General features: G+C 42.6%; 3 protein-coding genes and 1 pseudogene across 7 annotated transcripts; 2 read left to right on the top strand and 2 right to left on the bottom strand.

The window, feature by feature from the left end:
• Positions 1-5,994: 5,994 nt before the first annotated feature.
• Positions 5,995-8,941, top strand: crygn2 (crystallin, gamma N2). The gene is made up of 4 exons (XM_046355037.1): positions 5,995-6,118; positions 7,499-7,747; positions 8,044-8,189; positions 8,679-8,941. The coding sequence occupies exons 1-4, from the start codon at positions 6,098-6,100 to the stop codon at positions 8,812-8,814; spliced, it is 552 nt and encodes a 183-aa protein (XP_046210993.1). The 5' UTR covers positions 5,995-6,097; the 3' UTR covers positions 8,815-8,941.
• A 4,924-nt stretch (positions 8,942-13,865) lies between these two features.
• LOC124039614 lies at positions 13,866-19,912 on the bottom strand (annotated as a pseudogene).
• A 1,628-nt stretch (positions 19,913-21,540) lies between these two features.
• Positions 21,541-26,303, bottom strand: LOC124039148. 2 transcript variants are annotated; one of them, XM_046355036.1, is made up of 3 exons: positions 25,949-26,303; positions 25,257-25,418; positions 21,541-21,646 (listed from the first exon to the last, which is right to left on the bottom strand). In XM_046355036.1, the coding sequence occupies exons 1-3, from the start codon at positions 26,172-26,174 to the stop codon at positions 21,576-21,578; spliced, it is 459 nt and encodes a 152-aa protein (XP_046210992.1). In that variant the 5' UTR covers positions 26,175-26,303; the 3' UTR covers positions 21,541-21,575. The 2 variants fall into 2 exon arrangements, with proteins under 2 accessions (XP_046210992.1, XP_046210991.1); XM_046355035.1 differs by lacking the exon at positions 21,541-21,646 and having other exon boundaries at positions 23,916-25,418.
• A 2,270-nt stretch (positions 26,304-28,573) lies between these two features.
• xylb (xylulokinase homolog (H. influenzae)) lies at positions 28,574-91,288 on the top strand. 4 transcript variants are annotated; one of them, XM_046355768.1, is made up of 19 exons: positions 28,574-28,716; positions 29,167-29,249; positions 29,444-29,507; positions 29,973-30,053; positions 30,158-30,244; positions 31,118-31,246; positions 31,456-31,521; positions 31,815-31,887; positions 33,465-33,583; positions 35,774-35,855; positions 38,849-38,889; positions 43,077-43,192; positions 47,035-47,150; positions 47,775-47,848; positions 48,370-48,466; positions 64,390-64,448; positions 65,628-65,715; positions 74,368-74,462; positions 90,712-91,288. In XM_046355768.1, the coding sequence occupies exons 1-19, from the start codon at positions 28,663-28,665 to the stop codon at positions 90,778-90,780; spliced, it is 1,593 nt and encodes a 530-aa protein (XP_046211724.1). In that variant the 5' UTR covers positions 28,574-28,662; the 3' UTR covers positions 90,781-91,288. The 4 variants fall into 4 exon arrangements, with proteins under 4 accessions (XP_046211724.1, XP_046211723.1, XP_046211725.1 ...); XM_046355767.1 differs by having other exon boundaries at positions 29,444-29,513; XM_046355770.1 differs by lacking the exon at positions 28,574-28,716 and having other exon boundaries at positions 29,175-29,249; positions 29,444-29,503.
• Positions 91,289-124,919: the final 33,631 nt, after the last annotated feature.

The following is a 124,919-nucleotide window of genomic DNA, read 5'->3' as shown; positions in this document are numbered from 1 at the left end:
CTTTCCTCCATAGAATATATTAATTTCAATGTCGGAGACAGAGGCTTGTCCAGAAACAACCCCAACCCCCGGAAAAGAAATTATATATACAATATATACACTACCGTTCAAAAGTTCGGGTCACTTAAATGTCCTTGTTTTTTAAAAATGTTTTTAAAAATGGCCATTAAATTAACATCAAATTGATCAGAAATACAGTGTAGTTAATGTTGTAAATTACTAAGGTGTACAGAGGCCTATTATCAGCAACCATCACTCCTGTGTTCCAATGGCGCGTTGTGTTAGCTAATCCAAGTTTATCATTTTAAAAGGCTAATTGATCATTAGAAAACCCTTTTGCAATTATGTTAGTACAGCTGAAAACTGTTGTCCTGGTTAAAGAAGCAATAAAACTGTCCTACGTTGAGTATCTGGAGCATCAGCATTTTGGGGTTCGATTACAGGCTCAAAATGTCTACAAACAAATAACTTTCTTCTGAACTTGTCAGTCTATTCTTGTTATGAGAAATGAAGGCTATTCCATGTGAGAAATTGACAAGAAACTGAAGATCTTGTACAACGCTGTGTACTACTCCCTTCACAGAACAGTGCAAACACCTGTGATGGAAACTCAAACAGTACAGTTTTATAAATGCCATACAGATTATTTGTTCGTTCGACGTTAAACAAACGCGTACAGAAGTAAAACTGGGAGTTTGAGCAGTTATTCTAAGGTTGCTGCATACATTCTCGTTATTCTTAATGAACGGCACAGGGTGGTGAAAGTGCACTGTGTCCAATCCAACACTTGCAACGTGCTAAATTAGGTTATTTCTCTGAATTGAATCAGAGGTAAACTTCAACATGTCTTTACTCCAAGACTGTCGGTGTAACAAGAACTCTGCATTGTATACGGACATGGTGACGTCATATCAGTACGTCACATCAATACAGGACAACCCCCCCCCCCCCCCCCTTCCTACACTTCCACTTTGGTGGTCCTTCTGTAGCTCAGTTGGTAGAGCATGGCGCTTGTAACGCCAGGGTAGTGGGTTCGATTCCCGGGACCACCCATACGTAGAATGTATGCACACATGACTGTAAGTCGCTTTGGATAAAAGCGTCTGCTAAATGGCATATATTATATTATAATATTATTATATATTACTTCAGTGATAATGCTGAGAAGCCTGTGTTTGGAGGATATATCGTTGGTTTTAACCAATCAGCGTCCAGGATTAGACCCACCCGTTGCAATTCGATATCAACTTCAGTCAACCTGACATACACAACACTTATTCTTTGCTGTACAGAAACCTGTGTCCTGTTGGTAGTGGACCCAATAGGCCAGTGGCGACGTCCTGCCACGGCCCTTCAGGTAGCACTGTGGGTCTCACGGGTTCTGGCACGTCTGGTCGTGCTACAATCTGGCAACCATGACATGACTTGACATGCCTCTCTGCGGCCTTGTCCCTGCCCAGCCACGCTACTTTACTCCTGAGAAGTTTTGTACTTACAATGCCCTAATGTCCCTCGTGAGCTTAGACTACATGGGGCAAAACAATGTTTTTTCCCCTTTAGGACTAACTGTCCAATTACACACAGTTCATTTGCTATAGGTGCATTTGCACGGCATGTCTCCTAACACCCAGTCTGAATAGCATTTCTCGCCCCTCTTAGCGCTTCATCTGTAGCCAATGCTTCCTACACTTCCACTTCCCTTGTGGTCATTGCACTTGGAGTTGCGTTCACAGCTATAAATCTCGCATACTCCTCTGCTCCATGTGTGTGTGATTCTTTCACTGCAGTCACGCCGAGTAGACGAGGGTCAGCGATGTTGCTTTTCCCTGGTATGTGGACAACACAAAAGTCATAAGGTTGGAGCCTCAGCACCCACTGTTCTATGCGAGTGCATGGCTTTGAGTGAAGACTGTAAAATAGCTTTTAACGCCTTGTGATCAGTCAGTTGACTCTGGTGTTAGCCCCATTTAGATCCAGTTTACTGAACATGACAGACCCAATCATTCCTTGCAAAAGTGAATCTACTCTGGCGATTGGGTACATGCCACATATGATTGCTGTGTTTGCTTGTTTCATGTCCAGACACAGTCTTATGTCTCCGTCCGGTTTTGGCTCTCTCCGTTAAGTCCATGTTTTGTAGTTTCTCTATCGTTTTCTCAGGTGGAATGGTACACGCCTAAGAGCCTGTGCTACTGTTGTCAGGTTTCTACCTACATGTAGGTTGATCTGGTTTGTGTTGACATTTCCCACCCCTTCAAACAACTTGGGCTACTGCTGTTTTCTCTGCACTTTTACATCTGTCACTGCTGCTATGGTCACAGCCACTTTTAGCACACCCAATTTAATGGCAGTCTCTTTCCCTAGCAACGGTAGAAGTCGGAAGTTTACATACACCATAGCCAAATACATTTAAACTCAGTTTTTCAAAATTCCTTACATTTAATCCTAGTGAGAATTCCCTGTTTTAGGTCAGTTAGGGTCACCACTCTATTTTGAGAATGTGAAATGTCAGAATAATAGTAGAGATAATAATGATTTATTTCAGCTTTTATTTCTTTCATCACATTCCAAGTGGGTCAGAAGTTTACATACACTAAATTAGTGTTTGGTAGCATTGCCTTTAAATTGTTTAACGTGGGGCAAATGTTTTGGGTAGCGTTCCACAAGCTTCCCAAAATAAGTTGAGTGAATTTTGGCCCATTCCTCCTGACAGAGCTGGTGTAATTGAGTCAGGTTTGTAGGCCTCCTTGCTCGCACACACTTTTTCAGTTCTGCCCACAAATTTTCTATAGGATTGAGGTCAGGGCTTTGTGATGGCTACACCAATACCTTGACTTTGTTGTCCTTATACCATCTTCCCAACTTTGGAAGTATGCTTGGGGTCATTGTCCATTTTGAAGACCCATTTGCGACCAAGCTTTAACTTCCTGACTGATGTCTTGAGATGTTGCTTTTTCCTCCATACACAACGATGGTCATTATGGCAAAAGAGTACAAAAAGTATGATCTTTGAGTTGCAAACCGTAGCCTGAGCGGCCTTTCAGGTTATGTTGATATAGGACTCATTTTACTGTGGATATAGATACTTTTGTACCTGTTTTCTCCAGCATCTTCAGAAGGTCCTTTGCTGTTTTTCTGGGATTTATTTGCACTTTCCGCACCGAAAGTATGTTCATCTCTAAGGAGACAGAACCCTTCTCCTGCGTGGTCCCATGGTGTTTATACTCAGAGAGGCACTGAGTTTGAAGGTAGGCTTTGAAATACATCCACAGGTACACCTCCAATTGACTCAAATGTTGTGAATTAGCCTATCAGAAGCTTCTGAAGCCATGACATCATTTTCTGGAATTTTTCCAAGCTGTTTAAAGGCACAGTCAACTTAGTGTATGTAAACTTCTGTATGTAAACCACTGGAATTGTGATACAGTGAATTATAAGTGAAATAATCTGTCTGTAAACAATTGTTAGAACATGTTTGGGAGAAATGTCCTAACCGACTTGCCAAAATTATAGTTTGTTAACAAGAAATGTTTGGAGTGGTTGAACAACGAGTTTTAATGACTCCAACCTAAGTGTATGTAAACTTCCGACCGTATCACAGTGAACTCAGTGTGTGTGCTGCGCTTGCCTATCTTTATTTGGCATGTGAAAACCCTTTTCACTGGTATTGGCTCGCTTGATGAGTATGGATATAGCTTTTCATCAGTCTGTGATGAATGGCAACTGATTTTCTTGGCTTTCAGCATTTCCCATGTGGTCTCATCTACACTGACCAAAAATATAAATGTAATATGCAATATGAATTAAATTAAATTAATCTATGTATTGGTCACAGATACCTTGAAAAAAAGTAGGGTCATGAATCAGAAAACCAGTCAGTATTTGGTGTGACCACCATTTGCCTCGTGCAGCGCGACACATGTCCGTTGTATAAAGTTGATCAGGCTGTTGATTGTGGCCTGTGGAATGTTGTCCAACTCCTCTTCAATGCCTTTGCGAAGTTGCTGGAAATTGGTGGGAACTGGAACACGCTGTCGTACATGTCGATCCAGAGCAACCCGAACATGCTCAATGGGTAACATATCTGGTGAGTATGCAGGCCATGGGGGAACTGGGACACTCTCAGCTTCCAGGAATTGTGTACAGCTCCTTGCAACATCGTGCATTATCATGCTGAAACATGAGGTGACGACGGCAGATGAATGGCACGACAATGGGTGGTGGTGACATCATATCAGTATGTCACATCAATACACGGCACATGATGATCAGCTTAATGCTTCTTTCCAATAAATATCGAGAGTCGTATTCTGGTGACATGACGATCGATGCTTGGCTGCCGTTTGACAAATAAAAAAATGATCTCATCATGTAGGCTATACCCGCACTGTATCTGTGAGCTGTTGGCTAGAGAGCACTTGCCGAGACCAAAGTGGGCACATTCACTATATTATACTATACATTTTTTGTTACAAAACCATCATTAGAGTTGAAAATGCGATGGAAACCCATTTAACTTGTATTTTTTATTCGGAACATGGGAATTTATCTGCAAAAGTTATTTTCATGTGTACTACATCATCACACATAACCTTTCAACCGTTTTAAAACCTAGCTTATTAGAGGGCAAGGAGGAGATTCTAAAATATTGGTTATACCTATCCAATTCTCCTTGGGCTACATGGCAACAGTCTAAAGTAGAGCCATGTATTTAGAAAGTTGAGCCAAACTTTTGAATTTTGTTCTAATTTTAGACATTCAGTTACATAGCATTATTTAAATACTTCCCATGTTATGTTAATGTTCATTTTAAAGTGTCATGTAAATGCATCATAATGCTCATTCCAGTCATTATATTCCCCATGTAATTAATGGGGCGCTGAGATAGATAGAGAGAGAGAGAGACAGAGAGAGAGAGAGAAAGAGAGAAAGAGAGAGAGAAAGAGAGAGAGAGAGAGAGACAGAGAGAGAGAGAGAGAGAGAGAGAGAGAAAGAGAGAAAGAGAGAGAGAGAGAGAGAGAGAGAGAGAGAGAGAGAGAGAGAGAGAGAGAGAGAGAGAGAGAGAGAGAGAGACTAAAAAGGGCTTAACATCCTCTAATGGATGTGTAGTCGATCGATAGAAGTCCTCAGGATTCAAGGGTAGTAATCCAATACCATAATGCACTGTGTGATGTATGTCAGGAGATCTCTACATTCTCTCTGCCATCTTACAGGGCTTTAAGCACTTCAGGATATTGCAATATCCCAATGGGTTTTTTAATGATGAAAATTATTTAATGACATTAAAGAGTCAGTATAATTCTATATTTCTCACTTGAATGTACAGAGATAGTTTTGACACGAACATACAGTTTTAGCATCTTTTTGATAACAAGATTTATATGCCCCATACATTATTGGCATAGCAGCCATATAAGTCATAAAAATCATAAAAGGCATAAAAGATTTGAAACGGCATTCTATCTCCTGATAATCTATTCAAATGTCCCCCACACTTCAAATACAATGACACGGCCAGTTCTAGTACTTCAGAGGTCGGAGGTCGTCTAAATATGGCTGTGACACTCTGTGTGTATATGAAGAATGGCAGGTCATAGTAGTAGTGTGTGAAGAGTGAAAGAGAATACCAAGTCTTTGTTGTAGCTCTGCACGCGCTCTTCTCCATCACCTGGTTGCCATGGTAACCACCCTCCCACCACACACACACACTCTGACACACACACATTCTCTCTAACATGCACACACACACTTCTCTCTGTCTCACTCACTGTGCGTGCATACCAGGCCCCATTCAACTTCAGCATAAGAGAAGCATAGCATGTGCAAAACGGCGTGCACAAAGCCCCGGCCAAGCAAATTCCTTTGTTTGTCTCCTGTTCAGTCCCCCTGCAGCCAAAGCCCAGAATCAGCAGTGCCAAGAGTTGAAGGGGAAAATGCTCACCCAGCGAAAGCCCTAAGTCCCCCATTGTGTGTCCTTTGTGCGGAAAGCCTCGCGATACTGCCGGGCACGCGCCCCGCCATATATATTGGGGTGTCCAACTTTTTTACTGTTACACTTTCTTACTTGTGGGCCAGGTTGGACAGTATCCAGTGGAAAATGTCGCAGTATTCTGGAAAGGTAAGCAGCATCTGGGTCAACCTGCATTCACACAGCATCAGGTTGGCTAACACTGGGACATAACTGACTGGACAGGGATCCCTTGAAAAAGAGTTCTTCTGACCTCAACAGTACTGCCTGGTTAGAGAGAACTCTAGTCAATAAACACATAGGTTTGGGAGTGTATGCATTTACAGGTATTTAGTGCAGGTGTGATAACATTGGTTTGGAAGTGGAAAATGTACTTTTCTCATACCATCATGAGGTTAGGTATTCAACAAACAGGTGTTTTTTTTGTTTTTCAATTCAACACTCAATAAAATGTGGAGGCAATCCCTGGTGAACATTTTTAGATTTAGAGATGATTCTAATCAGAGCAATTACTCAGTTTGTCTTGCTGGGAGAAATACAGTTAAATCTGTTACAGGAGTTGAAAGCGAATGAATGTCATTGTATCGTGAATATTTGGGAAAAGTTTCGAGTGCATTCTGATTCTGCTCCCAGTTCTACCGTCAATCTTGTGTTATAGATATATCTAAGAAAATTGTATTTATTTATTTTCTTTTGAATAAACTATCAATGGTAGGTAGGGATAATTAGTTGTTGGCTGGCTAATAGGAGTAGACATAACATAGTCTTGTATCCATACTTCTAGCCAACTGCAAGCCAACTCTAATCTTCTATTCTAGACTTCTATTCATCTATAGTTGGCATTCAGCATTTATACTGTACAGATCAGTGGAGGCTACTAACGGGAGGACGGCTCATAATAATGACTGGAACGGAGCAAATGAAATGGCATCAAACACATGGAAACAAATACATGTGTTTGATGTATTTGATACCATTCCACCTATTCCGCTGCAGTCATTACCATGAACCCATCCTCCCCAATTAAGGTGTCACCAGACTCCTGTGCCATGGACACAAGTCTGCATGACAAAATGTATTTATATACTGAACTGACTACACCACGCCAACACATACAAATCCACACCTACACTCCAGTGACAAAGTATTCACATGTCCGTCCAGCCTCTAGCCTGGGATACAAAACGCTTTGCTCTGGACCATTTCACTACATTTTGAGTCATGAACTGGCTGTAATAAAGTTAAATTGAGCAATTGAGTTTGTATCCCACCAGGACTTAGGTTCAAATATGATTTAAAATCTTTCAAACACTTTAAGCATTTGCTTTAACCTGCCTGGAGTGACAGGTGTATTTGCACTTCTGCAACATTTATATTGGTTAAATTGCAACAGAAAAGCTCAATCAAACCCACTGAATCTATAATGATGACAGGTTTGTTGGATACCACACTATCCTACCTCCAACTCCCCACCCTAACTAATGAACTATGGTGTTAACCTCCTCCTGTCCACCCACCCCCCCATCACAGATCACCTTCTACGAGGGAAAATGCTTCACTGGCAGGCAGCTGGAGGTCAGGGGCGACTGCGATAACTTTCAGGACCGTGGCTTCATGAACCGCGTCAACTCCATCCGTGTGGAGAGCGGCGCCTTCCGCTGCTTCGACCACCCCGACTTCAAGGGACAGCAGTACATCCTGGAGCACGGCGAATACCCAGAGTTCCAGCGTTGGAACAGCCACAACGACCACATGGGCTCCTGTAAGCCCATCAAGATGGTGAGAGACGGGGCTAAGAATTGAAAAGATAGGGGTTAGAGGTTAAGATGATAGCTAGTGAGGATGAGGAGAGGTTGAAGTTATACAGACATTTTCTGCTTTAACTCAAAGATACTTTAGATCAATACGGGGGGTGAATGACCAAAGCACAGTTTGGGTGTAGTGTTGTCAATTTGTAAACGTACCTCAAATTTAATCTCCTCTCTTCTTATCTCTCATTTTCCTCATTATAACAGTATTCCTATATTTGACTTGAAAAACTTGTGTTTTCTCCAATCCTCTCCTGTGTCCTGCAGCATGGTGAGCACTACAGAATGGAGCTTTTCGAGGCCTGTAACTTCTCCGGCCAGTGTGTGGAGATCTGTGATGACTGCCCCTTCCTGCAGAGCCGTGGCCTCAGCAAGAACTGCATCAACTCCATCAAGGTCTATGGAGACGGAGCGTAAGTAGTACACCTCTAGCCTAAGTTTCAGACTGCAATCACACATACACACACTGACAAACACACAGGCACTGACAAACACAAACATGCAGGGGCGCACAAAAACAGACACACACAGCACTTGGCAAGACGCAGAGATGAATTCATAGTGATTCAACTTTTGGATCTATTTTTGTTGAGCCAAGACATCCAACCTTTTAGCATATGTTAAGGTGTTAATTAAGTTGGCACATAATTGGAACACAGATGCTAATGATCTAGCTGGTAAATCATAGACACTGCTGAATTTCTAAATAACTTTAACACCACTAATCACACCTGTGGTCCCAACAGTTGTTTTCCAGGAGGGAGTTAAATATTAAAGGGGAAGTTCAGGATTTTACAGCTTGATGTTAGATGTTTCCTCATTACTGTTATTCCATCTGCTCTAAGTGTGTGAAGTGAGCAGGTGTGTGACCATTTCTAACCCGTGTGTGTTTCCTTCTGTAGCTGGGTGATGTATGAGGAGCCTAACTTCCGCGGCCGCATGTACATCGTGGAGAGAGGAGACTATTGCAGTCACAACGAGTGGCAGGCCCAGAACCCCAACATCCAGTCCATCCGTAGGGTGGTCAACTACTTCTAAACCTCTTCTCCTATCCTGCCCCAGACCTCGACCTTGGCATGGACAGTGACTTTTACCACTACCACTCTAGAAATGTTCAATAAAAAAAGACACCCCAAAAAAATCACACAAATTTATTTTTATCAAAGACTTGGCGTGTTCTCCTTCTGTGAGTTACTATGAAGTGCATGAGTGTCTATACAGAGCAGTGGTTTTCAACCTGGGGTACTAGTACCCCTGGGGGTACCCCCCTTTTCCACAGGGGGGTGCTTGTCTAGACTCGTTAAGAACATAGACCTAATGATTGATTGTACATGAGGGGTTAAGAGTAAAACGTCACTGGGGTAAAGTGACCAAAAAAGGTTATATATACAGAACCAGTGAGATTGTATAGAGCACAAGCAGGGAAAGAAATACTAACAATCATCAGTGTTGGGGAAGCAATTCTGAAAATATAGTTTATCAAGCAACCAATTACTTCCCACTGGAAGAAGTTAAGCTACACTAAAGCTACCCTTAAGACAAATATACACTGAACAAAAATATAAACGCAACATGCAACAATTTCATTTTTTTTACTGAGTTACAGTTTTTACAAGGAAATCAGTCAATTGAAATAAATTCATTAGGCCCTAATGATTTCACATGACTGGAAATACAGATATGCAGCTCTTGGTCACAGATACAGTGGGGCAGAAAAAAGTATTTTGTCAGCCACCAATTGTGCAAGTTCTCCCACTTAAAAAGATGAGAGAGGCCTGTCATTTTCATCATAGGTAACTTCAACAACAACAAAAAAGATTTTAAATTGATTTATTTTCAAATGATGGTGGAAAATAAGTATTTGGTCACCTACAAACAAGCTAGATTTCTGGCTCTCACAGACCTGTAACTTCTTCTTTAAGAGGCTCCTCTGTCCTCCACTAGTTACCTGTATTAATGGCACCTGTTTGAACTTGTTATCAGTATAAAAAACACCTGTCCACAACCTCAAACAGTCACACTCCAAACTCCACTATGGCCAAGACCAAAGAGCTGTCGAAGGACACCAGAAACAAAATTGTAGACCTGCACCAGTCAGTATCTGGTGTGACCACCATTTGCCTCATGCAGCGCAACACATCTCCTTCGCATAGAGTGGATCAGACTGTTGATTGTGGCTTGTGGAATGTTGTCCCACTCCTCTTCAATGGCTTTGCGAAGTTGCTGGATTTTGGCGGGAACTGGAACACACTGTCCTGTTTTTGTTTGTATTTATTAGGATCCCCATTACTTCCTGCCAAGGCAGCGGCTACTCTTCCTGGGGTCCAGCAGCATTAAGGCAGTTATATACAATTTAAAATATTACATGACATTACATTTCATAACATTTTACCCAATAAATGTAGTGTTCTTTCAGGCCACTACTCCACTATCACATATTTACAATACAACTTGATGTGTACGTGTGTGTGTGTCTGTGCCTATGTGTGTTTCTTCACATTCCCCACTGTTCCATAAGGTGTATTAAGGTGTAAAAACTGATTCTACTGCTTGTATCAGTTAGCTGATGTGGAATAGAGTTCCATGTAGTCATGGCTCTATGTAGTACAGTGCACCTCCCATAGTCTGTTCTTGACTTTGGGACTATGAAGAGAACTTTGGTGGCATGTATTGTAGGGTATGCATGTTTGTCCGAGCTGTGCGCTAGTAGTTTAAACAGACACCTCGGTGCATTCAGTATGTCAGAACTTCTTACAAAAACAAGTAGTGATGAAGTCACTTTCCTCTACTTTGAGCCATGAGAGATTTAAATGCGTACTATTAATATTAGCTCTCCGTGTACATGTAAGGGCCAGCCGTGCTGCCCTGTTCTGAGCCAATTGTAATTTTCTGAGGTCTTTCTTTGTGGCACCTGACCACACGACTGAACAGTAGTCCGGGTGCAACAAAACTAGAGCCTGTAGGACCTGCCTTCTTGATAGTGTTGTTAAAAGACTTCTCCCCATCTTAGCTACTGTTACATCAACATGTTTTGACCATGACCAACTTGCTATATTTCCACATTACTTATTACAAGATTTAGTTGAGATTTAGGGTTTAGTGAATGATTTCTCCCAAATACAAAGCTTTTAGTTTTCAAAATATTATTCCTTACCACCCATTCTGAAACTAACTGCAGCTCTTTGTTACATGTTGCACGGATTTCACTAGCTGCAGTAGCTGACGTGTATAGTGTTGAGTCATCCGCATACATAGACACATTGGCTTACTCAAGGCCAGTGGCATGTCATTAGTAAAAAGTAAGGGGCCTAGACAGCTGCCCTGGGGAATTCCTGATTCTACCTGGATTATGTTGGCGGTTTCCATTTAAGAACACCCTCTGTGTTCTGATAGACAAAACTCTTTATCCACAATATAGCAGGGGGTGTAAAGCCATAACACATACGTTTTTCCATCAGCAGACTATGATCGATAATGTCTAAAGCCGCATGGAAGTCTAACAAAACAGCACCGACAATCTTTTATCATCAATTTCTCTCAGCCAATCATCAGTCATTTGTGTATGTGCCGTGCTTGTTGAATGTCTTTCCCTATAAGCATGCTGAGTCTGTCAATTTGTTGACAGTAAAGTAGCATTGTCTCTGGTCAAACAAACAAAAATCCAAAAGTTTACTAAGGGTTGGTAACAGGCTGATTGATCGATTATTTGAGCCAGTAATGGGGGCTTTACTATTCCCGGGAAGCAGAATTACTTTTGCTTCCCTCCAGGCCTGAGTGCACACTTTCTAGTAGCCTTAGTTTGACGATATGCCAATAGGAGTGGCAATATTGTCCACTATTCTCCTCAGTAATTGTGTATCCAAGTTGTCAGACCCTGTCATATATCTTAGTTTCATAGTGTAGTTTCTTCTTTTTATTCAGTTTCGTCACATGATTTCTCAATTTGCAGGACGCTTTCCAATGTTCTGTACTTACACATCAACAACATAGGAATCACTACAAAACTCATGTACACTATATTAGGCCTAGCCTTTGTAACTTTGGTTTTCCTAGATATGGCTACTATATTGTGACCACTACATCCGATGGATTTGGATACTGCTTTAAAGCACATTTCCGCAGCATTAGTAAAGATGTGATCAATACATGTTGATGATTTAATTCCTGTGCTATTTGTAACTACCCTGGTAGGTTGACTGAACCTTAACTGTTACCAGTGCCTGCAACCTGGTTAAGTTTTTGGGCAGCTTGATGAAGCCAGTAAATATTTATATCACCATGAAAATATACCTCTGTTGATATCACATACATTTTCAAGCATTTCACACGTTATCCAGATACTGACTGTTAGCACTGGGTGGTCTACTGCAGGTTCCCACCAGAATGGGCTTTAGGTGAGGCAGATGAACATGTAGCCATATTACTTCAACAGTATTCAACACAAGATCCTCTCTAAGCTTTACAGGAATGTGGTTCTGAATTTAAAATGGAAACACCTACCCATTTGGCATTTCTGTCTTTTCTGTAGATGTTATAACCATGTATTGTTACCACTGTATCATCAAATGCTAAATGGCATATATAAATATATTATCTAAATAAATTGTGCATGTATATCCAGAGCATCCCAAACATGCTCAATGGGTGACATGTCTGGTGCAGGCCATGGAAGAACTGGGACATTTTTAGCTTCCAGAAATTGTGTACAGATCCTTGTGACATGGTGCCATGCATTATCATGCTGAAACATGAGGTGATGGCGGCAGATGAATAGCAAGACAATGGGACTCAGGATTGCGTCATGGTAAAATGCAAATATGTTCGTTGTTAATAGCTTGCGCCTCGCCATACCATAACCCCCCCACCACCATGGGGCACTGTTCACATCAGCAACTGCTCACCCATCAGACGCCATGCATGCCGTCTGCCATCTGCCTGGTACAGTTGAAACCGGAATTAATCCTTGAAGAGCAAACTTCTCCAGAGTGCCAGTAGCCATCGAAAGTGAGTATTTGCCCACTGAAGCAGGTTACGATGCCGAACTGCAGTCAGGTCAAGACCCTGGTGAGGATGATGAGCTTCCCTGAGACGGTTTCTGATTTCTGACAGGTTGTGCAAAAAGTTTCAGCAGCTGTCCGGGTGGTTGGTCTCAGATGATCCCCCAGATGAAGAAGCTGGATGTAGCGGTCCTGGGCTGGCATGGTTATGTGTGGATACACTGACAAAATCTCTAAAATGATGGAGGTGGCTTATGGTAGAGAACATTAATTTATCTGTCTACAACTGGTAGACATTCTTGCAGTCAGCATGCCAATTGCACACTCTCTCAAAACTTGAGACATCTGTGGCATTGTGTTGTGTGACAAAACTGCACATTTTAGAGTGGTCATTTATTGTCCCCAGGACAATATGCCACACCCGTCAGGTGGATGGATTATCTTGGCAAAGGAGAAATGCTCACTAACAGGGACGTAAACAAAATTGTGCACAAAATTTGAGGCAAATAAGCTTTTTGCACATTTCTGGGATTTTGTTTTCAGCTCATGAAACATGGGAACAACACTTTACATGTTGCGTTTTATATTTTGGTTCAGCGTAGTTACTTAACTAAAGTTACTTTGTAAAAAAATAGTTCACTACCTCCACACTACTTAGTGATAAATTATCATATCTAAATCTCAAATTTCAGACTATAAATTGCAAGAAAAGCTCACTGGAGATATGTTAACAGAATGTGTAATTTTGCCTATTAAAAACTAAGTGCAGGCATCTATTGTCATATTGGCAATCAAACTCCATATTTTTTCTTTAAAAAAAATATATATTAAAAAAAACATTAAATCAAACTTAATCAAATTCAGTCAAAAAGGGATCTCAAACATAAACCAGAGCATATACAAAAGTATTTGCGATGAAGAAAAATAGAACAATCTTTTACACAAGCAACCAAAAATCCCTTTACCATAGAATTTAGAATGTGAGGCCTATAATTGTGTCTTGAAATCTCAAACATGAACCTTCAAATAATCAAAATTGTCCTCTCTGTAGCTATTAAGCATAGAGCAATAATAATGTTTATCTACTAAATCTTAATTTGTTAAATTCTCTCAGTTTATTTCCTTACAAATTATAGTCAACCAGCTTCAAATGTTTGTGTTATTAAACTAAATTAATAACACTTTAGTACAAAAACAGAAGATACAATTTTCAATATATTGCTTGTGGAGGACAGAAAAACAAACCTAATTTGGGGCCTAAAAAGACTCAAATCAAACACCCTTGGAATAGGTAGGTGGTGGAAGTGCTTTCAAAATGGCTGCTGGCTGGACAGTACTTTAGTTGGAGGAGGCACAGTTCTTGTAGAGGTAGGACTTCATCTTGTCTATGACCTCGCTCTCCTCCTCCAGGGTCAGGTCCAGGTAGTCCTCTTCGTGTATAGGGATGTCCTCCAGCACCTCATTCACCAGGTCGACGTCCGTAGGGGCCTCCCCTTGGCTCCCAGAACCTGGAAACACCATTGGCAACAGTGTCATGTTCAATTTGGGCTCTCCTTTGGCGATTTGGGTATAAAAGGCACTCGGGAGCCTTAAGTATCAGCAGCATATAGACACTGAATACCTCTTTCTCACATACACGTCTTAATTGTATTCCCACAGTAATATGCGTGTGCATCCGTCGGTCCATCTGCTTGCCTATATGCTTCTGTGTGTACATACGTGCGTGCATGAGAGTCCTACCTGCGGACTCAGAGGTGGTGCTGGGCTCCTCGGACAGTGAGGAGGACAGGAGGACAGCAGTTCTGGGGGCAGGACCACCTGGTTGTCCTGCAGCAGCTGGGTAGCCCCCTGAACGTTTTCTCCCGTCAGCCTCAGGACCACCTCCGGCTCACAACCCGGTTATGTCAGCTATGGCGAGGAAGGGATTTAGGCACTATCTACATACACCACTGTGATAAGCAGACTTTTTACATAGACATAGTGACTAGAGAGAGAAAGAGGTAGAGGCTTGTTACTGCTCAACCTTGGATTGACTTATGGGGAGCTCTGTGTTATTGGTTCTAGCAGCAGAATCTAGAAGCATCTAGAGGAAACAAGCAAACAAGGATAAAGTGGAGGGGGGAAAAAACATATTAGCAAAGTATGCTAGCTAGTGCCTACACTCTTCTGCTAGCTAATGTAAGGTTGCTTCATGGCTCTGGTTATGGTAACATGTTTTGACAGTTGGCATATCCTCCTTCATGGCGTATTGAAAAACAATGTGTGTTTTTGCAGTGGCGATGACAGTCTCTCACCCTGTAGGCTCCGTCCATGTCTCCGTCTGTCTGAAGGAGGGCCCAGGCAGCGTCTTTCTTGGAGTAACCCAGCGCTCTGAGGGTAGCCAGGGCCTCCACACACATCCTCCTCTTCTCACTCTCCTTCTGTTTCATCTCCTCCCTCTCCTGACAGGGACAGACAAAACCATAGAATTACATTCAATATGGCCACCGGTCCAAACATCATGGGACACTGACTTGAATGGGAATGTTTGTTTTAGTAATTATATTTCTATGACTAAAACAGCTCTGATAACTTAAGCAACATGTCCTAATAGCACCTATATCAAGTGAGTTGACACCTTTGTTCCACTATGAGACTTACTCATAGAAATATAGCACATCCCCATTCAAGTAAACGCTGTGTAGTTCTATTGCTATGGGGACACACCTGTCTCCTATGGGTGATGTGCAGCATGGCCTCGCCTACGTTGCCATGGCAGGCCCTCAGACCCAGACGGACTTCCTGCTCAGAGAACCCCAGATCCTTCAGCGCTTTTATCTCCCCTGGGTTCAGACACAGACGCTCATAGAGATCCTCAGCCTAGAACACAGCAGGGGTTAAAGGTAGAATCAGTAATATTACATCATTATACAGGCGTCCATACAGATCCTCCACCTAGAACACAGCAGGGGTTAAAGGTAGAATCAGTAATATTACATCATTATACAGGCGTCCATACAGATCCTCCACCTAGAACACAGCAGGGGTTAAAGGTAGAATCAGTAATATTACATCATTATACAGGCGTCCATACAGATCCTCCACCTAGAACACAGCAGGGGTTAAAGGTAGAATCAGTAATATTACATCATTATACAGGCGTCCATACCGATCCTCCACCTAGAACACAGCAGGGGTTAAAGGTAGAATCAGCAACCTATTACAGTGATGTGCCTCCCTGCTTACAATTTTTTTTGTTATTAATGTCAGGAGACAAGAGGATCTGGAAACAGGGCTATAATGATGTACTACACCTGCTTAAGATTCTGTGTGGCCTGGCGCTCGTTACCAACCATGTGCGCCAGTATGCTCTGCAGGAGGTACAGCCTGAGGAACAGCACCTCCTCTCCTCTGGTGTTTCCCTAAAAACAAAATCAATTCATTAAATGATGTACATTCAAACAATTGTGAAATTCAGATCTACATTAGTGCCAAGTGCGTCGGAGCTAAGGGTTGTTTGTGAACGGAGTCATAGACCAGTGCCATAGACCACCTTGATCTTCATGAGCCTCTGCTGCTGGTCTCCGTAGCAATTGTGGAAGCAGTCCTCGGCAATCTTAAGCCTCCGCTTGCCATCATCCAGATAGGACAGGGCCTCCAAGGCTCGGTAGCACCACACGATGTCCAGCTGCAGTACTGCATAGTTGTCCACTGTTCAAGAGCTTGGAGCCACACTTACTGTAGAGACACAAAAGATAATCAATCAATGTGTTTGACAGGATCTAATTCCTTGTGGACAGGAGCACGTAACATACACTCCCCTCTGTATGTATTTGGACAGCAAAGCTAAAAATGTTGGCCTTATACTCCAGCATTTTGGATTTGAGATCAAATGTTTCATCTGAGGAGAGAACAGAATGTCACCTTTTATTTCAGGGTATTTTCATACATATCTGTTTTACCGTTTAAAAACAAAGCACTTTCTATATCTAGTCCCCCCATTTGAAGATTTCATCAGTATTTGGACAAAATCACTAATAGTCTATTAAAGTAGTCAAAATATTAGTATTTGGTCCCATATTCCTAGCACACAATGACTGCTTCAAGCTTATGACTTTAAACTTGTTGGATGCATTTACAGCTTGTTTTGGCTGTGTTTCAGATTATGTTTTGCCCAATAAGTGTATTTTGAAGCTGCAAATGCATCCAATGAGTGTGTAGCGTCACAAGTTTAATGTGGTCCTTGCATGCTAAGAATATGGGACCAAATACTCAACTTTTTACAACTTTAATACATTATCAGTGAATTTTGTCCAAATACTTGCTTTCCTTTCTCTAAAGGTAAAACAGATATGTTTGAGAATACCCTCAAAAAAGGTGAGTCTGTACTGTCGCCACAGATGAAACATTTGATTTCAAATCCAAAACGCTGGAGTTTAGAAACAAATGTTTGTTATTTTTGCGTCGCTGTCCAAATACATACAGAGGAGAGTGTACATGTTACCGTAGTAGTACCGGTCCTCAGTCTAGTATATTTTCTAACACATCTCCCCGCAGAACTCTATGGAGCATCTGCCGCTATTACGCAAGACTTTAGTTCTGGATTTCCATGATTACATGGAATCAGACTGAGCAATGTGAGGCACAGAATTACTAATCTTGATCACATAAGTGAGTAGTTATTTGAGATGCAAGGTGATTTTGTGGTGGAACGTAGAGTAGAGCTGGGACAATAACTGGAAAAGGGGCGACACAGACCACTTATCACAGGCATTTTAAAATTGTTCATTACAATAAGTAGCCTATAGTAGAGAAATGAAATAAGTTTGCTAATATAGCTAATTGTTAATGGGACAATTAATGGCTACAACTATCAAACTAGTAGTATTTCAAATCCAATCTTATTGGTCGCATATTTAGCAGATGTTATTGCAGGTGTAGCGAAATGCTTGGATAATAAATGAATAAAATCCCCCCAAAATACTTCCCCCATATTACCTAACTCAGTACTGTACATTCAAAATGCAATCAAATAATCATACAACAACACAATGATCTAACATGCCAATCATACAATCATCTTTGAATCAGAAATGGACTGGGTGTTTTGATCTGTTTCAACAAATTATTTATGTGATTAAGAGGAAGGTTGTTTTTTTTACAGAAACTGGTCGTCAGCTTGCACCAGGTGGCCCAGAGCAGTTTCATACTGTTTCCTCTTCATCAGAGCACGGCCTTTCTCATGGAACCCCATGGCTAAAATCAGAGCCTTAGGACAACAATCACACAGCATTAGAAATAGTTAGTGGAGTTTGAATTCACACAGGACACATGGCTAGAACCATACAAGCCATAAGTTGTGTGAGCTTGCCACCCACTCATACTGCTTACCATGACAGTTATGAATATAATATTGGTAATATGTTCATTAGTCCTTTGTCTAGACTACCTTTTTTACTGTGAGGTATTTTCAGGGGGTTTTCCCTTCTGATCAGTAATTTCTAGGAATGGAGTCGTGGCTGGATCATCGGTGCCATCTAAAATGACAGCCAAACCACAGAACAACCATAAAATAACACTCCTAAACTAACACTTAAATACAGAGAGTTGTGATTGGAGTTCTACACAGTACGAGGGTCTAACTGAAAGGGTCTTGGAAGCCTAACATGACAACCAAGTCACAGAACGTCCAAAAAATACTATTCATGTAGCATTGTGATAACATTGTTATTATGTTTAAAAGCAGTGAGGGTCTAACTAACCTCTCTCTGATAGGATCTGGAAGCCCCTCTGGGTTCTCTGGACACTGGTCCTGCATTTTCTTCTCCTCCTCCACCGCCAACATCTGGTTCTTCCTCTCTGGCACGCTCACCCGCAGAACCATCATCTTACTTTTGTTCTTCACATTCTGTTCACCCAGACGCTTCTCTGTAAAGAGAAACTATTTCAATGTAAAGTTGAAATGACCAAACATTGATTAGATGAGTGTTGTGGCAACTAAATGGAAACGTACCAGGAGTCAGTGTCTTCCCTTTAAAAATTAACTGGATGTATTTAAGTCCATATTGTTCAGTAATCCTATACAAAAGTAGAAAAAGGTAGCACCTTATCAATTTGTGACTTTGGTAGACATAATAATCAGAGATTGAAGTGACAGGGCATCTTCACTTCACTCACAGATCATATTGTAAAAGACTGACATTGCATTGGCCATTTTCACTTACCTATCCATGATATCTTGAGCAAGGACATCCAGTTGTGTCTCCAAATAGTTATTCTTCTTGGTATACTAAAGGAATGGGTAACAATGTGGAATTACTTTATTTTCTGTAGGCTGTGTCAGGGCAAACACACCCTCCCACATACCTTTTTCAAGTCTTTAGGCAGAAAGAGTTCCACACATGTCTCTCCGTAGGTCTTGTTCCCCATTCCACTCTTTACTGCCTGGGATCGGAGGCTCTCCAAGGCACTGGCCACTTCAGACACAGAGATGCACACAATGGGGGCATAGTTCACTGCAAGCTCCTGCAATGACAACAGTGACAAACAGACAGGGATAATGTGTTACTCTATCTCACAAAGGTGACTCATAGTCAGGTCACAGACCAACGAGCTCAATGAACAGCAATACATTTTGAATGGCTATACCTGTTGGTCACCTAGAAAACTAACTTTACCTGAAGAGATTGCTGTCCTGCCTCGCTGTCATCTGTTGTGTAAGGTGGATTCCTGAGCTGAATATTACCTTGATTTAAAAGATTTACCAGCTTTTCCTGAATATGTAGCTCCGCCATTCTCGAAACGGTGGAAAAAGATGTAAGGAAAAGTGAAAGTGAACAGCCAGCAAACCAAAGGGGAATTCAACAGAATGAGTAGAGCCAAAATTACGTCGCAATAGTTACGCAGTCGCAGAAGACTACACCAACGACTAGCTAGCTACAGCCATTGTCGTTTTCGGTTTCTTTCAAGATATAACAAATGAATGACTCACGTTTGAAGTGTTGTTAACATTGTCGCCGTATTGTTCTGGTAGGAACATTTCTGAACCGAGAATGTTGTTTATCTTCTCTTTCCCGCAAGGATAAGTCACGTGGGCCAATTTGTCATCGCTCAAAAAACACAGAGAACTTCTGGAAAGTGGTAGAAAGGTAGAGTCCCAATAACCAAGGCTGAAGGTATCTCTAGACTAACATATGGTGCTCTATCTTTATATCTTGACCGTAAAATAAGCAAGGAGATAGACCAGATGCTTTTCAACTTTCTTTGGAGAAACCGTACCCATTACATTAGGAAAACTGTTGTAAAACAATTCCTAAGAAGACCCACTTCTATCTGGAATTTTATTCCTCATCATGTCTTCTCTACTTTTGGTGGCCTTAACTTCATGTTGTTTTGCAATTATAATATTGACAAAGTTCCAGTGAAACTTTCTGCTTTTCATCGGCAGGTTTTCTTGTCATGGTCCTTAATTTATAAACACAATTTTTATCCACACATATATTATATATGGAATAATCGGGATATATTGTATAAAAATACCTCTTTGTTTTTAGAATATTGGTTCAGAAATAATATTCTATTGGTGAGCCAACTGGAAAATGCAGAGGGTCTTTTACTCAGTTATAAAGAATTCTTATCACTTTACAAGGTCCCTGTAACACCTAAAGATTTTGCAATTGTTTTAGATGCCATTCCCTCAGGTGTTGCTATGTTATTCAGGAACATGTCAAGACCTGACCCTCAGCCTACCTTCTATTGACCCTGTTGACTCATCAGTAGGAAAGATTTGTTTCTCTTTTGGTCCATTCAACAACAGAGCGATACGATCCTTGTTTCAGCAGGATGTTGTATCTATACCTTATGTCATGCCTTATTGGAATGGATTTATTGATAATATCTGTTGGAAAAAAGTTTGGATGTTGCCACAAACATACCTACTTGTTAACTAAATTAAGTAAGTTTCCTTTAAAATTATTCATAAATATTATCCGGCCAACCACTATATGAAGAAGTTTAAGGAAAACATCAACTCAAATTGCTCCTTTTGTAATGACCACCCAGAAACAGTTGTGCATCTTTTTTGGCATTGTATGCATGTAAGAAAACTGTGGCAAGACATCAGTAGGTTTATAATTTAACACATTTATGAAGATTTTACACTATTGTGGAGAGATGTACTGTTTGGATTATTTACATACAATAGAAATAAGCGGAATCATTTTTATGTAATTAATTTCATTATTCTTTTGGCCAAATTTCATATACACAAATGTAAATTTACAAACAGAAAACCACATTTTCGTATCCTACAAAAATAAATTGAACTGTATTTTAAGATGGTTAAATGCTCTACTAACGAAAAAGCTGTTAGAATTGTAAGTATATACATGTCCATTAAGGTCCTTGTGTAATTGTAATGTGATATTGTACCCCCTAGCTCGATTGTCCATTGTTTGTAATCTATGTATGCTTGTGTTCCCTCATGTGCTTTATGTATTGATTTGTTGTTAATAAATAAAAAAAATTAAAAAAAAAAATTTTTTAAATATGTATTTAAAAAATAAATAAAAATAAAAAAATTTTTTTTTTTTTATTCTGGAAAGTGGTTATGTTTCACTATATTGGATCGCTCCAATATATTGGTATCACTCCTCGGCGGAGGAATATATTCAAGGTGAGGATTTACTCCAGTGGACACCTGTGTCACGGATGGGGTCCGCCCCTATATATAAACCCCATGGCCGCAACACACGACTGACATCAATCAACAATAGAGAGTCAATCATTGGCCAGAAGTTCATCAACAGAGCCACTCACAACCCATCATTGAAGGAAGCCGTGGGACAGGCCAAATGGACCACAGATACACCCATGTCCATAATGCTGAAATTGACCTAGAAGATAGGGGGGGATACAAAAATACAAAAAATACAATCATTTGTGTGTGTATGAAAATGTGTAGATATATGTGAATACACTCCTTCGCGCCCCCACCCCTCTCCCCCTGCACAGTTGTGAGCTATGATTTTTATGAAGTTTTATATCCCTTATTTTAAATGTTTTACTTCTATTTTATTTTTAAAGTAAAACACCACGAACTCATGTTGGGAAAAGATAAAAAGGCTAAACTAATCTACGCCCGTTCTGATAAAAACCTTAGGGCATCTAGCCTCGAGGGATGCCTTGCTTGACCACACCCCCTTCCTTGCTCATGGCCTGCCCTGCCTCTTCCGCCAATCCATTTGTTTCTTATGGACAGAAAAGAGCAGAAGCTCTGAGCTGTCCGATCAGGTCCATTGTTTACTGAGCGACACACGTTCTCTCTTTCATTTTCTCGGCGGACGTCCGTATGGATTGAGGTACAAACTTTCCGAAGTTCACTTGGTAGGTCACTGGTAAGTGTAATATCTTTCATGGAAGTATATTCACTGGCTGTTTGCAGCCTGGAGCAGCTGGCCACATGGCCAGCCCCTTTTTGAGAACTCTGGTTTGTCGTGCTTGTGTTTCGTCAGCCTTACACTACGATGCCGTGTGTATCCATTAATATACTGGCTTGTTCTGTGTGTGTTGTGATTTGCTTAAACATGCCATTATCTGCTAATTACCCTACATCATTTTTTTCTTGTTCTTTCCCCTACCGAATGTAGGAGTATTGTGGTGGGCTTCCACTACGTTGAGACATTTAACTTTGGAGTTATTCCATCATATGGCGCTGTTTTGCTTTCCGCTGATCTTCAACACTGGGGCCCCACAAGGTTGCGTTCTGAGCCCTCTCCTGTACTCCCTGTTCACCCATGACTGCGTGGCCATGCACGCCTCCAACTCAATCATCAAGTTTACAGACGACTACAGCGGTAGGCTTGATTACCAACAATGACGAGACGGCATACATGGAGGAGGTGAGGGCCCTCGGAGTGTGGTGTCAGGAAAATAACCTCACACTCAACGTCAACAAAATAAAGGAGATGATCGTGGACTTCATGAAACAGCAGATAGAGCACCCCCCTATCCACATAGACGGGACAGTAGTGGAGAGGGTAGTACGTTTTACATTTACATTTAAGTCATTTAGCAGACGCTCTTATCCAGAGCGACTTACAAATTCGTGCATTCACCTTATGACATCCAGTGGAACAGTTGGATGTTCCTCGGCGTACACATCACAGACAAACTGAAATGGTCCACCCACACAGACAGTGCATTGAAGAAGGCGCAACAGTGCCTCTTCAACCTCAGGAGGCTGAAGAAATTTGGCGTGTCACCAAAAACACTCACAAACTTTTATAGATGCACAATCGAGAGCATCCTGTCAGGCTGTATCACCGCCTGGTACGGCAACTGCTCCGCCCACAACCGTAAGGCTCTCCAGAGGGTAGTGAGGTCTGCACAACGCATCACCGGGGCCACCTACACCACCCAATGTCACAGGAAGGCCATAAAGATCATCAACGACAACAACCACCCGAACCACTGCCTGTTCACCCCGCTATCATCCAGAAGGTGAGGTCAGTACAGGTGCATCAAAGCTGGGACCATCAGACTGTTAAACAGCCACCACTAACATAGTCCAGACACTTTAATAATGTAGAAATTGATGAAAAATGTATCACTAGCCACTTTAAACAATGCCACTTCATATAATGTTTACATACCCTACATTACTCATATCATATGTATATACTGTACTCGATACCATCTACTGTATCTTGCCTATGCTGCTCTGTACCATCACTCATTCATATATCTTTATGTACATATTCTTTATCCCCTTACATTGTGTATAAGACAGTAGTTTTGGAATTGTTAGTTAGATTACTTGTTGGTTATTACTGCATTGTCGGAACTAGAAACACAAGCATTTCGCTACACACGCATTAACATCTGCTAACCATGTGTATGTGACAAATAAAATTGGATTTGATTTGATGTATTCCGCTCCAGCCTTTACCACAAGATTTTCCTCCCCAATTAAGGTGCCACCAACCTCATGTGTTTTAATTGAACCCTATCAGTCCCGAGACACCAGAAAATCGTATTTTCATTAATCTGACTTTTATTTATCTGCATGTCCAGCCCTTATATTTAACCTCACAATTAAGTGTTTTACCATTTTCCTTTCAGGACAACCAGGGCTACAAGTAGAACACAAGTTAATTTGACATAAACAGTTGTATTCATGAGTTTAATTGACAAATGTCCAAAAAAAAGCTCAGCCAAAGCAAAAACCTGACAATGAATTTATGTAAATGTTGTAACTATAGAAATTGTTTCCTCACTGGGAAATGAATATCCAACTAGTCAGTGACAACTGTGTGGTGTTTGGGACAGAAACTGTGAGCTTATTACAGTATTATAGACACTATGTCATGGGATTTCCTTTGATTTTCTATGTAGAAGAACCCCTTTACCTTCTAATGACTCTTGAGCAAAACATGTGCATGTTCGTGAGAGTCTCAGTTTTTCATAATGGCTTAAAGGGTGTAGTTCAAACCATACAGACTTTACGGACATTTTTGTAAAAAAAGACCCGGGCCCCTTCAGGATCCTCCCTTGTCTCACAAACACCACTCTCAGCCCCCGTTAAACACACAGACTAATGGTTGGTATATACAGATACAGAATAAATAGACAAATCCAATGGCACAACACATGTAGCTCAAACACACACTGTTTAAAAGGGGTTTGTAGTAATACAAATAATGCCTGCGTTATGGTGTAACTCATTGGGTTAATGTAACTAAAACATTTAAATGTTTAGTTATATTTGATTCCACCTGTTATTACCCTAACAATGCTCTGTAAATGGTCTCTTGAATATTTTCCTGGGATGAATGCTGTAATTAAAACAAAACATCACACCATTTTCTGTAGGCCTAATCGTTTGCTCTCTGGGAAAAAATAACGTTTCAAGACATTGAGGAGTATTTCACTCAGTGGGTGGAGATGGTTCCCCGTCTCAGCTGTGATGAAACCCGATCGTTAACATATGATCCTATATAGGGCAAGGCACAGCATCTTACATGATATTATTTGCATGGCTGCATACCAAATGTCCTTTATAGCAACAACAAGATTAGTTGAATTCTGCAGAAACATAGGAAACATTCTCTATTGCACTATAGACTGTAACGGACTCTTTCCCTGTCCTATAATCTGATCAGAATGATGAGTACATCCCAAGTCTCCTAGCAGCTTCCGACTTCTTGGGCCCTTTTCTTTGGGGGAAGGGGTAGTGGTGATGGTGGCAAGAGGAGAGAAGAGGCGGCCGCTGCCCCCCAAAACTCAGTTGTCTGGACAAAATGGCTGGGGCTGAGAACTTCCTGGAGCCTGAACTGCTGTTACTGGTACTCAACTCTACAGGATGGATAGAAATAGAATTCCCCAAGACCTTCTCACTGAACGTCTCAGGAAAGTCTTCAGACAGCGAAGTAAAACTTGAATTACTGCCCGTGATTGTGGGGTTTGTATGTGGTGTTATAATGACGTTGGCTTGTCGGTGGATACCTAAGGGTTTGCGCCATGGGGCTCTCTCCAGGTCCCCAACAAAGTCATTCTCAGACTCTGAGACCGACCTCTTCCTCTCGTGTTTGCTCTTCATCTCCTGGTTGACTGAGACTACATTGACCAGGGCTTGCCCACTGATTTCTGCTGCATCATCAGTTGATACTGTTAGGAAATAGAATGGAAATGTACAGACAGGTTTACACAGTCATCTGCAATCAACCTTCCAGCTCAATGGAAAAGTACTGTAACAAAGATATTACTTCTGTTTGAATGACCACATTTCCAATATAGCCTACATGTAGTATAATTGTATTTTGTTGCTCAAAGTAGGCTAGCAGGAAAAGCTTTTGCATGAAGAAAAAAAGTACCAAAGACCAGTGCTGCCATGTGTGTCCACAAGGACTCAAATTTACGTGATATAAATCAATTACTGCTACTTTGTTGCAACATGACCTTGAGGATGCACAATATTGTCTACAATTTAACAACTTGTTGCCAGTGCCAAACTGTTCAGACAACTGGGCCATGTTACGTTACCAAACGTTATCGAACATTGCAAATAGAAACCCACGAATAAAGCCGATGTGATTCTTTATTCTACATGTCAGATAGGCATGTCAGCGTCCTGCTGAACGCGACCCCGGTTGGGTGCGTGCCAAGCTCTCGCAGCACTCTTGGAAAGCGATGTCTACCTTGTCTGAATAAAACCACCAGGGTCTGGCGCTTTTGTTTCTCTTTAGTCAAGTTGTAATGTTCCGTCAAAAGTGCAATGTCCATCCTGGTTAGGTCCGCCACAATTTCGCTTTGGTCCGCTTCCTCGACCAAATGATTCACGTCGCCGTTGGCTGTTTCACTACGACTCCGGGATCTTATCTGTTCCCAGGAACACGTCGAATTGGAACAGCAGCACGACAACATCCTGTTTGCATTGATAACCCAATTTGGATTTTTATTTCCCCAATCAAAGAAGGCACAGCTGATAGAATGATAAGTAGTTATCCACCTGCTGCCGGCAGTATAGCCTGTACGGCACTGTCTACATCTCAGTAGGTGTAGTGTAGGCTAGTCTAAAGTGGTTCAAAAGTTTGAGTGCTGTGCAAACAATTGAGGACAATTGAAGGTTGCCCTTTTCTTTTACAGTAGACCATGTAGGTGTATGTGTAGTGTAGTGTAGTTTTAGTGAAAACTGCTTATGTTTATGATAGGCTAAAGTAAAATAGGTGAATAGGTCAGTATATTATGAAGGAAAGTTCCAAACATAATAATGAAGGAAAGTTCCAAACATAATACATAATACATACAGTAAACTAGGCTAGACAAACATCAAGTTACTTACATCTTCATACTATAGAATCCAGTCGTCTTTTATTATCTGTAGGCCTAACAATCAACATTGATTTACATGTTCATATATTATGTTCTGGAAAAATGTGTTGAATGACCCAGTTGTTACTTGGGCTGGCACTGACACAGTATGTTGACACAGTGTTGTTGAAGTTGTGGGTGAGTCCTGCTTTGGAGGGATGACTTAAATGGATGACATGGTGGTGGTGACACATCCAGCAGGTGTACCTGCGCTGCAAAATAACTCACAGAAAATTAGCCCTTAGTTCAATGCTTAGTCAACTCGGGAGTCCAATGCTTAGGGCTCCTGAGTGGCACAGTGGTCTAAGGCACTGCTTCTCAGTGCTAGAGGCATCACTATGGACCCTGGTTTGATTCCAGGCTGTATCACAACCGGACGTGACTGGGTGTACCATAGGGCGGCGCACAATTGGTCCAGCGTCGTCAGGGTTTGGCCAGGGTTGGCCATTATTGTAAATAAGAATTTGTTCTTAACTGGCTTGCCTAGTTAAATAAAGGTTAAATACTCACACATCACTCCTTTGCCTCAACATTATTGCCTGACACGTTCTCCTTACTAAAGCAGGGAGGCCTGTATTTCAAAAATATCATTACCACAGGGATTTTCTATGCAAACAGTCCCACTTCCATGAATTGTTTGTGGAGACCTATGGATTTCCTGTTTCTGAAAAGTAAGCAATGAGCTGTTGATAACTCATGCAGCAAATTAAATAACAAAATGGATCTCTGTCTCTCTCTCTTCCCTGCCTTTCTTCCTGTCCGTCTGTCTCTCTGTGCGCATGAGTGTTCATCATGAACATTTAAATGTCCAAATACTAATAGCCATGGGTGGAGCATCTGAACCTAACTGAATGTAATCCAATTTTATTGGTCACATACACATATTTCTCAGGTGTACCGAAATGCCTGTGGTTAGTTTAACAGTAAGTTTATTTCCTACTTTTTGCAACATTAGACCTAGTAGACAATAAGGAATATATACTGAACAAAATTATATGAAAGCAACATGCAACAATTTCAATGATTTTACTGAGTTACAGTTCATATAAGGAAATCAGTCAATTGAGATAAATACATTCATTAGGCCCTAATCTGATTGGGCAGGGGCACAGCCATTGGTGGGCCTAAAAGGGCATAGGCCCACCTACTTGGGAGCCAGGCCCACCTACAGGAAGCCAGGCCCAGCCAATCAGAATGAGTATTTCCCCACAAAAGGGCTTTATTACAGACAGAAATACTCCTCAGTTTCACCAGCTGTCTGCGTGGCTGGTCTCAGACAATCCTGCAGGTGAAGAAGCCAAATGTGGAGGTCCTGGGCTGGTGTGGTTACACGTGGTCTGCAGTTGTGAGGCCGGTTGGACGTAGTGCCAAATTCTCTAAAACAACATTGGAGGTGGCTTATGGTAGAGAAATTAACATTAAATAATCTGGCAACAGCTTCAATGGACATTTCTGCAGTCAGCATGCCAATTGCACGCTCCCTCAATTTGATATATCTGTGGCATTGTGTTGGGTGACAAAACTGTACATTTTAGTGGCCTTTTATTGTCCCCAGCACTGTGTAATGATCATGCTATTAAATCTGCTTCTTGATATGACACACCTGTCAAATGGATGGATTATCTTGGCAAATGAGAAATGTTCAGTAACAGGGATTTAAATACATCTGTGCACATAATCTGAGAGAAATATTTTTTTTGTGCATGTAGAAACATTTCAACTCATGAAACATGGGACCAACACGTTACATGTTGCGTTTATAGTTTTGTTCAGTATATAGACACAGTATTCTTTGCTTGTCGTAAATGTTTATGACGTTTGTCATGAAGTATTCAAAAAGCCATTCACCAGATCGTATTTGATTAAATAACATGCAATGTAGGCTATATATAGCTAGAAGAGTTTGAGTCTTTAACTGCAGCCTATTTGCATGTTTGGAGTGCGCTGCACCTTTAAACATGAACCCTGTGTACACTGTTCAGTAACAGCGATACTGTGCTGCACTTCCAGTTTTGGGACCTAGAATTATGTGTTGACTGCAATGGCTGCGTCCACCGAGTCATTTTACCTGGGGTTTGATTTCAGCACTCAACAAGTAGGTTCGGATTATAATGCATGCTTTACGTCGTTCTGTTTGCAATATTGCCTATACGCACGCGCGTAGACTTGGTGTAACACGGAAGAAGAGATAAAACGATGAATCAGCGGCTACAAATGAAGGCTCATCTGGAACATTTTACATAGCATAGGCCTACCGGAAGATAGTCTTTCAAATAACCCATGTGTACCATACTATATAAGCAATATTATAAGCGATATTTAGAGGTTCTGGCATTCATTAATAAATTAAATGCGCGTGACATGTTTTTACATTTCATTCCACTGGACTTCGGACTTAGCCTAGACAAACATTGAATGGCTTATTTCATAACATTTTGCCATTCTTCCTACTACATTGGCTGCAAAGCAGGCACTTCTGTTGCTTTCTTGTATCCTACTGTAGCTCCTAAACTTACTCAACCCATTTCCCCAATTTTGTGTTCAGCTGAAGGTGGTTGCTGTTGATGGGAACCTCAGTGTTGTCCACCAGGACAATGTGCAGTTTGACAGTGAATTGCCAGAATTCGGGTAACACAAAATCAAAAAATACATTTCATAATGTGTAGGACGATATGTGCTGACAAATGATAAATAGCTACGTCCTCCCGACTATCACAGCACAATTCCAAGACTGGCAAATCCTACACCCTCGATAGTAGGCTAGGCTACACAGTTTGGAAATAGTCCATGAAACTGACTTCTATCTTTTCATATCTCCCCAGGACTCAGGGAGGGGTCCATATCCATGCAGACAGTCTGACTGTCACTTCTCCTGTACTCATGTGGGTAAAGGTAGTCCACCATGAATACTTTACTACTTATTAGTGCACTGCACAGTGAATACTTCACTAGTACTCAGTAAAAGTACTAGTAGCTCAGTGGTCTGCTCACTCTCAAACCATTGCATAGCTGAAGTACTGAATTAACTTCCATATAAGCTGTTATTCCGTTGAGTTCAAAGGTAGGGCCTACAGTAAAAACATTCCCAAATATGTTGTAAAACTCCATGAAACTGTAAGGTTGATTAAACTAATACTATTAAACAGCAGTTCATTCTAATTTTGGGAAGATATCTCTCTTTGTAAGTAACTCCTCACTGTTATCTTCAGCAGAAATAAACAACACTTTGAATCAATAGTCACCTAGATCAGATTCAAGACCAATCTATGCGTAGTAAGGATGTCATTGGCAGAGCTGAGCATGTTTTAGTCCTGTGATTTTTAACTGAGCAATTCCATGATGATTTCCCAGGCACTTGACCTGATCCTTGGCAAGATGAAGAATGCAGGATTTGACTTCTCGCGTGTGAAAGCCCTATCTGGGAGTGGCCAGGTGTGTGGACTATTACTAGTACTCTATTACAGTGCTCCATTGTGTATTTTGAATACAGCCAGACATTACATGTATTGTATTTCATCATTGCCTTGTTTTTACAGCAACATGGCAGTGTGTATTGGAGGAAAGGAACCAACAAAGTTCTCAGGGATCTCCAGCCAGGAAAAAGTTTGCATGAACTTCTGAAGGTAAGTGGTCCCATACAAGGCAGTAGCAGGGAGAGATTCTATACTCTCAGGTTGTCCTTTCTGTCTATTAGTACAGCAGATGAGAGTGCATGTTTGCTAGTGACATGCCAGATAAAAACAATTATATCCCATTTTTGATAGTCAGCTTCATCGTCAAATCACATTTATTTATAAAGCCCTTCTTACATCAGCTGATATCTCAAAGTTCTGTACAGAAACCCAGCCTAAAACCCCAAACGGCAAGCAATGCAGGTGTAGAAGCATTTCATTTTGCACATACAGTTCAGTATCAGCAACAAGCACAAATGACATGCACCACTTGATTTGAAATACAGTGCCCTGCTTTTGGCAAATGTCAAATAGGCGGCGTCCGCCTGGTTAAAAGTTAATACATTACCTTCCTCGTGTGGGTGAGAGAAAAAAAACACATTTTCCACAGCCTTTGATACATTGCAGGCACAGCCAACCCTATAGCCCAATGTTTATTCATTAATCCAACAGTACAATCAAACCCTGAGGATTATTCAGTTCATACTAACCTGAAGTGCCTCCTTTTTACATCAGTGAGTTTGCAAGTCTAAAAGGACCACGATAAGGCGTTTCTATGAACATTTTTGTCTCAAACCTGGTTGTCTCTTCCAAATTAGTTCTTATCTTTGAATGCCTTGATATATATTTTGAGAGTATTACAGTAGTTAGTTGATTAGTAGTTGTTTTGATTCATTCAAACACTTTGTTTTTTGAATACATTTTAGTTGTGCACATCCCACTTCTATTAAGTGATTCCACGGATTGCAATAAATAAGCTAGTTTCTTGTCATCTGATTTCTCATTTTGTATATTGATACATTATGTCTGTACTTGTGCCAACAGGGTGGTTTTGCCGTGTCAGATAGTCCAGTGTGGATGGACTCCAGCACTACAGAGCAGTGTCAGTACCTGGAGACAGCAGTAGGTGGCGCTCAGAGAGTTGCAGACATCACAGGCTCCCGGGCCTATGAGGTGAGGAAGACTCAGTTTCCTTGACTGGATGGATTTGATGGATCGACTCAATTGACACTTACTTTACTCATTGTTTACAAGTAACTGCAATCATACATGTCTCCAAGTGATATGGACACAGGTAACACGTGTACACGTATGTGGGGGATCCAATAGTTACTAAAGGTACTGACCTTTTTTTAAATCAATTCTATCACATTACCTTTCAGCGTTTCACTGGAAATCAGATTGCCAAGATTTACAAGGCCCAACCAGAGAAGTACGAGGACACAGAGGTGAGGTGACAGGTGCCCATTTTACTTGTCTGCTATCACCATTCCCCATTGTCTTGTGTTAAATCCAATGATTTATATGCACCATTGGTAAACTACTCTAGGTCACATATCTGCGTGAATTCAATACATTAAGGTAAATGGGGCTCTAAAAATGCCAGATAATTCTGCTCTCTTTGTGGAACATATTCTGTGTTGATTTAGTAGGAAAGATCAATAGAATTTTAGATAGAATTTCACTAGTTCTGTAATTGTCTGAAATATTTCCCCCCTTATTGTTTTGCTATTCATTTCAGAGAATCTCATTGGTCAGCAGCTTTGCTGCCTCTCTCTTCCTGGGCAGCTATGCAGCTATTGATTACAGTGACGGTAAGGTACTAGTACTGATGATAATGGTTAATGATGATTTGTTATTGGGTAGTACTTTATTGTATGGTACAGAAATTACTACACAATAGCAAGCTATGCTTCAGTTTTTTGTTTCTCTTTGGGATTTATTAAAACAAATATGAGTACTGCATGTACAATTTGTTTTCAGTTTATTTACCACTTAGCACAAGAATGTACCTATTCATAGCACATAATTTCATTGTAAATACCTGTGAAAACATTACCCTAATATAAAGTTATCCTGCAATATGACATGTTATAATATAACATTTAAGTACAACTACTATGGAACAAATACCTTGGGAGTGAAGATCCTCCTTAAACAGTTTTATCTCAATCTCTTCCTTCAAAGACTCAATCATGGACACTCTTACTGACAGTTGTGGCTGCTTTGCGTGATGTATTGTTGTCTCTACCTTCTTGCCCTTTGAGCTGATGTCTGTGCCCAATAATGTTTGTACCATGTTTTGTACCGCTACCATGTTGTGCTGCTGTCATGTTGTGTTGCTGCCATGCTGTGTTGTCATGTGTTGCTGCCTTGCTATGCTGTTCTCTTAGGTCTCACTTTATGTAGTGTTCTGTTGTCTCTCGTCGTGATGTGTGCTTTGTCCTATATTTGAATTGTTCTTTTTCTTTATTGAAATCCCAGCCCCCGTCCCCGCACGAGGCCTTTTGGTAGGCTGTAATTGTAAATAACAATTTGTTCTTAACGGACTTGCCTAGTTAAATAAAGGTTAAATAGAAAAACAAAATCATCCTTAAAGAGTTAGCTGTTTCAGACCATATTACTTTACCCCGGCATTCTTGAAACATCACCTACTATGGGAACACAGTGGGTCAACTCTCCAAGTTGTCTTGAACTTATCTCTGACACTTACTTCATGACGATGTTTTTACCTGGCAGAACCTTTCTGTTAAGGTCCGCTGGATAACAATCATCATTGTGTTTGTGCAATAAGGTCGCCAAGGGATTTTTCTCCCATCTGTTATCAGCAGCACTGAAACCAGCTTGACATTGTAATCAAGTCATGTAGCCTGTTTTTCGCCTGAATTTCGTTACAATATACAACAGGGCAATATGAGGGAAATGTCTTGTTTATCATACAGGAAGATTACAGTAGTTGTGACAATTTTGCGCATGACATTCTAGTCTATCAGCACAATGATATCTGGCATATACATAGAAATATACCGTGCTGTGATAACATACATTACAGTTTATGAATAACATAAATTCATATTCAGATTAGTGAGATTGGATTGAGTTAATAAAAACATTTATAATTATATATATACATGTAAATATATTTATAAATGTTTATAAATGTATAGAAATAATTAAATACTTATGCGTAGAAAGTGTATTAATAGTTTATTCATGATTTTTAATGAAAGTCATTATTAAGGGTTACCCAAACATTTGTTACACTCGGTTCTGTGATCCGCATTTGAATCAAATTGACTTGCATTGAGGTGCACTGTATATTCTATGTTCTTTGGATTGGCTTGATCAGTCGTTCTGATTTGTGACATGTTCATTCTTCTCCTTTATTAAGGTTCAGGGATGAATTTGATGGACATTTTCAGCAAACAGTGGTCAGACTCCTGTCTTGAGGCTACTGCTCCTCACCTGGAGGAGAGGCTGGGAGCCCCTGTGCATTCTTCAACTGTCTTGGTGAGATACCCCTATATGCAGTATCATGGTTCTTGACCATGTGTTGCTATTTATTTGTCTATTCTCCCGGTTGGGCAACTGATAAGGAATCCAAATCAACTTTTGACTTTTGAATGGGCTGTGATTTCATCTCATATGGAAGGTTGTTTTACATTTTCATTGTAAAATAAGTACATTTTTAGTGAATTCTTCAGTTGCAAGTCCTTGGGTCAGGTCATGTAGGCTACATAATATCCATCGTATCACCTCATATTCAAATGTTTTTCTATTTGAAGAGTTGTAGGTCAGCCTGAGGGCCCCCGGCAATAATTGGATAAAGAACTGGGGCCATCAAGGCTTTCGTCCCAGCTCCACTTGTTTGTCTTTGGATCCTCGTAACACTTAAACTGCCGGGCCTCACTACCCCCGTACTACACCAATGAACAGCCATTCTGACTGCAACATTATCCTTTGGTTGTGTTTATGAAGGTCTGGGGTAACATTAGAATACAGATTTTTTATTTTTTTATTCTATGAACAAAAGCATTGTCCTTAGTTTATGTTACTGTAGGCGATCTGCTACTGCGTGCTCACGTGTGGAGCGCACAGGAACGGCGGATATTCTTGGACAAATAGATTAGCTCTTATTTAAAAAAAAAATAATCTCTTCAATTTTGAGTTATTTGGCAAAGCTACGTGTTTTGGAAACCTCAATCTATCTGATACTACCTTACCATGAAATGCTTACAAACAAAAGTAAAAAAATTATAAAAAGTAACACAATACAATAACAATAACAAAGGCTATATACAGGGGGTCATTTGTACATGGAGGTAGGGGTGAAGTGACTATGCATAGATAATAAACAGCGAGTAGCAGCAGTGTTCAAAACAAATGGGGGGGTTGTCACTGTAAATAGTCCGGTGGCCATTTGATTAATTGTTCAGCAGTCTTATGGCTTGGGGGCAGAAGCTGTTAAGGAGACTTTTGGTACTAGACTTTGCGCTCCGGTACCGCTTGCCGTGCGGTAGCAGAGAAAACAGTCTATGACTTGGGTGACTGGAATCTGACAATTTTTGGGGCTTTCCTCTGACACCGCCTAGTATATAAGTCCTGGATGGCAGGAAGCTTGGCCCCAGTGATGTACTGTCATAGTAGAGACATAATCCTGATTTTATTTATGCAGTAAAATACAAGTAAGGCATGTGATGTATCAGAAGTTGTGTAATATAATTGTCAACCTAAAATATTGTCATATAATTATAAATACAGTTTATATGGTTTTATACACTTTCTGTATATATATCCTTAAAATATATGTAAACAGACCATACATGTTTCAATGTTAAATGTTTGGGAAAGTTGTGAGCGCTATTATATGATACAATATCAGTACTTTTACAACTTGTCTACAGTAAATCCTATCATCAACTGATTTTAGCCAATGTGTGGCTGTGGATTGAGTGCATTTGTTTGAATGGAATGTTGGCATATTGGCATTTAATTTGAAAAATTAACAGAATCATTGATCTAAAACTGGTGGCTCGCTAACAAACATAGATGTGGTAAAGAGGTAAATCGAACTCGACCAAAACAATGGAATTGCCATGGAATCGCGTGGGGGAAAGGGCCGTGGGGGTAAGATCCCGAGTCTCCTCATTGCCATCCAGCAAAACTTTCCCACATTTAGTATATTGTTTATATGTGTATTTCATGTTGAGGTAAAAATCAACCCCAACACATGTTCATGCCATCGTTGCCAATCAACTGCATTACAGTTTAAAACAAATTAGACTTCCACCAGCGATTTCTTTATGCTAGTTATGCTAACCAGTTTATGCGAGCGGGAGTAAGCATTTAGCAGTCACTTCTTCAGTACTTGAAAAAGCACAACTTCTAAATGTCATGACGGATTTGACGAATGTCTATTTTGTTAGATCAGATTTCTTGAATGTGTGCCAATCTGGTCAACGGAACGTCTGCGTTTACCGCATCTATACCGTGCACATAAATGTCTGTCCTTTATCCCACCTTAGATGGTTCATGTCTATTCTAGTTATTTAGGAAAAGTCAAGGACTGATTGCTGTGCACAATATCCATAGGAAACGCTGATGACTGTTGAACTGCTAAAGCTAACATTGGACTGTTCACATCTCTTTATTCTTCATCCTCTTCTATAAACCCTAACCTCACCTGGTTCCCCTCCACAGGGCCTCCTCTCTCCTTACCATGTCACTCGTTATGGCTTCCCAGAGGACTGCAAGGTGGTGGCATTCACTGGGGATAACCCAGGTAAGAGCTTTATCATGCTCTGATTCTGTCTTTGTCAGGGGCCTCTGTTTTCTATTTTCCGTCATCTGGCCACTGGGTGGCAGTAGCACTGTACTGACTGCATTGATCTGCTCCAGTGATCCTCCTCCGCGACTCCACTCCTCCTATCCTACACATGGATGTTGTGTAGATTCTAATGAGAGTGCATGGCGGCGGTGGTCACATGTTCGCCCTCCTCCCAGGCAGCTTGATATAAACCTGATGAACGGAGAGAAGAGCTGGCCCCTCGCCAAGCAAGCAGCACTGGTTTAAAGGGATAGTTTGGGATTTTGGCAATGAAGCTCTTTATATACTTCCTCAGAGTCAGATGAACTCGTGCATACAATTTGTTATGTCTCTGCGCCCAGTATGAAGGAAGTTAGATAGCATTGGCTCGCAAAACTAACTGGTTTATTTTATTTTTGGGTACAGCTCATCGCCAAAAGTCCCAAACTATGCCTTTAAGACTATCGCCATGGGACTTGTGCCGTGTGCTGCCCGTGTTTGTAGACTAGAGGTGGTGACTCTGTGCTTTTCCAATGAAATGCCGCGGCGGCCAGCTGAACGTAAACACTGAAACAAGCCTTGACCGCTCTCCTCTCCGCTAGTCCGCTCAGCAGTGTCATCTGCATAAAAGGGGCTTTACGACCAATTAAAAGGCAGGCGACGCCCAGACCGTGGTTGTGTGAGGGAGTCTGGTACAGTCAGTTGAGATTTAGCTCTTTCAGCACAGCTCGGTTTGAGCAGCCAAACAATAGCCAATGGACTAATTGATACCATTTTGAAATTGCCTGGATATAATGAAATATTATCCATGGTGTGATACAGTAGATGAAGGGGAGGCAGGATACACAAGGAGTTGGTTATGAATGCATAGACTAGACAGTGAGATGGCTGTCTTCAAATTTATACTAGTTGATCATTGTAATAATTGATGAGGCTAGTCGATCAGTGCAGTGCTTATGCTAAGATTTGAAGAGCCATGGTGCATTCAGTAATTGAATTCAAATTGTTTGTTGATTGATATGTAGATAAGAGTATCATTAATAGTTATCATGTATGCAAAGACTCACTTGAAATCATTTTCTGAGATATGAAGGGACAGAAGTATTGAGGTTAACTAGATGCCCATGACCGCTGTGTCTTGCCTAAACAATCCCTAATATTTTCATCCAGATTTGAGAATGATTTAGTGGCTCAGGGAGGTATATGGATTGTATTTATTCTACACACTAATACATAAAGATGTCGACTTATCAATATATTTATACTACTACATTCCAATAAATCATCGCAGCAAACCATTTTTTAAGGTCAATGACAGATATGAAATTCTCAAAATTATTCCTAAGCTTCAGACTTGAACGCCGGTGAAGAATTGAAATGAGAATCCAGTCCGAGGGCCATTTTTCTTGGGACTGTCGTCCTTTCAGGGTCCTGCGTGTGTATGCGTCACAGCACGGGAAAGATTGATTTAACGCTCTATGCAAGGTCACCAAGAAATCCAATAGACTGGAATTAATAAATCTTTCCACCAGGTCGGCCCTCTGAAGCCCCCAAAATTAAAACATGTAAAAGATCTGCCCAGCAACTCCCAACTCAACAGCAGAAAGTTGGGACTTGTTATGGGCCATACCAGTATACCTCGTTATGGGCCATACCTGTATACCTCGTTATGGGCCATACCTGTATACCTCGTTATGGGCCATACCTGTATACCTCGTTATGGGCCATACCTGTATACCTCGTTATGGGCCATACCTGTATACCTCGTTATGGGCCATACCTGTATACCTCGTTATGGGCCATACCTGTATACTTTATTATGGGCCATACCTGTATACTTTATTATGGGCCATACCTGTATACTTTATTATGGGCCATACCTGTATACTTTATTATGGGCCATACCTGTATACCTCGTTATGGGCCATACCAGTATACCTTGTTATGGGCCATACCTGTATACCTCGTTATGGGCCATACCTGTATACTTTATTATGGGCCATACCTGTATACTTTATTATGGGCCATACCTGTATACTTTATTATGGGCCATACCTGTATACCTCGTTATGGGCCATACCTGTATACTTTGTTATGGGCCATACCTGTATACTTTATTATGGGCCATACCTGTATACTTTATTATGGGCCATACCTGTATACCTCGTTCTGGGCCATACCTGTATACCTCGTTCTGGGCCATACCTGTATACTTCGTTATGGGCCATACCTGTATACTTTATTATGGGCCATACCTGTATACTTTATTATGGGCCATACCTGTATACTTTATTATGGGCCATACCTGTATACCTCATTCTGGGCCATACCTGTATACCTCGTTCTGGGCCATACCTGTATACCTCGTTATGGGCCATACCTGTATACCTCGTTATGGGCCATACCTGTATACCTCGTTATGGGCCATACCTGTATACCTCGTTATGGGCCATACCTGTATACCTCGTTATGGGCCATACCTGTATACCTCGTTATGGGCCATACCTGTATACCTTATTGTCCATACAGAACAATGACAATACACAGTATACACCCCATAGGATAACCCTTTTTGGTTCAAGGTAGAACTCTTTTGGGTTCCATGTAGAACCCTACCTGCAACCAAAAGGGTTTTTACATGGAACCAAAAGGGGTTCTTAAGGGTTTTCCCATGGGGACAGCCAATGAACCCTTTTTTGTTTAAGATTGCACCTTATTTTCTAAGAGTGTACCATAGGTAACCTTAGGTCACAGTCTGTGGATGGAATTGAAGTTAAACGTCTCAATACGATATGATATGTTCAGTGACTCAAGTAGATCTGAGAGAGTCTATGTTGTGTCTGTTGTACAGGGCCAAGGCAAGAGAGATGAATGGAACGTGGGCTAAAGGGAACTAGACTTTCTTACTGGCTTTCAATCTTCAATTAGTGTGTTTCAAGTATGAATGCTGTTTTCATTTCTTATTTCAGGGTCCCTGGCTGGGATGAGGTTACAGGAAGGAGACATAGCTGTAAGACCTTTCTTTCTTTCTCTCTTTCTTTCTGCACAAGCACAGTACATCATATCATAGCCAATTAAAGGGTATAGGGCTCAAATGTTATCAAGTTGCAGTTCAGTGCTTAGAGGTACAGAACTTTTGCTTCTGAGTCTACTCAGAAAAGACCTCATTGGACACAAGGGCACACCTCCCCAGACCCATGAGCGAGGATGTTGTGGTTTTAGGAGATAAGAAATTGATTAATATTATTGAGGTGAACAACTTGCAACTAAACTTCCATACAGCCTCTTTAGCTGTAGCAGTAGAGTAATATGGTGCAAGGAAGTGATGTTAAGGACCACATGGAGGTTCCATGGCATTTAGACACCAGTTCCCATTTGGGAACGCGCCCCCCCCCCCAGCTGGAATGTGGCGCAGGGAACGCAAGAAATATTCCTAAAAATATTTAACCTCCACACATTAACAAGTAAAATAGCTCAAATGAAAGATAAACAAGTTGTTTATCTAGCCAGCAAGTCAGATTTCTAAAATGTTTTACGGCGAAAACATAGCACATATTTATGTCAAACCACCACCGCAGACATAGCTCATTAGCATAGCCAAGTAGGAAAAAATATGCAATCAACAAACGCAGGATTAAAAGAAAAATCATTTCACTAACCTTTTGAAATCTTCATCAGATGACAGTAATATAACATGTTACACAGTACATTCATTTTTTTCTCAATAATATGCTATATATATCCATAAATCTCTGTTTACAATGATGCATCGTTCAAAAAATGCTACCCAAATGACGATAGCCCCGGCAGATAACGTCAGCTAACAAGGAATACACATCATAAACTTTGACTAAATATGCATGTTTTACATATGTATAGCAAGATACACTTCTTCTAAATGCAATTGCATTGTTACATTTAATTTTAACGTTACATTTTGCGTTCACTAGACTATAATATGGAGTCGGCGCTCCCACAGTAGCATAATGACTCCTCTATCTTGGAGTCGACAGAAACCCAAAATTAATACATTAAATATTCCCTTACCTTTGTTGTTCTTCCATCAAGCGACCAGGAAGGGATTATACTTACCAAACCAGCGTTTAGTTTTCAAGTCTACGTCTTTCAGTTCTCAAAATACCCACATTTCGGTCGAAATTTACGCAAAATTGAAGTGGTTGCGCACCAAAACGTTGAAATTATATATTATATGTCTAGTTAACTTGTCAAACTAACTTCATAATCAAGCTTTAACATGTTATAAAGGTGTACAGCAATTTTGAGAACAAACAGAAACACAGGCACCGTTCAATCGATCTTGGAAGAAAGAGAGGACTTGACCACTGTGCACAGAAAAGTGACAGCTGTTTTGGATTGACTGGGAGCATACCGTGTGCTCAAACTCTCGCGATCGGGCGATTCTCACAATGACAAGCCCTATTGAAAGTTGAGATCACGCTGAACACGTGGAGACTATTCCTGGAGCTGTAACTGTTTGGGGAGGGTGTTTGTGATGACGTCAAAGGTGGCCCAAGTTTTCAGATGAGAAGAGATAGTTTGGGAGAATGCATATTTTGAGAGTTCTGCTTTACACAGAGACACAATTTAAACGGGTTTAAAAGCTTTAGAGTGTTTTCTATTCAATAATATGTTTTATTTGCATATATTAGCAACTTTTGACAAAAAATAATTATGTTTACCATGGGCACGCAATTATTCCAGCGGGGGCAGTAGACAGCCCTATCCCTAAAAGGTTAAATCATTCATGCCAGAGGTCCGCCGTTGTCCGACGAGGAGCAATTTCAAGCTGTTTTCATCATCAAACGGAACACTTGGTAGAATCAACGCATTAAACGCATGACAGCTCTCGCTTTGAACTTCACCTAAATGAGGGAATCACACATTTTTCAAGATGCGCTTTGACTACCAGCTTCCAAATCACTTCAGAAACCTACAACCAAATATAATTCACTTACTCTAATCAGATTTTGTTTTGCATGTCTTCACTTAAAGGCTCATTGCAGTCAAAAACGTGATTTCCTGTGTTTTATATATATTTCCACACTAAGAGGTTGGAATAATACTGTGAAATTGTGCGATGGAGTCTGGCCTGTTTGGTAAATTAGTTAATAGATAATAAGAAAAGTTCAACCAAAGTTCCAATCCTCTGCCAATAACAGCTAGTTTTCAAATTTTCTCTCCCCACTCAGATCACTCCCAGACAGTCCTAGCAAAATTCTTGCTTGAGAAATTGGTCTTTGCTAAGAAGCAACCCACTGGGCAAAAACTGGTTGAATCAATGTTGTTTCCACGTAATTTAAACCAAAAAATGTAATGTGATGACGTTGAATCCATGTGGGAAAATGATTGGATTTGAAAAAAGTAATCAACATCATAGCCGCAGGAAGGAGGGGTGCTGAGGTTGCAGCTGCACCCCCTGATAAATCACAATGGGAAAAAAAAGAATAATATTGTTATTTATTTTTTACCGAATTATTGCACTTGCCATTTAAATATGCATTATGCAGAAATCGCTCTGCCATTTGCTGGTTGCAAATTGATTTATAGTTAATTTCAGTTTATGTGACAAAACAAGCAACTATAGTGTACAGAATCATTGTACCATCTAAACCGCTGTGAAAAATTATTTCCCAAAATATTGTATTTTCATCTGTTTGAAACTTGTGTTCAAAAGTAAAAGATGCAAAAACAACTTAAGCACGAGAATCATAGAAATAGTGCACATAGAACAGATTAGACGTCTTAGTGATTAGGCTTCTTAGACTTGCTTTCAATGAGAATGACAGATCTATAACTTTGGGTTGTGTGCCAGAAAAAGTGATATATTGCAGCATTAATACTCCTTTATGAGCAGACGAAGAGAGCAGGGAGAAATGCCCCATCTTCCCGCGGCCATAAACAGCGTAAGGGAATTTCGTATTTTGTTTACCCAACTTGGCTGGATGTCCTTTGGGTGGTGGACAATTCTTGATACACATGAGAAACTGTTGAGTGTGAAAAACCCAGCAGAATTGCAGTTCTTGACACATTCACTTTCTGAATGGCCCACATAAACAATGCATGTCCCAATTGTCTCAAGGCTTTAAAATCAAAGGATTTTCTCTTGCAATTTAGTACAACAACAAAAAAGCACGCAAAAAAATTACCAAAAAACACAGCTGCCAGACATGAAAGGATGTATTGCTTAAGCAAGACATGGGACAAGAATACAGCAACAGTGACAGTTACAACAACAGTAAGCGTTCCTAGTCAGTGTTCACAGTCAGTCTCTGTCCAGACGGTCCAGAAACAGACTCCAAACCTTGAGAAATCTGCTGGAGGAGTTAGTCCTGAAAAAACTCATATTTTACAAGTTAATGGTGTTAATCATTTCTGCTAACCATCTATGGAAGCAAGGGGAGGTGAGTGACTTCCATTCTGTGAGGATATTCGTTTTGCAGCCACCATTCCAAACACCAGAGCCTGTTGTTCCTCATACGACCATCTTAGAACAGACTCTGAGCAGCCAAAGAGAGCGAGTTCTGCATCAGGGTCAATGGCCCTCTCATATACCTTTGAATACCAATCAAAAATGTTCCTCCAAAAATGATTAAGTAGGGGGCAGAGACAAAAAATATGAGTTAATGAACCCTCTGAGGCTTTACATTTGTCACAGTGTCACACAGTGGGGAGACCTGGGGCCTTTGGTTTTGGAGTAGTGAAGTCTATGTCTGACTATGTATTGTATCAATTGATATCTGGCATTGACGGAGCAGGAGTGAATTGTAGACAGGGCTTCTCCCCATAGATCATCTGAGATCTCAATATTTTACTCTTTACCCCAGGTCTTTATGTATTTGGAGAAAAGGGTGACAAACTGTGAGATGAGGTGTGTTGAGTTGGGAGGGCGATGTAGCAAATCACAAAATGAATATTGTACAGGGAGGCTGTCAACATTTAGAATTTTCCCTTTGATGTAGTGTCTGTTAAAAATCATTTTTAACCTGTCTCCTCCTCTTTACCTACACTGATTGAAGTGGATTTAACAAGTCACATCAAAAGGATCATAGCTTTCACCTGGTCAGTCTGTCATTTTAAGAGCAGGTGTTCCTAATGTTTTGTACACTCAGGTATATTTTATATAAGTGGTTATATAAGTTGTTCCTCCTTCCGTCTTCCTATCTTCCTCACTCCCAGGTGAGTCTTGGCACTAGCGACACAGTCTTCCTGTGGATCAAAGAGCCGAGGCCCACAGTGGAAGGACACATCTTCTGCAACCCAGTGGACCGCCCCTCCTATATGGCTTTGATATGGTAAACACCTCCCACACTACCCCCACGACTTCAGAAACAAAGTAGTTCCCCCGCAGTTCACGTTAGAATAGTATACATTTAACAAATGGCGAAGAAGCGCCGCATCCCGTCACAATAGATCTAGAGCCAATATGCTCTGAAAACTTACATAAGCAGAAACAGTATGGCTTTGCAGAAACAGACCATGGATGTTGCAGTAGGACTATAGAGTAGGGTTTAGACTAAGCCTATAGACTCAGTTCTCTTAGTGAAGTATAATTTAATTAACAACTTAGCTCTTTCTCGGAGGCATTCAGGTACAGTGCATTCGGAAAGTATTCAGACCCCTTGACTTTATTCACATCTTGTTCCGTTAGTCTTATTCTAAAATGTATTAAATCATTTTTTCCCTCATCAATCTACACACAATACCCCATCATGACGAAGCAAAAACAGGTTTTTAGACATGTTTGCACATTTAAAAAAAAAAAACGGAAAAAATCACATTCACATAAGTATTCAGACCCTTTACTCTGTACTTTGTTGAAGCACGTTTGGCAGCAATTACAGCCTCAAGTCTCCTTGGGTATGACGCTACAAGCTCTGCACACCTGTATTTGGGGAGTTTCTCCCATTCTTCTCTGCAAATCCTCTCAAGCTCTGTCAGGTCCTGTCTAAGCCTCCAGTATTTATGCTGCAGTAGTTTGTGTCGGGGGGCTAGGGTCAGTTTGTTATATCTGGAGTACTTCTCCTGTCCTATTCGGTGTCCTGTGTGAATCTAAGTGTGCGTTCTCTAATTCTCTCCTTCTTTCTTTCTCTCTCTCGGAGGACCTGAGCCCTAGGACCATGCCCCAGGACTACCTGACATGATGACTCCTTGCTGTCCCCAGTCCACCTGGCCATGCTGCTGCTCCAGTTTCAACTGTTCTGCCTTACTATTATTCGACCATGCTGGTCATTTATGAACATTTGAACATCTTGGCCATGTTCTGTTATAATCTTCACCCGGCACAGCCAGAAGAGGACGGGCCACCCCACATATGCTCTCTCTAATTCTCTCTTTCTTTCTCTCTCTCGGAGGACCTGAGCCCTAGGACCGTGCCCCAGGACTACCTGACATGATGACTCCTTGCTGTCCCCGGTCCACCTGACTGTGCTGCTGCTCCAGTTTCAACTGTTCTGCCTTGTTATTATTCGACCATGCTGGTCATTTATGAACATTTGAACATCTTGGGCATGTTCTGTTATAATCTCCACCCGGCACAGCCAGAAGAGGACTGGCCACCCCACATAGCCTGGTTCCTCTCTAGGTTTCTTCCTAGGTTTTGGCCTTTCTAGGGAGTTTTTCCTAGCCACTGTGCTTCCACACCTGCATTGCTTGCTGTTTGGGGTTTTAGGCTGGGTTTCTGTACAGCACTTTGAGATATCAGCTGATGTACGAAGGGCTATATAAATAAATTTGATTTGATTTGGATGAGGAGCGTCACTGCACAGCTATTTTCAGGTCTCTCCAGAGATGTTCGATCGTGTTCAAGTCCGGGCTCTGGCTGGGCCACTCAAGGACATTCTGTAGCCACTCCTGCATTGTCTTTGCTGTGTGCTTAAGGTCATTGTCCTGTTGGAAGGTGAACCTTCACCCCAGTCTGAGGTCCTGAGTGCTCTGGAGCAGGTTTTCATTAAGGATCTCTCTGTACTTTGTTCCGTTCATCTTTCCCTCGATCTTGACTAGTCTCCCAGTCCCTGCCACTGAAAGACACCCCAACAGCATGATGCTGCCGCCACCACCATGCTTCACCGTAGGGATGGTGCTAGGGTTCCTCCAGACGTGACGCTTGGCATTCAGGCCAAAGAGTTCAATTTTGGTTTCATCAGACCAGATAATCTTGTTTCTCATGGTCTGAGAGTCTTTAGGTGCCTTTTGGCAAACTCTAAGTGGGCTGCCAACCCTTTTACCGAGGAGTGGCTTCCATCTGGACACTCTACCATAAAGACCTGATTGGTGGAGTGCTACAGAGATGGTTGCCCTTCTGGGAGGTTCTCCAATCTCCACAGAGGAACTCTGGAGCTCTGTCAGAGTGACCATCAGATTCTTGCTCACCTCCCTGACCAAAGCCCTTCTCCCCTGATTGCTCAGTTTGGCCTGGATGGAGGCTGTTCAACTGTTCTTGGGGACCTTCAGTGCTGGTACCCTTCCCCAGATCTGTGCCTCGACACAAACCTGTTCCGGGGGCTCTACCGACAATTCCTTTGACCTCTTGGCTTGATTTTTGCTCTGACATGCACTGCCAACTGTGGGACCTTATATAGACAGGTGTGTGCCTTTACAAATCATGTCCAATCAATTGAATTTACCACAGGTAGACTCTAATCAAGTTGTAGAAACATCTCAAGGATGATCAATGGAAACATTTTTGAGTCTCACAGCAAAGGGTCTGAATACTTATGTAAATAAGGTATTTTTGTTTATTATTTTAAATACATTTTTCACCTTGTATATGGGGTATTGTGTGTAGATTGATGAGGAAAAATAATAATTGAATCAATTTTAGAATAAGGCTGTAACGAAACAAAATGTGGGGCAAAGTCAAAGGGTCTGAATACTTTCTGAATGCACCGTACATGATTCATGACAAAGATTATTTCCACTGTACTACAACTGACCTGGTGATAAAAGCATGTTCTAAGTGGCATACATGTACTTCCCTAACCTGGACGACACTGGGCCAAACCCTCCCCTAACCTGGACGACACTAGGCCAAACCCTCCCCTAACCTGGACGACACTGGGTCAAACCCTCCTCTAACCCGGACAACACTGGGCCAAACCCTCCCCTAACCTGGACGACACTGGGCCAAACCCTCCCCTAACCAGGCTGGAGTGACGCTGTAACACTGCGATGCAGGGCCTTAGACCGCTGCGCCACTCAGGAGGCCCTTTATGTCCCTAACATTAAATTAAAACTGAAACTAGGCCTCCCGGGTGGTGCAGTGGTTAAGGGCGCTGTACTGCAGTGCCAGCTGTGCCATCAGAGTCCCTGGGTTCGCGCCCAGGCTCTGTCGTAACCGGCCGCGACCGGGAGGTCCGTGGGGCGACGCACAATTGGCCTAGCGTCGTCCGGGTTAGGGAGGGCTTGGTCGGTAGGGATGTCCTTGTCTCATCGCGCACCAGTGACTCCTGTGGCGGGCCGGGCGCAGTGCGCGCTAACCAAGGTTGCCAGGTGCACGGTGTACCCTCCGACACATTGGTGCGGCTGGCTTCTGGGTTGGATGCGTGCTGTGTTAAGAAGCAGTACGGCTGGTTGGGTTGTGTATCGGAGGACGCATGACTTTCAACCTTCGTCTCTCCCGAGCCCGTACGGGAGTTGTACGAGTGGATATAAAAACGAATATAAAAACACAACTGCAATAACCTTGGTACCTAATGCTAACGATCGTTATGTGGCATTGACATTTAATTGAATTCCTTGAGACTTTGTTGAACTATAACTCTGTCACATACAGTCCAAAACAAATTTGCCATTTGTCATTGTGCCACTGGTAACCTTGCACAAGTGCACAAACACACACACCAAGTGACATTGACATCTTTTACTAATCATTATCTTCTGTCTGTATGACTCCTGTTCCATAATGTTTTAATCTACGGTAAAATAGAGTATTATAAAATAAGTGGTTTTACTCATAATAGCTGATACACAAAGGAGATTAAAATCGGGAAGGATGCTCAGGCTTCTACTGTAGATGGCTTGCTTTGAATTCAATTATACTAAATGATGGTATGTCAGCCCAGGTAAATCTCTGTGTTTGTGTTTGTGTGTGTGTGTGTGTATATATATATTTATATATTTATATGCCTCCTGCCAGCTATAAGAATGGCTCCCTGACCAGAGAGAGGATCAGAAACAAGTGTGCTGGAGGGTCATGGGAAGTCTTCTCCTCGGTCCTGAGGACTACACCAACAGGGAACAACGGGAACATAGGTGATGAAGTCAAACATGCTGTATCTATCAGTAGATTTGTTTTAGTCATCAAGTTGGATTGATTTAGAGACTGTAGGCCCCAGATTTATTCAGATAATGGCAGGGTTTTCAGATAACGGCTTGATCTTTTTGATGTGGTGCTGACTGATTCTGAATGGGCTGGCATCTAACGTTCTCTTCCAGGGATTTACTTTGATGTGGTGCTGACTGATTCTGAATGGGCTGGCATCTAACGTTCTCTTCCAGGGATTTACTTTGATGTGGTGCTGACTGATTCTGAATGGGCTGGCATCTAACGTTCTCTTCCAGGGATTTACTTTGATGTGGTGCTGACTGATTCTGAATGGGCTGGCATCTAACGTTCTCTTCCAGGGATTTACTTTGATGTGGTGCTGACTGATTCTGAATGGGCTGGCATCTACCGTTCTCTTCCAGGGATTTACTTTGATGTGGTGCTGACTGATTCTGAATGGGCTGGCATCTAACGTTCTCTTCCAGGGATTTACTTTGATGTGGTGCTGACTGATTCTGAATGGGCTGGAATCTAACGTTCTCTTCCAGGGATGTACTTTGATGTGGTGCTGACTGATTCTGAATGGGCTGGAATCTAACGTTCTCTTCCAGGGATTTACTTTGATGCCATGGAAATCACACCGTCTGCAGTCGGAGTTCACAGATTTGACAAAGAAAATACGAAGGTCAGTGCAAAGACTCTGCTGTGTATTGAAGGAAGTCAAATTATGGATGGGATTCTATTTGCAATTCAAATGAAAAACTGGAAACGGTAGTTCTCTGTTTCCATCTAAATGAAAAGATGTACAAGCACATAAGTAATTCATAAGTAAGAGATTCATGCTTGTAGTTTTTTTATCGATCAATGTTTTATTGACCAATGAATGGTTTCAAAACAGCAACCGGAGCCCTTGTCCAAGACAGACAAAGATAAGTCACGCAAGGCTACAGTATCGCTGTCATCCGCTTTTCCTTGTGAACTCCTTCAATGGGGCGGTGAAGCCGGAGGATTAGGAGACGTCATACAGGGTGATGTGAGGAGAGAGGTCAGAAGGGGTGGGGACTTAGCCCGGTGGGAATGAGGCTCTCCATTCCTCCAGTCAAAGAGAGTTCTGTAAGGGCAGGAATCTCCCATCTACTCCCCTGCTCCTTTGCCTGCTTTCCAAAAGCCTCTCTTTGTGTTCCCCTTCCCTGTCGTCCCGCTCAGGTAGCCGGCTTCTCCGCCCAGGGGGAAATCCGAGCCCTGGTTGAGGGACAGTTCCTGGCAAAGAGGGTCCACGCCGAAAAGCTGGGTTATAAGATCAGTGAGTGGATGCAGTTCCTTTCTCCTCTCTCTCTTTCTCCTCTTTCTCCTCTCTTTCTCCTCTTTCTCCTCTTTCTCCTCTCTCTCTTTCTCCTCTTTCTCCTCTCTCTCTTTCTCCTCTTTCTCCTCTCTTTCTCCTCTTTCTCCTCTTTCTCCTCTTTCTCCTCTCTCTCTTTCTCCTCTTTCTCCTCTCTCTCTTTCTCCTCTTTCTCCTCTCTCTCTTTCTCCTCTTTCTCCTCTCTCTCTTTCTCCTCTTTCTCCTCTCTCTCTTTCTCCTCTTTCTCCTCTCTCTCTTTCTCCTCTTTCTCTCTCTCTTTCTCCTCTTTCTCCTCTCTTTCTCCTCTCTCTCTTTCTCCTCTTTCTCCTCTCTCTCTTTCTCCTCTTTCTCCTCTCTTTCTCCTCTTTCTCCTCTTTCTCCTCTCTCTCTTTCTCCTTTCTCCTCTCTCTTTCTCCTTTCTCCTCTCTCTTTCTCCTCTTTCTCCTCTTTCTCCTCTTTCTCCTCTTTCTCCTCTCTCTTTCTCCTTTCTCCTCTCTCTTTCTCCTCTTTCTCCTCTCTCTCTTTCTCCTTTCTCCTCTCTCTCTTTCTCCTTTCTCCTCTCTCTTTCTCCTCTTTCTCCTCTCTTTCTCCTCTTTCTCCTCTCTCTCTTTCTCCTCTTTCTCCTCTTTCTCCTCTCTCTCGTTCTCCTTTCTCCTCTCTCTTTCTCCTCTTTCTCCTCTTTCTCTCTTTCTCTTTCTCCTCTTTCTCCTCTTTCTCCTCTTTCTCCTCTCTCTCTTTCTCCTTTCTCCTCTCTCTTTCTCCTCTTTCTCCTCTCTCTCTTTCTCCTTTCTCCTCTCTCTTTCTCCTTTCTCCTCTCTCTTTCTCCTCTTTCTCCTCTCTCTCTTTCTCCTCTTTCTCCTCTCTCTCCTCTCTCTCTTTCTCCTTTCTCCTCTCTCTTTCTCCTTTCTCCTCTCTCTTTCTCCTCTTTCTCCTCTTTCTCCTCTCTCTCTTTCTCCTTTCTCCTCTCTCTCTTTCTCCTCTCTCTTTCTCCTCTTTCTCCTCTTTCTCCTCTCTCTCTTTCTCCTTTCTCCTCTCTCTTTCTCCTTTCTCCTCTCTCTTTCTCCTCTTTCTCCTCTTTCTCCTCTTTCTCCTCTTTCTCTCTTCTCTCTCTCTCTTTCTCCTCTTTCTCCTTTCTCTCTCTTTCTCCTCTTTCTTTCTCCTCTTTCTCTCTCTCTCTCTTTCTCCTCTTTCTCCTCTCTCTTTCTCCTTTCTCCTCTCTCTTTCTCCTCTTTCTCCTCTCTCTCTTTCTCCTCTTTCTCCTCTCTCTCTTTCTCCTTTCTCCTCTCTCTTTCTCCTTTCTCCTCTCTCTTTCTCCTCTTTCTCTCTCTCTCTTTCTCCTTTCTTCTCCTTTCTCTCTCTTTCTCCTCTTTCTCCTCTTCTCTTTCTCCTCTTTCTCCTCTTTCTCCTTTCTCCTCTTTCTCTCTTTCTCTCTTTCTCTCTCTCTCTTTCTCCTTTCTCTTTCTCCTCTTTTCTCTCTTTCTCCCTTTCTCTCTCTTTCTCCTTTCTCCTCTCTCTTTCTCTCTTTCTCCTCTCTCTCTCTCTTTCTCTCTTTCTCCTCTCTCTCTTTCTCCTCTTTCTCTCTTCTCTCTCTCTTTCTCCTTTCTCTCTCTCTTTCTCCTTTCTCCTCTCTCTCTCCTCTTTCTCCTCTTTCTCCTCTCTCTTTCTCTCTCTCTCTTTCTCTCTTTCTCTCTCTCTTTCTCCTCTTTCTCCTCTTTCTCCTCTTTCTCTCTCTCCTCTTTCTCCTCTCTCTCTTTCTCCTCTCTCCTCTCTCTCTTTCTCTCTCTCTTTCTCCTCTTTCTCCTCTCTCTCTTTCTCCTCTTTTTCTCGTAGTCATTTTTTGCTTCCCTCCTAACTCATTATTGTACATTGACTTTCTCTCTCTCTTTTCTTATCTTCTACTCGCTCTTTATTTTTTGACTATTCTCTTCCCCCTGGCATTTCCTTCATCTATCTTCTCTTCATCTCTCTCTCTCTCTCGCTCTCTTTCTCACACACACACACACACACACACACACACACACACACACACACACACACACACACACACACACACACACACACACACACACACACACACACACACACACACACACACACACACACACACACACACACACACACACACACACACACACACACTTATCTCTGTCCCTCTCTCTCCACAGTGGTCAGTATCAGTAGTATTTTAGCATAGTGGCTGGATGCAGTTTCACTCAAAAACCCCCGGAAGGGAACAGAATGCCTCAATGATATTGAAGCATGAGGACTGAATAGGCTACCCACTCGCACTCACTTATCACAGCTATTTGGCAGACTCAATTTTGGCTCTATATCGGTCCAGAATATTAGTGATTAATCAAAGGCGGTGATTTTGCCTTGAGGACCTCGTATCGAGCGGCAGATTGTTTTTTTTTAGCCCCCCGTAAAAGAAGTCCATTATTGCAGTCAAATTTGCTGAAGGAGAAAAAGAACAGAGTAATATTGTGATCCGTTAGGATATTTCTACTAACTGCTACTGTATGGATCTTGGCAGATGATGCTAGTTCAATTAAAGCACATTGACTACTGCCAAGGCGGATATTTTAAATGAGTCCATGAGGGATCTGTTTGTCTGTTGCCTTCATACAAAGCAAGCAGTTTGGTCCATCTGTCATCATTGGAATCACTCTGGGCCACATTGCTATTTCTCAATGCATCCTTTCAATTCAAAGCCATTGCAAAATGAAATGCTCAAATGTAGACTTTTCCCAGAGAGTTTCAGGAGTCCGAGCCTACCAGGTTAGATAGATACTGTAGACAGGCAGGTTTGTGCATCGATTGCTGCTGATTTCTCTTAAGACGTTTGGGGCTGGTCCTGTATGTGTGTACGTGCGAGCGTGTGCCTATGTGTAGCCTGGCTAAGCTGAAATCTCACTCACTCGCCACCGAAGGTCAACATTCTGCCATAGAATTGAACTTCAAATAAGACCCTCACTGGCCATCAATAGTAATGAATAATGTATTCACATACTGACCGATCACTCTTTATTAAAAGGAAACCCTCTTATTGACACTATAGGTCTTTTTTAACAGTATTTGAGTGTGGGAAATGCAACTCAACTACATATTATGTTCTGTTGTCCTAGAATTAAACTGATTTAATTCTATAGATTTAGCTACACACAGAGTGTCAAGGGATGATGCTGGAGAGGCGAAGCAGATACGGGGAGTCAAACATTTTAATATGGAACAGACATGGAACGAGACAGGAACAGCGTCAGCACATGGGTAACACAGACAAATAACAATCACAATATGGAACAATGCGGACACAGAAAACACAACCAAGGAACAGACAGATATACAGGGGGGTAATCAACAAAGTGAAGGATTCCAGGTGAGTCCAATGAGCGCAGCTGCGTGTATTGTTGGTAACAGGAGTGTATGGTGACGGGTAGCCTGGTACCCTCGAGCGCCAGGGAGGAGGAGCGGGAGCAGGTGTGACAGAGAGAGAGGTTATGTTATATCCACCTCAAATGGAATATTATGAACGAGCATGTTGCTTTACATCCTGGAGAAGTGATTTGCTGTTGACTGGGACGCCCTGGTTACAGTTTATTGAAGAGCACTGTGTTCTGCTCTCTCTCTTTCTCTCTCTTTCGCTCTCGCTCTCTCTGGTCCTCCCTCTTCTCTCTTTGTCTCTCTTTCCCTCTGTACTCTCATTCACTCTCTTTCTTTATTTCTCTCTCCCCTCCCTCTCATGTCCCTTCTCTTCTCTCTCATGTCCCTTCCTCTCTCCTCTCTCTCCTCCTCTTGTCCCTTCCTCTCTTCTCTCTCTCTCTCCTCCCTCTGTCCCTTCTCATTCACTCTCTCCTTCTGTCCTTCTCATGCTCTCCTCCTCTTGGTCCCTTCTCTTCTCTCTCATGTCCCTTCCTCTCTTCTAATGCCTCCTCTCAGTGGGTCTCTCGATTCCTCTCATGTCCTTTCCACTCTTCTCTCTAGAATGTATGCACTCATGACTGTCTCCTCTCATGGATAAATGTCGTCTCTCTAAATGGCATATATTATTATTATATTCTCTTTCTTCTCTCTCTCCCTCCTCTCATGTCTCTTCCTTCTTCTCTCTCTCCTCCTCTCATGTCCCTTCCTTCTCTCTCTCTCTCTCCTCCTCTCATGTCCCTTCCTCTCTTCTCTCTCTCTCTCCTCCTCTCATGTCCCTTCCTCTCTTCTCTCTCTCTCTCCTCCTCTCATGTCCCTTCTTCTCTCTCCTCCTCTCTGTCTCTCCTCTCTTCTCTCTCCTCCTCTCATGTCCTTTCCTTACTTCTCTCTCCTCCTCTCATGTCTCTTCCTCTCTTCTCTCTCTCCTCCTCTCATGTCCTTTCCTTACTTCTCTCTCTCCTCCTCTCATGTCCTTTCCTTACTCTCTCCTCCTCTCATGTCCTTTCCTCTCATGTCCTCTTTCCCTTACTTCTCTCTCTCTCCTCCTCTCATGTCTCTTCCTCTCTTCTCTCCTTCCTCCTTATGTCCTTTCTTCTCTCTCTCCTCCTCTCATGTCTCTCTCCTCTCATGTCTCTTCCTCTCTTCTCTCTCTCCTCCTCTCATGTCCTTTCCTTACTTCTCTCTCTCCTCCTCTCATGTCCTTTCTTCTTCTCTCTCTCCTCCTCTCATGTCCTTTCCTTACTTCTCTCTCTCCTCCTCTCATGTCTCTTTCTCTCTTCTCTCTCTCCTCTCATGTCCCTTCCTCTCTTTCTCTCTCTCTCCTCCTCTCATGTCCTTTCCTTACTTCTCTCTCTCCTCCTCTCATGTCCTTTCCTTACTTCTCTCTCTCCTCCTCTCATATGTCTCTTCCTCTCTTCTCTCTCTCCTCCTCTCATGTCCCTTCCTCTCTTCTCTCTCTCTCTCTCTCCTCCTCTCATGTCCTTTCCTTACTTCTCTCTCTCCTCCTCTCATGTCTCTCCCTCTCTTCTCTCTCCTCCTCATGTCCCTTCCCCTCCTCTCTCTCCCTCTCCCTTCTTGAATCCTTCTTTAAATCTAGTGACTATTTCACTCCGACCACTAGTAATCTTGTAAGCTTGTAGATTTATGTCCTGCTCAGCACTGACCAGTTCTCTCTAAAGGATATGGATTAATCACAGAAAAAGAAGAGGAGAGGACTGACTTAAATGGCACCTCTGACCTCAAGTAAAGCAAATGATTGTGAAGATGATGACGGGGGTAGTGATGATAATGGTAGTGATGATAATGGTGGTGGTGGCGGCAGTGATGATGATAATGGTGGTGGTGGCAGTGATGATAATGGTGGCAATGATGATAATGGTGGCAGTGATGATAATGGTGGTGGTAGTGCTGCTGCTTTTGATGACAGTGGTAATGATAATAATTGTGGTAATGATAATATTAGATATGAATGGTGATGATGATGTCAATCAAATCTAATCAATTATGCCTAGGGCATATCTTCTTCATACAGTCTCTTTGAGGGCCTTTATAAATGAATCTCCCTGACCACTAAGGAACATTGATTATCCAGCCAGACATGGTGTTCTCCTTGAATTATTTACTTCCTCCTTCAATCCAGCCATCCTGTTCCTACCATGTATCCCCCTCTTTTCTTCTCCCCCTGCTTCTTGCCTTTGATACGTTCCAGCCAGGGGGAGGAAGGCATTGGCTACTTTAAAGAGGACAAGCCACCGAGGAAACATCGATAGAGTGGATGGATACTATCAACATGCATCCTTCCTTCCTTGAAGAAATCCCTGATCTAGCATTGCTGGATTGGTGAAAGCTGTGTGATAAAACTCAATCAATCAATCAATGAAATGTATTTATAAAGCCCTTTTTACATCAGCAGATGTCACAAAGTGCTTAGACAGAACCAGCCTTAAACCCCAAACAGCAAGCAATGCAGATGTAGAAGCACAATGGATAGGAAAAACTCCATAGAAAGGCCGGCACCTAGGAAGAAACCTAGAGAGGAACCAGGCTCTGAGGGGTGGCCAGCCTTCTTCTGGCTGTGCCGGGTGGAAATTATAAGAGTACATGGCCATTAAGGCCAGATCGTTCTTCAAGATGTTCAGACATTCATAGATGACCAGCAGGGTTAAATAATAATCACAGTGGTTGTAGAGGGTGCAGCAGGTCAGTACATCAGGAGTAAATGTCAGTTTGTTTTTCATAGCCGAGCACTGTTGTTTACGCCTATCTATTTGTGTTACAGTAAGTCAGTGATAACTTCAAGGAAAGGAGGAAGGAACGATGTGTTTAAGGTATTCAGTTACGGTCTTCATGTTTTGTTGTGGCACATTCCTTTAAGATGATGTCCTCCCATCAGGAATAGCTATATAAGTTACAATGTGTAGTGTAGTGCTTTGACAGCATAGCTTCATTTTATGAAGAATAGTGGCTATTATTTTTTTATACACCGGAGCCTTTCTTTCAAGACAAACACGGATTCTGTCATCATCTGTAACGCCATGTAGGCTACTGTTGTAGTGTTACAGCTCTGCACTGTACTTACTGACAGATGTACAATTCTCATGTAACTCAAGTGATTGTTCCATCTAGCAACTCTATTTGGAAATTATATATGCCCTTTTTTTCCCACAGAACGTTTTACTCTGGGTTGGGTCTATAGTCTTTGAGTGCATGCTTGTGTGTGTGTGTGTGTGTGTGTGTGGGTCGGTGTGCGTCAGTGCGTGGGCACACACGCACGCATACTTATGCAATTGAGGATGTATGTGCCTTTATGTCACATATATACAGTGGAGAGAACAAGTATTTGATACACTGCAGATTTTGCAGGTTTTCCTACTTACAAAGCATGTAGATGTCTGTAATTTTTATCATAGGTCCACGTCAACTGTGAGAGACAGAATCTAATACAAAAATCCAGAAAATCACATTGTATGGTTTTTAAGTAATTCATTAGCATTTTATTGCATGACATAAGTATTCGATCACCTACCAACCAGTAAGAATTCCGGCTCTCACAGACCTGTTAGTTTTTCTTTAAGAAGCCCTCCTGTTCTCCACTCATTACCTGTATTAAGTGCACCTGTTTGAACTTGTTACCTGTATAAAAGACACCTGTCCACACACACAATCAAACAGACTCCAACCTCTCCACAATGGCCAAGACCAGAGAGCTGTGTAAGGACATCAGGGTTAAATTGTAGACCTGCACAAGGCTGAGATGGGCTACAGGACAATAGGCAAGCAGCTTGGTGAGAAGGAAACAACTGTTGGCGCAATTGTTAGAAAATGGAATAAGTTCAAGGGGCTCCATGCAAGATCTCACCTAGTGGGGCATCAATGATCATGAGGAAGGTGAGGGATCAGCCCAGAACTACACGGCAGGACCTGGTCAATGACCTGAAGAGAGCTGGGACCACAGTCTCAAAGAAAACCATTAGTAACACACTACGCCGTCATGGATTAAAATCCTGCAGCGCACGCAAGGTCCCCCTGCTCAAGCCAGCTCATGTCCAGGCCCGTCTGAAGTTTGCCAATGACCATCTGGATGATCCAGAGGAGGAATGGGAGAAGGTCATGTGGTCTGATGAGACAAAAATAGAGCTTTTTAGTCCAAACTCCACTCGCCGTGTTTGGAGGAAGAAGAAGGATGAGTACAACCCCAAGAACACCATCCCAACCGTGAAGCATGGAGGTGGAAACATCATTCTTTGGGGATGCTTTTCTGCAAAGGGGACAGGACGACTGCACCGTATTGAGGGGAGGATGGATGGGGCCATGTATCGCGAGATCTTGGCCAACAACCTCCTTCCCTCAGTAAGAGCATTGAAGATGGGTCGTGGCTGGGTCTTCCAGCATGACAACGACCCGAAACACACAGCCAGGGCAACTAAGGAGTGGCTCCGTAAGAAGCATCTCAAGGTCCTGGAGTGGCCTAGCCAGTCTCCAGACCTGAACCCAATAGAAAACCTTTGGAGGGAGCTGAAAGTCCATATTTCCCTGCGGCAGCCCTGAAACCTGAAGGATCTGGAGAAGGTCTGTATGGAGGAGTGGGCCAAAATCCCTGCTGCAGTGTGTGCAAACCTGGTCAAGAACTACAGGAAATGTATGATCTCTGTAATTGCAAACAAAGGTTTATGTACCAAATATTAAGTTCTGCTTTTCTGATGTATCAAATACATCTGTCAAGCAACAAAATGCAAATGAGTTACTTAAATCCAGAAATTCACATTGTATTTTTTTGTTTTAGATTCCGTCTCTCACAGTTGAAGTGTACCTGTGATAAAAATGACAGACCTCTACATGCTTTGTAAGTAGAAAAACCTGTAAAATCGGCAGTGTATCAAATACTTGTTCTCCCCACTGTATACATATATATAGATAGATTGATAGATAGATATACACTACATGACCAAAGGTATGTGGACACCCCAAGAATTGCATTTGGCGAAAGGCTCACGCATACCCAGGCTGACTGGCTCTTGCTCAGGCAAATGAGAAATAAGTGCACTCAGGCTATCCGGAAGGCCAAACGTGAGTTACTTTAAAGGAGCAGAAGTTCTGGAAAACGGTTAAAGGCCTAGAGAATAGACCCTCCTCCTCACAGCTGCCCATGTCCCTTAAAGTTAATGATGTGGTTGTTACTGACAAGAAGCACATGGCTGAGCTCTTTAATCGCCACTTCATTAAGTCAGGATTCCTATTTTACTCAGCCATGCCTCCTTGCCTGTCCAACATTTACTCATCTCCCACCCCTTCTAATGTGACTGACCTCTTTTTTCCCCTGCCCCGCTACAAAGTTTCTCCCTGCAGGCAGTCCGAGGTGATAAAGGGCTCCTTAAACTTGACCCCCAAAAAACATCTGGGTCAGATGGTTTAGACCCTTTGTTATTTAAGGTTGCAGCCCCCATCATCATCACCAAGCCTGTCTCTCCTTTCTGGGGAGGTTCCCATTGCTCGGAAGGCAGCCACGGTTCGTCCTTTATTTAAAGGTGGAGATCAAGCTGATCCTAATGATTATCTCTATTTTGCCCTGTTTATCAAAAGTGTTGGAAAACTTGTCAATAATCATCTGACTGTCTATCTTGATGTCTATAGTATTCTCTCTGGTATGCAATCTGGTTTCCACTAAGGTTATGGATGTGTCACTGCAACCTTAAAGGTCCTCAATGTTGTCACCATTGACCTTGATTCTAAGCAATGTTGTGCTGTTATTTTTATTGACTTGGCCAAAGCTTTTGATACGGTAGACCATTCCATTCTTGTGGAGTATTGGTGTCTCTGAGGGGTCTTTTGCCTGTTTTACTACCCCTCTCAAAAAGTGCAGTGTATAAAGTCTGAGAATCTGCTGTCTCAGCCACTGGCTGTCACCAAGGGAGTACCCCAATGCTCAATCCTAGGCCCCACGCTCTTCTCAATTTACATCAACAGCATAGCTCAGGCAGTAGGAAGCTCTCTCATCCATTTATATGCAGATGATACAGTCTTATACTTAGCTGGCTCCTCCCCGGATTTTGTGTTAAATGCTCTACAACAAAGCTTTCTTAGTGTCCAGCAAGCTTTCTCTACCCTTAACCTTGTTCTGAACACCTCCAAAACAAAGGTAATGTGGATAAGACTACCCGTCTCCCCACAGGTGTGATTACTACATCTGAGGGTTTAGAGCTTGAGGTAGTCACCTCATACAAGTACTTCGGAGTATGGCTAGACGGTACACTGTCCTTCTCTCAGCACATATCAAAGCTGCAGGCTAAAGTTAAATCTAGACTTGGTTTCCTCTGTCATAATCGCTCCTCTTTCACCCCAGCTGCCAAACTAACCCTGTTTCAGATGACCATCCTACCCTTGCAAGATTACGGGGACATAATTTATAGATCGGCAGGTAAGGGTGCTCTCGAGCAGCTAGATGTTCTTTACCATTCAGCCATCAGATTTGCCACCAATGCTCCTTATAGGACACATCAGTGCACTCTATACCCCTCTGTAAACTGGTCATCTCTGTATACCCGTTGCAAGACCCACTGGTTGATGCTTAGGCCTCACTCTTAGGCCTCACTCCCCCCTATCTAAGATATCTACTGCAGCCCTCATCCTCCACATACAACACCCGTTCTGCCAGTCACATTCTGTTAAACGTCCCGAAAGCACACACCTCCCTGGGTCACTCCTCTTTTCAGTTTGCTGCAGCTAACGACTGGAACGAGCTGCAACAAACACTCAAACGGGATAGTTTTATCTCCATCTCTTCATTCAATGACTCAATCATGGACACTCTTACTGACAGTTGTGGCTGCTTTGCGTGATGTATTGTTATCTTTACCTTCTTGCCCTTTGTGCTGATGTCTGTGCCCAATAATGTTTGTACCATGTTTTGTGCTGCTACCATGCTGTGGCTCACAGTCGGGCGTTCCAATTCATCCCAAAGGTGTTCGATGGGGTTGAGGTCAGAGCTCTGTGCAGGCCAGTCAAGATCTTCCACACCGATCTCGACAAACCATTTCTAGACCTCGATTTATGGACAGGGGCATTGTCATGCTGGAACAGGAAAGGGCTTTCCTCAAACCGTTGCCACAACGTTGGGAGCACAGAATCCTCTAGAATGCCATTGTATGCAGCGCTGTATGCAGCGTTATATATGTAGCGTTAAGATTTCACTTCACTGGAGCTAAGGAGCCTAGCCCGATCCATGGAAAACAGCCCCAGACCATTATTCCTCCTCCATCAAACTTGACTGTTGGCACTATGCATTCGGGCAGGTAATGTGTTCCTGGCATCCGCCAAACCCAGATTTGTCCGTCGGACTGCCAGATAGTGAGGCGTAATTCATCACGCGTTTACACTGCGCCAGAGTCCAATGGTGGTGAGCTTTACACCATGCTAGCCAACGCTTGGCATTGTGCATGGTGATCGTAGGCATGCGTGCGACTGCTTTGCCATCAAAACCATTTCATGAAGCTCCCGACGAACAGTTTTGTGCTGAAGTTTGTGCTGAAGTTTGTGCTGTTGGAACCTAGGACAGATGCGCTTTTTATGCGCTTCAGCACCCGGTGGTCCCGTTCTGTGAGCTTGTGTGGCCTACCACTTCACGGCTGAGCCGATGTTGCTCCTGGACATTTCCACTTCACAATAACAGCACTTACAGTTGACCGGGGCAGCTCTAGCAAGGCAGAAATTTGACGAGCTGACTTGTTGGAAAGGTGGCATCCTATGACGGTGCCACGTTGAAAGTCACTGAGCTCGTCAATAAGGCCATTCTACTGCCAATATATGTCTATGGAGATTGCATGGCTGGGCGCTTGAGTTTATACACCTTCCAGTAATGGGTTTGGCTGAATTAGCCGAATCCACTCATTTGAAGGGGTGTCCACATACGTTTGTATATGTAGAGTAGAGCGGGTGTTATTTTACATACAGTCACCGCACAGGCAGCAGAGCAGCAGGCATATAGGTGGGGGAACACAGTACCCTGCAAATGCCAGACTTCGTAACGCCCACTCTATGTCAAGGTCGTGTGTGTGTGTGTGTGTGTGTGTGTGTGTGTGTGTGTGTGTGTGTGTGTGTGTGTGTGTGTGTGTGTGTGTGTGTGTGTGTGTGAGAGAGAGAGAGACTGAGAGAGAGACTGTGTGTGTCTGTTTATGCAACAGTGTATTGATCTGTGAGAAGACCGGTGCAGTGATGCAGAGTGTAACATGCTAAGGAAATGGATGTGCCAATACCTCACTGACAGGACATGGGTGTTTGCTGGTTTATGCTGTACTTTACCTGACTGAGAGATACACTATTCAACATGTTCTACCCAATGATGCCCCAGGTGTTCCAAGACATTGGTGAGGAATGATTGTAGAAAATGTCATTATACATTTTAGACTACACTTTTCCTCATAGTGTTACGGTGCTTCTAGCAACCCCTTGTCATAGATAAGAAATGTGCATGAAGAAAAACGCAAATGTATCTTCGTTATAGCCTGAGATCAAAACAGATTTTGCCCAGGATTCCGTATGGTTTAACCAGGCTTTCTCTCTTATGTAGTGGGGGAACATCACTACATCAAAACCCCTGCTGCTACTGTCATTTTAGACGCTTTTTGGCGCTTAGCCTATTTCCCTTCTCCCCCTCTCTCAATACTTTGAGTTGCTTTATTTTCTACACATCCGACCTTCAGTACATCTCGTCATTGAGGGAGGCAAAACAAAGCAACAAATCAATTGGGGAAGGCATACTGGGGATCCATTTCATTCAGATTGACACCCCAAGGCTAACATCGGCCGGCGTGACTGTTTTTAATAGTGTACACGGGAGAGCCAATTCCGTCTCACCACAGTATATATTATAATAATGCTCCAGTAAAACCACCTGAAACAAAGATTGCTGAACAAATTTCAATTTCACGCTGTTAACACGTTTCATGTGGAGCCTTATGGATATAAATATATATATATATTGTGGTCATGTATTGCGTATTTGCATGAGTTTCGACACCCACGGTGGGAAAGATGTCATGCAGTACAGGCTACTGTATAAATGGTCCCACCATAAACGGAACATACGAGCTAATGAAGCCTTTCTAAGGTCTCTATAGATGTTTCAGAAATGATGCATAAGTCAATGTCATGCTATACAAAGGGTTGCAAACACTTGTGCCACATTTGACCAAGGAACAGATATTTCATAACACCCTTTGTGTAGTATAATCAATAGTGCTTATGAAGATTTTATGAATGCTCTATGAAGCCTTTATGTGTTGTTAGACAGGGGAGTATGCTCCAGTACGTCTTTATATGGTGTTGGACAGAGGAGTATGCTCCAGTAAGTCTTTATATGGTGTTGGACAGAGGAGTATGCTCCAGTAAGTCTTTATATGTTGTTGGACAGAGGAGTATGCTCCAGTTAGTCTTTATATGTTGTTGGACAGAGGAGTATGCTCCAGTACGTCTTTATATGGTGTTGGACAGAGGAGTATGCTCAAGTAAGTCTTTATGTTGTTGAACAGAGGAGTATGCTCCAGTAAGTCTTTATGTTATTGGACAGAGGAGTATGCTCCAGTAAGTATTTATATGTTATTGGACAGAGGAGTATGCTCCAGTAAGTCTTTATATGTTGTTGGACAGAGGAGTATGCTCCAGTAAGTCTTTATGTTGTTGAACAGAGGAGTATGCTCCAGTAAGTCTTTATGTTGTTGGACAGAGGAGTATGCTCCAGTAAGTCTTTATGTTGTTGGACAGAGGAGTATGCTCCAGTAAGTCTTTATGTTGTTGGACAGAGGAGTATGCTCCAGTAAGTCTTTATGTGGTTGGACAGAGGAGTATGCTCCAGTAAGTCTTTATGTTGTTGGACAGAGGAGTATGCTCCAGTAAGTCTTTGTTGTTGGACAGAGGAGTATGCTCCAGTAAGTCATTATGTTGTTGGACAGAGGAGTATGCTACAGAAAGTCTTTATATGTTGTTGGACAGAGGAGTATGCTCCAGTTAGTCTTTATGTTGTTGGACAGAGGAGTATGCTCCAGTAAGTCTTTATGTTGTTGGACAGAGGAGTATGCTCCAGTAAGTCTTTATGTTGTTGGACAGAGGAGTATGCTCCAGTAAGTCTTTATATGTTGTTGGACAGAGGAGTATGCTACAGAAAGTCTTTATATGTTGTTGGACAGAGGTGTATGCTCCAGTAAGTCTTTATGTGGTTGGACAGAGGAGTATGCTCCAGTAAGTCTTTATGTGGTTGGACAGAGGAGTATGCTCCAGTAAGTCTTTATGTGGTTGGACAGAGGAGTATGCTCCAGTTAGTCTTTATGTTGTTGGACAGAGGAGTATGCTCCAGTAAGTCTTTATGTGGTTGGACAGAGGAGTATGCTCCAGTTAGTCTTTATGTTGTTGGACAGAGGAGTATGCTCCAGTAAGTCTTTATGTTGTTGGACAGAGGAGTATGCTCCAGTAAGGATCTCTTACTCCATTTCTGGAGGTCTGTAGACTTTCACTCCAATTGCAATGAACCTACTACCCTTCTACCCTGTTGTGATGAATCTTGCTGGAACTGGTATTGAATTAGCACTCTCTTTCATTTAGTATAGATTAGAAGATCACAATGCACAAGTGAAATACTGTAGAGTCTGGAACAATAGACTGGAACAATTGATGAAATGTCTATTTGAGGCTCTGGGTCAACTATACAGATCCTATAGATGGGTTGGCTGACAACGTGCATCGTTGGGGCTGAAAGCCGTGTGATGTTATGATTATGAGAGGTCAAATAACTCAACAACAATGACAAAAGGCTGCAATGTGGGGAATCTTAGGTGGCTCATTTCAGCTAGTTCTTGATACCAGGAACATAACAATGTATTTGAGAGACGACAATTGCTCATTGTGCACAGTTATGTTTTCAAAAAACATTTGGAGACGAAATATACTTTACATGTTGTCAACAATCTAAGCCAACCCCTTCTGTTTTGCGGCTAAACAACCAACCCTATGGAACCTTCCTGCAAAGATATTAGAAACGCAGGAGATAAGAATCTCAGCGGGAGCAGAGTTTCCACAAATCACGTTGTCATGCTATGTCGCGCGGTTGCTAAGCTAATCGTCAAGCAATACTTTCTAAAATTCAGGTTATGGGTCAAGAAGGGAATTACTCTTTTCACAGTGCAATACTGAAGTAACTTTTCTGTAGCAGGTTAGGAGTACTTACGCAGCAGTAAGTAAACCTTACAAGTAAGCCCAATTAACTCCTTGGAGAGATCTCCTTGTCGGAGTGTACCCAGAATGCACCGGGCACCCCATTGACGATATAGGGGCAACGTAGTTTCCCATCTCCTCAAAAGTGTCATCCTCATCTTCCAATTGACCCTTTGTTAATCCCCCCATGGTTACTGTTGCAACCTCGGAGAACATGTCCCCCTTCTAACCACTGGCAAAATCCACTCACAATGATCTCAAACTGTTTTTAATACGCAATTACATTTCAATGAAACACAGACTACCCCTACTTAATCAGGAAACTTTTGGATATGTTGTGGTGGACTGTCATTGGAATTGCTTCACGGGAACCTGCTAAAATGGTTTGTAGTGTGGCTAGCCAGTGTCAGCATGTAGTCAAAGCTAGCTTACAACCACTTTTGGAGTAAACTAGTGCTCTCAAATCCTTTTCTGCTGACGACAGTAGATGGGAGTTGTATTAATAACATGGCTAACATAGCTAGCTAACGTATATTAAGTGGCTAGCTAGCTAGCTAGCTTTAGCAACGTTTGGTGGTCAATGATGTCTGAGCTAGCAAACCATGTAACAAATTTATAATTTCAGATTCGAAAAATACTCCCAACAGGCTCTGCATTTTAGGAATCACGGTAGCAAGTACTCCTGTTGCACTGTTCAATTATTTAGCCATTAAAAATAAATAATTATGATTAAGAAAATGATCCGTTTTTCCCACTTCCCTCACTGCTTTCATGTGTTTCAAACATGAGTTTCAGCTTGCCTGAGGTGTCAGACTTGACAACAGTTGCTGTCAATTGGAGCTCTAGATTGGTTGGCCAAAATTCTGTGTCGGGGCTAAGCGAAGGGTCCATTGGCCCATTATACTCTCCATGTTGGGGGGGAGAGAGGGTTTATTGAACATGTTCTGATCTCACAAATAAATCACTGTTGGGAGCATATCAGTTGCGGACATTGTTTCATATTTTTCAGTATTCTCAGTTCTCTCTTGACACTTGTGAAGAGCTCTTTTGAGAGGCCAATTTCAAGTCGCATAAGAAAGTACAAAAATGCATGACAGTAGTATTTCAAGTGCTTATGTTCAATAAACCCTCTTTCTCTCGCATTCCCTCTCTCTCTGCCTCTAAACTCAACATGCAGTCAAACATCAACGATTACTCACTGCTGCAGTAGCAAAACTTCTGTCATAAATGTCTCATCAGCGGTGTCACTGATGTCAGAATTCTCTCTTCAGTTCCAGGAACTCGAGTGCTGGCCACCGGAGGGGCTTCTTCTAACAAGGACATTCTGCAGGTTGGTGGTGTTGATAACCGTCTCATGTTTTTATAAACTCTCTTTTTGCCTTTTTCTATCCCCTACAAATGGTTTATTTATAACCCCTGTTTTTCAAAGGCGCTACTGTGTGGTTTGGATCAAAACACACACACACACACACACACACACACACACACACACACACACACACACACACACACACACACACACACACACACACACACACACACACACACACACACACACACACACACACACACACACACACACACACACACACACACACACTAGCTGATTACAGTATGTGTGCTGTCCTCAGGTTGAGGCGTGAAGCTAATGCCATCTGACTGCCATGTCTCCTGCAGGGCCACACAGCTGTGTTTGAGGCCTTGTGATTCGTGGAACCCCGGCTGACCTCTCTCTCCATACATTAGGCCCTGTATGTGTTCTCATGGCCCCTTTGTTGTGCTCAGCCCAGCACACCCCATGCATTTACAATGTGCTCCCCCTCGAGCAAGACACTTGGCTACAGTCCCTTTACTATATTTGTGTGGGTGTTGTGGGCAGCATGCTCAGTTTCAATGATATTGACATGATGCAGTATTGGAAATGGAGCCATTAGAATGCGTTGCCATGCCAAGCCCCTGTGGAACAGACATTTGTTATGTATTCATATTCTCTCTGTGATGATGTTGTTACATGTTAGAAATATTTTGACGCTACAGATGTTTTGTTTGCCGTCTAATTATTTTTTTATTACAAAACATAATGTTGTATCGCTTCACGCCTTAACAAGGTTATTCCCTGATGAGTGGCAAGGTAATGAAATTAGAGCGCTGCAAAATTGTGTATGTTTTACACTCTAAGTGAGTGGAAATGGAATCAATCGGCCTCAAAACAGGAAACAATAACCATGAGGAAACTGTATGCTCTTTTGTTCCTTTGTTTTGTTTCTTGTTGCGAGTGAAATGGATGAAAATGATAGCCTTCTATCCACTCTGCAGTGTTTAGAGATCTTATTTAAGCCACCACTAACCTGTGTAAATGGAGATACAATCCACAGTATAGAATTCAGTTCAGGTATGTGTCATTAGACATTGGCTTTCTATATTACGGACAATGACTCATAATGTAACATTTGCAGACAGTAATATTTCCAATAGCATGCGGTCCCATTCCTCTTCTCTCCATACTCAGGTGCTATCTGACGTGTTCGATGCTCCCGTGTACACCATTGACGTGGCCAACTCTGCCTGTCTAGGCTGTGGCTACAGGGCCCTGCAAGGTGAGTAAGACTGACACATACAACAGAGTTTCTCCAACGCTGGCCCCGGAGAGCTGCGATACTGGGTGTGCAGGTTTTTGTTCCAGCCCAGCACCAATACCCCTGCTTTAAATCATCAACTAATCTTGGCCTTTGGTCTGAACCGTAATAGCGGATTCAGTTGGTGTTACTGCAGGGCTAGAACAAAAGACTGCGCTTGCAGTAGCTCTCCAGGACCGGAGTTGAAGAACGCTGCTATCGGAACCCTTATGGAGATACATGTACAGAGTGACTCATGCTGCTATTCAATATGATTTCCTGCCTACTTTGTTTCTTTGTCCTTTGGTATATTAGCATTATTTTGTGTTCAGCATATTCCTCCATCTGATGGAGTTTAGAGGGCACCCATGTTGGATATGTTTATGCTGGACATTAAAAGGATGTCCAGTAATTCACTCACATGTTCATCTGGAAGTGTACTAAATTAAGAAAAAAAATGAAAACATTTTCCTCAGTGAATTCTCTTGAACTTTGACACTTCAAAGGCTTAAGCCAGCATGGAACCGGCATACAGAAAAGATCAAGCGGTTGATAATTCTAAGAGACTATTTTTTTGCAGCATCAAATAATCTGAAGAAGTCTTTGCTTCGAAGTGTGAAATAAACAATTTTGGCATTTCAAACACTAGGCAGGGATATATCATAGAAGCTGCATTCAAACAGTAAGACAAATGTGTGCATTTCATTGAAAATTTGGATTGATGTTCTGTTTGTGCAGCTGACATGTTTTGTCATAATAATCAATTGATTAGTCTGATTCATGGGGATTTTTGGGCATGAATTTTGTCATCTGGAAGTTTGATCAATGGGATCGATTGGCTCTCATTGCCCCATTATCATAAAGATGAAATGGTATTTCCTTCCCCAAAATTTAATGTATGTACAGTAGCAGACCTGGGTTCAAATAATATTTGTTGTTTCAAATACACTAGCTGCTCTTGATTGAGCTCACCTGAGGAAATGGACCCAATGGAATATTCCCAAAAGTTCAAATCCCGCCCATCTGGCACTCCAGGCAGGCGCAATCAAATACTCAAAGTAGATTAAAGACAAGTACTATTTGAATCCATGTCTGAATCATCTGACGTACAGCAGGAAAGAGAAAATACAGTCAACACTTAGTAATCCTTTTGTCAGTTGGTCACAGCATTTAAATGTCAACGAGAGGAATTTAATGTCTTAGCATTTAATAAATGGCATTGAATCGATGGCTTTTTAGAGATTAGCACTCCTAAATTAGGCTTTAATTCTTATTTTATTATGCATACTTGTTTTGCGTTCTCACCTTTCACCAATGTTTTCCCGGTTTCCATAAACACTGCTTATGCGCCTCGAATACCTTTTTAATGGAAGTCAAAACTCTCAAGTGGAATGCATCCGCTTGGTTGTTTCCCCTTCCATTGTGTGAGTGTGTTTTCCTCAGAACGTTCATGTTTAATCATGCATTCACATCGATCGTCAATTATACTTAATGAAAACCTTATTATTTGTTTTTTTCCAATACTTTGGGTCTTTGAATGAGTCTGCCTAGAGTGCCGGATGGGCAGGGTTTGCACTTTTAAGATGATTCCGTTCGGTCATGCCAGGCAAGCTTAATCGAGCGCAGCTAAAGTACGAAAGAAAGTGAATACCATCTGAACCCAGGTGTGGTTTCAATGTACCAAGCCACAGTGTGAGGCAATTACAACACTGCTCAAAGATCTAGCTCGTGTTACAATGGCCAAAACACGAAACAATTCAACACTGAAGGCTTGAATCTCCTCATTAGCGAAACTCTATATAGAGATTATGAATGAGGGAGGAAGATATATGATTTATGAGTAGCTTAGAGGCAGATAGACAAAACAGTATAACAAAGCCAGAGAAATGTACGGCATGTGTTTGATTAATCAGGCCTTTTGCTTCACCACCAGTCTAATCATTAGATCTTGTCATAAGTTGCTCATAAAAAAAGAATGCCTGCGGAGATGATGTTGACGAGAGCTCATCTCTTCACACGGTTAATTAAACAATAAAGAATGAAGTGTCTCTGCGTCCTCCCCTCCCCCACTTCGCAAACACCAGGCCCTGCGCGACGCAATACATGGTCTGGGGGGGAACAGAGACAGAGCCGCTGTTCTAGGTCCTACGACGACAACCAAAGTCCATTTTCATTACATGCAGTGCTCAGTTTGAATCGCTTGTCATTGTTTATTATATTCCAGAGGCGGGAAGCAGGGCGGGGTGGAGGGTCTGAATCTGGGGGATAGTGGTTGGGTTGAGCAGGTGGGGGGGGTAATGTGCTTCTCCAGTGTAATTTCTATGCTGAGTGATCTCATTAATATTAGTATTTCTGTCATATTTTAGGGTGATGAGGGAGACAGTTCCTGTATGTTGTTGACAGGCCGGGCTTTTTGGCCTCATTTTAGATTCCACGCCAGGGACCGAGGCTTAGAAACTAACCAATAAATACGTCTCTAAAATGTAGCCCGGATGGAACCTGACTTCATTCAATAAGTCTGCCAAGACCAATTGCCTCCTCGTCTTCGGGAAGGTTGAAATGAAGCACTCTGTCTTTTTTGGCAGAAACACATGCGAGTGCATGTGTGTGCGCACACACACACACACACACACACACACACACACACACACACACACACACACACACACACACACACACACACACACACACACACACACACAAATGAAGCCTATCGAGCGGAGAAAGGAATTGTTCTATGCCGTGTTTTGGCTTGAGTCAAATGTTGGATGTCGTGCCACAGTTTCTCAGCCATGGCTCACTAGGTACAGCTAAGTAAATACATGGGATTTTTGATTACCAGCCTATGAGTGAACTGGGTCTGGGGCTTGGATAAGTAGCACTTAAGCAGAGCAGGCCTCCATAAGTCTTGCATAAATGTCATGTGACTTGCAACATAAATATTGACTTAACGAAGCATTCGTCCCAATTTTCATTGACCCACTTAGCCATCCATGTTGAATCATGTAAACTAACTGATGTAGAATAATGCTATATATGTATGACGCATATAATGGCCCATAAAATACACCACAGCAATATTTCCATCTTGCCTTCCTTACTTAACTACAAATGTCAAACAAATTTGACGTACGTATTTGATGTTTTTCCTTTCATAAGTGACATATTATTTGGAGATTGCGTTGTCGGATCGGAGCTGAAAATGTCAGTTTCAATGATGGAAGCGAAAATAAATTGAGTCTGGAAAGCCACAGTGATTATGGCATTGGTCTACACAGCCTAGACCACGATACGTAAAAACAATATCCCTGCACCCAATAACCTGGCGTCAAATGTCAAGAGCATTCAGAGTCAACAGATATCGTAGAGACAAGCTATTCGACTCCTGCAGAAAAGGTCAGCGGTGCCATAATGTCTTACGCAAGCGACCGCTGACATCGTGACCAATTTAGATCCGAAACCTTTCTTCCTTACACCTTCACTGAACTTAAACACAAACTATAGAGCTTCTTCTCTTCATACAGTGTCCTTCAGAAACACTGAACTTAAATACTATACACCTTTGTCACACAGTGTTCCTTCAGAAACAATGAGCTTAAATACTATACACCTTCTCGTCACACAGTATCCTTCAGAAACACTGAGCTTAAACACTATACACCTTCTCGTCACACAGTATCCTTCAGAAACACTGAACTTAAACACTAACTATAGAGCTTCTTCTCTTCATACAGTGTCCTTCAGAAACACTGAACTTAAACACTATACACCTTCTCGTCACAGTGTTCCTTCAGAAACACTGAACTTAAACACTATACAGCTTCTCTTCAAACAGTATCCTTCAGAAACACTGAGCTTAAATACTATACACCTTTGTCAGACAGTGTTCCTTCAGAAACAATGAGCTTAAATACTATACACCTTCTCGTCACACAGTGTTCCTTCAGAAACAATGAGCTTAAACACTAACTATACAGCTTCTCTTCAAACAGTGTCCTTCAGAAACACTGAGCTTAAACACTGTACACCTTCTCGTCACACAGTATCCTTCAGAAACACTGAGCTTAAACACTATACACCTTCTCGTCACACAGTGTTCCTTCAGAAACACTGAGCTTAAATACTGAGCTTGGGCTCCCGAGTGGCGCAGCGGTCTAAGGCACTGCATCTTAGTGCTAGAGGCGTCACTACAGACCCTGGTTCGATTCAAGGCTGTATCACAATTGGCCGTGATTGTGACTCCCAAAGGCCGACGCACAATTGGCCCAGCATCGTCCGGGTTAGGGTTTGGCCGGGGTTGGCCGTCATTCTGTAGGGCGTATGGGCGGTCCTTCTGTAGCTCAGTTGGTAGAGCATGGCGCTTGTAACGCCAGGGTAGTGGGTTCGATCTCCGGGACCACCCATACGTAGAATGTATGCACACATGACTGTAAGTCGCTTTGGAAAAAAGCGTCTGCTAAATGGCATATATTATTGTAAATAAGAATTTGTTCTTAACTAACTTGCCTAGTAAAATAAAGGTTAAAAAACAACAACAAAAAAAACACTATGTAGCTGCTTCACACAGCGTCCTTCAGAAACACTGAGCTTAAACACTTTACAGCTTCTCTTCACAGAGTCCTTCAGAAACACAGCTTAAACACTATACAGCTTCTCTTCACAGTGTCCTTCAGAAACACTGAGCTTAAACACTTTACAGCTTCTCTTCACAGAGTCCTTCAGAAACACAGCTTAAACACTATACAGCTTCTCTTCACAGTGTCCTTCAGAAACACTGAGCTTAAACACTATACAGCTTCTCTTCACACAGTGTCCTTCAGAAACACTGAGCTTGCAATCATATTACAAGCTTTCTCATCCATTTATATGCAGATGATAGTCTTAGCTGGCCCCTCCCTGGATTTTGTGTTAAACTACAACAAAGCTTTCTTAGTGTCCAACAATCTTTCTCTGCCCTACAAAATAAAGGTCATGTGGTTCGGTAAGAAGAATGCCCCCCTCTCCCCACCGTTGTGATTACTACCTCTGAGGGCTTAGAGCTTGAGGTAGTCAGTCACCTTATACAAGTACTTGGGAGTATAACTAGACGGTACACTGTACTTCTCTCAGCACATATCCAAGCTGCAGGCTAAAGTTAAATCTAAACTTGGTTTCCTCCAACATAATCTCTCCTCTTTCACCCCAGCTGCCAAACTAACCCTGATTCAGATGACCATCCTACCCTTGCTAGATTAAGGAGACGTAATTCATAGATCGGTAGGTAAGGGTGCTCTCGAAGAGCTAGATGTTCTTTACCATTCTACCATCAGATTTGCCACCAATGCTCCTTATAGGACACATCACTGCACTCTATACTCCTCTGTAAACTGGTCATCTCTGTATACTTGGCGCAAGACCCACTGGTTGATGCTTATTTATAAAACCCTCTTAGGCCTCACTCCCCCCTGTCTGAGATACCTAATGCAGACCTCATCCTCCACATACAACACCTGTTCTGCCAGTCACATTCTGTTAAATATCCCGAAAGCACACACCTCACTGGGCCGCTTCTCTTTTCAGGTCGCGGCTGCTAGCGACTAGAACGAGCTACACAAAGCACTAAAACTGGACAGTTTTATCTCCATCTCTACATTCAAAGACTCAATCATGGACACTCTTAGTGACAGTTGTGGCTGCTTCGCCTGATGTATTGTTGTCTCTACCTTCTTGCCCTTTGTGCTGTTGTCTGTGCCTAACAATGTTTTGTGCTGCTACCATATTGTGCTACCATATTGTCCGTATTGTGCAGTGTCACTACCGTGTTGTTGTCATGTTGTGTTGCTACCATGCTGTGTTGTCGTCTTAGTTCTCTCTTTATATAATGTCTCTCGTGTCATGATCTGTTTTTTGTTCAACATTTAATTTGTTTATAAAAAGCCCCTGTCCCCGCAGGAGGCCTTTTGCCTCTTGGTAGGCCGTCATTGTAAATAAGAATTTGTTCTTAATGGACTTGCCTCGTTAAATATAGGTAACAAATATTAATACAATGACATGTGGTCGAAGCGACCTAACCTTTTCCTTGATGATTCCCTATTGATGTTTTAGCATTTACTCAAAGCTATCTATCATGACACAAGGCGAGAACCAGATGCAGATGGTTGGAGTCTTACAATATTTATTAATCCAATAGGGGAGGGCAAGAGACTTGTTGTGGACAGGCAAAAGGGTCAAAACCAGTTCAGAGTTAAAAAAGGTACCGAAGGGCAGGCAGAATCAAGGTCAGGCCAGGCAGAATCAAGGTCAGGCCAGGCAGGATGATCAGGCAGGCGGGAAAGAAGTCTAGAGTCAGGCAGAGGTCAAAACCAGAAGGACTATCAAAAAGAGAATAGCCAAAGGAGTACGGGAAAACACGCTGGATGACTTGACTAACATACAAGACAAACTGGTACAGAGAGAAAGGATACACAGGTATAAATACAATGGGGAAACGAGCAACACCTGGAGGGGGTGGAGACAATAACGAGGACAGGTGAAATTGATCAGGGTGTGACACTGTTTGTAATTGTATGTATGGAAACATTTATTCTAGGAGGTGGGATATTTTGCTTCAAGCACTTGAAATGTAATTCTCATTTTTCGGATGTGGAAGCAATATATCCCACCTAGAATAAATGTTTCCATACATACGATTACACACACAAACAAGCACACATAATATACATACATGCATGCATACATATATACATACAGTACCAGTCAAAAGCTTGGACACACCTACTCATTCAAGGTTTTACTTTATTTTTACTATTTTCTACATTGTAGAATAATAGTGAAGACATCAAAACTATGAAAGAACACATATGGAATCATGTAGCCTGCCTGTTATAAGTTTGCCGCTGGTGCTCTTGTGCTTGTCTCATGTGCTCTCTGACGATTGGCATGACTGTGGCTATCCGGTCTTGCATTGCCGTGGCATGCTCAATAACACTAGTATACGGGGTGGATTGGTGCTCCCAGGTTTTCCGGGCGATGTCTTAAGATTCCCTGGGGGTGCCTCCCATATACCAGCTCAAAGTGGGAAAACCCCAGCGAGGCTTGGGGACCCTCTCTAATGGCAAACATCAGATACGGCAACATGCAATCCCAGTTTTCCCATCCTTATCGATTACCTTCCTGAGCATTGCCTTCAGGGTGCAGTTCAATCTCTCAACTTGCCTGTCCATCTGAGGATGGTAAACCGATGTCAACTGTTTCACCTGCCACAATTTACAAAGGTCTGCCATAAGGTGGGACATAAAGGGGGTTCCCTGGTCAGTAAGGATCTCCTTTGGAACCCCTACCCTGGTGAACAGGAGCACTAATTCCATGGCAATATTTTTGGAATCCATCATCCGAAGGGGAATGGCTTCTGGGTAGCGAGTGGCATAACTCCGAGCACTCTCCACAATGCCGAGCCACTTCTGCCTGAATTCCTGGCCAGTAAAACCTCCTTACAATCCGGTCTCAGGTTTTATCGATACGAACTTGTGCCCATGAGTTAGATCCAGTACTGTCCTCTGGTACCAGATTGGGACCAACAACTGTTCCACCACATCAACCCCTATTTTTGACACTCTGTACACCAAACCCTTTTTCATGATGAAGTGGGGAAAACTATTAGGCATCGTTCCATCATTTATGGGAGTACCATCTATGACCTGCACATCTGCTCTGGCTTGCTGCAGGGTTGGATCCTGGTTTTGGACCTTTGGGTATTTGCAGCTGGTAAATGAGCCCTAATTTGGTCCTGCGATTCCCTTTAGGCCTCTTAACTCCCGGGTGTTTCTCTCTTGCTCCTCTCTGAACAGCTGGTTGGTGTGGTGCTGGACCTGTAATGTGTCCTGTTACATTCACATTGCATCCTGATGAGCTATTTGTTGAGCTCTAGTTGCCTCTTGTTGGGCGGCCACCGCTTGTAACAGGGCCTGTATGGCTCCCTCGATACTCATTTTCCCCCGAGCAATCTGTCCGAACCAAACAAAGCCACAAAAAATGCCTGTCTCCCCTTTGGAGTGCTAACTGAACATTTCTTTCCCTCTACCTAACCAGCAGTATGGGTAGACCATATGCCCGCATTCTCCACCACATGTGACAAACCTCTTCAAGATTAGGAGAATTTGTCACAAATTAAGCGGGAAACCGTCACCAAAATCACCCGAAAAATGAGAGGATTTTAGAACAGGACAGTACCTGTGTGTTTGTTTCTCCGTCCTGGTCCACCCAGGCCGCAGGCGAGGTTAAGGGATAGCATTTCCCTCGCTTCTGGGAATTGTAGTTTTGGCAGCCGGCCATTTTGTGATCTGTAGTTTTGATTGGGGTGGCCATTTTAGTGAGAGGCCAGAGCCTGTTTATTAGTTCTGCTCTCACATATCTGCCATTTATCACTCAACCCCCTTCTTTTCCACATTAGTATTACATGTTTAATACCCAACGGATAAATACAGTATCTATGATGTACCCATTTTCAGCAATTCTTTGCCATAGGTTTTTTTACCTAGGTGATACTCATTGTAATGTGATGTACCCTTTTTCAAGCATTGGTTGCCATTTGACTAACTTTTAACACGGTGGTATTTGATGTTTTTCTGTAAACTGAATCCACTTTTTGTTTGCCAGGACTTGTTGCTGAATCAGGAGTGTCCTTCGCTGAGGCGGTGAGAAAAGCCCCAGAAGCCCAGCTAGCAGTGACCCCAACACCTGGAGCTGACAAGGTACAGCAGGACAACCCAATACAGCTCAGCAGCTCTCTCACTCTCTCTTTCCTTCTCATTCTCTCTACCGCTCCCCCTCACTCTCGCTAAGTCAACACCGCGTCTTGGTTGTGATCAGCATTTATTCATATTGGGAATCTGTGTCTAAATATGCCCTCTTGCATATACAGTGGCAAGAAAAAGTATGTGAACCCTTTGGAATTACCTGGAATTCTGCATAATTAGTCATAAAATTAGATCTGATCTGTCACAACAATAGACAAACACAGTCTGCTTAAACTAATAACACAAACAATTATACTTTTTCATGTCTTTATTGAACACACTGTGTAAACATTCACAGTGCAGGGTGGGAAAAGTTTGTCAACCCTTGGTTTTAATAACTGGTTGACCCTACTTTGGCAGCAATAACCTCAACTAAACGTTTTCTGTAGTTGCGGATCAGACTTGTACAATGGTCAGGAGAAATTTTGGACCATTCCTCTTTACAAAACTGTTTCAGTTCAGCAATATTGTTGGGATGTCTGGTGTGAACCACTCTCTTGACGTCATGCCACAGCATCTCAATCGGGTTGAGGTCAGGACTCATATTTCTTCTGTTGAAGCCATTCTGTTGTTGATTTACTTCGGTGTTTTGGGTCGTTGTCCTGTTGCATCAACCAACTTCTGTTGAGCTTCAATTGGAGGACCGATAGCCTCACATTCTCCTGCAAAATGTCATGATAAACTTGAGAATTCATTTTTCTGTTGATGATAGCAAGCTGTCCAGGCCTTGAGGCAGCAAAGCAGGTCCAAACCATGATGCACCCTTCACCCTACGTTACAGTTGGGATGAGGTTTTGATGTTGTTGTGTGTTCCTTCCAAACAACTCAACTTTAGTTTCATTTGTACACAGAATATTTTGCCAGTAGTGCTTTGGAACATCCAGACGCTCTTTTGCGAACTTCAGATGTGCAGCAATGTTTTTTTAGACAGCAGTGGCTTCTTCCGTGGTGTCCTTCCATGAACACCATTCTTGTTTTGTGTTTTATGTATTGTAGACTCGTCAACAGAGATGTTAGCATGTTCCAGAGATTTCTTTACATCTTTAGCTGACACTCTAAGATTCTTCTTAACCTCATTGAGCATTCTGCACTGTGCTCTTGCAGTCATCTTTGCAGGATGGCAGGCCACTCCTAGGGAGAGTAGCAACAGTGCTGAACTTTCTCCATTTATCGACAATTTGTCTTACAGTGGACTGATGAACATCAACGCTTTTAGAGATACTTTTGTAAACCTTTCCAGCTTTATGCAAGTCAACAATTCTTAATCTTGGGTCTTCTGAGATCTCTTTTGTTTGAGGCATGGTTCACATCAGGCAATGCTTCTTGTGAATAGCAAACAACATTTTTGTGAGTGTTTTTTATAGGGCAGGGCAGCTCTAACCAACATCTCCAATCTCGTCTCAATGATTGTACTCCAGATTAGCTGACTCCTGACTCCAATTAGCTTTTGGAGAAGTCATTAGCCTAGGGGTTCACATACTTTTCCCAAACTACACTGTGAATGTTTAAATTATGTATTCAATATAGACAAAAATACAATAATTTGCACGTTATTAGTTTAGGCACACTATGTTTGTCTGTTAGATGAAGATCAGATCTAATTTTATGACCAATTCATGCAGAAATCCAGATAATTCCAAAGGGTTCACATACTTTTTCTTGCCACTGTCAGTAATACCTTGTGAAGGCATTTCAATAAGTTTTCCAAATGGATCACATACTATTTTAAGGTAAGGCATGTGAATGAGGGATACATATGCTAAGGAACTAGCTGTCTGTGCCTCAAAGGCAATGGCTCCAGGTCTACATTTTCTGTACAACATTTCTTTGATCGCCTCTTTGATCTTTCTGAATGGTTTTAATGTTCCGCTGTTAGCTCAGGGCAGACAGTTTGGATGTAACGTGCCGCCTAAACATTACTGTTAAGTAGCACCGACAGGATTGGCAAAGTGCTTAGCAATGTGACCAATGAAATTACAGTGTCCTAATGAAGTGACCAATGAAATCACTGTGTTGTAATAACCTGACCAATGAAATCACAGTGTCTTCGCCATATGCCGGCCTACCTCAAATGTCACAGAGCTCTACTGTTTAACAGTGACAACGTCACAGGGGGAACATGGGGATTGTGTGAGTGACGGCTATGACTACAAGACGCTTTTTTAGCCACTGAACTCTCCCCTCAGATTCCCCTCAGTCTCCAGACTTATCGGCTGCCGAATAGCCTACTTTTATGAGTCACTGCTTCTTCATTAAATGCTTCATCCCCCTTTGGTGAAGTGATTGTAAAAGTGAATTACATGCCATCCCCTCTGACCGGTGGTAGAAATACATGGGGGTCACGCAGGGACAGACGGTGGTTTGCTATCTAAATGGGGCCAGAGACTGTGTGTGTGTGTGTGCGTGCGTGCGTGCGTGCGATTGAGAGACTTTTACAGAAGGAGATTAATGGATGGGGGAAAGCTCAGTTCTAGTTAAAATACATGATATTTAGCCCAAATAGTCCAATAAGGAGCTGTGTGAAATTGAAGTGACATTTCTGGGAATTAGTGGGCGAGGCAGCCATTGTGAGCATTTGTAAGAGATGCAGCCAATGCGACAGTGGACTGATCAAACGGCATCTTTGATAAAACACAGCGAGGTAATTGGAGTTTGGTGTGCGGGATCGGTGACACTGCGTCATTGTGAACGGCCACTGCTGGGCTGCTAGTATGTGCAAATGGAGGCTTAAGCGATGTTGTTAACCCTCTAGAGTCTAAGCTGGGGAGAATTGTTTTATGACGAGGATCATACCAAGGATCATTCAGCTATTTGATCTAGAATTTTAGGACCCCTTTAGGTATCCCCCGAAAAATAACAGATGAATGAATAACAGATTAATTCATAGAAAAACAGATAGTTACAGTTGAAGTCAGAAGTTTACATCCACTTAGGTTGGAGTCATTAAAACTCGTTTTTCAACCACTCCACAAATTTCTTGTTAACAAACTATAGTTTCGGCAAGTCAGTTAGGACATCTACTTTGTGCATGCCACAAGTAATTTTTCCAACAATTGTTTACAGACAGATTATTTCACTTATAATTCATTATATCACAATTCCATTGGGTCAGAAGTTGACTGTGCCTTTAAACAGCTTGGAAAATTACAGAAAATTATGTCATGGCTTTAGAAGCTTGTGATAGGATAATTGACATAATTTGAGTCAATTGGAGGTGTACCTGTGGATGTATTTCAAGGCCAACCTTCAAATTCAGTGCCTCTTTGCTTGACATCATGGGGGGAAAAAAAGAAATCAGCCAAGACCTCAGGAAAAAAAAGTTGACTTCTTCAAGTCTGGTTCATCCTTGGGAAACATTTCCAAATGTCTGAAGGTACCACGTTCATCTGTACAAACAATAGTACGCAAGTATAAACACCATGGGACCCCACAGCCGTCATACCGTTCAGGAAGGAGATGTGTTCTGTCTCCTAGAGATGAACGTACTTTGGTGAGAAAAGTGCAAATCAATCCCAGAACAACAGCAAAGGATCCTGTGAAGATACTGGAGGAAACAGGTACAAAAGTATCTATATCCACAGTTAAACAAGTCCTATAATCAACATAACCTGAAAGGCTGCTCAGCAAGGAAGAAGCCACTGCTCCAAAACCGCCATATAAAAGCCAGACTACGGTTTTCAACTGCACATGGGGACAAAGATTGTACTTTTTCCTCTGGTCTGATGAAACAAAAATAGAACTGTTTGGCCATAATGACCATTGTTATGTTTAGAGGAAAAAGGGGGAGGCTTTTAAACAATTTAAAGGCAATGCTACCAAATACAAATTGAGTTTATGTAAACTTCTGACCCACTGGGAATGTCAAACAAAAGCTGAAGTAAATCATTCTCTCTACTGTTATTCTGACATTTCACATTCTTAAAATAAAGTGGTAATCCTAACTGACCTTAGACAGGGAATTTTTACTAGGATTAAATGTCAGGAGTTGTGAAAAACTGAGTTTAAATGTATTTGGCTAAGGTGTATGTAAACTTCCGACTTCAACTGTAGGTTTTAGAGATATAAGAAAGATATTTGTATTTGTAACTATTTGTATTTTTTTCACACATATTTACCCCCTTTTTTTAGGTACTTAACTACTTACATATATACTTCTATTCATTTATATTTTTTACTGGTAACGGCGAGTCATGTGAGGCTTGTGGGCATAAAAGAGCAAAACCTTTCCATAGAGAGGTCATATTAGTGTGAAGGCCAGTCAGTACAGACACTACAGACGTTTTTGTGAGAAGACCGATTTCCTGGATGTCTCATGGTCTGACAAATACCGCTGTATCTCGGCCACCTTCCTATGCAGATGCATAAGGCCGCAATTAGCAGATGTGGTGGATTGAGGCGCAGCCCATACATTGTGAGAGCAGCTCACTCACTATTCACATTGCACAAGAGTTCATCATATTTATTTGACATATGAACATATCATAGGCATGGAAACCTATATATGTCTAGGACAAATCCATAGACCATTAGCCTCTGTAGGGGCTTAATTATGGGATAAGGGATGTGGGAGCACTGTAGGTCTAGTTAATTAACATTGTCTAGGCTTTCAAATAAGAGGATCCTGGGATGATTGACAGTTGTCACAATGTTATGAAATTTACTGGTTTTGTACTCCTTAGTCCAGAAGTTAAGAAGCAACATCAACAGTCAGGGTTGTAGTTGTACGTACGGTGTCCATATTTGGACTTCTTCAGAGTCACAAGAAGTTGGTGTCAATAGTTAACGGGAATATATGGGAATGAATGAGAATATATGGTAATTAACGCAAATATATGCAAATGAATAGTAATACCTTTTAAATGTAGATGTTTTTTGCATTGGATATATTTACCATATCATATGGAGACAAACATAAATATTTTACCTTATTATAAGTACACATAATAATTTGTAATTAAGTCCTACCAATAGAAATTTTTAAAACAATTTAGTTAAGAATTGAACTTTCATTAAATGAGTTGACTCTTCAAATGGGATGATTTCACTGAACAGCCTGTTGCGTGCTCTGGTGTGTGTGTTCCCAAACAAGGACCAGTTGTGCTCTGATGCGGCTGATGTTGGTGGGATTTGGAGGATGATGGAGGCAACAAGGTAAAGAGCCTCAGATCCACAAAGTCCCTTCCACCAGGTGGTTGACGAGATATGTTGGCACGACTGCCATATCACATCTCCATCCCAAAGCCCTTGCTTGGAAGTGTACTTCGCCAGACTGCCAAGAACCTTGCCCTCGTCCAGGCCAAAGTGGCGAGACACAGTAGTGATGACACCATAGGCCTTGTTGATCTCTGCACCAGACAGGATGCTCTTGCCAGCATACTTGGGGTCCAACATGTACACTGCGGCGTGTATGGGCTTCAGGCAGAAGTCTTTTTGATGTATTTCAGAACTGCAGTTTCCTCTGCTTTGAGCAACAGTGAAGTGTGCAGGGCAGTACAGATTTATTCTCTTACATCTGCAAGCAGAGTCTGAACATCAGACAGGATGGCATTGTCTCCCTCAATTCGTGCAATGACTACTGCTATAGGTTTCAGGCTGCTTACCACTCTCTCCAAAATACATAATCCAGGAGGATCCTCTTGATGGGGCTGTCCATATCGATATGGCCATTTCTTGGAGAGACTCCTTCCCCTCCAGGAGACTGTTAAACATGTGACAACACCACCCCAACGGAAGTTGCTGGGCAGCTTCAATGTGGAGCTCTTATTCTTCTCACTTTGCTTGGTGAGGTAGATTGCTGCTATAACTCGATGACCCTTCACATACTTAACCACTTCCTTGGCTCTCTAGTAGAGTATATCCATTGTTTTCAGTGCCATGATGACCTTGAGGAGCAGAGTCAAATGCATGAGCAGCACGGCCAATGGGTGTGACGTGAGGGTAGGACTCCTCCACTTTAGACCAAGCAACCTTCATGTTCGCAGCATTGTCTGTCACCAGTGCAAATACCTTCTGTAGTCCAAGGTCATTTATGACTGCCTTCAGCTCATCTGCAATGTAGAGACCGGTGTGTCTGTTGTTCCTTGTGTCTGCGCTCTTGTGGAATACTGGTTGAGGTGTGGAGATGATGTAGTTTAATTAATCCTTGCTCACAAAAATCTGACCACCCATCAGAGGTGATTGCAATACAGTCTGCTTTCTCTATTATTTGCTTGACCTTCACTTGAACTCTGTTGAACTCTGCATCCAGCAAATGAGTAGATAAAGCATGTCTGATTGGAGGGGTGTATGCTGGGTGAAGAACATTCCGAAATCTCTTCCAATACCCATTGCCAGTTGCATACACAGCTCGAGCAAGACATTCATCAGCATTTCTCTGACTACATTCCTCCATTGAGTCAAAAAAACTTCTGATTCCAGGAGGACCAATAGCTGTTGCTATCGATAAAGTGTCTGATTCATCATTTTCTCCTGAAATAGAAGTAGAGGGACTTTTGTCAGAGGTTGCTTGTTGTGAGCGCTGAGGGAACTTTATGCACATGGCCAGATGATTCTGCATCTTTGTTGCATTCTTCACATATGATTTGGCACAGTATTTGCAAATGTACACAGCTTTTCCTTCTACATTAGCTTACATTTACATTTAAGTCATTTAGCAGACACTCTTATCCAGAGCGACTTACAAGTTGGTGCATTCACCTTATGACATCCAGTGGAACAGTCACTTTACAATAGTGCATCTAAATCTTAAGGGGGGGGGGGTGCGAGGGATTACTTATCCTATCCTAGGTATTCCTTAAAGAGGTGGGGTTTCAGGTGTCTCCGGAAGGTGGTGATTGACTCCGCTGTCCTGGCGTCGTGAGGGAGTTTGTTCCACCATTGGGGGGGCCAGAGCAGCGAACAGTTTTGACTGGGCTGAGCGGGAACTGTACTTCCTCAGTGGTAGGGAGGCGAGCAGGCCAGAGGTGGATGAACGCAGTGCCCTTGTTTGGGTGTAGGGCCTGATCAGAGCCTGGAGATACTGAGGTGCCGTTCCCCTCACGGCTCCGTAGGCAAGCACCATGGTCTTGTAGCGGATGCGAGCTTCAACTGGAAGCCAGTGGAGAGAGCGGAGGAGCGGGGTGACGTGAGAGAACTTGGGAAGGTTGAACACCAGACGGGCTGCGGCGTTCTGGATGAGTTGTAGGGGTTTAATGGCACAGGCAGGGAGCCCAGCCAACAGCGAGTTGCAGTAATCCAGACAGGAGATGACAAGTGCCTGGATTAGGACCTGCGCCGCTTCCTGTGTGAGGCAGGGTCGTACTCTGCGGATATTGTAGAGCATGAACCTACAGGAACGGGCCACCGCCTTGATGTTAGTTGAGAACGACAGGGTGTTGTCCAGGATCACGCCAAGGTTCTTAGCGCTCTGGGAGGAGGACACAATGGAGTTGTCAACCGTGATGGCGAGGTCATGGAATGGGCAGTCCTTCCCCAGGAGGAAGAGCAGCTCCGTCTTGCCGAGGTTCAGCTTGAGGTGGTGATCCGTCATCCACACTGATATGTCTGCCAGACATGCAGAGATGCGATTCGCCACCTGGTCATCAGAAGGGGGAAAGGAGAAGATTAATTGTGTGTCGTCTGCATAGCAATGATAGGAGAGACCATGTGAGGTTATGACAGAGCCAAGTGACTTGGTGTATAGCGAGAATAGGAGAGGGCCTAGAACAGAGCCCTGGGGGACACCAGTGGTGAGAGCGCGTGGTGAGGAGACAGATTCTCGCCACGCCACCTGGTAGGAGCGACCTGTCAGGTAGGACGCAATCAAAGTGTGGGCGGCGCCGGAGATGCCCAACTCGGAGAGGGTGGAGAGGAGGATCTGATGGTTCACAGTATCGAAGGCAGCCGATAGGTCTAGAAGGATGAGAGCAGAGGAGAGAGAGTTAGCTTTAGCAGTGCGGAGCACCTCCGTGATACAGAGGAGAGCAGTCTCAGTTGAATGACTAGTCTTGAAACCTGACTGATTTGGATCAAGAAGGTCATTCAGAGAGAGATAGCGGGAGAGCTGGCCAAGGACGGCACGTTCAAGAGTTTTGGAGAGAAAAGAAAGAAGGGATACTGGTCTGTAGTTGTTGACATCGGAGGGATCGAGTGTAGGTTTTTTCAGAAGGGGTGCAACTCTCGCTCTCTTGAAGACGGAAGGGATGTAGCCAGCGGTCAGGGATGAGTTGATGAGCGAGGTGAGGTAAGGGAGAAGGTCTCCGGAAATGGTCTGGAGAAGAGAGGAGGAGATAGGGTCAAGCGGGCAGGTTGTTGGGCGGCCGGCCGTCACAAGACGCGAGATTTCATCTGGAGAGAGAGGGGAGAAAGAGGTCAGAGCACAGGGTAGGGCAGTGTGAGCAGAACCAGCGGTGTCGTTTGACTTAGCAAACGAGGATCGGATGTCGTCGACCTTCTTTTCAAAATGGTTGACGAAGTCATCTGCAGAGAGGGAGGAGGGGGGGAGGGGGAGGAGGATTCAGGAGGTAGGAGAAGGTGGCAAAGAGCTTCCTAGGGTTAGAGGCAGATGCTTGGAATTTAGAGTGGTAGAAAGTGGCTTTAGCAGCAGAGACAGAGGAGGAAAATGTAGAGAGGAGGGAGTGAAAGGATGCCAGGTCCGCAGGGAGGCGAGTTTTCCTCCATTTCCACTCGGCTGCCCGGAGCCCTGTTCTGCAGTGAAATGTCTCCACACATCAGATAGTGCCTGTGGCATTTTCCTGTAATTAGGGGGAAAAAAACAATTCCATGTACAGATAAATAGTTAAGCAGTTAGATTAAACAACTGCTTTGTAAGACAAAAGTTTTAAAATGAAACGTATGGAAACAGGTGAATTAACACTCTTCAGTTATCAGGCTCAAGCAAGCTAAAACCCACATGGTAGCAATAACTATCTAGTTAGAAATTATATAAACACACTTTGCTGTAGGCTACTATTTACTAGTTAACAAAAAATTATGTATGTCATATAAGATATATGCACTCCACCCATCAAAACTTACCAGAAAGCATGTAGTCCTTGGCTCAGACAGTGTAGTAGTGTGGGATCAATAGCATATAATTAGTGTGCAAGATCTTAAGAATCAGCTATACATGTGATGGAAGAGTGCATTGCACATGTGATGAAAGAATGCACTGTGCATGCAGAGGGTTGCAATTCCATTGAATTGGGGATAGTTGAATTAACCACAATACCTAGAATCGCCTTTTGTGTATCCCACAAAAGGTTCACTGTTAAAAAGCTAACCTTTTTTGATGAATTTAAGCAAAATTACCCAAATTCCAGGGCTTAACTTCCCATGGAAAATTTACGAAAAATTCTGGAAATTTGCCAGAAAGTTTTGACCCTTTGCAACCCTAGTCAAGAGTCACGCTCCTTCTCAGTTGTGTTTTTTGCAGCGTATTTGGTGGTTCTTCAAAAATATTTTGGCATAAAAGCCTTCTCCTGGCAGGTGTGTCCTTCAGAGCACATCACATTGACAGTACTATTATGTCAACAATGAAACAAGTAGTGAGGAGAAGGGGGAAAAAACGCTTTTAAAGAGAGATGTTCCAAATGTGGGCTTAAACTTCAACCTTGATAAATATTCATGAGCTAGGACTACGACAGCTTAATGGCAAACATCTTAATATTTTTTTAGCTTTTGTCTTTATTCCCGCAATCACTCACTTCTCCCCCCCTTCCCTTCCCTTCCTTCAAGGTCGTCTATGTAGGCTGTGTGAAAGAGAGACAGTAACGATGTGGGCCGCTTGCTGTTTCTTAATTTGGAGTTTGACAGAAACATCACAGTTCAACAATTGTCTCATTGTGAAGGATTCTGGGAGGAAAAAGCTTAGTGCCTACCTCCCTCCTAAAATCCGACATTACCCACCACAACAAAGGTACATTAACATGGCGACTGGTATGATTTGGGGTCCCAGAAAAAGGGAGACGGTTTGACATGTCTAATATCTCTCATATCTTTGGCATGTTGAATTTCTCTGGAATCACTGACATGTCGAATATCTCTGTTATCACCCAGTCCTGAAGAGATGCTCGTAATTCTAATGGCGAAGGCATGAATAACAACATATATGCATATTAGATATCAGTCCTAATGTTTTGTGTGTATGGGATGGAAACAGTGGTTAAATTAGACTGCCGTTGATTTCAAAGTTGATATCAAACGTGTACCTTTCTGTCATTACAAACTGACAATACCATATGAGATATAAATACACTTTGAAGTAATGCATTTATATCACATGAAAAATGCATGTATTTAAAATATTTTACAAAAGGAACGTATAAGATACATTTATCTACGAAACTGGCTGGGTTTCTTAAGATGATATCAGTATTAGTGAGGAGATGTTTTGCAGGTTTTTCTCATGATGTACCTTTAAATAATTCAGTATACTTCATAAATAACAATGAGAAATTTCACAACTGCTTATTACATGCGTGATGTAGCACATCGAACAGGGTTTCCTCCTGCAGCGCTATAAATTTAGATGCCTTTGATTATTATACTGTTTTGCGAGACAGTGTGGGACCCATTTCACACCCAGTGAATGACGATGTTCTTCGTAATGAGACAGCAATGTAAATGATGTGTGTTAATTTTCCATTAATTGACCACCAATCAAAGAATAAAGTGTGTTTTTGCCTGGTCAGTTATGTTCCTATACACAGTAGTCTAGTATATGTTCTGAATGAGCTGAAAGTCATACATGTTGTTTCTCCTCTTCGTCCCTCAATGGGCCGAGGTTACTGAACATGACACACACACACAATATTGTTTGTATTCCTAAAGATAGAAAATTACTGCTTTGAAAGACAGTTGTTTTGCCCTCATCTCTTTCATTGTCTGCAGAAGATGAGCTCTTGACCTGTACAGGTGTAGGGTCTTAATTTGAGCCATTTTGCTACAGCTGGAAAAAATAATCCTGAAGCAACAGGAAATGTGAATTATTATTTGGATATTGTTGTAGGAGTTTTTCGTAAGGGAAAATGAAATCAGAAATATTTAAGTGGTAATTACAACCTTCACAAGCCTTTTAAAACCTCAAATACACTACAAGTTTTACATTTCCTGCATTTCAGGAAAGTTCTCCTGTAACAGGGCGATCAAATTAAGATCCAACAGCTGCCTTACAGGTTGAAAGAACCAGGGAACTTCATGTACTGTATGGAGAGTACATGATGTACTTTATGTACAGTAGCTTATCTTTGTGTTGTTAATAGACCTTTCAATCACTTTCACGTCACTATAGCCTACCCATTGAGCTTTAAAGTGATGTTGTCTCAGTCGGTTTCACAATACATTAACAACGGCGCCTTTTTGTTCTAGCTTCTCGGCAGCTAATCTTTGAATGTGGTCTGAGGGACCGAGGAGCACTATGTGTTTGTGTGTGATATTAGAATGCTCTATATTTGCTAGGCCCCAGTGGGAATTCATGGCAGATCACGTGTCAGCCCCTGTTGGGCGGGCATACGTTTAGCTGTCAGGGCGGCGGCGGCAACCTATTCAGGAGATGGCAGGAATCAGACATGCCGGATTACTGTTCATTGCACTTTTATGCAAACTCGTCGAACATCCCCCCTCCATATTAACAACAGCTACTTAGCTACATGGTGTGGTTGGGAAAAGCAGAAGTTTTAGACTAATTTTACAGCACCCTGGACAGTTTTACTAAACTATAAAAAGGAATTGAATGATTACAAAGCCTTGTCCTTCTTAATGTTAACTGCTCGCATGCTGATGTTGTACAATGTCAGTTCTGGTCAGGGATTTGTAGGCTAACAGATAGCTAACACCGCTTTTGAAATAAACCTTCACAGTTTATTGAGAGCATAAATCAGTGTGTGAATATCCCTTTTTTAGCCTAATACTTTCGGTCTTTTTTATCGATATAAGAAATCATGGATGTGCATAGGCCTCTCTGAGATTTCTCTCTGAGACCTGATTGATGTGGCCCATAGAAGGGACTACCCTGCCAAAAGGAGAGGAGTGTTAGTGTACCACACTACCCACTGTCCTCTGGGGCATCGGGGTGTTGTTGCTGTGGAAACGCTGGGTCTTTATCTCCCTTCATAGAGATTGTCAGAGGTCAGCACAGACTAAACTATTCAGAGGGTTCTTTAATTGGTGTTTACCTTACACACACACACATTTTGTTCTTCTATCCTCGGGGGACCTAAAATTGATTTCTATTCAAAATCCTATTTAACCTAAGCCTAACCCATAACCTTAAACCTAACCACTAACCCCTAATTCTAACCCTAAACCTAACCCCTAAGCTCATGGGGTCATTGGAAATGTCCCCACGAGGGGACATTTTCCTTGTTTTACTGTCCTTGTGGGAACTTTTGTGGATTTTAGGTCCCCACAAGGATAGAAAAACCAACCACCACGCACACTGTAGTTTATACTAAATGTCTATTACACTTTCCAAATTGAGTGTGCTGTTGACATGTACAATACAACACAATTCTGTTAGTATGCCCCCCAGGGATAGACTAAAGCACAACATTAATGGATGGTGTCAAGGGGGCAGAAAGCTATTTTCTTAGGGATGGGCACAGGCTGGCAGAGGAAAATATCTTTCACCCCTCCTTTTTTCCCAAAAATATACTCTCCCGCAATGCAATCTCTATAGACTCAGGAGAAGTAACTATGGCTCCGGAGAAGAAGGCTGACGTTTTACGTGTCCCCAACCGATTGTGTTTTTTTGTTCATTTATTTGCGTTGTTTGTAACTCATTTTGTACATAATGTTGCCGCTACGTCTCTTCAGGACTGCGATTACTCACCCACGGACTGTCAGAATGATTTTTTTCCTTTAACGATTCTGACGAGCCCGACCCGAGTGATATAATGCTTTCTCGGGAACAGGCCCAGATCCCCGTGATTTGCGTGAAGAGGCAGAGAAAAAGGGGCCAGAGGGCGGGCTGTCTTCGGAGAATTTGTAGGCGATCGAATAAAAACCCCACTTCTGCTAGCAAACGTGCAATCTTTGGAGAATAAAATTGATGATCTACCCGGAAGATTAAACTCCCAACAGGACATTCAAAACTGTAATATCTTGTGTTTCACGGAGTCGTGGCTGAACGACTACATACAGCTGGCTGGTTATACGCTGCACCGACAGGATAGAACAGCAGCGTCTGGTAAGACAAGGGGTGGCGGACTATGTATTTTTGTAAATAACAGCTGGTGCACGATATCTGAATCAAATCCAATTTTATTTGTCACATACACATGATTAGCAGATGTTAATACGAGTGTAGAAAAATGCTTGTGCTTCTAGTTCAGACCATGCAGTAATATCGATCAAGTAATCGAACAATTTCACAACAACTACCTTATACACACAAGTGTAAAGCAATGAATAAGAATATGTACATAAAAATACATGGATGAGCGATGGCCGAACGGCATAGGCAAGATGCAGTAGATGGTATAGAGTACAGTATATACATATGAGATGAGTAATGTAGGGTATGTAAACATTATATAAAGTGACATTGTTTAAAGTGGCTAGTGATACATTATGCGGAGATGGTTGTCCTGGAAGGTTCTCCCTTCTCCACTGAGGAACTCTAGAGCTTTGTCAGAGTGAGTGACCATTGCTCAGATTGGCTGGGCGGCCAGTTCTAGGAAGGGTCTTGTTGGTTTAAAACTATATATATCTTCTGTATACCACCCCTACCTTGTCACAACACAACTGATTAGGTCAAACGCATTAAGAAGGAAAGAAATAGCACAAAATAACTTTTAACAAGGCACACCTGTTAATTGAAATGCATTCCAGGTGACTACCTCATGAAGCTGGTTAAGAGAATGCCAAGCGTGTGCAAAGCTGTCATCAAGGCAAAGGGTTGCTATTTGAAGAATCTGAAATGTAAAATATATTTAGATTTGTTTAATACTTTTTTGGTATTATTTCATAGTTTTGATGTCTTCACTATTATTCTGCAATGTAGAAAATAGTCAAAATAAAGGGAAACCCTTTAATGAGCAGGTGTGTCCAAGCTTTTGACTGGTACTGTATATTTACCCCAAAATGTGTGGGGTATTGGAAATGATGGAAGGTACAGTCTATCCGCAATATTAAAGCTGATCTACCCCTACATCTTTTTGTTTAAAACCCTAGTCCATGGATGGGCAACTTTGATGGGGGTGGGGGCCTCAAAAACAATCTGCATACCAACATCCATACACACACATGCAGTCAGAGGTTCATTTCCTGCAATTCTACAACCTTCGCCATGAAGAGTGGTGAAAATGTTGCAGTTTTAAAGCAAGTTTGCTGCAATTCTACACATTTCACCATGGGGCGGAGAGAAGATTTTGTGTGCTACCACACACGCGTGCACACACTCCCTCCAGCAGTGTTATGTCAATCTAATTTCCTGAGCATTGCACAGCGTTGGTGCATGGTGGCACCGGCCAACTGCTGACACTGGTGTGATTAGCCACCCTGCTCTGGCATGATACGCTGTGGCACCATGCAGCTCTGGCCTAGAGCCAACACTCCACAGAGGAAGGGAGAGGGGCGGGTAGAGATGGAGGGGGTCATTGGAGGTAGAGGGCTGGAGCAGTGTGAAAGGGGGCAGGGGTATGGCAGACAGCAAGGAAGAGAAAGGAGAGAGTAGAAACTCTGAGGATAACAGAAACAGATGAAGATAGAGAGGACCAGGGGAATGGAGTCAGGGTGATAGAGAGGACCAGGGAAATTGAGTCAGGGGGATAGAGAGGACCAGGGAAATGGAGTCAGGGTGATAGAGGGGACCAGGGAAATGGAGTCAGGGGGATAGAGAGGACCAGGGAAATGGAGTCAGGGGGATAGAGAGGACCAGGGAAATGGAGTCAGGGTGATGGAGAGGACCAGGGAAATGGAGTCATGGGGTTAGGCAGGACCAGGGAAATGGAGTCAGGGTGATCTAGAGGACCAGGGAAATGCAGTCAGGGGGTTAGACAGGACCAGGGATATGGAGTCAGGGTGATATAGAGGACCAGGGAAATGGAGTCAGGGGGAAAGAGAGGACCAGGGAAATGGAGTCAGGGGGTTAGACAGGACCAGGGATATGGAGTCAGGGTGATATAGAGGACCAGGGAAATGGAGTCAGGGGGAAAGAGAGGACCAGGAGAGTCTAATGGATGTGAAATAAAAAGGTTTCAGACTGGAGTTCAGACTCAATCAATATCAATATTCTTCTCACTGTACGCACGCGCACATACATTTGTTTAACTATCTTCGTGGAGACCAAACAATTGATTCCCATTAAAATTCCTATTTTCCCTAAAAACCTAACCTCAACCCCAAAACCCTAACCCCTAAAAATAAACTCCTAAACCTAACCTCTAATCCTAACAGTAATTCTAACCCTAATTGTAAACCCTAACACTAACCCTTACCCTAATTGTAACCCTAACACTAAACCTAACCTCTAAGCCTAAAAAAGGCTTTTTGTCCCCACTTGTCAGTATTGTCCTTGTTTTACTATCCTTGTGAGGACTTCTGGTCCCCATAAGGATAGTAACCCCTCCCCCCCACACACACACACACACACACACACAGGGTTCTAAGGGCAGACAAACAGTGTCCTGGCTGACTGTGACTTTTCAAAGCAAAATGACTGATGGTGTCCACAGTGTATTTTCAGAAGAAAGGCCATCCTGGCTCGGCGTCTGCTGCTTTGCCCTGCTCTTAACCACTCAACCATGCGTGTCCATTCACCACAGGGGGAGGAAATAACCCAATTTTCTGGCCTCTGGGCTGGCAAACCACTTTATTTGTACTACTTTTCAGACCTAAAAAAACTCTACGGTCTGGTAGCCTTTTCATACCTCTGAGCCGAGCTAACTTATACTGGGCTGGCTGGTTATACATTCAACCATATACCACTTTTCACACTACTGAGTTGAGACGAGCCGTGCTGATCTGATCTGGTTACACATCCACCATATACACTTTTCACAGAAAGGAAAGGACAATGTGAATAAGAAATATCTGAGCCAGTAAACAGGGCGTTTAGGGTCGGGTTCAGAAGTAGTTCTAAAATGGTATCTGTAGAGGAGTGTTATTCAGCATTGTCCGCTGATCACTTTACCACATAGCACTAATGAAATGGATATTCAATTCATTTTTGTTTATATAGAACATTTAGGTTCTCACTGGGATTTCTTTGTCTTTTTTGTTTCAGGTGTTCGCTCCCCTGTTGAGGCGTTACGCTGAGCTGGAGGAGAGAGTGCTCCAGGAATCAAAGCAGTGACTGAACACTGGCAATTATTTCAATCAGCACATTTCTCCATGGTCTGATGAGCAAATAAGAAGGACTTGCAAACCTGTGCCTTACACGTAATTCCAACCTCTTGAGTTTGACTTTGTAAAACACCTGAAAAAAAAAAAAATTTACAGGTCATTTTTCATGACTGTATCTGCAAGTGACACGACCCTCTTCAATTTGTTTAGTTGTGATGACACTAAGAATACCTCATTTTCTTTGCATTCTTCGCTTCTTCTGTCTAATTGTGTATTCAGCAACCAATCTCTGTTGTCATGCCATGATCATTTCAATGGGCATTTATAGTCAAACAAGTATTTTTGGAAGTATGAAAGTTCCATTAGGGAATTGTCTTCTCACTCAGAAATGAACTGAATAATTTTGTTCTCATGGGAATTCTGAAAGATCTACAGTATTATGAGTATTCTGAATCTTCAGTGATCTACTGTCCTCAAATTTCTTCAAACAATAAAATCTATTGAACTTTTCATGACAACCCATGTCATTATTGTGATTAATCACATTGGTGAAGGTGACTGAGACAGTCTTTTCTTACGATGAGATATTTGTATCTGTTTCTCCTTTGCTGATGTTCTGACTGGGGCTGTGTCCTACTGGTCTATTAATACCCAGCATTCCTAGCAGCGCATACACACACACACACACACACACACACAGGCCCCACGATTTCCACTCCCAATCAATTGTTCATTATTCTCCTCCAGTCCAACCAACATCTGTGCGCTTAAATGATCTCCATAGTTGTGTTCATTAGGCAACAAACTATAATACCATCGGTATTTTGACAAACATACTTTTAGATCAGTTAGATTGTGTTAGGGAGGGAACACACTCAATATACCTTAAAATGACTAAAACCAACTGGAAACTGTATAGAAATGAGAATGGACCTACATTCATACAATCTCTTTACTGTGTCCAGCTGGATAATAATCACAGAAATGAAAGCTAGACAGTCGAGAGCATCGAAAATTCCAAAAACTATGGATATGTGGCCCCCAAGGCAAAATGACTTTGACACCCCTATTCTAGATGGCAAACATATAGGATGTTGAGGCGAATGGTTCTCTTGTCACTTTTTTTTGGCACGTTACACTGTCAACATGTGACAACGTTCCCTTTTTGATCAACCTCCAGAGGATCTGAATTTGAGGGTGAACTTGACACTGTGCTGGGTGTAACTGGGGGGGTTGACAAGTGACGAGAAATGTATCCTTTATTGTTGGGAGGCACAAACGCAAAGGAAAACCTTGCTAGTGGTCTGTGGGCCTGCGATCATCCACAAAAGAAAGAATACATTTACTATTTATAGGAATAATCCTAAGAGTAATGTAGAGCACACATATACATCCGAGATGGCATAGCAGTCAGACGTCCTTTGTCCTCGTCTTGTCGTGTCTCGTGTATATATATATATATATATATATATATATATATATATATATATTTACAACTTTCTTTGCATACATTTTTAAATATATATTTTTTATTTTCCATAAACTCACCTTCAAAACAGTCCTGCAACCCGCCTCACCAATTTATATATATATAAAAAAGAAAGTATTATTTAACTTAAATCTGTAGTCCTCCTTAGAAGCTAACCAGAAGCTGGCCAGAAGCTAACCAGAAGCTAACCAGAAGCTAATCAGAAGCTAGCCAGAAGCTAGTTAGCTTCTTTACTGGCTAATCGTTAGTATTCAGCTAACCACGGTTTGTGGTCATCAGATCTATCGCCAGTTCTGTACGGCGCGGCTCGGACCGGAACATACCGGACCTATTTTTCTCCCCGTGTCCCCGGATTTCAACCGCCAGCTCTGGACATTTATATCTGGATCTCGCAGCTAGCTAGCTGCTATCCGTGTGACTATCGGCTTACGTCGATCCCGGAGCAAACATCAATTATTCCGGAGCTAGACAGCTGAAGAGTTCCATCAGCCACTCCTGGGCTACAATCACCTATCTGGACCCATTTTACTGCCAACGCAGAGCCCCACCAGTCCTTCACAACTGGACTACCGATGTTATCTGCCCGAGGGAGTATCCAGCTGGCTCCTCCGTCGCGACGTTACCTGAACGCCCATCTGCGGCCCTCTAATCGTTAGCTGATTTATCGGCTGCTATCTGAATAGATCTATTGGACAATTTTTTCTTTTTTATTCTTGGGCCTCTATAACTATATCTATTTTATTTTTAGCGAATTGGATTGATCCCCTCTACCACACAGAACCCCACTAATCCTACCGACGGAAACGCACGAGGTGGATAAAAACAGACCTCCATCCTATGCTAGCTTGCTACCGATGGTCCGGCTAGCTGTCTGAATCGCCGTGACCCCAACCAACCTCACTACTCACTGAACCCTTTTGATCACTCGACTAAGCATGCCTCTCCTTAATGTTAATATGCCTTGTCCATTGCTGTTCTGGTTAGTGTTTATTGGCTTGTTTCACTGTAGAGCCTCTAGTCCTGCTCACTATACCTTATCCAACCTATTAGTTCCACCACCCACACATGCAATGACATCTCCTGGTTTCAATTATGTTTCTAGAGACAATATCTCTCTCATCATCACTCAATACCTAGGTTTACCTCCACTGTATTCACATCCTACCATACCTTTGTCTGTACATTATACATTGAAGCTATTTCATCGCCGCCAGAAACCTCCTTTTACTCTCTTTTCGAGACGTTCTAGACGACCAATTCTCATTGCTTTTAGCCGTACCCTTATCCTACTCCTCCTCTTTTCCACTGGTGATGTAGAGGTGAATCCAGGCCCTGCAGTGCCTAGCTCCACTCCTATTCCCCAGGCGCTCTCTTTTGATGACTTCTGTAACCGTAATAGCCTTGGTTTCATGCATGTTAACATTAGAAGCCTACTCCCTAAGTTTGTTTTATTCACTGCTTTAGCACATTCTGCCAACCCGGATGTTCTACTGTGCCTGAATACTGGCTTAGGAAGATCACCAAAAATTCTGAAATTTTCATCCCTAACTACAACATTTTCAGACAAGATAGAACTGCCAAAGGGGGTAGAGTTGCAATATACTGATAAGATAGCCTGCAGAGTTCTGTCCTACTATCCAGGTCTGTACCCAAACAATTTGAACTTCTACTTTTAAAAATCCAACTCTCTAAAAACAAGTCTCTCACCGTTGCCGCCTGCTATAGACCTCCCTCTGCCCCCAGCTGTGCTCTGGACACCATATGTGAACTGATTGCCCCCTATCTTCAGAGCTTGTGCTGCTAGGCAACCTAAACTGGAACCTGCTTAACACCCCAACCATCCTACAATCGAAGCTTTGATGCCCTCAATCTCACACAAATGATCAATGAACCTACCAGGTACCTCCCCAAAGCTGTAAACACAGGCACCCTCATAGATATCATCCTAACCAACTTTCCCTCTAAATACACCTCTGCTGTCTTCAACAAAGATCTCAGCGATCACTGCCTCATTGCCTGCATCCGTAATGGGTCAGCGGTCAAACGACCTCCACTCATCACTGTCAAACGCTCCCTGAAACACTTCAGTGAGCAGGCCTTTCTAATCGACCTAGCCGGGGTATCCTGGAAGGATATTGATCTCATCCCGTCAGTAGAGGATGCCTGTTTTTTTTTAAATGCCTTCCTAGCCATCTTAAATAAGCATGCCCCATTCAATAAATTAGAACCAGGAACAGATATAGCCCTTGGTTCTCCCCAGACCTCACTGCCCTTAACCAACATAAAAACATCCTATGGCATTCTGTATTAGCATCTAACAGCCCCCGTAATATGCATCTTTTCAAGGAAGCTAGAAACCAATATACACAGGCAGTTAGAAAAGCCAAGGTTAGCTTTTTCAAGCAGGAATTTGCTTCCTGCAACACTAACTCAAAAAAGTTCTGGGACACTGTAAAGTCCATAGAATAAGAACACCTCCTCCCAGCTGCCCACTGCACTGAAGATAGGAAACACTATCACCACTGATAAATGCACTATAATTGAGAATTTCAATAAGCATTTTTCTACGGCTGGCAATGCTTTCCACCTGGCTACCCCTACCCCGGTCAATAGCACTGCACTCCTCACAGCAACTTGCCCAAGCCTTCCCCATTTCTCCTCCCAAATCCAGTCAGCTGATGTTCTGAAAGAGCTGCAAAATCTGGACTCCTACAAATCAGCCGGGCTAGACAATCTGGAACCTTTCTTTCTAAAATGATCTGCCAAAATTGTTGCCAACCATATTACTAGCCTGTTCAACCTCTCTTTCTTGTAGTCTGAGATTCCCAAAAATTGGAAAGCAGCTGCGGTCATCCCCCTCTTCAAAGGGGGGGACACTCTTGACCCAAACTGCTACAGACCTATATCTATCCTACCCTGCCTTTCTAAGGTCTTCGAAAGCCAAGTCAACAAACAGATTACCGACCATTTCAAATCTCACCATACCCTCTCTGCTATGCAATCTGGTTTCCGAGCTGGTCATGGGTGCACCTCAGCAACGCTCAAGGTCCTAAACGATATTTTAACCGCCATCGATAAGAAACATTGATCTGGCCAGGGCTTTCAACTCTGACAATCACCACATCCTCATCGGCAGACTCGACAGCCTTGGTTTCTCAAATGATTGCCTCGCCTGGTTCACCAACTACTTCTCTGATAGAGTTCAGTGTGTCAAATCGGAGGGTCTGTTGTACGGACCTCTGGCAGTCTCTATGGGGGTGTCACAGGGTTCAATTCTTGGACCGACTCTCTTCTCTTTATACATCAATGATGTCGCTCTTGCTGCTGGTAAGTCTCTGATCCACCTCCATGCAGAATACACCATTCTGTATACTTCTGGCCCTTCTTTGGACACTGTGCTTAACAACCCCCCATGCAAGCTTCAATGCCATACAGCTCTCCTTCCGTGGCCTCCAATTGCTCTTAAATACAAGTAAAACTAAATGCATGCTCTTCAACCGATCGCTGCCTGCATCTGCCCGCCTGTCCAACATCACTACTCTGGACGGCTCTGACTTAGAATACGTGGACAACTACAAATACCTAGGTGTCTGGTTAGACTGTAAACTCTCCTTCCAGACCCACATCAAACATCTCCAATTCAAAGTTAAATCTAGAATTGGCTTCCTATTTCGCAACAAAGCATCCTTCACTCATGCTGCCAAACATACCCTTGTAAAACTGACCATCCTACCAATCCTTGACTTTGGCGATGTCATTTACAAAATAGCCTCCAATACCCTCCTCAACAAATTGGATGCAGTCTATCACAGTGCCATCCGTTTTGTCACCAAAGCCCCATATACTACCCACCATTGCGACCTGTACGCTCTCGTTGGCTGGCCCTCGCTTCATACTCATCGCCAAACCCACTGGCACCATGTCATTTTCAAGACCCTGCTAGGTAAAGTCTCCCCTATAGCACGCGCTCCAGCAGGTATATCTCTCTGGTCACCCACAAAACCAATTCTTTCTTTGGCCGCCTCTCCTTCCAGTTCTCTGCTGTCAATGACTGGAACGAACTACAAAAATCTCTGAAACTGGAAACACTTATCTCCCTCACTAGCTTTAAGCACCAGCTGTCAGAGCAGCTCACATATTACTGCACCTGTACATAGCCCCACTACTGTATTTATTTTATTTATTTATTTTGCTCCTTTGCACCCCATTATTTTTATTTCTACTTTGCACATTCTCCCACTGCACATCTACCATTCCAGTGTTTTACTTGCTATATTGTATTTACTTTGCCACCATGGCCTTTTTTTTGCCTTTACCTCCCTTATCTCACCTCATTTGCTCACATCGTATGTAGACTTGTTTCTACTGTATGTATGTTTTACTCCATGTGTAACTCTGTGTTGTTGTATGTGTCGAACTGCTTTGCTTTATCTAGGCCAGGTCGCAATTGTAAATGAGAACTTGTTCTCAACTTGCCTACCTGGTTAAATAAAGGTGAAATAAAATTAAAAAATAAATAAACATGATATACCATTACTTACATACAGTGCCTTCTGAAAGTATTCATACCCCATAACGTATTCTACACTTTGCTGTGTCTTACCCATCTACACACAGTACCCCATAATGACAAAGTGAAACTGTTTTAGAAATTTTTGCAAATGTATTGAAATTTAGATACAGAAATATCTAATTTGCATAAGTATTCACACCCCTGAGTCAATACTTTGCAGAAGCGCCTTTGACAGCGATTACAGCTGTGAGTTGTATTCTTGCTAAGTCTCTAAGAGCTTTCCACACCTGGAATGTGCCATATTTGCCCATTGTTCTTTTCAAAATTCTTCAAGCTCTGTCAAATTGGTTGTTGATCATTGCTAAACTACCATTTTCCAAGTCATTTTCAAGCAGATTTAAGTCAAAACTGTAACTCGGCCACTCAAGAACATTCCCTGTTTTCTTCATAAGCAACTCCAGTGTAAATCTGGCCTTGTGTTTTAGATAAATTCATCTCCCAGTGTCTGGTGGAAAGCAGACTGAACCAGGTTTTCCTACAGGATTTTGCCTGTGCTTAGTCCCATTCCGTTTATTTTTTATCCTAAAAAACTCCCCAGTCTTTAACAATTACAAACATAACCATAACATGATGCAGCCACCACTATGCTTGAACATATGGAGAGTGGTACTCAGTAATGTGTTGTATTGGTTTTGCCCCAAACATAACACTTTGCATTCAGGACAAAAGGTTAATTGCATTGCCACATTTTCTGCAATATTACTTTAGTGCCTTGTTGCAAACAGGATGCATGTTTAGGAATATTTCCAGAGCGACTTACAGGCTTCCTTATGACATTTTCACTCAATAGTGCATCATTTAGGTTAGGTATTGTGGTATTCCTTAAAAGGTGGGGTTTCACGGAATGTTGTTGATCCATTCTCAGTTTTCTCCTATCACAGCCATTAAACTCTGTAACTGTTTTAAAGTCACCATTGTCCTCATGGTGAAATCCCTGAGAGGTTTCCTTCCTCTCCGGCAACTGAGTTAGGAAAGACGCCTGTATCTTTGTAGTGACGGTATATTGATACACCATCCAAAGTGTAATTAATAACTTCACTATGCTCTAAGGGATATTCAATGTCTGCTTAACACATTTTTAAAATTCCATCTACCAATAGGTGCCCTTCTTTGTGAGGCATTGGAAAACCTGCCTGGTCTTTCTGGTTGAGTCTGTTTGAAATTCACTGCTTGACTGAGGGACCTTACAGATAATTGTATGTGTGGGGTAAATATATTAGGTAGTCATTCAAAAATAATGTTAAACACTATTATTGCTCATAGAGTGATGTGATTTGTTCATTAAATAATTATCCTGAACTTATTTAGGCTTGCCATAACAAAGAGGTTGAATACTTATTGACTCAAGACATTTCAGCTTGTGTTGTGTGTTTGCCAGTGACAAAAAAAGATCTACATTTAATCCATTTTAAATTCAGCCTATAACACAACAAAATGAGGAAAAGTCAAGGGTGAAGTAGATATAATATTCTCAATAACATAGAGAACAATGTCAAAATGGAAAATGTTCTTCTTACTGTCTGTCTGTCTTTTAATCGTTAGCATAAGTGGTTTCGATTCACTGCTCCCATGTTGATTTTGACTGCCAGACTTTATTTTATTTCACTTAAAGAAAATGCTTGTGCTTAACTGAGAGAATTCCTACTTCCTAGGAATCTCATCACCACGATGTGGAAATTACGCTTTAATTAAACAAATTGGCTGTTCAGAGAACATTTGTGTCTTTTTCAAGAACAGAAAAACACAGTAATTAAAGGAGACAATGGAGTGGAACCCTTTTGCGTGTAAGGAGCTGCAAGTGATACGTTATTCCGTTAGACTCCGTTAGGATATTAGGAAATGTAATCTTGTAAATCTCAAACGAAGTTCGATGAACTCTTTATATCCATGGCTCTAATTCTTTTTCAAACTATTAAAAGGTGAACTGGTAATGGACTGGAATTACACTATGTTACATCAAATTGTAAGATAATGTCTTTCATTATCAGTCTTTCAGCTGAAGAAATGATCATTGATATGTCATCTCGTGATACGATCATGAGATGGCACTGTGATCACAATTGTAAATGTGTGTCTGGTATCAACACTTGGGGAAATGTAACCATTTTCATGAAATGTCTGTTGAACAAAGCATCTATTACCTCTGAAGGTGCTGCGTGGCCTGAGGAGTGTTCTGGTAAGTTTGGCAGGCAGTTAGGGCTGTGTGAGTGACTGTCTCCCTGCATTTGTCCAGTTTGTACCCACCCTGAAGGTAGCAATTGAGATGTCACAAACCCCTGAACCCAACAATCTCCTCTAAGGCTCAGCTCAGAGAACTTCTCCACCTCTAACGTCACGTTGGGAGCAGATTTGTTTTGGTGAACTACACTTGTATGGCTACCTTGCCAGAGACCTGAAGACTTGTGTGAGCTTGCAGTGTTTAGGTGCGCAGGTGTCTGGGTTCGATAGGGTATGCAAACATTGATTCAGTGGCTACTTGGGACTCTAATCATTATTCATTCCAACAAGTTTCAAGAATAAGGTTTTCTTGGGTTCAGGTTGACACTCAACTACACAAAACACTGCTTTAATGGCAAACCAAAAATAAAGGCAACTGTTTATTTTCTGTGCAGAAGGAGTTTTTGTTAAACTTATCCTGGAGTGCCAAAAACCAATTTCAACAGAAGAGGGCTCTTGCTGATATGCATGTACCTTTTCTTTCCAAAATCATCACCTTCCACTTATTAACAAGCCAAGAGCATAAATACAGTATCACAACACAGACCGAAACAATAATACACTCAGGGTTTCAGGCAAAGTTAGAAAGATACATATAAATGACACTAACAGTGCCCTAAAGACCTTGTCTATTTTGGCTTGCCGTTGTGCATCACAGGATCAAATAATAGGCCAGCTCTTCCAGGGGGATGTTTTTTTCCTGACACTAATTCCTGTAACACACAACAGCTCTGAGCCACAGGAACAAAGAGACCGCAGATGGGGAAGCATTGTGACAAATCCCTCCTTCCACAGAGCTCCTGGATCAAATATGTTTAGGCAGTGAGAGGCACTCTGGGAGACGCATTTTTTTTAAACAATTTTTTGTACATTTCTCTTTGTTGGCGGTTGTGTGTATATGTGCACTTGGAGTGTTAGGTTGTCAGAATACACTCAACATGTGTGGGCTATAGTATTCACTCTTCACTCTGACACACACACACACACACTCCCCTGCCAAAACCTAATATGACAGTTGTTTGCGTAACCTTTCCAAAGCTCAGAAAGCATTTGTGACCATTTGATGCACCTGTCACCCCCATGGCAGTGCCGTGTATTTGGAGTAGTGTGTCAGGCGATAATGCGAGAGGCTGAAGCAAAAAAAATAAAGGATTATGCTGAAGAAAATGCTCCAGGAGGTTGAACTCAAAAGGATGAATAAAATGAAGCTCTCGCTGTGAATGAATCCGGCTATGATTTTTTTTTGAAAAGGTTAGTATGCACTTGAGACTGTTAGCTCATATCACATTAGATCATAAATGTCGCACCTTTTGGAACAAAATGGAGTTCTTTGACTAATGCCGTGTGGCAGGATGAGATAGAATGTGGTTCAGATGAGGATATATGCTGATAGACGAGCAGCAGGGAAAATGTGGTTTTCCTTATGTGACTTGTCATGCCTGGACAAGACATCATGTGCATGGTTAATGCAATGTTGACAGAAAAACCTATGTGGCTTCTTTACAAGCACTCTCCCACTGTTTGTCTAGCTGTATTGTATTATTTGTTTTGTATGACATTTAAAAATGTTGCTTTAATTACTAAATGCTATCAGTTATGGGAAGAAAAATAACATCCTCCAAAAGGAAGACAATATGAGACAAACTTGTGTTTAACCAACACCACAGAATGTAATGAGTTAGGATGCCTCAAATAACCTTAATTAGTTACAGTGCAACAGCAGAGAAAGAAATGTAAAAAAATACATCAAACAGAATGGTTCAGTGAAGCGTTTGAGGATGAATAAGTATAATCTGAGAATATTTGTTTAGTTGAGTCGTTGTCGTGTACTCCAGACTTTTTGGGTGTTGATAGTTCAGTCAGATTTTTACTTTAGAACTTCCTGTATTCTGTTGTCAAGGCCATGATGAGAATGGCACCGAGGTGCAGTGGTAGAGGCTGTTAGAATGTTTGAATACATTTTATCCATGCTGCTGTAACAGTATAATTTTAAACCGTCCCCTTGCCCATACCCGGGCGCGAACCAGGGACCTTCTGCACACATCGACAACAGTCACCCACGAAGCATCGTTACCCATCGCTCCAAAAAAGCCGCGGCCCTTGCAGAGCAAGGGGAACTACTACTTCAAGGTCTCAGAGCAAGTGACGTAACCGATTGAAACGCTATTTAGCGCGCACCGCTAACTAAGCTAGCCGTTTCACATCCGTTACACTGCCACTTTTTAACTATTTATTTTCTGTGCGTGTGCAAGTACTCTAATTAAAAAATGTTGTCATTTAGCAAACACTCCTATCCAGAGGGACAGCAGTGAGTGCATAGACTTTCATACTTTTTTGTGCCGGTCTCCCATAGGAATCCAACTCACAACCCTGGCATCGCAAACACCATACTCTACCAACTGAGCCACACTCGTAACTGTGTTATAAGTTGTCCGCACACCACTGCTGACAACTTCCTGGTTTGTTTTCTACCGGGTAGAAAACAGTTAGACCTGTGAGTTGTCTTCCTCAAGTAGGCCTGTGGGTGGGGTGGTAAGTCATCTTCCTCCTCAGACACGCTGGGAGCATAGGAAGCCCTTGATGTTCTCCAGATGTGGAGGGATACCCCTGCCTCTGTTTAGTCATGTGAAGGAAAGATGGGGCTGCCATTACACCCATTACTTCCAGCAGTCTGGCGCTAACATTAAAAGCAGCTGCTGTTAGCAGTTCCAAGCTGGCCATTTTGTCTCAGTAACTCAACTAGGTTTTATGGGGCGACTGGGTTTCACCTGAGCTCCTTCCCAGATGTCTGGGAAGAGGGGCCGGTGTTTCAACCCTGAGGGCAGTCGGCCAGTCACACATGGCCTTTCACTGTGTGGTGTAAGTCAGACATTTTGGGTGGTCCGGGACTTTGTAGTGTAGCCTGCGGGACCGAAGGTGGTGTGGGAGTTTAGACAAGCTCTGATGGAATTTCGGAAGACCTGTTTATAGCCTACTGCAGAGGCAGAGCTCTGACTGCAGTCAGTTCTGAGAGTGAAGCTTTAGTAAGAATTACTGCTCTTGGTGGAAGGCCAACAGTCATAAAGCATGAATGAACTGCAGCACAGATATTCTCATCATCAAAGATGATCTGTGTCTAGAGTATTGCTCCGGAATCCATATTCAACAAAGCAATTTGAACTGTCATCTGGAAAACCACACAGTACAAGTTAATCATGTCATTGAGCTTTTTCAAACATTGCTGTTACTTTGGTGCATCCGAAGTTCAATTCACACAGCCCTGTATCCTCCTCACTACTTCCTCCCTATGACTCCTGGAATATTTTAAGCTGTTGTGAGCCGGTCAAAACGTAGCCTACTTACTGTTCAAGGAGACAATCGTTCTTTCAATTGGTATCCAGCAATTTCCTTTACTGCTAGCTATACATTGCCTAGCAGTAGCAGTGGGAAAAAGAGAGTAGACAGAAATAAATCCAACTGCTGCAAGAGTGCAGCTCTGTTGGTTTGTCATTCTGTACATAGTCACAGCACGGTTTTAGAGTTAAGAGGACACTTTGTGCGAGTGAAAGGCTTGTGAAATCCAACTTCAACAACACAGAAGTCTTTAGTCAAAATACTCAAATAGCCTGGTTAACAATTATGGCTAGCAGCTAGCTGTTTTGTCAGCCCTGCATGCAATAAAGCTGATTATGCAACACTTGAACAAAAGTGCAATGTCCGCTGCCTCTTCAATAATGCATGCAGCCATTTTGTTTCCTCACATTGAACTTCCTTTTGCCCGATGAAAGAAGAAAAAAAAAGGCTTTGAGTAATTGCTAACACAATGTGGGTGGATTAACCTAGTTGTTTTTTAGGGAAGGTAGATGAGGTCTTTCTGCATAATGTGCACCCTTGTCAATTCCTCTGTGGACATAGCATGAGACAGGGCTGCCACAGTCCGTTTGTGTCATGGTGCATCTCTGGCATGTGTGTAAAAACATGTTTCTGGACTGGAGCAGAATTGTCCTCTGGCTAGGTCTTAGCCTTGGAGGGCCTTATACGACCCTGTGTCCAGGTACCTTTAGTACCTAAGGAGTGAGGCCTAACATCAACAGAAGAAGTGTTAAAGCAGCTGTGGGGTGTGATTTCATCATATGTAACCAGGAACATAAAAAGCGACAGGAGACCTGCTCCCTCATCTCAGGGTAGAGGAAGGCTGATGCTAAGATACGTACGGGGTACGTTTTAGGACACTGTTAGCCTCAAGCCTCACACTGAGGGTAACCTAAAATGTACACAGGTACTGTGCCCAAATTGACATCAAGGGTTCTAGCTAGCATTTGGCCACAAAGGGAGAGGGAACACTTGCTTTGATCAATTGGAGTTATATTGAAATACTGTTGTTTATAGTTACAATATCTGTGAGAGGTTTGACAAGTTCTGTGCTGAAGCCCCGGCTTCAAACAAATCAAATCAAAGTTTATTTGTCACGTGCGCTGAATACAACAGGTGTAGACCTTAAAGTGAAATGCTTATTTACAGGCTCTAACCAAAAGTGCAAAAAAGGTATTTGGTGAACAAAAGGTAGGTAAAGGAATAAAACAACAGCAAAAAGACAGGCTGTATACAGTAGACAGGCTATATACAGTAGACAGGCTATATACAGTAGGCAGGCTATATACAGTAGACAGGCTATATACAGTAGCGAGACTACATACAGTAGTGAGGCTACATACAGTAGCGAGACTACATACAGTAGACAGGCTGTATACAGTAGACAGGCTGTATACAGTAGACAGGCTATATACAGTAGACAGGCATGTTATGGGGATTTTATATAAAGGAAATTTGTCTTTTTTGTGTCTGTTGAAAATTAAAGATTACTGACAGAAGAAAATATTGCTTTATTTATCTGATCATATTGGAATATATTTGTTAGGTTTTCAGTAGGTTCAATTGTATATTCAAAAAGACTACATCAGTAAGGCCAGGCTGCATTCACAGTAGACAGGCTGTATACAGTAGAGAGGCTATATACAGTAGTGAGACTACATACAGTAGACAGGCTGTATACAGTAGACAGGCTATATACAGTAGACAGGCTGTATACAGTAGACAGGCTGTATACAGTAGACAGGCTATATACAGTAGACAGGCTGTATACAGTAGAGAGGCTATATACAGTAGCGAGACTACATACAGTAGTGAGGCTACATACAGTAGCGGGACTATATACAGTAGTGAGGCTACATACAGTAGACAGGCTATATACAGTAGACAGGCTGTATACAGTAGACAGGCTATATACAGTAGCGAGACTACATACAGTAGTGAGGCTACATACAGTAGCGAGACTATATACAGTAGTGAGGCTACATACAGTAGCGAGACTATATACAGTAGTGAGGCTACATACAGTAGCGAGACTATATACAGTAGCGAGACTATATACAGTCGCGAGACTATATACAGTAGCGAGACTATATACAGTAGCGAGACTATATACAGTAGTGAGGCTATAAAAGTAGCGAGGCTACATACAGACACCGGTTAGTCAGGCTGATTGAGGTAGTATGTACATGTAGATATGGTTAAAGTGACTATGCATATGTGATGAACAGAGAGTAGCAGTAGTGTAAAAGAGGGGGTGGTGGGTGGGACACAATGCAGATAGCCCGGTTAGCCAATGTGTGGGAGCACTGGTTGGTCGGCCCAATTGAGGTAGTATGTACATGAATGTATAGTTAAATTGACTATGCATATATGATAAACAGAGAGTAGCAGCAGTGTAAAAAGAGGGATTTGGATAAGTGCACCGGTAGCAAAAAATGACACCACAACAGGAAAATCATTCCCAAATTGAGGAATATTACAAGACTATGTTTACAGCGTGGTGTGGAGAGAAATGGAGCCACACTGCGATTGTACAATTTGCAGTGAATGTGTCTTTGAGTGACTTATTTTATTTATTCATGAGAAAAGCCAAGTCTGTTACGTTATGCTTACTGTCCTGATCGTTTTTGGGTGAAAGTCACAGGGGGACACTCACACATGCTTCTCAAACAGAGGTAATATCTTGTTGTGTCAAATGGAAGAAGTAAAGTTGGATTCCCACAGAGCCTGTTTTAGATGGTTCTCAAAACTCAAAATATTGAAAGAATTCAGGACAGCAAACACCCAAAGAAATATTTCAGACATTTCTGGTGAGGTATTTATTTTGAACGTTGCTATAACCCATTAGTATAGAAACAAGTCCATTGGTATAGTTATAACGATTGGGCATAGCATTCATTTTTCAAAGGTATTGAGGGTGTTGTGTAGCTCTGGTGTGACAGTGCAAACAAAGTGAAAGACATTGGGCTTGTGTGGGTGTATAGTGTTAAGGGTACAAGGTCCTCTGTGCATCAGTGCTCTATAGTCAATATATGTTTTGATAAAGAAGATGGTGAACATCTGCTTGGTTACTTTCCTTATGCCTTGGCTTTTCAATTTTGACTGATGAAAAACTGAACGCCTTCCTAATATTGAGTTGCACCACCTTTTGCCCTCAGAACAGCCTCAATTAATCTGGGCATGGACTACAATGTGTCAAAAGCATTCCACAGGGATGCTGGCCCATGTTGACTCCAATGCTTTCCACAGTCGTGTTAAGTTGACTGGGTGTCTAATGGCTGGTGGACCATTCTTGATACACACAGGGAACTGTTGAACGTGAAGCATTGCAGTTCTTGGCACACTCAAACCAGCGCCTGGCACCTACTACTATACCCAGTTCAAAGGCACTTAGATTTTTTTGTCTTGCCCATTCACCCTCTGAATGGTACACCTACACAATCCATGTCTCAAGGCTTCAAAATCCTTCTTTAACCTGTCTCCTCCCCTTCATGCTGCCAAACATACCCTCGTAAAACGGACTATCCTACCAATCCTTAACTTCGGCGATGTTATTTACAAAATAGTCTCCAACACTCTACTCAGCAAATTGGATCCAGGTCACCTATAAGTCTTTGCTAGGTAAAGCTCACTGGTCACCATAGCAACACCCACCCGTAGCACACGCTCCTGCAGGTATATTTCACTGGTCATCCCCAAAGCCAACACCTCCTTCGGCAGCCTTTCCTTCCAGTTCTCTGCTGCCAATGACTGGAACGAATTGAAAAAGTCACTGAAGCTGGAGAATTATATCTCCCTCATTAACTATAAGCATTAGCTGTCAGAGCAGCTTACCGATCACTGAACCTGTACACAGCCCATCTGTAAATAGCCTACCCTACTACCTCATCCCCATATTGTTTTTTTTGTTGCTCTTTTGCACTCCAGTATCTACTTGCACATCATCATCTGCACATCTATCACTCCAGTGTTAATGCTAAATTGTAATTATTTCGCCACTATGGCCTATTTATTGCTTTACCTCCCTAATCCTACTACACTTGCGCACACTGTATATATTTTCTTATATTGTGTTATTGACTGTACGTTTGTTTATTCCATGTGGAAATCTGTTATTATTGACCTTGTCGCACTGCTTTGCTTTATCTTGGCCAGGTCACAGTTGTAAATGAGAACTTGTTCTCAACTGGCCTACCTGGTTAAATAAAGGTGAAATAAAAAAAATTAAAAAAATCAACACTGATTGAAGTGGATTTAACAAGTGACTTCAAAAAGGGATCATAGCTTTCACCTGGATTCACCTGGTCAGTCTACAGTATGTCATCGAAAGAGCAGGTGTTTTGAACACTCAGTGTTTCCAATTACATAAAATACAATACAATATAGTAAAAAACATTTCCACAAACATGAGCCCTATCATCATGATATGAAGATAATAATATATGATGTTGTCAGGATCAATAGCCATTTCTGATTAAGAATCGTCATTTCCAAATAGCTCACGTTGTAGCCTATGTCTCTTTTTCTACAGATGCTGCTAAATAGCTAACTACAGGGTAAACACAGTACTTTCAAACCGCATTTGAAGAGCTTTAGAACACACTCCGGAATTCTGTTTTATGCATTTCTTCAAGGCCAGAAGACCATATTCATAAATGCAGGCGTCTGAACCTCATAACCCCTCATGGTATACTACACAGCATGTGTGTACTTCAGTTCAAAGATAAATCCTCTTCCTCACCGGGCAGGCATATTCCCAGTTCCAGGCATCTTGAGAGATCAAGACATTGGTGAACCAACAAGCACACACAGATGGGGCAACTGGGCCCACTTTCAAGTTCCTCAAACCATCAAGTGTGAATTAATTATTCTATTTTACATAAGCATTCCACATTCATACGCATCACACTTTGTACCCTTGCATGTATAGCTAGCCACCTCATACATGATGCACAGGAAAGTGTTGATGTTTTGGGGGACATATGATAAGTTAGCCCAACCAGCTACGCTACTGTAATTCTTCTCCACTGTATCAGGAGTCAGTCCTGTGTTGAGCAAGTGTGACCAACTGGTGTTTGAACCTGGGTCTCCTGGGCACTGTGAGTTAAAGACGGGACAAGTTTTTTGATCTCAGACGAGATTCATCACGAGAGTGGGGTTCCGAAACCTCCGTTACACAGGGATCATGGCACCACGACAAATTCTTGTTTTTCGACGATATAGTGAAAACACCTGAAAGTGGGACTAGATTTGAAACAGCTGTGTTATTTTAACCTCTTCATGACCTTAACAATGATTATTATTTGTTTCTGTTGATATTGTACTGGGAAATTATGCTGATTACACCATATGAATCCAGCACTAGCTTACATTTGCCAACAAGGATTGGAAATAGGCAAAAGGCGTCGTTAGTGAGGCAGGCCAAAACTATCATACATGGGAGGATTAAATTACGAGGAAAAACAGAGCTCCAAATAGAAGTGTGTCACAAAACAAACAATACCTCACAATGACGGGGTGCAAAGAACTGAACTAAATAGTGTGTGATACTGACATATAGGTGTGTGAACAGGTGATCAGAATTCAGGTGATTGGGATCTGACGAGTGCGCTGCGTTCAGGGGATCTATGTGTTAGAGAGTGTGAGCTGGAAAGTGGGCTGGAAAGTGAGCTGCGTTCAGGGGATCTACGTGTTTGTGAGTTGGAAGCAGACGTTATAACACTGAGCAGAAATGTGCTTCCATATCATATCCCTTTACACTTGTGTGTATAATGTAGCTGTTGTGAAATTGTTAGGCTAGATTACTCGTTGGTTATTACTGCATTGTCGGAACTAGAAGCACAAGCATTTCGCTACACTCGCATTAACATCTGCTAACCATGTGTATGTGACAAATAAAATTTTATTTGATATCAGCTATGGTAGGTCAATACAGATTCAGTTGGCTCGCAAACTGCCTCGTGATTATATTGGGTTTTCTGACACAACAGTGGTGCAGTTGATCTGTCAAACTTCCTGAGCAGTTTCAAATGCGCCACAGAAGTTAGAAAATGATGTCCAGGACTTCTACATTACCTATTTAAAGCAAAGTATGAGTTTCACTGTGCACAACCGTCATAATTTGTCTGTTAAGGTCCTTAAAATGTATTTTCTTTTCCTACATTGGGTCTAAATGTCATGAAATCTCATCTAATTGCACTCGTGTTGCTTAACAAATGTACATATTCCAAAATGGCGGAGTGGTAAGGAATGGGTATTGAATAGCCAAGCAGCGGATGCTTAGCAACAACAACAACGCCATATTTCTCATCGATGTACAACCTTATCCAACTCCCTAAAAATAATTGCCATATGAACACAAAGTTCTACGGAATGGATGTGATAAATAAACAAAGACAATAGCCCATGTCATCAATTAAGATGCATAATACTTACCTGCAATGAATGTATGGGTCCTAGGGGGCTTCAGGGGAGCAAATTAGTTGAGGAGGGACTAATTAGTATGATGTAATCGGGCTCACAAAGCATGATGCTTGGTGCTGTAACATGGCCCATTTAATTTAAGTATCTCGTTAATTAATCGTGGGGTGAAATTGACTGATGAGATGCCAGCGTGAATGGAAGATGAACCGGGAGGTGTGTGCATGTCTATGTCCGTGTGTACAGTCGTGGCCAAAAGTTTTGAGAATGACATAAATATACATTTTCAAAAAGTTTGCTGCTTCAGTGTCTTTCGAAAAAAAAATCTGATGTTACTATGGAATAATGAAGTATAATTACAAGCATTTCATAAGTGTCAAAGGCTTTAATTGAAAATTACAGTGGGGCAAAAAACTAAATACTTTTTGCCCCACTGTACATGAAGTTAATGCAAAGAGTGAATATTTGCAGTGTTGACCCTTCTTTTTCAAGATCTCTGCCATCCCCCTGGCATGCTGACATTTGACTTCTGGGCCACAGCCTAACTCATGGTAGCCCATTCTTGCATAATCAATGCTTGGAGTTTGTCAGAATTGATGGGTTTTTGTTTGTCTACCCGCCTGTTGAGGATTGACCACAAGTTCTCAATGGGATTAAGGTCTGGGGAGTTTCCTGGCCATGGACCCAAAATATCAATGTTTTGTTCCCAGAGCCACTTAGTTATCACTTTTTCCTTATGGCAAGGTGCTCCATCATGCTGGAAAGGGCATTATTCGTCACCAGACTGTTCCTGGATGGTAGGGAGAAGTTGCTCTTGGAGGATGTGTGGGTACCATTCCTTATTCATGGTTGCGTTCTTAGGCAGCATTGTGAGTGAGCCCACTCCCTTGGCTGAGAAGCAACCCCACACAGGAATGGTCTCAGGATGCTTTACTGTTGTATGGTAGCGCTCACTGATGGTAGCGCTCACTCTGTCTTCTCCAGACAAGCTTTTTTTCCGGATGCCCCAAACAATCGGAAAGGTGATTCATCAGAGAAAATTACTTTAACCAAGTCCTCAGCAGTCCAATTCCTGTACCTTTTGTATAATATCAGTCTGTACCTGATGTTTTTCCTGGAGAGAAGTGGCTTCTTTGCTGACCTTCTTGACACCAGGCCATCCTCCAAAAGTCTTTGTCTCACTGTGCGTGCAGATGCACTCACACCTGCCTGCTGCCATTCCTGAGCAAGCTCTGTACTGGTGGTGCCCCGATCCCGCAGCTGAATCAACTTTAGGAGACAGTCCTGGCGCTTGCTGGACTTTCTTGGGCGTCCTGAAGCCTTCTTCACAACAATTGAACCGCTCTCCTTGAAGTTCTTGATGATCCGATAAATGGTTGATTTAGGTGCAATCTTACTGGCAGCAATATCCGTGCCTGTGAAGCCCTTTTTGTGCAAAGCAATGATGGTGGCACGTGTTTCCTTGCAGGTAACCATGGTTGACAGAGGAAGAACAATGATTCCAAGCACCACCCACCTTTTGAAGCTTCCAGTCTGTTTTTCGAATTCAATCAGCATGACATAGTGATCTCCAGCCTTGTCCTCGTCAACATTCACACCTGTGTAACGAGATAATTACTGACATGATGTCAGCTGGTCCTTTTGTGGCAGGGCTGAAATGCAGTGGAAATGTTTTTTGGGGGATTCAGTTCATTTGCATGGCAAAGAGGGACTTTGCAATGAATTGCAATTCTTCTAATCACTCTTCATAACATTCTGGAGTATATGCAAATTGCCATCATACAAACTGAGGCAGCAGACTTGGTGAAAATCAATATTTGTGTCATTCTCAAAACTTTTGGTTTTGGCCTTCATTCCCCTCATTCAAGGTACTGTATATAGATTGTACTGTAGCATTGCGGATTCATCGGGTTGCTAATAAAGATTTAGTGTTTCAAAGTGCTAAACATTTTAACCTCAAGATGGGTTCAGGGACCCTGATTTCCATGTGTTGTACTTGTACCAACGACTGTCCTACACGGTTGGCAGAGCTGAAAGACATTTTTATGAATTGAACGTTAGAGGACGACATGTACTCACTGATAATGGATGTATCCTACAGACCCCGTTCAGATGGAATGGGTATACTGACAGATTATAGGAACATTCAGTACTGTCTAGAACCTATTTAAGAAAATCACTAATTGGTTTTCTCTTTTGTTCCACGTTTAATCTTTACTTTAATCATTCAATAACTTTTGATAATTTGGGGTACAACAAGTCATTGACACACATGCCATCACTCCCAAGGCCTGCCTACTGGGCAAAAATCAGTTTAATCAACGTTGCTTCAATGTCATTTTTCAAAGAATTGTGACGTGAAATCTATGTAAAAAAACTGTAAACTGAGGGTAAAATTTCAACCACATGATTATGCCATTATTGTAACCAATTTTCACCAAAGACAAACCTATAAATAACTGTTGAGTTTGTACCTTTGAAACAATGTTGCAGCTTCAACATAATATCCACTATAAGAAAAAACCTATAGGCTGGACAGCACCTCCTACTGGAGAGTTGATCTATCTTCAGCTATTCATTTGGTCTCCCATCCAGGGTTTTAATTAACCAAGCCCTGCTTAGTTTGATATTTGTCACTGAGTATTACTAATGTTCTATAGTGGGAATGATTATTATTGAGAAATCTCCACTTAATAGATTCACTGTTGCTATCGAAGTCATTCCAAAGTGTTGGTTCAACAGAGCAAATGAAATGTAACCAACTTTATCAATCATATATCATGAATGATGCTTTTTAAGCCTATATAGAATTTGTGATGTCATCAACAGCTGTTATTTAAATTAAGCCCAGGATTCAACAATAAATAGATAACACATATTGGCCTAGAGTTTCAACATTTGGTTGATTTCAAATGGAATTTGAGTTAATAATAAATATCCTGAATACACATCTCCATTAAAGATTATGATTCAATCAAATCAAACTGTATTTAAAGTGCAGTTAAAGTTTGATTTGTTTTGATTTAGTCCTATGCGATTTTTGGTTGAAATGGAGATGTGAATTGAACATATCAATTATAAATATGTAAACTGGAATTAAAGCCAGACACGGGGGCTCAGATGGAACTATCCAAGCAGAAGATACATCTCCTTCAAAAGTTAATATTTGTTGTGTTGACAACGAAACACAATTCAATGTTACCTTTGTAAGACAGTAAATGGCCCAATGTTACGGCTATCTAACAAATTAATGTAACAGTATTTATTCAACCTTAAAATGGTTACTCAGTAACCTCAAAATGTGGCCATGGATGTGTTACTCATTTTGTAACAATACATATATTTTTATGTAATCATAGAAAGCGTGCTCGTTCAAGGTCACATGTCTGTGGAGAGTTCTACAACTGCTGTAATAATCTGCACAGAGTATTGAACAGCATTGATCACTTGCACCATGTACTTTAATGTAATCTCAACTAACTGCAATCCAGGTCATTTGGTTCTGCTGTTAGATGAAGCACAGTGATAACACATTCATCTGTTGTATAAATAAACAAAATATCTGACATTGTATTCCCTTCTGCAATTTGCTGTGCTTTTAAATGGTTGAAAGTGTAATGATAACACATAAGGTAATTCAACAAACTTTTGGCTGTCTTTTTGAGTGGGTGAAAATAGGTTGGAATCTCATTGATCAACGTATCTACCAAATTTGACCCAATTCTCCACGTTGAAATGTCATAGTGTGCCTAGTGGGGTTTGACCATCATGTGATGATAGACTATATGTTTTATCTCCCCGGAAAAATAATGCATGTCCTTGCATTCCTCAATTATTCATTTGGAGATCAATTAAAGTGTCAGTTTAATTTGATTTTACAATGAATTACCATGTCATTGCGGCTATGTCTCTGACAAGCATAAATCACTGTCATAAGAGCTGCTGACACCACACATTATATTGTCATGCTGTCCGACTCTTAAATAAGGCAAAGCACTGAATGAGGGAACATACTGTACAGCCACTAAATTGCAAACTAAGTATCAGGCTGTTGCGGCTGTTTAACTCTAATCATGTTTTAAGTAAGAGTTACCAAGCAAACAAAACTGGTTGTCAAGACACCTCAGCTTTGACCCCTGGGGAGTTTATCTTGTTTACATGGTATAATTCTGAATGTTTTTAAAAGGGCATATGTCACCACCGAAAATATGCATCAATACAATACACACCCTATTCTGTGGTGCTGTCATCTTCATTGGTCCCCGTGGTGGTGGCAAACCTGGCTATACTCTGATATCTGTGGCTGGTAGCAATGTTCAGTTGCTCATAGACAACATGATCCTCAGGCTATTTCATCCATACAACCATACAAATCGTTTCACTTTCTCACCCAGGATCTTTCCTGTCACATAATATGCTGCATGCCATTTGCTTTGATAGCACAACATTACGATCAAAGGAAGTGCATAGGGAGTGTTTTTTAAATGAAAATGTGAGTCTATAAAATGCTAGTCTGAAATATGGACTGTTGCCTCCTGTGTTCCAGATACCTGCTGGACTGGAAAGGTCTGAGTGGAGAGAAAGATCCATCTCACTCAACCTGCTCCCTTTAGTCTTGTCCTATGCTCTTGCGCTAGCAATCTACTGAGACAAACTGCCTTGGTTGTAGTCTAGGCTATACCTGGTCTACTAACCTTACATCAGCACTTCAAAGTCAACCGGTCATACCACTACAGTGACAATCATGCACATAGTACATTTGAAAGCATGTTTGTGTGTCGTGTGCCTCTGTCACCAAGGACATCAAGGACACATCAGCAGTGCAGTATGGAAACCTAGACAAAGTATTTCTCTTATTATGTCCTCTCCCACCTCAACCTAACCTGCTGATGTTGGGCTTATGTGGTCACAGCAGTCTTCAGGTGAGAGTGGTCACGGCTGACTCATAGGTGGCTGTGATGTTAACCGTTCATTTTCACAGCTCTTATTACAAAACTTAAAACCGATCATCAAAAAGGCAGTTGTTTCAAAACTCTAAGCACATTTTCAATTGACTGAGTACAACAAACAAAATCATACAGTCACTTTTTCACCAAACTTAATCGGTGTTTCATCTATCATATACATGTTTCACATTGCAATACATGTTCATATAAAGTAATTACCTTTCACAATGCAATGCTCACATGACTTTTGATATGATTCTCTTCTCTTTTGTTAAAATACATTTTAGTATTCCTTCATCCGACTGCTCATAATTGCTGATAATTTAAACGTTTGGTAAACCTAATGATTTTACATGTCAACTGGTTTGTCTACTACAGATTTTGAGAACTACTTAAAACAAAGTGTGGGGGGTAGTGTACGTGTGCCATCCCCATGAGCGTACCACCCTCCTTCAGGCCATGGGTGAGGCATGCAATAATTTACATCCAAACGTACACTACCATTCAAAAGTTTGGGGTCACTTAAAAATGTCCTTGTTTTTGAAAGAAAAGCATATTTTTTGCCCATTAAAATAACATCAAATTTATCAGAAATACAGTGTAGACATTGTTAATGTTGTAAATGACTGTTGTACGCGTATATCTACATAGGTGTACAGAGGCCCCTTATCAGCAACCACCACTCCTGTGTTCCAATGGCACATTGTATTAGCTAGTCCAAGTTTATAATTTTAAAAGGCTAATTGATCATTAGAAAACCCTTTTGCAATTATGTTAGTACAGCTGAAAATGGTTGTTTTGATTAAAGAAGAAATATAACTGGCCTTCTTTAGACTAGTTCAGTATCTGGAGCATCAGCATTTGTGGGTTCGTTTACTGGCTCAAAATGGCCAGAAACAAGAACTTTCTTCTGAAATTCATCAGTCTATTCTTGTTCTGAGAAATGAAGGATATTCCATGCGAGAAATTGCCAACAAACTGAAAATCTCATACAACGCTGTGTAATACCGCCTTTACAGAACAGTGCAAACTGGCCCTAACCAGAATAGAAAGAGGAGTGGTAGCCCCTGGTGCACAACTGAGCAGGAGGACAAATACATTAGAGTGTCTAGTTTGAGAAACAGACTCCTCACAAGTCCTCAACTAGCAGCTTCATTAAATAGTACCCGCAAAACACCAGTATCAACCTCAACAGTGAAGCGGTGACTCCGGGATGCTGGCCTTCTAGGCAGAGTTCCTTTGTCCAGTGTCTGTGTTCTTTTGCCCATCTTAATCATTTATTTTTGTTGGCCAGTCTGAGATATGGCTTTTTCTTTGCGACTCTGCCTAGAAGGCTAGCATCCCGGAGTCGCCTCTTCATTGAGACTGGTGTTTTGCGTGTACTATTTAATGAAGCTGCCAGTTGTTTCTGTTTCTCAAACTAGAAACGAATGTACCTCTAACCTTTTAAAATGATAAACTTGGATTAGCTAACACAACATGCCATTGGAACACAGGAGTGATGGTTGCTGATAATGGGACTCTGTATACCTTAGTAGATATTCCATATAAAATCAGCCATTTCCAGCTACAATAGGGGCGGCAGGTAGCCTAGTGGTTAGAGTGTTGGGCCAGTAATTGAAAGGTTGCCAGATCGAATCCCCGAGCTGACAAGCTAAAAATCTTTCGTTCGGCCTCTGAATAAGGCAGTTAACCCACTGTTCCTAGACTGTCATTGTAAATAAGAATTTGTTCTTAACTGATGTGCCTAGTTAAATAAAAAATTGTCATTAACAATGTCTACACTGTATTTCTGATACCAAGCCCAGAAATCTGCTCCTTTTATTCTCTGTTACCAACGCACCAGACGTCCAGTTCTTATAGCCTTTAGACGTACCCTTATCCTCCTCCTCCTGTGTTCCTCTGGTGAGGAGGTGCCTCCAGCACCACACCTAATCCCCAGGCGCTCCCATCTGTTACTGTTGTAACAGTAAAAGCCTTGGTTTCATGCATGTTAACATCAGAAGCCTCCTCTGCACACTCCGCAAATCCTAATGTCCTAGCCGTGTCTGAATCCTGGCTTACGAAGGCCACCAAAACATCTGACATTTACATCCCCAACTACAACATTTTCCGACAAGATAGAACTGCTGAAGGGGGCAGAGTTGCAATCTACTGCAGAGAGCCTGCAGAGTTCTGTCAAACCATTTAGGTCCGTGCCCAAACAATTCGAGCTTCTACTTTTAAAAATCCACCTTTCCAGAAATAAGTCTCTCACCATTCCCGCTTGTTATAGACCCCCCCCCCCCCCCCCCCCCCCCCCCGCTGTGCCCTGGACATCATATGTGAATTGATTTCCCCCCCCCATCTATCTTCAGAGTTCGTACTGTTAGGTGACCTAAACTGGGATATGCTTAACACCCCGGCCATCCTACAATCTAAGCTAGATACCCTCAATCTCACACAAATTATCAAGGAACCTACCAGGTACAACCCTAAATCCGTAAAAATGGGCACCCTCATAGATATCATCCTGACCAACTTGCCGTCTAAGTACACCTCTGCTGTCTTCAACCAGGATCTCAGTGATCACTGCCTCATTGCCTGCATCCGTAATGGGTTTGCGGTCAAAAGACCACCCCTCATCACTGTCAAACGCTCCCTAAAACACTTCAACGAGCAGGCCTTTCTAATCAACCTGGCCCGGGTATCCTGGAAGGATATTAGCCTCATCCAGTCGGTAGAGGATGTCTGGATGCTCTTTAATGGGGATAGGGGGCAGTATTTTCACTTTGGATGAATTGCGTGCCCATAGTGAACTGCATCCTACTCTGTCCTAGATTGCTAATATATGCATATTATTATTACTATTGGTTAGAAAACACTCTGAAGTTTCTACAACTGTTTGAATTATGTCTGTGAGTATAACAGAACTCATAGGGCAGGCAATCTTCCAAACAAGAAGTGAAATTCTGAATATGGGTCAAATTTGACATCATAGCCCCTTCCTTTCCAAACAAGATATGGATCTCCACTAGATGTCCTCATTCAGTAGAACGTGGAATGGAGCTTCTGGTGTGAACTTTGACCGAATGGGAGGGGAAATAGTCACGGTCTTGGCAGAATGCAATTTCCCTGTTGCGCATTTCTCTGTGGGTGCCACCGTCGTTCCATTTGGCTGCAGATGTAAACGTATGATCCGTTTGGAACGTTATTGGATGTATATGAAAATAACATCCTGAAGATTGATTCTCTACTTAGTTGACCAGTTTATTCGACCTGAAATATATCTTTTTGATGTTTTCGTGCGAGTTGTCCTGGACCAGCGTCAGCTTTTGGGCACGTGAGCTGAAAGTGATGGCGTAGCTTTCTATAATTCCTCCGGGTATTTTGGAGGCATTTCTGAACATGGCGTCAACGTAAACTGAGATTTGTGGATATAAATATGCATATTATCAAACAAAACATAAATGTATTGTGTAACATGTTATATGAGTGTCATCTGATGAAGTTTTTCAAAAAGTTAGTGATTCATTTTATCTCTAATCCTGCTTTTGTGACTCTATCTTTGGCTGGAGAAAATGGCTGTGTTTTTCCTTTGATTTTGTCATGTTTTGTCATTAATTATCATGTCTTGTCCCTGTGCTTCCCCTTCTATTCGTTTCCCTCTGCTGGTCTTATTAGGTTCTTTCCCTCTTTTTATCCCTCTCTCTCCCCCTCCCTCTCTCACTCTCTCGCTCTCTCTTCTCTCTATCGTTCCGTTCCTGCTCCCAGCTGTTCCTATTCCCCTAATCATCATTTAGTCTTCCCACACCTGTTCCCGATCCTTTTCCCTGATTAGAGTCCCTATTTCTCTCCTTGTTTTCCGTACCTGCTCTGTCGGATCCTCATCTATAATTCACCGTGCTGTGTCTATGTTTTGCCCTGTCGTGTCGTGTTTCCCTCAGATGCTGCGTGGTGAGCAGGTGTCTGAGTCTGCTAGGTTCAAGTGCCCTCCCGAGGCAACCTGCAGTTCTCGATCAAGTCTCCAGTCTGTTCTCGTCTTTACGAGTAGTATTATGCTTTTTGTTTTGTAAAGTTTCTTACTGGATTAAAAACTCTGTTTTCGCCAAGTCGCTTTTGGGTCCTCATTCACCTGCATAACAGAAGGATCCGACCAAGGAATGGACCCAGCGACTACAGACGCTCGTAACACTGCCGTCGAGATCCAAGGAGCCATGCTCGGCAGACACGAGCAGGAATTGTCTGCTGCTCGCCATGCCGTGGAGAACCTGGCCGCTCAGGTTTCCGACCTCTCTGGACAGTTCCAGAGTCTTCGTCTCGTGCCACCTGTTACTTCCTGGCCTGCCGAGCCTCCAGAACCTAGGGTTAATAACCCACCTTGCTACTCCGGGCAGCCCACTGAGTGCCGCTCCTTTCTCACCCAGTGTGAGATTGTGTTCTCTCTCCAACCCAACACATACTCTAGAGAGAGAGCTCGGGTTGCTTACGTCATTTCACTCCTTACTGGCCGGGCCCGAGAGTGGGGCACAGCTATCTGGGAGGCAAGGGCTGATTGTTCTAACAATTACCAGAACTTTAAAGAGGAGATGATTCGGGTTTTTGACCGTTCAGTTTTTGGTGGGGAGGCTTCTAGGGCCCTGGCTTCCCTATGCCAAGCTGGTCGATCCATAACGGATTACTCTATAGAGTTTCGTACTCTTGCTGCCTCTAGTGACTGGAACGAGCCGGCGCTGCTCGCTCGTTTTCTGGAGGGACTCCACACAGTGGTCAAAGATGAGATTCTCTCTCGGGAGGTTCCTTCCAGTGTGGACTCTTTGATTGCTCTCGCCATCCGCATAGAACGACGGGTAGATCTTCGTCACCAGGCTCGTGGAAGAGAGCTCGCATCAACAGTGTTTCCCTGCTCCGCATCGCAACCATCTCCCTCCTCTGGCTCTGAGACTGAGCCCATGCAGCTGGGAGGGATTCGCATCTCGACTGAGGAGAGGGAACGGAGGATCACCAACCGCCTGTGCCTCTATTGCGGATTTGATGGACATTTTGTTAATTCATGTCCAGTAAGAGGCCAGAGCCCATCAGTAAGCGGAGGGCTACTGGTGAGCGCTACTACTCAGGTCTCTTCATCTAGATCCTGTACTACTATGTCGGTCCATCTACGCTGGACCGGTTCGGGTGCTACATGCAGTGCCTTGATTGACTCTGGGGCTGAGGGTTGTTTCATGGACGAAGCATGGGTTCGGAAACATAACATTCCTTTCAGACAGTTAGACAAGCCTACGCCCATGTTTGCCTTAGATGGTAGTCATCTTCCCAGTATCAGATTTGAGACACTACCTTTAACTCTCACAGTATCTGGTAACCACAGTGAGACTATTTCTTTTTTGATTTTTCGTTCACCTTTCACACCTGTTGTTTTGGGTCATCCCTGGCTAGTATGTCATAATCCTTCTATTAATTGGTCTTGTAATTCTATCCTATCCTGGAACGTATCTTGTCATGTGAAGTGCTTAATGTCTGCCATCCCTCCCATTTCTTCTGTCCCCACTTCTCAGGAGGAACCTGGCGATTTGACAGGAGTGCCGGAGGAATATCATGATCTGCGCACGGTCTTCAGTCGGTCCCGAGCCAACTCCCTTCCTCCTCACCGGTCGTATGATTGTAGTATTGATCTCCTTCCGGGGACCACTCCTCCTCGGGGTAGACTATACTCTCTGTCGGCTCCCGAACGTAAGGCTCTCGAGGATTATTTATCTGTGTCTCTTGACGCCGGTACCATAGTGCCTTCTTCCTCTCCGGCCGGGCGGGGTTCTTTTCTCCGGCCGGGCGGGGTTCTTTTTGTTAAGAAGAAGGACGGTACTCTGCGCCCCTGCGTGGATTATCGAGGGCTGAATGACATAACGGTTAAGAATCGTTATCCGCTTCCCCTTATGTCATCAGCCTTCGAGATTCTGCAGGGAGCCAGGTGCTTTACTAAGTTGGACCTTCGTAACGCTTACCATCTCGTGCGCATCAGAGAGGGGGACGAGTGGAAAACGGCGTTTAACACTCCGTTAGGGCATTTTGAGTACCGGGTTCTGCCGTTTGGTCTCGCCAATGCGCCAGCTGTTTTTCAGGCATTAGTTAATGATGTTCTGAGAGACATGCTGAACATCTTTGTTTTTGTCTATCTTGACGATATCCTGATTTTTTCACCGTCACTCGAGATTCATGTTCAGCACGTTCGACGTGTTCTACAGCGCCGTTTAGAGAATTGTCTCTACGTAAAGGCTGAGAAGTGCTCTTTTCATGTCTCCTCCGTTACTTTTCTCGGTTCCGTTATTTCCGCTGAAGGCATTCAGATGGATTCCGCTAAGGTCCAAGCTGTCAGTGATTGGCCCGTTCCAAGGTCACGTGTCGAGTTGCAGCGCTTTTAGGTTTCGCTAATTTCTATCGGCGTTTCATTCGTAATTTCGGTCAAGTTGCTGCCCCTCTCACAGCTCTTACTTCTGTCAAGACGTGTTTTAAGTGGTCCGGTTCCGCCCAGGGAGCTTTTGATCTTCTAAAAGAACGTTTTACGTCCGCTCCTATCCTCGTTACTCCTGACGTCACTAGACAATTCATTGTCGAGGTTGACGCTTCAGAGGTAGGCGTGGGAGCCATTCTATCCCAGCGCTTCCAGTCTGACGATAAGGTTCATCCTTGCGCTTATTTTTCTCATCGCCTGTCGCCATCTGAGCGCAACTATGATGTGGGTAACCGTGAACTGCTCGCCATCCGCTTAGCCCTAGGCGAATGGCGACAGTGGTTGAGGGGGCGACCGTTCCTTTTGTCGTTTGGACAGACCATAAGAACCTTGAGTACATCCGTTCTGCCAAACGACTTAATGCCCGTCAAGCTCGTTGGGCGTTGTTTTTCGCTCGTTTCGAGTTTGTGATTTCTTACCGTCCGGGTAGCAAGAACACCAAGCCTGATGCCTTATCCCGTCTGTTTAGTTCTTCTGTGGCTTCTACTGATCCCGAGGGGATTCTTCCTTATGGGCGTGTTGTCGGGTTGACAGTCTGGGGAATTGAAAGACAGGTTAAGCAAGCACTCACGCACACTGCGTCGCGCGCGCTTGTCCTAGTAACCTCCTTTTCGTTCCTGTTTCCACTCGTCTGGCTGTTCTTCAGTGGGCTCACTCTGCCAAGTTAGCTGGTCATCCCGGTGTTCGAGGCACTCTTGCGTCTATTCGCCAGCGCTTTTGGTGGCCGACTCAGGAGCGTGACACGCGCCGTTTCGTGGCTGCTTGTTCGGACTGCGCGCAGACTAAGTCGGGTAACTCTCCTCCTGCCGGTCGTCTCAGACCGCTCCCCATTCCTTCTCGACCATGGTCTCACATCGCCCTAGACTTCATTACCGGTCTGCCTTTGTCTGCGGGGAAGACTGTGATTCTTACGGTTGTCGATAGGTTCTCTAAGGCGGCACATTTCATTCCCTCGCTAAACTTCCTTCCGCTAAGGAGACGGCACAAATCATTATCGAGAATGTGTTCAGAATTCATGGCCTCCCGTTAGACGCCGTTTCAGACAGAGGCCCGCAATTCACGTCACAGTTTTGGAAGGAGTTCTGTCGTTTGATTGGTGCGTCCGTCAGTCTCTCTTCCGGGTTTCATCCCCAGTCTAACGGTCAAGCAGAGAGGGCCAATCAGACGATTGGTCGCATACTATGCAGCCTTTCTTTCAGAAACCCTGCGTCTTGGGCAGAACAGCTCCCCTGGGCAGAATACGCTCACAACTCGCTTCCTTCGTCTGCTACCGGGTTATCTCCGTTTCAGAGTAGTCTGGGTTACCAGCCTCCTCTGTTCTCATCCCAGCTTGCCGAGTCCAGCGTTCCCTCCGCTCAAGCGTTTGTCCAACGTTGTGAGCGCACCTGGAGGAGGGTGAGGTCTGCACTTTGCCGCTACAGGGCACAGACTGTGAGAGCCGCCAATAAACGCAGGATTAAGAGTCCAAGGTATTGTTGCGGCCAGAGAGTGTGGCTTTCCACTCGCAACCTTCCTCTTACGACAGCTTCTCGTAAGTTGACTCCGCGGTTCATTGGTCCGTTCCGTGTCTCCCAGGTCGTCAATCCTGTCGCTGTGCGACTGCTTCTTCCGCGACATCTTCGTCGCGTCCATCCTGTCTTCCATGTCTCCTGTGTCAAGCCCTTTCTTCGCACCCCCGTTCGTCTTCCCTCCCCCTCCCGTCCTTGTCGAGAGCGCACCTATTTTCAAGGTACATAAGATCATGGACATGCGTTCTCGGGACGGGGTCACCAATACTTAGTGGATTGGGAGGGTTACGGTCCTGAGGAGAGGAGTTGGGTTCCGTCTCGGGACGTGCTGGACCGTTCACTCATTGATGATTTCCTCCGTTGCCGCCAGGATTCCTCCTCGAGTGCGCCAGGAGGCGCTCGGTGAGTGGGGGGTACTGTCATGTTTTGTCATTAATTATCATGTCTTGTCCCTGTGCTTCCCCTTCTATTCGTTTCCCTCTGCTGGTCTTATTAGGTTCTTTCCCTCTTTTTATCCCTCTCTCTCCCCCTCCCTCTCTCACTCTCTCGCTCTCTCTTCTCTCTATCGTTCCGTTCCTGCTCCCAGCTGTTCCTATTCCCCTAATCATCATTTAGTCTTCCCACACCTGTTCCCGATCCTTTTCCCTGATTAGAGTCCCTATTTCTCTCCTTGTTTTCCGTACCTGCCCTGTCGGATCCTCATCTATAATTCACCGTGCTGTGTCTATGTTTTGCCCTGTCGTGTCGTGTTTCCCTCAGATGCTGCGTGGTGAGCAGGTGTCTGAGTCTGCTAGGTTCAAGTGCCCTCCCGAGGCAACCTGCAGTTCTCGATCAAGTCTCCAGTCTGTTCTCGTCTTTACGAGTAGTATTATGCTTTTTGTTTTGTAAAGTTTCTTACTGGATTAAAAACTCTGTTTTCGCCAAGTCGCTTTTGGGTCCTCATTCACCTGCATAACAGATTTGGTGGTGGTCTAACATAAATATATGTTGTGTTTTCACTGTAAAACATTTAAGAAATAGGACATGATGGGTAGATGAACAAGATGTTTATCTTTCATTTGCTGTATTGGACTTGTTAATGTGTGAAAGTTAAATATTTCTAAAGAATATTTTTGAATTCCCTGCGCCACCTTTTCAGTTGAATGGGGGGGTGGAGTTCCCCTCGGGGATCGCCTTGCCATAACAGGTTTTAAAAGTACTTTCCTCACCATCTTAAATAAGCATGCCACATTCAAAAAATGTAGAACTAAGAACAGATATAGCCCTTGGTTCACCCCAGACTTGACTGCCCTTGACCAGCACAAAAACATCCTGTGGCATACTGCATTAGCATCGAATATCCCCTGCGATATGCAACTTTTCAGGGAATTCAAGGACCAATATACACAGTCAGTTAGGAAAACTAAGGCTTGCTTTTTCAAACAGAAATTTGCATCCTGTAACACTAATTCCAAGTTTTGGGACACTGTAAAGTCCATGGAGAATAAGAGCACCTCCTCCCAGCTGCCCACTGCACTGAGGCTAGGAAGCAATGTCTCCACCGATAAATCTACGACAATCGATCATTTCAATAAGCATTAGTCTGGCCATGCTTTCCTCCTGGCTACCCCTACCCCGGCCAACAGCTCTGCATCCCCCGCAGAAACTTGGCCAAGTCTTCCCCACTTCTCCTTCACCCAAATCCAGAGCTGATGTTCTGAAGGAGCTGCAAAATCTGGAACCCTACAAATCAGCTGGGCTAGACAATTATCCACCAAAATTGTTGCAACCCCTATTACTAGCCTGTTCAACCTCTTTTTCGTATCGTCTGAGATCCCCAAAGATTGGAAAGCTGCCACGGTCATCCCCCTCTTCAAAGGGGGAGACACTCTAGACCCAAACTGTTATAGACCTATATCCATCCTGCCTTGCCTTTCTAAAGTCTTCAAAAGCCAAGTTAACAAACAGATCACCGACTATTTCAAATCCCACAGTACCTTCTCCACTATGCAATCTGGTTTCCGAGCTGGTCATGGGTGCACCTCAGCCACACTCAAGGTCCTAAACGATATTATAACCACCATCAATAAAAGACAGTACTGTGTAGCCATCTTCATCGACCTGGCCAAGGCTTTCGACTCTGTCAATCACCCCATTCTTATCGGCAGACTCAATAGCCTTGGTTTCTCAAATGACTGCCTCGCCTGATTCACCAACTACTTCTCAGGTAGAGTTCAGTGTGTCAAATCAAAGGGCCTGATGTCCGGACCTCTGGCAGTCTCGTCTGGACCTCTGGCAGTCTGGGCGTGCCACAGGGTTCAATTCTCGGGCCGACTCTTTTCTCTGAATATATCAATGATGTCGCTCTTGCTGCTGGTGACTCTCTGATCCACCTCTACGCAGATGACACCATTCTGTATACATCTTGCCCTTCTTTGGACACTGTGCTAACAAACCTCCAAACGAGCTTCAAAGCCATACAACACTCATTCCGTGGCTTCCAACTGCTTATAAATGATAGTAAAAATAAATTCATGCTCTTCAACCGATTGCTGCCCGCATCCGCCCACCCGACTAGCATCAATACTAAGAATGTGTGGACAACTACAAATACCTAGGTATCTGGTAGACTATAAACTCTCCTTCCAGACTCACATTAAGCATCTCCAATCCAAAATTAAATCTAGAATCGGCTTCCTATTTTGCAACAAAGCCTCCTTTACTCATGCTGCCAATCATACCCTCGTAAAACTAACTATCCTACCGATACTTGACTCCGGCGATGTCATTTACAAAATTGCATCCAACACTCTACTCAGCAAATTGGATGTAGTCTATCACAGTGCCATCCATTTTGTCACCAAAGCCCCATATCCTACCCACCACTGCGACCTGTATGCTCTCGTTGGCTGGACCTCACTTCATATTCTTCGCCAAACCCACTGGCTCCAGGTCATCTATAAGTCTTTGCTAGGTGAACCGCCTTATCTCAGCTCACTGGTCACCGTAGCAACACCCACCCGTAGCACATGCTCCAGCAGGTATATTTCACTGGTCATCCCCAAAGCCAACACCTCCTTTGGCCACCTTTCCTTCCAGTTCTCTGCTGCCAATGACTGGAATGAATTGTAAAAATCACTTATATCTCCCTCTTTAACTTTAAGCATCAGCTGTCAGAGCAG

This window comes from Oncorhynchus gorbuscha, linkage group LG07 (assembly GCF_021184085.1).
Source record: "Oncorhynchus gorbuscha isolate QuinsamMale2020 ecotype Even-year linkage group LG07, OgorEven_v1.0, whole genome shotgun sequence".
NCBI classification, from domain to species: domain Eukaryota; kingdom Metazoa; phylum Chordata; class Actinopteri; order Salmoniformes; family Salmonidae; genus Oncorhynchus; species Oncorhynchus gorbuscha.
The sequence above is the reverse complement of the archived record's forward strand: the minus strand, read 5'-3'. Positions and strand labels throughout refer to the sequence as shown.

What these genes read in the sequence shown, in the direction of transcription:
- LOC124039148 (XM_046355035.1), bottom strand. Translation starts at nt 26,174, where the DNA reads ATGTTGTCGTGCTGCTGTTCCAATTCGACGTGTTCCTGGGAACAGATA. An exon ending in GGTGGTTTTATTCAGACAAG is followed by an intron (nt 25,419 to 25,948) that starts GTAGACATCGCT and finishes ATTTCCTAACAG; the next exon opens with TATCAACTGATGATGCAGCA.
- crygn2 (XM_046355037.1), top strand. Translation starts at nt 6,098, where the DNA reads ATGTCGCAGTATTCTGGAAAG. An exon ending in CCTGTAAGCCCATCAAGATG is followed by an intron (nt 7,748 to 8,043) that starts GTGAGAGACGGG and finishes TGTGTCCTGCAG; the next exon opens with CATGGTGAGCACTACAGAAT. An exon ending in AAGGTCTATGGAGACGGAGC is followed by an intron (nt 8,190 to 8,678) that starts GTAAGTAGTACA and finishes TTCCTTCTGTAG; the next exon opens with CTGGGTGATGTATGAGGAGC.
- xylb (XM_046355767.1), top strand. Translation starts at nt 28,663, where the DNA reads ATGGCTGCGTCCACCGAGTCATTTTACCTGGGGTTTGATTTCAGCACT. An exon ending in AGCTATTGATTACAGTGACG is followed by an intron (nt 31,888 to 33,464) that starts GTAAGGTACTAG and finishes TCCTTTATTAAG; the next exon opens with GTTCAGGGATGAATTTGATG. An exon ending in CTAACAAGGACATTCTGCAG is followed by an intron (nt 64,449 to 65,627) that starts GTTGGTGGTGTT and finishes CTCCATACTCAG; the next exon opens with GTGCTATCTGACGTGTTCGA.